At 36.2% G+C, this 144,179-nt stretch overlaps 4 protein-coding genes and 5 long non-coding RNA genes across 18 annotated transcripts in view; 6 read left to right on the forward strand and 3 right to left on the reverse strand.

The window, feature by feature from the left end:
• The window catches only part of LOC145814278 (hydroxymethylglutaryl-CoA lyase, mitochondrial-like), an 18,609-nt gene extending 8,201 nt beyond the window's left edge, over positions 1-10,408 (reverse strand). Inside the window, exons 1-7 of one of the 2 annotated variants that reach the window (XM_082910910.1) lie at positions 10,010-10,408; positions 6,383-6,575; positions 5,074-5,269; positions 4,479-4,661; positions 1,343-1,423; positions 1,087-1,250; positions 1-8 (exon numbers count right to left, since the gene is read on the reverse strand). The exon at positions 1-8 is cut by the window's left edge and continues 129 nt beyond it. In XM_082910910.1, coding sequence (XP_082767036.1) covers positions 1-8; positions 1,087-1,250; positions 1,343-1,423; positions 4,479-4,661; positions 5,074-5,269; positions 6,383-6,549 — 799 coding nt within the window. In that variant the 5' untranslated portion in view covers positions 6,550-6,575; positions 10,010-10,408. The other variant, XM_082910911.1, reaches the window with a different exon arrangement.
• Positions 10,409-22,286: 11,878 nt separating this feature from the next.
• On the forward strand, positions 22,287-42,257 carry LOC114257570 (Putative methyltransferase family protein). The gene is made up of 8 exons (XM_028197349.2): positions 22,287-22,604; positions 22,747-22,814; positions 38,683-38,802; positions 39,835-39,908; positions 40,050-40,107; positions 40,183-40,284; positions 40,905-41,016; positions 41,694-42,257. The coding sequence occupies exons 1-8, from the start codon at positions 22,513-22,515 to the stop codon at positions 41,812-41,814; spliced, it is 747 nt and encodes a 248-aa protein (XP_028053150.2). The 5' UTR covers positions 22,287-22,512; the 3' UTR covers positions 41,815-42,257.
• A 5,530-nt stretch (positions 42,258-47,787) lies between these two features.
• LOC114257569 (uncharacterized) lies at positions 47,788-49,173 on the forward strand. The gene is made up of 2 exons (XR_014357536.1): positions 47,788-48,020; positions 48,464-49,173. It is a non-coding gene; the product is annotated as an uncharacterized LOC114257569 (long non-coding RNA).
• Positions 49,174-56,954: 7,781 nt separating this feature from the next.
• LOC145814255 (uncharacterized) lies at positions 56,955-59,169 on the forward strand. Its single transcript, XR_014357599.1, has 3 exons — positions 56,955-57,078; positions 57,995-58,048; positions 58,815-59,169. It is a non-coding gene; the product is annotated as an uncharacterized LOC145814255 (long non-coding RNA).
• A 9,449-nt stretch (positions 59,170-68,618) lies between these two features.
• Positions 68,619-71,429, forward strand: LOC114257593 (uncharacterized). The gene is made up of 5 exons (XR_014357572.1): positions 68,619-69,126; positions 70,077-70,177; positions 70,460-70,568; positions 70,992-71,085; positions 71,208-71,429. It is a non-coding gene; the product is annotated as an uncharacterized LOC114257593 (long non-coding RNA).
• A 1,231-nt stretch (positions 71,430-72,660) lies between these two features.
• LOC114304445 (Holliday junction resolvase MOC1, chloroplastic-like) lies at positions 72,661-96,377 on the forward strand. Of its 9 annotated transcripts, none has more exons than XM_082910740.1 (6): positions 72,662-73,173; positions 81,302-81,407; positions 86,712-86,764; positions 87,843-87,974; positions 92,573-92,645; positions 95,865-96,377. In XM_082910740.1, exons 1-6 carry the CDS (start codon positions 72,760-72,762, stop codon positions 95,939-95,941), a joined length of 855 nt encoding a protein of 284 aa, XP_082766866.1. In that variant the 5' UTR covers positions 72,662-72,759; the 3' UTR covers positions 95,942-96,377. The 9 variants fall into 9 exon arrangements, 7 of the variants coding, with proteins under 7 accessions (XP_082766869.1, XP_082766866.1, XP_082766865.1 ...); XM_082910739.1 differs by having other exon boundaries at positions 95,897-96,377; XR_014357534.1 differs by having other exon boundaries at positions 72,681-73,173; positions 87,843-88,043; positions 95,897-96,377.
• On the reverse strand, positions 83,982-84,382 carry LOC145814198 (uncharacterized). The gene is made up of 2 exons (XR_014357540.1): positions 84,259-84,382; positions 83,982-84,221 (listed from the first exon to the last, which is right to left on the reverse strand). It is a non-coding gene; the product is annotated as an uncharacterized LOC145814198 (long non-coding RNA).
• On the forward strand, positions 84,876-85,105 carry LOC145814197 (uncharacterized). The gene is made up of 2 exons (XR_014357539.1): positions 84,876-84,936; positions 84,979-85,105. It is a non-coding gene; the product is annotated as an uncharacterized LOC145814197 (long non-coding RNA).
• A 1,046-nt stretch (positions 96,378-97,423) lies between the features above and the next one.
• LOC114305363 (long chain acyl-CoA synthetase 4-like) lies at positions 97,424-104,218 on the reverse strand (the record flags this gene model as incomplete). Its single annotated transcript, XM_082910603.1, has 14 exons — positions 97,424-97,722; positions 98,188-98,307; positions 98,447-98,629; positions 100,019-100,158; positions 100,253-100,498; positions 100,881-100,998; positions 101,121-101,196; positions 101,797-101,863; positions 102,351-102,438; positions 102,513-102,623; positions 102,742-102,909; positions 103,670-103,764; positions 103,846-103,885; positions 104,165-104,218. Coding segments are annotated over 14 exons (1,542 nt in total), but the record flags the coding sequence as incomplete, so codon positions are not given.
• Positions 104,219-144,179: the final 39,961 nt, after the last annotated feature.

A 144,179-nucleotide genomic window follows, 5' to 3' on the forward strand; every position in this document is an offset into this window, starting at 1 on the left:
AGACATACCTATTTAAAATTTGAGACCAATTTTTTGTCTTAGTGACAGCTACAATTATTCAAAACATAGCTTTTCTTTTAGTGGAGTATTCAGATGTGAATACAACTAAAGAAAAAATGACTTAAATCTGTTTTCTGAAATTCAAAAACAGAATGGTAACTGGCATGAAAAATCTGACTTGATTCAACAAATGACTATCTATAGAGTTTATAACCTAATTTCCAACTCAGTTAGCAATGACAAAGAAGTTGTATCTTAACTTTGTTGGTAACTGAAGAAACATTTAATCATAAAATATAAACAAAAGTGTTGCCCCTGGAATCATTATCTCAGAAAATTGTTAATAAGCAAGTAAACCATTATCATCCAGTAGTTAAATCTGCTTAAGCACGTGGAATACAGAAATACGGTTACAGCCCTTAACAATAAAATTAAAATAAATAAATACAAAGAGTTCAGAAAATTGTACGAGATTGTAAAACTGATAAAAGACTTAACTAAAAATTCAGCAAAACGATCACGAAGAAGATAAAGACACTTGCAGGAACATATTACTTGTGACAGAACCAGTAAAAAACAATGCCCAAATAGAACACATTAATGTGTGTTTGTGATGATAGAATAGAACCATGCACAAGAGTACTGAAAGAAAAGGCTTGTACCAATGGTGAGTGTCAATTAAAGGCAAAACAAAACACTGACCATTTGACTGACATAGCTAAAACTTTAGAGCGCAGAACTGATGTAATTGAAAACCAAAGACCTAATGGAAAAAAAAAAAGGGGTTATTAAGTTCCTTAACAATCAGTGAAATACAGATAATATGTCCAAGAAGACAATGTAAAATCCAAGCACTAGATAGCAGTCATGTAGCTTAGCTGACAGAAACTAGCAACTACAATTTTGCAATAAACCCATCCATTGCAAGACTGCAAATTTGTAAACTAGTATGATTCAAGTTATGTAGGTTTTTTTTATTGACGATGCTTTGCACACAACTCAAATAAGACTTAGCAGTGAAACATAAGAGAATATGACTTACTATTTGGTTTAAGAGTTTCAACAAAAAAGAAAACAAATACATACCCCCGAACAGGAATTGATAGCTTTTTAGCAGCCTGAGCAACTGCGCGATAACGAGCAAGACTCTCCTCAATGCTACAATTAATGTTCGACTTTGAAAACGATTCAGAAGCTGATGCAAAGATAGCTACTTCCTTTGCCCCAGCTGCAACAGCTGCTTCAAAACCCTGACAGTGATTTGCACAACAAATTAGAAAACTCCCTTCACATAATTATGACACTATTTGAACTCATGTTTTTCCCAAACAATGTCACCCACTTTTAAATTAGGTGTCAAAACAGGCAATCTTGCACCCTCCACATTTCTAACTGCTTCCATTACATCCTTCGCATCCGCAAGCTATTAAAACAAAAAAGAAAAAGAAGAAAAAAAACAAAGAGATAACAATTAAAAGCATGTTACTTTTCAGCTAAATGGGGAAAAAAAATGCAAGGTTCAATTTTAAAATCAAGGAAGACACACAAAATCAACCCCTTTACACTGCATACAAACATGCAACATCAAAGAAATGGGAAGACGGGATAAGGATGAAAGAGTGGCAAAACCTCTGGCCAGTCAATTGATATTCCACCTTACACAAAATACAGCAAATGAAATTATGAAGTCTATTACTAGTGGAAATGACTTTACCAAACATACCCCTTTTCTCACATTCTGTATATTCATCTCGAATCCAACACTTATGACCAGAAAAGGCACATGAAGTATGTTCTTCCTTACCTCCTCACTGGAAAGCATTGTCCATCAGAAGTTTACTCTTCCACCAGAGGGGAAGCAAAGATTTTAATTTGGGCCCCCCAGACCTGCCACTCATCTTTGATACACACAGCACAAGAAACAAAGAAAGTACTGTCCATCAGACCAGGTGTTAAAGTGACTTTAGTTTTCTAAGCCTTAACTTAATAGACTACTAATTGTCAACTGCTGGCCACCTCATTGCCACCAAATACGTTATTTCATTCTTAAGTATTTCACTCTCAATTAACCCCCTTAGGCTATGTTAGCATCCTACATCGGATGCAAACAGTATCCAAAATGGACTCATAAGATAGGGCAAAACACTTCTATCTTGGAGGGGTCATTTAGGCTTGGAGCCAAAGGGACAAATCTGTGAGGCCGGTTGTTGGACTGGGCCATAATGAAAAAATACTTCCAGGTCAAGGTTGGGCCGCACGTCTTACAAGGTATCAAAGCCAGGGTCATACCTACGTTGAGATGGGGATGTAGGCATTCACATTGGATGAGGATGATGTCCAAATGGCCTTACAAGACAGCATAAGACACTTCTATCTTGGAGGCGTGTTTTCGATTTGGAACCCAAGGGGACAAACCCATGATATCGGCTATTGGGTTAGGCATAGCAGACAATATTTCCAGCTGGGGGCTAGGCTATGCGTCTTACAAGCAAAACGTAAGGTTGTAAATGAATATGTGTTTATCTTTCTTAATTGGAATAACCAACACAAATCCTAGTAGTTTCTAGGTAAGAATCTTTGTTATCCTTCTTTCCTCTTTTCTTGACTTTCATAAATCTTCCCTAAAATCTATGGCCACCGCTTTCCTTAAGGCAACCTGTATTATCATTGGAGCCGAGCCAAGTTTGAGCCAGGCTTGCACTATATAGTAAGCGCATATATGTCATCCCAAACCCAGACCAACTCAACATTGGGCCTAACCTAGCCATCCCAAGATCAATCCTAAAAAAATTTTAAATCCCAAGCCCACCCACTTAACCCAATAGATATGGACTATTAATTTTTATTTTTATTTTGTCTTGAAGGGCTATTAAATTTTTTAGATATTTTTAATAATTATTTTAGTTTGGAACATTAACAAAATTCAATTGTAAAATAAATATGGCCTTTTAACAAACGGTTTAATTTAAGCCCTAAAAAGAAAAATATATATTTTTCTTATCATTTATTATTTTTTTAGTTTATTTTGTAACAAAATAATATAAAATTAATATTAATATTTTATAAATGGGATGGGCAGGGAGCTCCTAATCCTAAGCCAGACCAAAAATTAAATGGGCTACAAATCTCAACCCAACCCGGCCCTATGGGCTAAATATTTTTCCCAAGCCCTAGAAATATCGGGCTGGGTTGGGCAGGCCACATGACCACCTTGCATCAACTTCAAGCAAAAGTTACCACATATGTGGTACTACCTTCACAATCCAACATCTGCATTTGAGATCCAAAAATTAATAGACAATTATTCTGAAAGATAGCTATACAATTCTTTCCCTTAAGATACTTTCATTGGAAGCATGGCTTATGGGATAGCTTTTGTATTGATCTTATCTGTTTGAAGTAAAGTCGCAGACATAAAAGATAATTAATTTTTAATTTTGACTATACAAGAGTTAAGTTTTCAGTTCCGATCTTTCTTCAACTGCACGAGTAACCCAGAAGAATACAAGCTAGGAAAGTATTCCACTACGGGAAACCACATTTTTTCCCCCTCAAAATAAGTTACATTAAATGATTAGGGAGTGAAGTCAAAAATATTAAGGCCCTAAAATTTATTTCTTCCTGAATATTCCAAGAGCATCTTTTATTGTGTCATAAATTGCAGAAACCCTAGTTGGGTGTTGATTGCATAAACCTGCTGAAAGAAACTCGCTGCTGATATAATTTATACCTTGAAAATGTTTTTTGAGATCTCAATTGCATGCTGTCTGATGTTAGCTTGGCGCTTGACACAAATTTCTAATCACAACTGTTTCTCGTGATAGTCAATTGGAAGTCACCTCACTCCCTCTTGCCTAAAACCTTGAGCGGCACAAGACATTCTCTTCTTAGAAACAACTAAAGCTAAGGGTTTGAGTGTAAAATGGAAACAAAATTTCAGTGATAGAACTCAATTAGATACCTCAAAATTGAAATAAGAGTTGCTAGTCAATTTCACTGCAAGCATACCCAAAAAAGATTTAAAAAAAAAAAATTAAAAAAAGGAATAGAACTAGTAGCCCAGCTCTTTTTCCTTTACTAAGCAGAACAACAATCTTAATTAAGAAAACGGTAAGAAGAACTAAATTAACTCAATTGGACTGGTGCGCAAACAAATCCAAGTTTTTACCTTGTCACAAGAAACAAAGATAGAAGAAACTGATTAGTGCCACAGTTTTGTTTCAGTTGTCTCATCATCCATATGCGGAATTTGTTTTTATAATCTAAATCAAGTTGAAGATATAGAAATGCCATTGTTTAATCATTTAGCTAGTAAACACCAACTAAATTTATCATTTGAGTACAAAGATGTATATGTAAAAGCTTCCCAACCACATCAAATCTATGGTTCACCCACATAGTAAGTATGGCATGAAGTCAGGGGACAAAAAATGAAAGCAGTGCATTTTCAAGGGGAAAAAAAACATTATCAAACTTACTTGAGGTACCCATTTTGGCGAGACAAAACTTGTGGCCTCAACAACTGACAATCCAGAAGAAACTAGCCTACGTATCAGTTCTACCTTCACAGACGTAGGTACAACATTCTTCTCATTTTGTAACCCATCCCTTGGACCAACTTCGACTATCTTCACATACTTTGGTATACCTTTAAAAAATTGCTGAATCCAAATTTCAATTGAAAGGTTAGAGCAAGCACTCCCAATATCAAAGAAAGGACAATCAATAATAAAAAATTTGAAGCCAACAAATTGTAGAACACCAAAGACAATTTTAGTAATGGATATATTGCACTAGATAACTTGTTGATCAGCATTTTGCACGATGAAAGGGCACGTTGAGTTGTGCCCTACTGGCATCACCCCAACACTTCCATAGGGAAGGTTGGGAGTTCAAGCCCAGTATGGGCATGGTTGTTTGGAAGGGGTGGGGAATTAAGGATGGTTGGGACATTTTGCAGATGAAAAAAAAAATTTGACACATCAAAAAGCGTAATAATGTGATTAACAAGTTGAAACCGACTTAGTTTGAAGGAATAGATCAAACAAGAAGTTTCATTTCTTTGAGATATACCTTGTTTGTTATGTCCCTCATGCCATTGTCACTGCAGTAGGAGCTATACGGATGGTCAGGAAAATACCGTGAATCACACAGAGTTCCATACACCACATGATTCCTGCCTAGGCTTGAAGTCCTTCGATTGGATATGTCACAACTCTTTCGTCTTCTCCATGCGAATGATTCTCTTGCATACTCTTCAAAGTCTTCACTGCATTTGAACAAGCGTGCATTTGAGTGTATTTCACAAAATTGTAACATGATGGATGAAATATGTTTACACGCTATGCTCATTTGATAATGATTAATAGTGTATTGACGATGTAAGTGGTTTACCTGATGATAATAATCATTTTAATTATAAATAAATAAAAGAGAGAGAGAGAGAGACAGAAATCTAGGATCTTCCACATTTAACCTTTTACATGTTGCAGTGCTGTTTGTTTGACTAGACAAGAGTAAATATAAATAAATGAATAAAAATAATGACAATGAAAATAAGAAAAAATAAAAACCAATTTCCCTAGTCACTTTTTCAATTTTTGTTTGCACAGCAGTACTGAAAGCACTCTAAGGAAACTGGAGAATAACAACTGTAGTAATAAACAATCAACAGTGCTGCTCCATTTTCATGGATGATAAAGTGAAGTTTTGACCATACCTTTCAAGGGTTCCCTAACACAAGTATAATTTACTAAGCAATTGAGGAAGCAACTGCTGAACTGAATGTAAGAAATTATGAAAAATATTTGCAGGGGATCATGCTTATCTTTGTTAATCAAATCAGTGTTAACAAAAGCAAAAGAAAGACACTGATAAAAGGTACAGATATTAAAAATCCACTTAAGGCACAAGTTTCCTTCTGATATAACACTTTCATATTCGCAATGCAGAATGTACAAGGTTAAATGTATAGTAGAGGCAAGCAATAGGAGTACTCTTAATGAAATACACATTAATGCATTGGAATGACAAACAGAGTTCAACCAAGAAATTCCACCCATGTAAAAAAGTGATGGGCAAGTTATGTTTCTACCTTAACTTGCTAAAATTGCATGGGAAAGGCCCAAAATTGTGACCTCACATTATGATTGTTCTTCAGTGAAACAGTCTATTCTTAAAAAAATAGAGGAAAAGAAAATGAAAAAACAGCAAAATTGAGAGAACCTGCAACAATTCTGAGAGAGAGAGAGAGAGAGAGAGACTAAACAAAAGGAAAATTTAGGAATTTTTAAAGAACAAGAAAAAAAGAAATTTTATGACAACACGTAAGGGAAAAGGCTATCCTAAAAACTAAAAAGTTCAGCTTTATGAAGACACTTACTCACAGCTGTTGGATGAGCTGCAGTTTCTCCCTTCAATCCAGCAATTTCCCATTCCCATGTCATCTCCTCTGGACCTGCAAGCACTAGATGAAAACCTACTAAACTGATCAATGGTGCTCAGGCTTGGCAATTTGTCCAGACCTAGTGGCTCTTCCAAGCTCGACATTGTGGAAGTGGATGCAGTGAGAGAAACTGAAAAATATGCACAATAGAAGTGAGTGCACCACCACAAACACTTGCATAAGGCCTTTGTTGCTAGCATTAGATCAACAGCAGAGCATGAAGAATTTATTCATCTCAAAGACTATTCAAATTAGTTTTGATTATTCAAACATCTGATCCACGTACGAGAAAAAATGTTTTCAGAGGTTAAAATATTGATCTCAACATGTACTCTAAAACTTAAACATTTCCTATAGGCTTACAAGGAACTCATTCCAATTGAAACACTTAAGAAAACAAAATAAAATATCTATTGAAACATGGTTCTAGTCAAAAGAAGAAACACCCTGAAACTTTTTAGCAGCTTTTGAGGAATTTTACAAACAGAGATATCAAAAGCAGGAACTGCTAAATCTGGCTGTGAACTATCTTCAGGTTGATAGTTACTGATATATTCCAAATTCTATGTACCAGAAGTAAGAATGCACAAACAGGATTTCTGTAACTAAATTCACTCCTCACAGAAAAAAATTCAGGAACACAGAATGCATTTTATTGCATGGGTGGGCACTATATCTGAAATATAATAATTAAATTTAAATGTCCATGCTTTTTTGTGAAACCACTTGTTTTTTATGATAAAAAAGCAAAGAGGCTTAGAACAAACGTGTTTAATTTAATACCTAAAAAAAAAAAAAGAGAGAGAGAGAGAGAATAAACAAGGGAACAAAAATAATGAACAAACTTTGAATGAGATGGTCTGCCAAGAAGATGTATCTGCAGGTCAGTCCAACAGCTACACTATGGGGTAAAGGCTTATTCATGCATGGTTAACCAAACCGTGCATGATTTTAGATATTCGACAAAATTAAAAGAATAAAGGTGTCTCACAAATTAATCATCATTAGAAAAACCATGGTGCCTACAGTTAGTTATTCAATAAAATTAGTTTGCAAAATTTTGGTCCAGTTGACCATGCTCAAGCTTAAATCAACTCAAGAAAGTTTAATATTTTTGGGGGTCTCAATGATAAACATTCTTCCAATAAAACAGGGAAGTTTCTTATCTTTGTTAAATCATAGGCTACTACTGAAAATGTCCTCAAGGGGGAGGGTGAATAAGAGTATAGAACAATTTTAAATTTTTTTTTTTTTTTTTTTTAATTTTCTTAGTCTTCAGAGTCCTAGTTCCGCAACTCATAGCTTTTGGTTAAATTGTTCAAGTATTTGATTTTCCTTGTATATAGGAGACCAAAGTGTAGGTGTATGTAATGAAAATAGTGTATACAACAATGTAGTATAACACTAAGATGAGAGATAATACCTTCCACAAGAAACAAGTTTCGAGAGTCCCTCGGAACGAGCTCTTAAACAACTTCAGTTGAAGGCCTCGCAAGCACACACTCACACACACAATGTGGGAAATCTCTATGAGATATGATCTGAAGTGTATAGCGAAGCTAAAATTTTCAAGTGGCTGGTTTCTCATCAAGAATACCAAAAGGGGGCAATTTGGTATTTAATTTATAACCATCTTGCCCAATGGATAGTTTCCAAAACTATCATAGTTTGGCCAAGCCAACTTCAAATGTTGCTCGGCCCAGCTAGTTGGGCAAAAACAGAGATCTAGTTGGTCGGCCCAACCTGTTTCTACAAAGATTACTTTCTCAGGATCTCACTTTGATCGGCCAAACTCAATTGTTTGGCAGACCCAAATTGTGAGTATGACAAACCTAATTGCACCTGCTCCAGTCAACCAGTCATGCTTTTAGTCGCCAGTTTGACCATAAGTGCCTCAAACTGCCTTGGTCAACAAACCTCCAATGTTGATCTGGTTAACCAAGCTGACCAAATGGACTGTAGAGTGGATAGAGCCCATTATTCATGGTATTCTTGGTCCAATACTTGTCCAAAATTTTTTCCTTCCGATGAAGTTCTTCCATAACACTTCAAGTTTCCAAGGTGATTCAGCTTGCCCATGTCCTTCCAACAATAGTGTTTAGGGTTCCTACCTCAAGTTACACATACAAGTAATGAAATTGCCAACATACGCTAGTCCTAATACTAACAACTACATCTTTTCTCAAAGATTCAACCAACATTGAGAAGCTAAACCAAATCACTACCAGGTAGTAAATAAATTTCATTACAATTGGCAAATAACCAACTCTACCTTTCACAGATTGTCTGTCATCTTGTTCACCTTCAAATTATAGGATCGGTATTCAGTTCTAATTTTATCATTTCTTGTCATGGCACTCATTCACCTAACATTCTCATTTCATTGGCACTGATTTCTCAAGTAACTCACAGTTAATATAATAAACCGTGACAGCCAGAGGGCCATAGAAATACTAGTCTTGATTTGAATACAAACAACCTGCCTTCAGACAATCAAGAAGGAAATGTACACCAAATATTGCAAATTCATAATTATCGGGCTTTTTTTTTTTCTTTTTTTTTTTTTTTGGGTAAGTAACATGCTTTTGTTACTAACTCCCAAAAGGCCCACCTTAATGCTGGTCCTCCATTATCCAAAAAAAATCTTGGTCCTCCATTAAAAGAATTACAAGTGTACCCATCTCTCAAATTTATTAATTCCTTCACCCATCCTCACCCTTCACAGCATCTAAATTAGTGCAGATGACCGAATATAATTTGTTACAAAATATACCATATTCCAATGAAGTACCCATTTGAACTCTTCTGTGAGGCCAACAGAACGGATAGACAGAATCATGATTGATAATGACAAACCAAATTGTATAACACATGTTGCTACAAACAAACCCATAATGTACCATTTCAAATTATGTGCCAGTGCAAGTCTGCAGCACTCTATCACATTTTCTAGACACAGAGCACCTTCCCCTTTTCTCAGCGAGTATGTTCAACTCAAGCTTTCATCATAACATAAATGCTCAAGTCTAATGCAGCAAATATGGAAATTTTAGAAGAGTACCAGATTTGTTCAAAATATAAGCATTAATTCATTATCACCAATGAACTAACTAAAGGCCATAGTTAGAAATAAATGGGACAGGAATTCAATAAAAATACAGAAATAATCAATAACTAGCAAATGCAAAGAAGGTGTTAAATTCCCAAAGAGATAACCATAACAACCAGTTTAGTTGCAAAGAAGTCAAACAAAAACAAACCCAATTATCACAATAGCATTTACCAAACCCAGAATTTTTTACCACTTGGTTCGCGCCCAAAAACAAAGAACCCCAACTTGACTCAGACAAATGAAATAAAGAACCAAACTTTCTCCCAATTAACTTCTCATCAGAACAATCAAAAACAAAACATTGAACTACCCACTTAGTTCCTGAAAAAATTAAGACAATTGAAGTCCAAAATTCTCAAAATTTCCTCGAAATTGTCGGCAACCAAACAGAAAACAAACAAATTGAAAGAGAGAGACAGGAAGAAATACCAAAGAAAGAAAAGAAAACAAACCTGAATTCCTGGAGAGGAATAGGGTTTCGGAGAAGGGAAAGCAGAAACCCTAGAATTTTTTATTTTTTTTTGAAATTTTTGCGTGGCTTCCAAAATATGGAGGGGTGTTTGGGTGGTGGGTAAGAGTAGGAAGAGAAGGTAACAAAACGTGACGGAGAGCCCTTCACAAGCCTTGTTTGGTAGAGTCAGCTATACGTATTTGTCTATGTATACGTTTATATGTAGGTATTATTATTATTATTATGTGTGTGTGATGTGTGACATTGACAGATTCAATAACTTGTGTTGTGTTATATGCCCTAACTCGAATTGAATACAGAGGAAAAGGGTGGTAGGTGGTTATCAGTTGGGAGGTTGGTCATTTTCTTTATGCATGTGGAAGGAACAGAGTGAAGCCGTGCGATTCACGGATCAAATGGTTGGTTGGTTGTTGTCTTCCACCGAGGATTTTAGAGTATTTTTTTCTTAAAGTTTTTTAAAGTGGTGTATTGTATGGTTGAGATTTAATGCTGAAAAATTGATGTGACTTATCATTAAATCTCAACCACACAATACGTCACTCTATGAAACTTTAGAAAAAAAAAACTCTAGAGGATCCTTGCTCGTTGTCTTCTCCACTGATTATTAGATTCGGAAAAGTAACCACGGCGGGGACAAAAAATAAAAAATTATAAAAATATGTTTAATAGAAAAATGGGTGAATCACCAATAAGTCTCAAAATAGGATCTTACCAACTGTTTAGTTCTTTCTTTTTTTCTTATGAATTTAAAAGTTTTATTAAAGTGAAAATTACATAAAAGTGTAGTCACTGACATATTTGGATTTAATTTTTTAAGGATAAAGTTGGGTTTTTTCAAAATGTAAAATTACACATTTAGGCAATTTGCATTTTAGAAATTTTGGATTTTTCCTTATTCTATAACAAATCCCACATTACGACACTCTAATGTAACACTTTAATAACGTAATACTTCAATGTAACACATTAAAAAACTCATTGGTGTACTTTTCCCAAATATAACAACGTAACACTCAAAAAAAATATATATATATTCTTTGGTGTACTTTTCTCAAACGTAACACTCCAATGTAACTAAAAAAAAAAATCTTTAGTGTACTTTTTCCAAACGTAACACTCCGATCAGTGTAATTCCAAACGTAACACTTCAATGTAACATACTCCAATATAATTTACAAAAATACTAAAAAAACTTCTTGGTGTACTTTTTTCAAACGTAACACTCACAGTTTGAAATTATACGTTTGCCTAAAACTTACTAAGGAATATTTATACTAATTTTTGAATGGTTTGAAAAATCTCACATCCTTTCTTTTTTAATTCTACATTGGAGTCTTACGTTTAGGAAAATTACACTAAGAATTTTAATTTTTTTTGTATGTGTTACATTGGAGTGTTACGTTTGGAAAAAGTATACCAAAGAGTTTTTTTTTTTTTTTTTTTTTTTGCATTAAAGTGTTACACTAAGAAAAAAAATTTGAGTGTTATATTGAATAGGGGTGTGCGCGGTACGAGTCGGTGCGGTTTGAGAGAAAAATAAAAACCGTATGGCGGGTAGCGGATTGATAAAAGTGTCATTAGAATTTACTATTTTCCTTATCAAAAATCAGCGGTTCGGTTGGCAAATAATGGCGGATTTACCTAAGCGGTTCGGGCAAATTGGCAGTTTATAAAAAATATAATTCAAATTACAAAACTTAGAGTAAAAAAAAGACGAGAGATACCGTGATGTTAAGCATCTTGCGAAACTTTCTTCTAATGCAGCAAGTGTAGCAACAACATGATAATATCAACGACTATGCCATCAGTTCATTACAAACATCTGTGTAAGCTACAATGATCAAATATAATACATAAAATTAATATCATTTAGGGTTTACAATATATTGAAAATGTTTACTGTTGAAAAGTATTTAGATTGAAAAGTGAGCTGATGCAAGTTTGCAACATGGCCAGAAAAAAAAAAAAAAAAAAAAAGATTGAAAAATGAATTGGAATCTAACTTTATTTTGGATTACTGACATCTTGAATTCCACTCGAGCAGTAATGTAATACTATATTTTAAGGTATAGAACAACAAGCAAACTTAAGTAAAAAAGAATTTTTAGAATCTTATAAAACATGATTTAATAGCGGTGCGGGTCGGTGCGGTTTGGAAGAAAAATAGAAACCGACGGATTGATAAAAGTGTCACTAGAATTTGCCATTTTTCTTACAAAAAACCGGTGGTTCGATTGGCAAATAATAACGAATTTGCCTTGGCGGTGCGGTTTGGTGCGGTTTTGACGATTTCGGCAGTATTATGCACACCCCTAATATTGAAGTGTACTTTGGTCTACTTTTCCCAAACGTAACGCTCTAATGTAACAAAAAAAAAAAAATCTTAGTACTTTTTCCAAACGTAACACTTCAATGTAACATACTCTAATATAACACACAAAAACACTAAAAAAAAATTTCTTAGTGTATTTTTTCTAAACGTAACACTCACAGTTTGAAATTATACATTTGTCTCAAATTTATTAATGAATATTTGTACTCATTTTTAAATGGTTTGAAAAATCTCACATCTTTTTTTTTTTTAATGTTACATTAAAGTGTTACATTTAAAAAAAGTACACTAAAAATTTAATGTAAACACCCACTCACCTCCAAACACACTGTTACACTCCGGCTGCACCTCACACCAAATGCAAACCCAACACTAATCGGCAAGCAAACCACGCCTACAAAAAAGGTAACAGAACACAATTAACAACACAACACTCACAAATGTTGCAGACGTTAGCCCCCACCATTCAATGTTAAACAATCAAAATTCTTACAAACATTAACATTTCCGTTAGCCCCCACCATTCAATGTTAAACAATCAAAATTCTTACAAACATTAACATTTCCATTCCCAAACAAACACGAATCACCCCTAATAGAAAAATGAATCACTTCAAGGGTATTAATGTAAATTGAAAAATAACCAAAAAATAATAAATGACACTTACCAAAAACATAGGACTAATTGGTCCAAAAGAAAACTCTTAAGACTAAATGGTTCAACTTTCTCTCACATAGGATTTAGGGTTGGTTTGGGGTGTTCTAAAAAAGTGCACTTTTTGACTTATTGGCTTATATGGGCTGGGTTTGGGTTGGGTTTGATGTGATGTGTTAGAGAGGTGATGTGATTTAAATAAGATGATGTGACTTAAATAGGATAGTGACTTTTTGACTTTTTGTATTATTTAGTAGATGCCAAACTTGGCCTTACTAGTAAATTTTCCTAGAAAAATAACTGTAATCAATGTATTTGGTTTCAATTTTTTGAATTCAGTTTTTTGAAAACGAGTTTTTTATTTTTCATATTTTTATTTTTAGTGAATATTTTTAAAATTTGAAGTTTTTTTTTTAATTTTTTAGATGTACTTTACTTAAATGTATCTAAATAGTAAAATATTTTAAAAAATTAATAAATATACAAAAATACAAAAATGTACTAAATTTTCGATTTTTTTTGGTATTTAGTGTATTTTTTAAAGATTTTTTTCACAAATATTATACTTTTTAAGTATATTTATATTAGGTGTGTTCAAAAATTAAAAAAAAAATTGTATAAAATATTAGAAAAATTCATTAAAAACATTAAAATATGAAAATAAAAAATAAAACTTTTTAAAATTTATTTTTCTGAAAATTGAAACCAAACAAACTGAATAATTTTTTTTTTGGGGCCACACAAACTATTCAGTTATTTTTCTATTAGATTGGGCCGGCTTCTCGACTTGTTGGTCGGTTTCGTTAATTTAAATAATTTATTTTATATAATTTTTTATAAGATTTTTTTTTAAAGTATTTGTATTTTAGTTAATCTATAAGATATTATTACATTTTAATAAGTCATATTATTTTGGACATTTGATTAATTAAATTTTAATTTTTATATTTAAGTTATTTTATAAATAATTTTAATCTTACAAATATTTTTTGAATTCCTAACAACTTAGTGATGTGAATATTCACATTAAATAAATTTGATACTAGTATAAATGTTCATATCAGAAAACATTCACACTGTCAAAAAAATTTCATATCTAATAAATTTCACATTAAATAAATTTCATATCAAATATTTTTTGGTTCCAAGTCCTTCCAAACTGTCTTTGGTAGAGGTATGCCATCAATGCCTGAAAGTTGTGTTCCACATAGCGTGAGCTAAAACCCAATAAAGATACTTTAACACAAGCTATGAATCTTAACAAAATTATAACGTGAATACATATGCATGTCATTTGTCAAATGTTTACATTTTCATCTCAGAACAATGCAATGTCAGATTATATATATGTATATATATATATATATATATCAATTCATGAAAATAACATTTTATATCATAAAACAGGACAATGGATACAAAACATTGGAAATCTCTAGATACGTGTCTGCCAGTAGGCTGTACAAGTACTTCCAAAGCCATTTTATCGGTATCAACTGGAAGGATCGGCACTTAACCGAACAGGTTTTTGGATTTTCACCAAGGACACACAAGTCAACATAATGACCACAACCACACCCCCTAACTAGATTCACCAAGGTATTCCCCCAATTTTCTCAAAACAATACATTTTCAATGTTTAAGTATGAAACAATGCTCAATGAAAAATGTATGCGTAATTAGTTTCAATGCACCTAATTCTCATGCAATTCCTACAATAATCAAAGTTATCCTCCACCGATAGCCCAAAACAGATATTTCTATTCAACAAATAATTCCTAACAAAAGATATAATCTCATCATTTTCAAAATGGGAGTGATATTACATATCCAACCCCACCATCATCATCAGCATACATATTCGTTCCATTCTTACAAAATCCAACATCTTTTCCCTTTTCTTCCACAAACCAAATATTCATGATTTTAAAACAAATACCCCTTTATTTTCAATAATCAAATTTAAGTAAAGAAATCTACTATTTTAACATATCTCAACCATAAACATATCCTCGCAACCTTTCTCAAGAACCCATTTAAAAACCCCTCTTTTACATTTCAAAATCAAACGCTAGGTTTAACCAAAATCCCTAAATTACTAGATTCTTTCAATGGACAAATAACTAAGGTAAAAATCATACCAAAGGTTGAAGAAATCTCTGCCTCAAGATTACAAGACAAGAGAGTGTAAGGGTTGAAGTTTGGTGAAGCTAAAAACGAGATTCTCTCCGATTATAACAAAACTTTAGATGAGCTCTACATTTTTCTCCAAAAAACTATGGTGGAGAAATAAATAGATAAGGGCGTATTTGAGATTTTTAGTAAGAACTAGAGAGAGATAGTGAATAAATTAGGGTTTTGAAATGTTTAGAGAGAGAGAGAGAGAGAAATGAAAAAGTGATTCAATTTTTCTTTTTTCTGAACTGATATAGGCGCAGACCGCTCGAGCAACCAAAACACAGCTCGAGCGTCAGACATGATAAGTGACACTGCTCGAGCGACTAAAAACACAGTTCGAGCACACAATGACCCCCTCTTAGAAGTTTAGACCTATAAAAAACCACTCGAGCGCAAAAAATACCGCTCAAGCAAATATACTTTACTTCCAAAAGTTTTGCAGACTGTAAAAGACCGCTCGAGCAAACAAGAATAAACTAGACAATAACTCTTTGAAAAACTAGTCCCCACTTGTTCCAAACGCAACAATAACTCCTAAAAAACCAAACTCAAATAGCAACAAGATGGAAATTAAATGAACAATAATTAGGATATGGATTCCCGGATTCAAAAGCAAGAAAATGGTCAGGTCTAAATTGGAATAGTTATAACCTCCCCCCTTAAGGAATTTCGTCCCTGAAATTTAACTCAAACCAAAAATCTCCAAATTTAAATCAAACCATTTATCATTCATACTTGTAACAATGATAAACAGAGTTTATCAACGCCAAATATTACAATTCAATTTTTCAAAACATTTACAATGTTTACATTTCACAGCATGAATAAAATTTTCAATACCAGTCCCAAACATTAACAAATAGGTCTGAATACTTCTTAAAGACTTCTGTCTCACGCTCCCAAGTTGCCTCATCAATCCCATGGTGTTACCACAACACCTTAACTAATGGAATAGTCTTGCTTCGCAAGACCTAATCCTGAGTATCTAAAACTCGTACCAATCTCTCCTCGTACGAAGCATCCTTATCTACCTCTAACTCGATCCAATCCAACATGTGCAAAGGATTAGACTCGTACTTCCGGAGCATACAAATATAAAACGCGTTATAAATCCCAGAAAAGTTGGGAACCAAATGATAAGCTACCTCCCCAATCCGCTCTAGAATCTCAAAAAGCCCAATAAATTTAGGAGACAACTTCCCACTCTTCACAAATCTCATTAAACCTTGTCTTGGTAATATTTTTAGGAATACATGATCTCCTACCTCAAAATATAAAGGTTTCCTCTTACGATCAGCATAGTCTTTCTGGTGACTCTAAGTCGAAACCAACCTCTTACGAATAAGCGCAACCTTGTCCATCGTTTCTCGGACTAATTCAAGACCTAACATAGGCACATCACCCATTTCAGCCCAATACACTAGAGATTTATACGGTCGGCCATACAAGGCCTCAAATGGTGCCATACTAATACTAGCCTAAAAGCTTTTATTATAAGCAAACTCCGCCAAAGGTAAATTTCTCTCTCACGGCCCTTTAAAATCAAGAATATGACCCCGAAGCATGTCCTTTAAGATCTGAATGGTTCGCTCAGATTGCCTGTCAGTCTGAGGATGATAAGCGGTGCTAAACGTGAATCTAGTACCCAAGCCATTCTATAGGCTCTACCACAACTGAGTTATAAAACGTGAATTTCTATCTGAAACGATAGTCACAAAAACTCCATGAAGTTGAACTATGTTCCTAACATAAAGGTCGACAAGATAATCTACAGAGTCACTCGTGCGCATAGGTACAAAGTTTGTGATTTAGTTAACCGGTCGACTATCACCCAAGCGGCATCATTATCCCATTGCGTCATCGGAATACCTATAACAAAATCTATCGTGACATGTTTCCACTTCCATTTGCCTATAGGTAAGGGTTGCAACAAACCCGCTGATCGTTGATGCTCGACCTTCACTTGTTAACAAGTAAGAGGCCTTGAAACAAACAAGGCTACGTCTCTCTTCATCCCCCTCTACCAAAACTAGTGACTAAGGTTGTGGTACATCTTTGTGCCTTTCGGATATACCATAAGGCATAAATGGTGGAACTCTCGGAATACCTCATTCCTATAAGATTCTGACACAAAAAGACAGTACCTCACACTCGAGTCAGAATATATGTTCAAGCCCTTCTTTACCTTTCCACTAGATATCTTCCCTTAGATAGCCTCTGCGTCACGATCACCCCGTTATGCTTATATAACTCGGCTCATTAGTGTAGGTTGTGCAACTACAGTGAACAAAACGGCCAACTCAACGGACTCGTTAAGATGTAAGTCAAACTCGCCAATAGCACGCAACATCTCCCATTCCCGGATAGCAATATTAGCTACACTGCTTATGGATTTCCTACTCAAGGCATCGACCACTACATTGCCCTTCCTCGATGATAGTGTAACTTGAAATCATAATTTTTCATAAACTCCATCCACCTCCTTTGTCTCAAATTCAAATCTTTCTGTAAAAACAGATATTTCAAACTCTTATGATCGAAAAACACTTCAAATCTCTCCCATATAAATAATGCCTCTAGATTTTTAAGGCAAAAATCATCGCTGCTATCTCAAGATCGTAAATAAGATAAATTCTCTCGTGTGTTTCAACTACCGTGAGCTATATGCTACGACTTGCCCCTCTTGTATCAATACACAACCCAAACCTTTTCGAGATGCATCATAATAAATCGAATGATCCAAACCCCTCTTCGAAATAATCAATACTGGAGCAGTGGTGAGTCTAATCTTAAGCTAGAAAAGTCTTTCACAAAAAATCGTTAATACCTGGCTAAACCCAAGAAACTTCATATCTCAAAGGCATTCTTAGGTTGCTCTCAATCTTGCACTGCATCTATCTTAGACAAGTCTACAATCACCCATTTCTCCGATACTAAATGGCCTAATAACTTCACTTTCTTTAGCCATAAACTCACACTTCCCAAACTTAGCATATAAATGATGTGCTCTAAGCAATTCAAGTACAACCCGTAAGTGTTCCTCCTCGGAGGGTGAGTAGATTAAGATGTCATCAATAAAGACAACCACGAAACGGACTAAGAACTCACGGAAGATTCGATTCATCCAATCCATAAACGAAGTCAGTGCATTGGTTAACCCAAAAGGCATTACTGAGAACTTATAATGGTTGTACCATGTATGAAATGTCTTTTTTTTCTGAACATTCACCCTCAACTGGTGATAACTCAATCTCAAGTCAATCTTAGAAAAATAACGAGACCTCTCCAATTGGTCAAACATATCATCTATACGTGGTAATGAGTACTTGTTCTTAACAGTTACCCTGTTTAACTTCCGGTAATTAATGCACAGTCGTAATGTGCTATCCTTTTTTTTAGCAAAGAGAGTTAGTGCTTCCCAAGGCGATGCACTAGGCGAATGAAACCCTTATTTAGTAGTTCTTGGAGCTGAATCTTCAACTCATACAACTCAGCGGGTGCAAATCTATATGGTGCCATCAAGCACTAAGTCAATGGAGAACTTAATCTCTCGGTGGGGTGACAAACTAGTAAGATCTTATGGAAAGACGTTCGGGTATTCACAAACTACCCTCAACAAATCAACTCGGACCACATCACTCTCATTACCCAATAAAGTTGCAAGAAGGAAATTAAGCTCACCTCGACCACGTGAGTCATACATTGGCAACAAAACTTTACTATAACTTTTTGACAATAATAAACTATAATGGCACGGTACAAAGACAACCAATCCATGCCTAAGATGACATCGAAACTCGACATGTCTATCAATACAAAAGCAAAAGGAAGTCGGTGACCAACAACCTCTTTCTCACAACCGTGACATCCTCGGTCCAAGATAACCTTACCCCCAACTGGTGAGTCTACCCTGAGCGGAGACGCTAGCCAAACCACTTATAACCCCAAAACTAATGCGAATGTAGACGAAAGAAAGGAATGAGATGCACTAATATCAATCAATACATTGGAAATAAAGTTGAACAAAAAAAAGTTATCTCTTGCAATGAAAGGCTCTGGCAACTGATATGGTGTGGTAACAGTATACACATGCCCGATGGGTCTTTACTTTACCTGCTCACCCCTCGAAGCATAGGTCTGATACACTGATTGAGACGAAGAGGCTCCTTGATTGGTCCTTGAGGCCTGCATTGAATGGGTAGGTTGATGGTTTTGTGTCTGTCTCGAACTAAATGTACCAAATGTGCCACTTGCTTGAAGGAAACACCTCATCAAGTGCCCCGATTGCCCACACTGATAATAAGTAGGTGGTTGTCCTCTAAACTGAATCTAACTCTAAAGACAAGCGGAAGACAGTGCAGATTGTTGCCCTCTAGGTCAGAGGAGATCAGCTGCAGGCAAAAAATTGCTCCATGGCAGCAATGAAATCCACATGCAGCATTCGAGAACCAGAAAAGACGGATGTTGAAGACGAGGACGTAGAGGTCCTAGAAGATGTTGGCATGGAACCAGCCGAGAAGAGTGAAGAAGCAGTGAAGAAAATTCTCGTCCAGGAAGGGGATGAAGAACGCTTCTTTCTTCTCGGCTCGGGCTTAGCCGAAGAAGAGGAAAAATAATTGGAAGCTTTTTTGAGAGCAAACATTGAGGTGTTCACGTGGATGCCTTACGAAATGCTAGGCATTGACCCCGAGGTCACTTGCTATAAGCTGAACGTTGACAGGTCGGCCAAACTTGTAATTCAATGAGCAAGAAGATCGACGTTGGTACACGTCGAAGCAGTGGAAGAAGAAGTAGACAGACTTCTCGAGGCCAGGGCCATTCGAGAGGTAAATTACCTGACATGGCTGTCGAACACAGTAGTGGCGAAGAAGAAGAACGGTAAATGGAGGGTCTGTGTAGACTTTACCAATTTAAACAAAGCCCGTCCCAAAGACAGCTTTTCTCTACCCAAGATTGACCAGCTGGTAGACGCCATTTCGGGGCATAGGAGGATGAGCTTCCTGGATGCATACAGGGGATACCATCAGATAGCCATGTACCCCCCAGATGAAGAGAATACTGCATTTATCACCCCTAAAGGACTGTACTGCTACAGAGTGATGCCTTTCGGGCTGAAAAACGCAGGAGCAACTTACCAAAGATTGGTAACCAAGATGTTCAAACACCTGATTGGCGAAACGGTAGAAGTGTACATTGACGACATGGTCGTGAAAACCAAGGAACCTGAAGGTCATCTGGCCGACCTGTAAGCAGTCTTTGACATCCTCAAGACATATCAGCTCTGACTTAATGCAGCAAAGTGTGCATTTTGAGTAGGATCTAGTAAGTTTTTGGGATACTAAAGGCTTGTGGCCCAACCGACCACACTTAAAACAAGTGATCCCACACTGACTACCTCTTCCAAAACCAAAACTCAATACAAGAAAAGTAGCTTTGAATTGTGCTGCCTAGAACTGTTGTGGGGTAGAACCTCTCTGCCATTTGTCGTGCCATACCTCCCCTTGAACTTCTTGACTTCTCTATTTGGAGCCCCTCATCCACTCCTCATCAGATTGGATCACGATCTCTAGGTGAGCCGCCACCTCCACAAGGCCACTATAATCCCTAATAATAGACCCAGTCACCTTGAAAAGCAGCCCGCTTCTCAACCTTTTCTCGAACTCAATACAATGACGTTTCTCTGTTGACACAAGTTCCGGTGAAAATCTAGAGAGGCTAGTAAAAATACCCTCAAACTTGGTTACAGGTGTGTTAAGCTACTTGAGCTTCAGAAACTGATCTTTCAACTTCTCCCTAGCAGTGAGAGGCAAAAACTTGACCTGGAAGATGTTGACAAAGGCCTATCAAGTCGCTTCAATGCGCCATCGCGCATACTTTCACCATTGACCGGCATCTCCCTTCAATTGGAAAGATGCCAAGGTCATCTTCAACCCGTCTTTCTCAATGCCAAGCATCTCGAACGTCTTCATCATCTGTTCAAGCACAAGAAAGATCGTTCGAGCAAACAAGAAGAAACTGGACAACAACTTTTTAAAAAACTAATCCTCCACTTGTTCCAAACGCAATAATAACTCATAAACAACCAAACTCAACTAGTAACTAGACGAAAATGAAATGAACAATAGTTAAGGATATGAATTCCCGAATTCAAAAGCAAGAATATGGTCGGGTCTAATCCGGAATCGTTATACTACGGGGTCATTTGTTGTTAATGCTTTTGTTTTGTTTTGTTTTGTTTTGTTTTGTTTTTTTTTTTTTTTTCATTCACTTTTTTTAGATGACAAGAGACTTTGTGTCTGCCCAACCTCGGCCTGACTTCAACATCGAGCCTTTATATTTGTCCAAACCTAGTCCAAAAAATAATTATAAATTCTAAGCCCACCAATCAGGCTATATGTTAAAAAAAAAAAATTTCATAATTAAATTAAATCACACATCATATTTCTTAAATAAATATATTGACAATATTATAAATTGATAGATTTTGTGTATAAATTAAAAGATTTTTTTAAAATAAATTCAATCACACATCACCACAAATATAAGTTTCAATAAAATCAACAAGTTTAGATCCCAACAAAAAAAAAGTATTTTAAATAAATAAATTAATAATGGGTTGGGCCAATCGTGACTGAATTGAAAGTATAAATTTAAAGTTCAACTCATTAATATTTTGAGTTGAAAATGTTAGGCCAAGTTTGGCATCCTCCAAAAAATTCAAAAAGTCAAAAAGTCACTATCCTATTTAAATCACATCATCTTATTTAAGTCACATCACTTCTCTAACACATCACTTCAAACCCAACCCAAATCCAACCCATATTTCGTAAAAAGTCAAAAAGTGCACTTATTTAGTCTTCCCAAACTTGGCCTTAGTCTAAACTGCTCTTATGCGCTAAAACAACATTTTTAAATCGTAGAAAAAGAGGGTTGAATCAGGTGGGGGAAAAACCAACGAACCGATATCCATCCCTACTTATGCCCTCCTTGAATTGAATTTTTTAACAATTTACTCCTTAAAAAAAATAAAAAATAAAAAATAAAAATTAAAAATATAGGAATCCTCGAATAAAAGGTGTGGTGGGGCTATTAGCTGTGTCTATTTTCTCTCATATTTTTCTGGTTTTGAGGTGATTCAAAAAAGAGTAAATTATTCAAAAAAGAGTATTATACTATTCCAATTTCTCTCAGAAAAAGTTGGGCAACACCAACAGCAACAGAAGCAAACCTTCATCTCTCCAAATCAGTCGTGTTAATTCGTGGTAAACAGAAGCAAACCCCTCTTTCTTTCCAAATCACTCGTGTTAGGACCAAATAGATGGAAAGGGCAACAGCAACAGCAGAAGAAGAAGAAGAAGAAGGAGAAGACGATATTGTTTGTCTAGACGAATCTTTCTTCATCAATGATGAGTATGGAATCATATCTCTATCTCTCTTTCATTCTTATTCTGTATATAATTTTTTTTTTGTTCTTTCATTTCACTGTCAGTCAAGAGCTGTTTACTCTTTCTAAATGGAACAAGGGGTTGTGGGTTTGATTTTGTGGTTGCAGTTACCAGCTCACTACTTTCACTTTTGGGTCTCAAGTTCTTCAGCTCTTTTGCCTCCAATCTGCCTCGAGTCAGTTCTTTCGTTTTCATTTAATCTTCACTCTTCCACTACTTGTTTTCCATACCAATGAATCTGTGTAAAAACAAAATTAACAACTTTTAGGTGTACATAATCACATGTATTGCCCTAAAGTTGTTAATTTCGTTTTTATACTCCAGGGTGTGCGGTTAAAAAGAACCCATAGTTTGAATTTGACAGTTACAGAACAAGGTTAATTTGGGAATACTGTGACAGAGAAAGGGTTCATGCCAAGAACCCTGTTTGCATTTTCTAATAGAATATATATATATATGTAGAGAGAGAGAGAGAGAGAGAGAGAGAGAGAGAGAGAGAGAGGAACCATACCACACTAAATTACAATACCAAGTGCATAAGAAGTTGTAACTTATAGAGTAGAAAAAGAAGTCAATGAATGCTTGATAAATTATAAGGATGAAATACCCATATAGATAATTAGTGGTTCGTCCCTAATTTCATGCTCCCCAAATAAAAAATAAAACTTTTTATGTATTTACAATTTGTAATCAGTTGAATAAATGTTCAGGTAGTTGATAAAACTTAAAAGAATGCTGAAATGAGTTGGATTTTTTTTGACCACATTGTACACTGGTAAGTTGATTGATTTTATTGAAGGAGCAGTTATTTTGAAGATGTTGAATTTGTGAGAGGAAGTTTTATGTCCTCCTGTGTTTTTTGCCAAGCTATGGAATGTTTTGAGAGAGAATAATAGAAGAAGCTGTACTAGAGAGAAGAGTTTTAATAGTTTAATACATTGTTGTATATGATCACATATTTGGGTCCATCTCTTTCTTTATGTGTGTAAAAGCTCCAACTTTTCTATGGCGCAATAGTTTGTTGTTGATTTAGGTTTCTGTTAGTATATTTACATATAATTTCTGTTTGAAATGAATAGAAATGAAACTCTACCACTCTAACATATTCATCTTATTTCCCTAAAGGGTCTGCTAATGTGAGGGGTATTTTTCTCTAAGTCGATTCCAAGACCTTTTTTTCAATTGGGTATGAGATTTGCCCTACTTGATGAGAGTGCTGCTTGCTAACGAAAGTAGTTTGTCTACTAGCTAAAGTTCCGGTTTCCTCTATCTTCTGTTCTGCTTGGCTTGCAACAAAGAGCTTGACTTTCAAGTAGTACTTCCCGGAACAATCAAAGAAGTAGCTTTTCTTCGAGTGCCGAAACTGTACGCATCTCCTGACACTTCACTAACGGTTTTCTTTCTCTAAGCTAAGTCACTTGACTTGAACAAAGACCTTCTTACCTTGTCGCACCTGTCAGGAGCTCTTTGAGAGAGATTTTCTTTGCCTGCATCGAAAGCTTTCAAGAAAAAAAGGAAAAAGCCCAAACTCATGCCAAACAGCTAACTTCGAGACAACTTAGGGCAAACTCCGAGCTAGAGCTAATGGATTAGCATTAATAGTAAGTTCCTCAGGGGGGATTTCTTCCTATGCTTGCTGGCTAAACAGAGTTGCCTTCCACACATGCACTGAAACCAGAGTCTGCTACTCGCCTTAGGCAAAACCCGGGGTCTCTTGCTTGAACCTCATTCTCCTATCTTAAATAAGGCCTGAACGGTGGCATAAAAGCCTTGGAACGGCTGTTGCGCCTGATTCGATTCACCATTATTAGGCCTTCTTTGTTTTCGCATTACCCTAGTTCCTTAATCCAAATAGCCATAGGAGAAGTTGAGCTAGCTAACCTAAGTCCGTAGCTAAAGTTCTCAAACAAGAGTTCCATTCCCCTTACTCGGATTGTAGGCAAATCCCGTTACTAGTAGTTCTGGTTAGCCCACTTGCCCGAGCACACTCTCAACTTGTAGATGCGCTAATCTCGCCTTCCCCCACGAGAACAGAAAAACCAACAGACCACGAACACCAGCACGCATCAAAAACAACCCTTTTGAAAGCATACCTAAGGAGCGGGCATCCATCCAATCTTCACTTATAGACATCAAATGGCCTTATTTCCGTTCGTTAACTACTTCTAACGAGCAAGTTAGTAGCCTACCTCGGCTGAATGTTGGGACATACAGCAATAACTGTGCTTATCCGTCTAATAAAGAAAAAAACCATCCATATTAAACCGATTCACCCACTACTGCTACTACTAGTATAGAAGAAGATCTATTAACATGCACAGCTACCTATATAACAAGTTGCCTCTGATCTCTGTATCACGACCGCAAATAGAACCTGCAGCTTCATGCCCTGACCTGAACTGAACTACTACTGGCTTAGCTACCTAGCTACAAACTCAAAAGCTTGGATTTCTGATCCTTACTTAGCTTAGAGTCCCAAAAGGTGTTATAAGTTGGAAGCTACTCGTTTCTGAGTAGGAGTTCCCATCGGTCCAGAACTAGAAGTCAACTCAAAACCTGGATTCGGCTAAAAGGACCTATTATTTGCATTCTCGTATTAGTCCCTATTATTCGTATTCTGTGAATTACTAAGCTGTGGATCGAGATCTTAGGATCTAGCTAGATAAGACTTATTACACCTTGGGGAAAGTCCATACAGCAGAACGAGACCCTTTCATAAGGAAGGAGTTTTTATTGCTTTAAAAAAGATCTGGCGAAGAGCACCAGTGAGGTACTAAACACTTTAAAGAGCTCACGCACCTACCTTGGCTACTGGTGAAGAGGTGGTATTTTTACGTAACCAAAGCCATACCTGAGTGACTTAGGAAGCGGCTTTGTCTTAGCCTTTCTACCTTCTGCCCGAGCCTTTCATGGAGGAAGGGCTTCGGACCGTACTCGAGCTTTGGATCAATGTCCCACCCTTCGCCCTTAGGCTTGTAACGACAGCAAGAGTGTTGGATCTTTTGTGCTTCTTGTTTGGCTAGCCCTCACAATTGGTTGGTTGCTGTTACTGGTTCAAATCGTTCTTCTATGTGCTTGTTTGGTTAGGAGAGTACGCCACCTTGCTCCACTTGATGTTCGTATGCTGTCTTCTCTCTCTCTTCTCCGGCGTAGAAGCATCAGTTCTAATTGCAACATTCCTCTCACCTCAGACCTGGGCAAGTCTTTTTTGGTCCCATTAATCCATGGCAGAGTCTATAAGGCAACCTATCACCATGTGTTGGAAAAGGTACAAAACCGACTAGCTGGCTGGAAAGTTGAACACTTCTCCATGGCAGGTCGAACACTTTTAGTCCAATCTGTCACTTCATCATCACTCCCTACTTACACCATGCAAACAACCAGAATTCCCGAATTAGTCAACCAGGAGATTGAGAAACTCAATTGCAAAGTTGTTGGGGGTAGCAATGAAACCAAGAAGAAGATCCACCTAGTTTCATGGGAGAAGCTCTGTAGCAGCAAAGAGGAGGGAGGGTTAGGTCTGAGAAGCATGGGGCTAATGAACAAAGCCCTTATGGCAAGAATGGGCTGGAAATTCGTAACAGAACCTGATTCCCTATGGGCCTCGATTCTGGGAAGCAAGTATCTAAACAACTCCTCTTTCTTCAATTGTGAAGCAAATTCTAAGTCATCCTATACTTGGAGAAGCATTCTCAAGGGGAAGGACATCCTAAAGATGGGAAGTAAATGGCTAATTTTGAATGGGCAAAGAGCAAAATTTTGGCTTGACTGGTGGAGAGGTGAAGGCCCACTGGTGGACGTAGCAACCCAACAAATTCCACCTGCTAGTCTTATCGGGTCTGTGATTACATTGATGAAGATGGAAATTGGAAGTGGAGTGACTTTGTGGAGCTGATCCGCATGAACTTGATACCCCATATTAGACAAGCCTTTTCAAGTGAGAATTGCAGACTCTCTGATCTGGAAGGACTCTCTGAGTGGAAATTTCAGTACGAAATCTGTCGATGCCGTAGTCACAGGCCAGCAAACAGATGTGGAAGCAAAGAAGTGGCAGGCTATTTGGAAGGGGAAACCCATTCCTAAGATAAAGTACTTCCTTTGGCTAGCAAGACAAGACAGATTGCTGACTACTAAGGTCAGAGTGGTAAGGCACCTAACTACTGATGGGTCTTGTAAAGAGTGCAGCCACAACATGGAGGACTCCCTTCACGTGCTACGTGACTGCCCCATTGCAAAACACTTATGGATGCAACTCCTCCCAGAGTCTATCCATCAGCATTTCTCCTCCAGCTTTTCCATAAGAGATGAAGCTTAGTTCCCCAAACCCAACAGCTTCCTTCCAACTCAATGATCTGCTCCTGCCTTTCTCGTTGCTTCTGTCTCTAGCTTACTCTGCTACAACTACTGTGACTGGAATTGCTGCTCCTTGCTTTGCTACTTTAGGTAGTGCTGCTGTAGGCTCTTTGCTGCTAGAGGATCTGGAACTAGGCGTTATGCTGCTGGTGGAGGTAATGGTGGGGAAGCTGGTTCTAGATCTACTTCTACTGAATCGACAGGATCTACTGCTATATTTTTCCTTACCCTGAGTGATAAATGAGATGGTTCCTCATGGTATAATAGAAGTTGGTGGGAAATTAACTCAACTAGGTAGGCATCGGAGAAAAAACATGTGCACAGGGCCGGAGGCTGGATTCGGACTAGAAAACCTAAGACAGAGGGTTACTTCTAATTACTGAGCTAACCCTCTAATTACTGAGCTAGAATCATCATAAGGAATTGGCTACGTTCTCATAATTCTTCCCAAAGTGGCAGACAATGCTTGTGCACCAAATCCCTATTTACCCCATTGCCATTGCGTTCTTGCCGCCTGCATGAACCGGGCTCAACCTAAGCATAGTTGCCTATAAGTTCCAAGTCTCCCTTTTAGGCCGGCTAATAACTAACCGGTACCTAGGAGGGCGTCGATAAGCTTATAAAGTCCAGAGGGTAGAGAAGTGGATTAGCAAGCCTGAACGGTGGAAACGATGCAAGACGGGCAATGACGAAACAAGTTGAAGAGAGCGGCTCTTATTTCCTCTTTTCCATCTTAGTATTGGGTTATGGATTGGGATTTGCTTTTTGAGTCAAGCGGGTTTGACCTGGCCCTTCCGCCCTAGCTAGATAGATTGGACCTGCACCTTACAGACGGCCAAGGAGATCTAATCATTGGAACCAAGCATATTATATATAAAGTAATAAGGTAACCCTTTCTAGCCATAAGAGTACGAGAAGGGCATCCCAATCCTAATGTAAGGAAGGCGGCATGACCCACAAGGCTCTTTCTAGCGACGAGGTTATTCTCGGGACTAGTGGGCCTTCCCTAGAACAAAGAAGGCATCCCAACCATGTATTTGTTGGAATTATGGTTTTACAGGTTTATTTTGGGCCAACTTTGAGCCCAAATTTGAATGGGTCCCACACTTCTTTTGGGTTGGGTCTAAAGAGGTAACGTGTTATTTGTCGCATGACAAGTCACATGGTAAAGACGGTTTGTCATAATCATTTATGAGTGAATGGGAAGTTGACGTCGTTTTCGGGTTCGTGGAATTGGACAATTAAAGAATAAAATGTGGGTTTCCTTGTATTGTAAGGCTTGTCCCACATTGAAACTTTAAGAGAACTTATGTGTATATATAAGTTCTAGGTGACAACACTTGGGTTGGATCCCAAGGGGCACCCCAAGTTTATAGAAGGGAGGAGTTATGGATAAATTGAACTTTGGCTCAAACCACCACACGTGCGCGCGCCGTCCGTCCGTCCGTCCGAGCCGGGCCGGGCACGAGTGTGGGTTGTGGGTCGAGTCGGTCCTAACTATAATTTATTTGAATTTTTTCAAAATTTCTTGCAAGAAAAATTTGAATTTTGCTCCAATTTGAATTCAAATTTTTTGCTCCCAATCTGTGTCTTTTCCAAAACCAGTCCAAACAATTTTCAACCTGTTTTGCACCAAACAAGTTCAGTTCTTCCCAGACAGGTTTAAAGCTACTAGCAGTTTCCAACAAATTAAAATTGCCCAGCAGTTATTTGTTCAAAACAGTGTTGCACCTGTTCTGTTTGAATTCAAATCTATTTATTTGAATTCTGCACTTGTTGTCTTCTATTTGCACCTGTTTGGATCTGCCCCACAGGTTCCAAATTACCTATAAATTCAGAATAATTCCAACAGTTTTGGGACATCTTGAAATCGAGAAAAATTCATATGCTCTTCTCATTTTTGCTCTTTTTTGTATTGTTCTTCATATTAGTTTTTAGAAAAAAAAATCAGGGAGTATAGAACACATGTTCTAGTTCGCTGTACAAATTGTTTGGAGTGCTACTACAATTTGTGTAAAGATCATTGTATCCTGGGAGATAGATGCCATTTATCCGTAAGCACCAGAACGGGGCAAATCTGTCTTAAGGATAAAGTATCACACACTCGACTTGATCTTTTTAATTATTTATTCGGTTTGGTAAATAAATTTTGTAAGTAATTTATTTTATTTGTTTGATTTGGTTTCAACTTATATATTTTGCACAGAAGATTGTTCCAACGATCTTAAGACAGAATCGAATTATTCTGTTTATACAGAATTTTTCGTTTGTTTCATTTTCTTCTTTTCTTCTTCTTATAGAAATTATTTTCTGTGATTTTACAAAATAATATTCTGGATGAAAAAACAAATAATAGTAATATACTGTTTGACAAATAGTAGTAATATACTGTTTATTTTGTTTGACAACTAGTAGTAATATACTGATAGTCATTAACAATTCAGAATATTTATTTGTGAAATTGGTCAGAAATTAATTTTGATTTTTAGAAATAATTTATGAGTATTCATTAATTAAAATTTTATTTCAGTATTTTAATGTTTGAAGTGTTACAGAAATTTAATTTTCTGTGTGAAATTAATCTGTTTAAATAAAATTTTATTTTATTTTCAAATTAATTGGAAATAAAAGTTACAATTCTTGTTTCTTTTATTTTTACAGAATTAAATTTTGTGTTTATGGTTTAATTTTCTGTGTAGTATAAAATTCTAATTCTAATTTTGTTTTATAATTTAGAATTCATGGCTACTAAAACTAATACTCAAACAAGTATTGATGTGATGGCTGCAATTGCTCCAACCCCTCCTCCTGTTGTGACTGTGCCAGTCAATCACGGTGAGAAGTCAAAGAAGTTCTTAGGAATTGATTTTAAAAGATGACAACAGAAAATGCTGTTTTATCTTACTACTCTCAACCTGGCGCGTTTCCTCCGTGAGGATGCTCCTACTCTGAACGAGGATGAAACTGACCGGCAAGTGGTTGCTGCGGTCGATGGCTGGAAACATGCTGATTTCCTTTACCGGAATTACATCTTGAACGGACTTGACAACACATTATACAACGTCTACAGTCCTATCAAAACGACAAAGGAACTTTGGGAGTCTTTGGAGAAAAAGTACAAAACAGAGGATGCTGGTTCGAAGAAATTTGTTGTAGGTAAATTTTTGGACTTTGTGATGGTTGATTCTAAGACTGTGATCAGCCAAGTTTAAGATCTCCAACTCATTCTGCATGACATTCATATAGAAGGCATGTCTCTCCATGAATCCTAAGTTGCTGCCTTAATTGAAAAATTGCTACAAGGCTGAAAGGAATTCAAGAACTACCCCAAACACAAGCGCAAAGAAATGATTTTGGAAGAATTGATGGTGCGTTTGAGGATTGAGGAGGACAACCACAATTCTGAGAAGCGGGCTGGTAAGCATCCAATGAAATCTGAGGCAAATGTGGTGGAACATGCTCCAAAAGCAAAGAAACGAAAGTTTTCTGGAGAAAGTTCCGCACAAGGCGCTAAAGGAGGGAAAACTAAAAAGTACAAGTTCAATGGCAAATGTTACATCTGTGGCAAAGAGGGACATCAGGCTAAAGATTGCCGTAGCAAACGCAAACGCAAACGCAAAGGAAGATCAAGCAAGAAGCTTGCTCAAGCCAATATAACCGAAGTGGACAAAATTTTCAATGGTGTAGATGATATAAATCTTTGCGGTTGTTTCCGAGGTAAACCTTGTCGGAAATCCTAAAGAATGGTGTGTGGACACTGGAGCTACTCGCTACATTTGTGCCAACAAAGAGATGTTCATATCTTATTCTGTAGTGGACAACGGTGAACAACTTTTTATGGGCAACTCCTCCATTTCTAAAGTTGAAGGATAATGAAAGATTATTCTGAAGATGACATCTGGAAAGGAACTTACTTTCAACAATGTGCTGCATGTTCCGGATATTCGCAAGAATCTAGTCTATAGATCTTTGTTGAGTAAAAATGGGTTTAGGTTAGTTTTGAAAGTGACAAATTTGTACTTACCAAAAACGGAATGTATGTAGGAAAAGGTTACAGTCTGATGGCCTTTTCAAAATGAATGTAATGACTGTTGTACCCTCTGTTATTAATAAAGATACATGTTCTTCTTACTTGCTTGAGTCTTCAAATTTATGGCATGGTAAACTAGGACATGTTAATTATGGATCTTTGCGTAGATTAATTAATATGGAATGTTTACCTGAATTTGAAATTGATTCAAATCATAAATGTAAAATTTGTGTTGAGGCAAAATTATCCAAAATTCCTTTTCATTCAATTGAACGAAATACGGGGCCACTTGAATTAATTCATAGTGACATTTGTGATTTTAAATCAATTCAAACTAGAGGTGAGAAAAAATATTTTATCACTTTTATAGATGACTATACTAGATATAGTTATGTTTATTTAATTCGAACCAATGATGAAGCTTTGGAAACTTTCATTCAATAGAAGAATGAAGTTGAAAATCAACTTGGTAAGGAAATTAAAAAACTTAAAAGTGATAGAGGTGGTGAATATGAATCACCGTTTGGTGAGTTTTGTAAAGAACATGGAATACTTCATCAAACCACCGCTCCTTATTCAGCTCAGCAAAATGGAATTGCTGAAAGGAAAAATAGGACTTTAAAAGAAATGATGAATGCCATGTTAATAAGTTCTGGATTACCTCAGAACTTGTGGGGAGAAGCAATACTTTCTGCTAATTATATACTTAATAAAGTACCCCGAAAGAAAGTGAATCAAACACCTTATGAAATGTGGTATGAGAGAGTACCATCCTATAAATACTTAAAAGTGTAGGGAGTGTTTGGTTAAAGTGGCTATTCCTAATCCTAAAAAGACTAAGATAGGTCTTAAAACTATTGATTGCGTTTTCATTGGTTATGCCATGAATAGTAGTGCATATCGATTTTTGATTCATAAGTCAGAACATTCCGAAATGCATGTAAATACTATTATTGAATCTTGGAATGCGTCTTTCTTTGAACATGTGTTTCCAAAAAAAACTAGATAAGAGACTAGTACTAATAGAAGATCTTATGATGCTATTACTAGTCATGATCAAGAACAAGAACAAGATCAAGAACAAAAGAAAGAGATGGATTAAAATGAGGAAGAGAAATCTAAGTGTAGTAAACATGCTAGAACCTCAAAATCTTTTGGTCCAGATTTTCTAACTTTTTTGTTAGAAAATTAGCTTTTAACTTTTAAAGAAACTATGTTCAGTCCTGAGGCTCTTTTATGAAAAGAAGCTGTAAACAGTGAAGTTGAATTAATCTTGCAAAATCACACTTGGAAATTGGTGGATCTGCCACCAAGTTGTAAACCTCTTGGATACAAGTGGATTTTTAAAAGAAAATTGAGGATGGATCAATTGACAAATACAAGGCAAGACTTGTAGTCAAAGGATTTAGACAAAAAAAAGGTCTTCATTACTTTGACACATACTCACCAGTTACTAGAATAGCATCCATTAGAATGCTAATTGCCATTGCATCTTTGTACAATCTAGAAATTCATCAAATGGATTTGAAAACAGTTTTTTTAAATGGTGAGTTAAATGAAGAAATTTACATGAAATAATTAGAAGGATTTTCTGTTCCAGGAAAATAAAAGAAAGTGTGTAAATTGGTTAAATCATTATATGGTTTAAAACAAGCGCCAAAGCAATGGCATGAGAAATTTGACAAGGCAATGATGTCAAATGGATTTAAAATTAATGAATGTGACAAATGTGTTTATATTAAAAACACAAACAAATATTATGTTATAGTATGTCTTTATGTGGATGATATGCTCATCATAGGTAGTAATAATGACATGGCTAAAATTATCAATAAAATGTTGAATAAATATTTTGACATGAAGGACATGGGGATTGCTAATGTAATACTTGAGCCTTGTTTGGCATCTACTGTATAATCCATCTTTTTATCTTTTTTTCATCACATCACCTCTCTACTTTTCTGCACATCTTTTCGTAAAAAGACAAAAAGTGCACTTTTTTAGGACACCCCAAACCAACCTTTGGTATGAAAATTACCAAAACATCAGAAGGTTATGTTTTGTCACAATCTCATTACATTGAGAAAATATTTGACAAATTCAGCAAAGATGATGATCATCTTGCTAGAACACCTGTGGATGTTAATTTGTTTCCTCTAAGAATGTACAAGAAAGTATTTCTCAATTAGAGTATGCCCAAATTATTGGAAGCTTAATGTACTTGATAAACTGCACTCGCCCAGATATAGCTTATGCAGTAAGTAAATTAAGTAGATATACGAGTAATCCAGGAGTAGAACACTGGAAAGCAATTATAAGGGTTCTAAGATACCTCAGATTTACTCGTAACATTGGGTTGAATTATACTAGATATCCAGTAGTGCTTGAAGGATACTGTGATGTAAACTGGAGATCGGATATTAGAGACTCAAAATCTACCAGTGGGTATGCCTTTATTCTTGGTGGGGCGGCTGTATCTTGGAAATCTTCCAAACAGACTTGCATTGCTAGGTCTACTATGGAATCAAAATTTATAGCTTTAGATAAAGCTGGGAAAGAAGCAGAATGGCTTCGTCACTTCCTTAAAGATATTCTAATGTGGCCAAAATTGGTGCCTGCTATATGCATACATTGCGATAGTCAATCAGCAATAGGTAGAGCACAGAGTCATATGTATAACCGTAAGTCATGACACATTTGTCATCAACATAACACCGTGGACAACTACTCTCTAATGGAATTATTTCCATTGAATATGTAAAGTCTAAAGACAACATAACGGATCCACTAACCAAAGGGTTAGCAAGAGAGTTAATTGAGAATTCATCGAGGGTAATGGGACTTAAGCTTATTAAATAAGAGTTATCACAACGGCAACCCAACCTAGTTAACTGGAATCCCAAGATCTAGGTTTAAAGGGACAACCGAGTTGTGTATGTCTCATAAGGATCACTGGGGAGTTAAACTCTGTTAAAACCTATCACCTACTTCACCCACTTAAACCTACTCCACTAAACCTAACCCACTACACCACTACCACCTCACCTACTCCACTAAACCTAACCCACTACACCACTACCACCTCCACTTCACCTACTCCTTACCTACTACACACTCACCCTCTTCTATATATAGGAATCATGAATCATTGTAATAGAGATCAATAACATTATATCAATCAATAATACAATTCTCTATTTCTCTTTATACATTAAATTTCTACATGGTATCAGAGCCATAAGATTTAGGCCCGTATTTTGTTTTCTCACCGGCGGGCAGCCGGCCGGCAACCTTGCCTTCGCTGCCCGCTGGAATTTTGTACACATACCTTCACTTTCCTGCATCTTCCAACTTTCTTACAACTGTTGTCCCATAGATGGGCTTCATATCTACCAGTCCATCTATGCCTTGTGACACCTCTATACTGTGAAGTCCTCTGTCCAAATGTATCAATGGACTTCCTATGGCCAACCTGCTTCTGATCAAGCTTCTCAGCCCTCTTTTCTTCCCCTCCTTGAATGGTGTTTGGTACACCTCATGGCCTCTAAATGCATAGTAATCTGAGTATTGCTGGGCTTGAATCTGCTGTTGTTGACTATTGTTGGTCTCATGATCTGGGTTGTGGTGGTAGTACATGCTCTCTTCTTACATGAGAAGGTGCGTCACAGTCGGAATACGGGCTGCCGCCTCTGGCCCCTTAAGCTTCCGCTGCTTCCGCCCTACTCTTGCTGGCGGCGCCGCACCTGCGCTGAAGGTTGCCCAATTTAGGCGGAAAGTTTGCTCGGTATTTGGCATTGTAGTACCATTGGTTGTCGATGGCATCATCTTCACAGCCTCAATCTCTCTCCTCGAAATCACAGTGAATTGAAATTCGGCAACAAATGGTATACAGAGTGGTAGTAGTACTGTTTTTGTGCGAAGGGACAGAAATCATCACATTTCTCACCTTTTTTCTTTTATTTTGTCCTCCACTTTACACCTCACATGCCTTCTCTCTGTCTAAACAATAATTTTCCACCACCCAACTTTCTTTTTATTTTATTTTCTTTTATTTTATTTTATCACCAACTCACTTCTTATGATGAAAACACATGCCTTAATTTATTTTAATAACATGAGTGGCCTCCCTTTTCCACCATCTCCCTCTTTTTCTACACAATATTTTTTGTACCACCGCCCACTCCATGATACCTATATTAATATTATTATTATTTTCACAAAAAAAAAAAAAAAAAAAAAAAAAAATTCATTCCAGTTGATTTTTCTGCATTACCACACCTACCATTCGAGTTTGCCAAACACACTTATTTTATTCATGTCAGGATCAACCCCGATCACAATTTTACACAAAAAAAAAAAAAAAAAAAAAAAAAAACAAACAAACAAACAAACAAACAAACCACCACAACACACCCAACACCCACAGTGGGATTTTTCTTCTCTACTCTGCTGCAGGTCTCTTCTTCTTGCCTCCGTCCTGGACGGCCCTTGCCGGTGTTGCCTCCGTGTTTCCCACACCACCGAGCACATTCACTCCACCCTGCTCCTCCACTACAGCATATGGCGGCCCTCCAAATCGGAACATAAAACTGGCCTTCCGCTTCAGCTCCTTGTTTTCCGCCTTTAGCACACTTATCTCTGCTCGCGCATCCTTATACATGCGTTGGAGCAGAGCCAGTTGGGCGTTTAACTGCTGCACCTCATTTGTCCTACTCTGCAGCCGGTTCGACAAATTTGTAACCGCAGTCATGGTTTCCACACATGACTTCAAGGTATACTGATTGGCCTCCACATCCGACTGCACCGCCATTTTTTGCTCCACTGACCGCATCGGAAAGTTCAATGGAGCAAACACAGAGGTGTTTGGTTGAGGTTCACTGGCCACCGCACCAGTTCTCTCTCTTGTTGACTCATTGAGGTCGGGAAAGAGAGTGAGCAGCCCACGGGAAGACGAAGCCATTTTCTGGGCAACAGAGTGTTACAGCGTATTACAGAGTTTCTCTCTCAGCAAAGGAAGAATTTTTCAGAGGTTTCTCTCAGTTTTTCTGTCTCAGCTTTTGCCTCAGCCTCAGCCTCCGTCTTGGTTAAATAGCCGAGGCAGCCACGCGTATCGCGCGCCACTTGACGCCAGACGACAAACGGGCGCGCCAGCCAAGGCACTCACGTGCCTCGCCATCATGTCCGGCACATCTTTTTATGACTTGGGCTCGCCTTTTGATGGCACGTCTTTTTATGGATTGGGCACGCCTTTTGATGGCACGCCTTTTGAGGGTGCGACTTTTTAAAGGTCCGACAAGACTCTGTAAACTGTCCCGACATTGATTCCGGTTAGCTCCTTCATGGGTCCGACAAGACTCTGTAAACTGTCCCTACATTGATTCTGGTTAGCTCCTTTATGGGTCCGACAAGACTCTGTAAACTGTCCCGACATTGATTTCGGTTAGTTTCTACAAGGGTCCAGCAAGACTCCGTAAACTGTCTTCTACAACGGTCCGACATGACCCCATAAACTGTCTTCTACATCGGTCCGACACGAGCCAGTGTCTTCTACATCGGTCTTCTACAACGGTCTGACACGACCATACAGTGTCTCCTATCCTCTTTTATTTTTTATGTATTTTCTTGTTTTGTTACTCTCTCCAAACTCAAGTTGGTTAGTTCCTATCCCCCTTGAGTTTGCGGGGGGCTGTTAAAACCTATCACCTACTTCACCCACTTAAACCTACTCCACTAAACCTAACCCACTACACCACTACCACCTCACCTACTCCACTAAACCTAACCCACTACACCACTACCACCTCCACTTCACCTACTCCTTACCTACTACACACTCACCCTCTTCTATATATAGGAATCATGAATCATTGTAATAGAGATCAATAACATTATATCAATCAATAATACAATTCTCTATTTCTCTTTATACATTAAATTTCTACAAACTCCTACCCATTTCTATGATGAAATAGTGATGCCTATAGCGTTTTAGGTTATGTAAAACTTTTAATGATTTTTATATCTAGGAATACCTAGTGGAGTATGGCAGGATACTGTTCATAAGAATCACCTATATGAGTGTGAACTGGGTTGGTTTTATGAGATTTGTGAAGGGCTACAATTCTCTAGAGCACTCATGAAAGACCAGGTTGTTCAGGGCCAAAATGAACACAATTGTGAGAACTAAATTGTGTCTGGTAATATATTGTGTGAGTTCTATTGTCCTGGTTTACACAATGGCTGAACAGTTCAAGACATCATGTTCACTGGTTAGCTAGTAAATCCGATAGTGTCTCACAAGGAAAGGTTCAAGGCCAAAAGCTACCTATCCTTTGCAGAATATTTTCAATTTCTGTACTCTTTGTAATTAGATCATGTTGCATTTTCTTTTTGTCAAATTCCATTCATGTGAGAGATTGTTGGAATTATGGTTTTATAGGTTTATTTTGGGCCAACTTTGAGCCCAAATTTGAATGGGTCCCACACATTTTTTGGGGTGGGTTCAAAGAGGTGACGTGTTCCTTGCCGAATGGCAAGTCACACGGTGAAGACGGTTCGTCAAAACTATTTATGAGTGAATGAGAAGTTGACATCGTTTTCGGGTTCGTGGAATTGGACAATTAAAGAATAAAATGTGTGTTTCCTTGTAAGGCTTGTCCCATTCTAGGTGACAACACTTGGGTTGTGCCCCAAGGAGCACCCAAAGTTTGTAGAAAGGAGGAGTTATGGACAAATTGAATTTTGGCTCAAATCACCACACGCACGTGCGTCGCTGTCCCCGACTGGCCGAGCCGAGTAGGGCACGGGTGTGGGTTGTGGGTCAGGTTGGTCCTAACTATAATTTTTTTGACAAAATTTATTTGAATTTTTCCAAAATTTTTTGCAAGAAAAATTTGAATTATGCTCCAATTTGAATTCAAATTTTTTGCTCCCAATCAGGGTCTTTTTCCAAAACCAGTCCAAACAGTTTTCAACCTGTTTTGCACTGGACAGGTTCACTTCTTCCCAGACAGGTTTAAAACTGCCAGCAGTTTCCAACAGATTAAAATTGCCCAGCAGTTATCTGTTCAAAACAGTGTTGCACCTGTTCTGTTTGAATTCAAATCTGTTCATTTGAATTCTGCACCTGTTGACTTCTATTTGCACCTGTTCGGATCTGTCCAACAGGTTCTAGATTGCCTAAAAATTCAGAATAATTCCAACAGTTTTGGGACATCCTGAAATCGAGAAAAATTCATTTGCTCTTCCCGTTTTTGCTCTCTTTTGCATTGTTCTTCATATTAGTTTTTAGAAAAAAAATTCAGGGAGTATAAAACACAGGTTCTAGTTCGCCATACAAATTTTTTGGAGTGCTACTACAATTTGTGTAAAGATCATTGTATCTTGGGAGATAGACGCTATTTATCCGTAAGCACCGGAGTGGGGCGAATCTGTCTTAAAGACTGAGTGTCACACACTCGACTTGATCTTTTTAATTATTTATTCGGTTCGGTAAATAAATTCTGTAAGTAATTTATTTTATTTGTTTGATTTGGTTTTAACTTATTTATTTTACACAGAAGATTGTTTCAACAGTATTGAGTACATGTTTGCCTAACGCTATGTGCCGTCTTTCCATATGATCTAGCAATTATGTTTTGATCAAATTATTTTGTGACAGCTGATTTTGATTTGACGGGGCAGTTGGTGTGGCCTGGTGCAACTCTTTTGAATAATTACCTTTCAAAAAATCCTGAGATGCTCAGCAGATGTTCTGTGATAGAATTAGGCTCTGGTGTTGGTAAGTGATTCTGACACGAGTTTACATGTTTCTTCTACTGTTCAAATTTTATATATCTATAATCCAATAGATATCTGCTTCCATGCAGTTTGATAGAGCCAAAACTCAGTTATTTCCATGAATGTTAATTTTTATGTTAAGAAAGCAATCTGAAAAGAAAAAGAAAAAAATCCTCTAGATCAATTGATAGATCATGCAAAACAATTTAGAAGCATTTTCTAGAATACTGCAACACTAGAGTTCTGAAAGTGAGTTGTCAAACTAGACAACAAAAGCGAGGTATTCAACACTATTGAATAAAACTCCTGCCCTAGATTATGTAGTTGGATGATATGACGGTTCTCTGTCCAAAAAAGAAAAAGTTTTGAAGTTGAGGATTTATAGAGACCCAGAAAGTGAAGGCATTTCTCAGAAAATTATTCTTCAATCACTGTCCTCTATTCAATGGTGAATTGTTTCTTCCTCTGTCGAGGAGTTTTGGGCTTCTTTGTTCCCTTGAAGTTTCTGTGTGATCATATGGACAGCTCCATAAGATAGTATCTTATTCTGGATCAGTAAAATGATGAAATTACAGAAGGCTGGTTTTCATAGTCGATGCTCCATATGACTTGGGAGTGTGGAGTAGTTGACCACCTTTCAATTCTAAGGTTCCATTCATTCTTTGATGCTTTTAGTATTCTTGGATAATATTAGCTTCTTTACAAGATGAGTAGGTGTTTAAGAGCTTGTGGACTTAGAAAAAGTTTTTGTGGAATATCTTTATTATGGTCCATTGGTCTATATTATTTCCTAATTTAAAGGCATAGAGGGCAAAAAGTGCGCTGCTATGACTTGTTATTAGACTTGTAATTTTTAGTTTTTCATATTATGGGAATTTTTGTCTCCCTTTGTTTCTTCACAAGTCATTTATTATGGTTAGCCCACGTTATTCCCTTTGATGCAGCAGTGCATGCATAATTTGATATATTTTCATAGAATTTTTTCATTTAAGACCTTCATGATATAGACTAAATGCTGCGCCCCAAAGTGCAGGTGTTACTGGAATTCTCTGCAGCAGATTTTGCTGTGAAGTCATATTAACAGACCATAATGAGGAAGTCCTCAAGGCAAGGTCACTGAATTAAATTTCATTTTTTTGAAAAAAAATTGGATGAGTTCTGTATCTAATCTTTTCATATTGTTACTTTTTTGATTAATTACATAATTTGTCCATTTTCAGATTAATTACATAATTTGTCCATTTTCAGATCCTGAATAAAAATATAGATCTCCACTCGTCTACTGACAATTCTAATGGTTCTGCTGGTGAGTAACCATGCTGAAAATTATACATTTATGTTTGGATAAGTTGATATCCTGTTTTTGACCTTTTTCGTGCAGGGCTAATGGTGGAGAGGCTGGAATGGGGAAATTCTGATCAGCTCGACCAAATTTTGAATAGGCATCCAGGTGGATTTGATCTGGTTCTTGGTGCTGATATTTATATCCTAATTTTCATTTTTATCCTTGAGGTTTCAAGTAATATGCATACAAGCCTATGCACATACAATACATACATCTAAATACACATGAAAGCACACATGTATACATATGCCTACGGTATTTAATCATGTAGATTCAACTATTAGTATTATTAATAATCATTTATATTCAAGGTTATTGAAACGTGTTTAATTGTGTTTGAAATTGAAAACAATAAAACAACCTTAAGAATAAAACTTTTCTTATAGTACTACTGTTAGTGCCACTGCTGCTAGGGCTTACTACTATTACCACTATTTGTAATCAATGATGCCAGTTGTTATTTATGTGGTTTATGGAAATGACTTCAGCTACAAGACTAGATTGTGTTTATATCCTTTGAAAAAATTAAATTGGATCATTTTGTGACCATGCCATTTGCATTCCTAGCATGTGTTTGATCTCAAGTAGGTGCAATATTTGGTATTATTGAAACTTCAAACATTTGTTTTGAAGTGCTGTTACAGGATCCAAATGTTGGATGCTAGTAGCTCATATATGTTGGAACTTTTGCTTTCTTATTTTGAAAATATTAAAACCTAAGAAGAAAAGTGAGAAAAGAAAGCCTTGACAACTTGTAAGCTTTCAACAGTCTAGCATCCCGTTGCTTTTTGATACCGTGCAACAGCTCCTCCACATTCGGGAGGAAGGAAATTGCAAATTCCTACTGGCTTATGTTTCCCGAGCCAAAGTGTAAGTAACTCATTCATATACATATGCTTCTCTTGATATTATTGTTACCATGGTTTATGGAACTGCTTCATTTTAAATTGTAATAATAAGAATTTCAGGGAATTTTCAATAAAAAAAAGAAGAGTAACGCAATGTGTTTCATCGTAAAAAATGAACTCCAATTAGTATTGTTCCTGCCTCAGCACAATTATGCAGATTCTCATTTGTACAATCACATTTAATGGGTGTTGATAAAAGTGATTTTTTGGGGAAATATCTATTCTAAGATTTTATTAAATATTCAGTGGCATGTCAAACCAATGTGAATTATGGTGCATGTCCTAATTGAAATGTGATAATCAGGCTGCCCCTTTTAATACTTAACCAGCTTTTATTCCCCGAAAATTTATGGGTAATTTAGAAGATTTGGTGGTTCTTTTTTGTATTTTTGTTTGCCAAAATTGAGATTTTGAGGACCAAAGCGACATGGGTCTTAATTTTCAAAAATCTTGTAATTGTTGTGAAATTGAAACTTTTAAACTGCCTCCCCTGCTTGTCTCTAGATACTTGCAACACCGGAAGTGATACAAACGTATTTGATGATTTGATGAGAAACATATTAACTATAATGAGAGCACGCTTTTCTTCTACCTGCATGATCTATTTTGTCATACAATTACCCAATTCTTTTTGTGCAGCATGGATGCAATGGTTATCAGTGAAGCAATTAGCCATGGACTGCAGATAACTGAAATTGTTGGGAGCCGATCAGTGGTAGGAAATCTTGAAGGAGTTATATTTGAGATCACCCTTCAATAGAAATATCTGCTATCTTTCACCGAAGGAGGATGAACCGTGCTAGGTGCAATATCAAATGTTGAACATTCTTACAGATGGGGACAGAAGAAGACAGAAGCAGAACCAAAGGCTGGGCTATTGACAAGCGACATGCTAAAGATATTCTTGAATCAAATGTTCAGATAAGATGGATTCTAACTGTTATCATATTTTGGCTTGAGATCAACTTTTATGCTGTGTTTGGTTGGGGGATTTGGGGAGGGATTTGGAAAGGGAAATGGAAAAGGTAGGTGAAATGTGAATAAAACATGCCTATATTTCACCTACTTTTACATACCTTTTCCTTTTCCCTTTCCAAATCCCTCTCCAAATCCTCCAACCAAACACAACATTAGTGTATTATTCACTGGAATATTTTTGTTCTAAGTGGCCCGGTTTTGAGCAGAGGTTTTTTGGTACTTGAATCTTTGTTTTGTAGTTAAGCCATTTCTCGGTAGCAAGGTTAAAGTTAGGGTTTGATTATTGTGATAATGTGGGAATTCAATTGGCCTGAATAATACTGTTAGATAATGTTAGGATTTTGTGGTATGGGTATCTCGAAACATAATTTAACAACCAAGCTTTTTGAGATAGGAAGACAAAAAATTTGCGGTACACACTTTTTTGCTTCTCCAAAATTTCAGAAGAGCTCCATCAACATATGCCTTCCAAAAATCATTGTTAGATAACACCTATTTTGATTTTTGTTGTTTTGGTTTGTCAATTTTATTTTTTTCCTCTCATTGCGTTTGCTGGTTTTGTTTTAAATATTGGATATGCCTAGCATAAAACATGCGCTATCCAAAGTCATAAACAAATAACTAAAATTTATTTTAAAATTAAATAGTACTAATTTTAAATTTTAAAAGAAAAAATAGTTGAAATCATGTATATAAGTTGCTTTAATTTAAATTGCATTGAAGCCTTGTTTTAATTGTGTTATATCATTAATATTTTATTTGAAGTATTAACTAACAAATATGTATATCATCACTTGATCAGTAACATTTTAGAGTAAAAAAATTAAGTGAATTATAAAAATTTTATCTAGCATAAAAGATAAATATATATATATACTTTTATATTATATTTTATCCAATGATATAACGGCTAAAACTTCTAATTCATAATTACATATTGAAATTCATTTAAAATTTGTTAAATCGAAAACAAATTAGAGAATGAAATGGAAAATTTAACTCCGTTTTTAGTTCTTTTCACCACCCACACTTTTTTAGTTCCCTCCTCCCAACTACCCTTACAATTTTCAACCCTACAATTAATTTATGAGTTTTGCTAAAATTCTTGCACACCATAGTCTCAGATCTTTATCCCCGTTAACTAAACTAAACTGTTGTAAATAATATCATTTTGATGATTTATCTTGAAAGACGATTTAAATAATATATATTTTCTTATTTACAAATTTCACCAACTGAAGTATTACTATGTCTATGTCAATAAGAAGAAACTTATTGTTGCATTTTGTTAATTTGTAAAAAATAATATGAAATGTCAAAGAGTAATTTTTAATGCGTGTGGGAGATCAAAAAATTCAGAAAAAAATAAGTAGATAAAAAAAATGTAAGAAAATGTCAAAATGGTTATTTTAGTCTCATTATGAAAGAAATATTATTTAACACTATACATTTAGGGAGTTTCTATTTGCACACACCATGGTTTAACTCACTAGCGTCATGGTGGTGGTGGTGAGGGGTGGTGGATAGGGTTAGGGTTAAGGTTTGTGATGGAAGAAGATAAGGGAGGAAGGTGTAGGTAATTTGATTGAAGGATATAATAGTAGTTATAGAAATTTGGGATACTGGTGTGAATTGAGAGAATAGTTGATGTGTAAATAGAAGATTCCATACATTATTATCTTTTTTACTCTCTCTAATGGTAGAGAAAGTTGAAACTTTTTTTTTTTTTTTTTGGATCGACGAAAGTTAATTGTTAGTTGTTAGATTAGCATGTAATGAGAGTTAATTTCATCACCTTTGCAAAGTACCTAGTGCTTGTCTCTTAATTCAAATTTCCCTTAGGGAGAGTTGAACCCATAAACTCTCTTTTGGAACTAAACCTTTACGAGTGTCATGATAACTAATTAGGTTAGGCAAGTTAATGCATTCCTAACAAATACAAAGTTAAGAAAACCCTTTATAACATAGTATAGAATGATTGCACATGCGGTGCAAAGTTAAAATAAATTCAACTTAAAAAAATATAAGGTGAAATCTCAAAGAGTGGTACTACATACACCAATTAGTGTAGTAACTATTGTACCAACATTAGTTATACCATTATTATTAACCCAACTCATTATACAAATTACAAATATCAAAAATATCTTAAATTATGTCACATCATTAATTGATACACTAGTTAGTATACTAATTGATACATATAGCATTAGTCAATCTCAAATCAATTGGAATAAAAAAAAATCTCATTTTTATGTAGTACAAATATGTCTTATCTTATGTTTAGTGCAAGTCATTTTCTATGTATGACGTAAGTGTTCTTGTGTGTCAAACTTGTATCTAAAATATTCGAATGTGTAGTGTAACTTTTTTAATTTGTCCCATTAATACACAATTCTCCTAAAATATAAACCCCGCCTCACAGTAACTTTAGTTAGTCACAAAATAAATATATAGTACAGCATTTGTGCCAAGTTGTCTTTGCCCAATCCATCTAATGCCATTTTTTTTGGGTCCAATCCAGCACTATAAATTTTATTTATTTATTTATTTACTTTCAAGTTTGAAAATTAATTAATTTAACTATTCTAACTATAATTAAAAAAAGAAGAAGAAGAATTCAATCTATACATAAATAAAAATATAAATCTATAAACATTGCCTAAACATATAGAGAAATGTTTTTTGACATAAATTCTTTTTGTTAACCAATGCCTATCCCATAGATAAAAATAGATTAAAACTCAGATTTAGTCTTAATATCTTTAAATTGAACTGCTTGAACTGAGTGAACAGTTTAATTTACGGTTAGAATTAAAAAATTAAATGTACTTATAATTTTTCTACATGGTAATTTTATAATCTACTTAAGAATTTGTAGATTTTCCCTAAGTAGCCTACAAGCATTACTGTTAAAATTGATGTATTATTGATTGATGTGTGTTGTAATTACAAATGGTGAGGTGCTCCTTATATAGGAGATGTAGTAGGTGAAGTGGGTGGAGTAAGTGTAGTAGGTGGTGGTAGGTGTAGTAGGTGGAGTAGGTGATGGTAGGTTTTAACAGCCCCCGTAAACTCAAGGGGGATAGGAACTAACCAACTTGAGTTTAGAGAGAGTAACAAAATAAGAAAATAGACTAATACATAAAAATAAAAGAGGATAGGAGACACTGTATGGTCGTGTCAGACCATTGGTGAAGACACTGTATGGTGGTGTCATAACGTTGTAGAGGATACTGTATGGTGGTGTCATAACGTTGTAGAGGACACTATATGGTTGTGGCAGACCGTTGTAGCAGATAAAGTCTGGACAGTTGACGAGGTCACACCGGACCGATGGAGATGCTAACCGGAATCAATGTCGGGACAGTTTATGGGATCATGCCGGACCGTTGTAAAAGTTAACCGGAATCAATGTCGGGACAGTTTAGGGGGTCATGTCGGACCGTTGGAAAAGCTAACCGGAATCAATGTCGGGACAGTTTATGGGGTTATGTCGGACCGTTGAAAAAGCTAACCGGAATCAAATGTCGGGACAGTTTATGGGGTCATGTCGGACCGTTGTAGAATACACTGTATGATGGTGTAGATAGGCTGCCCAAATCGATATACATGGATATATATATCAAGCCTTAAAAAGTCGCGCCCTCAAAAGGCGTGCCCAATCAAAAGGCGTGCCATCAAAAGGCGTGCCCAATCCATAAAAAGGTGTGCCGGACATTATGGCGATGCGCATGACTTGGCTTGTGCGCCCAGGTTGTCGTCTAGTGCCGAGCGGCGCACGATGCGCGTGTCTGCCTCGGCTATTTAACCAAGACGGAGGCTGAGGCTGAGGTAGAGGCTGAGACAAAAAACCTGCTAAAAACCTCTGAAAAAACTCTTCGTTATTTGAGAGAGAAACTCTGTAATACTCTGTAACACTCTGTTGCCCAGAAAATGGCCTCGTCTTTCCGTGGTCTGCTCACTCTCTTTCCCGACCTCAACGAGTCAACAAGAGAGATAACTGGTGCGGTGGCCCGTGAACCTCAACCAAACACCTCTGGTTTTGCTCCGTTGAACTTTCCGATGCGGTCTGTGGAGCAAAAAATGACAGTGCAAACGGATATTGAGGCCAATCAGTATACTTTGAAGTCATGTGTGGAGACCATGACGGCGGTCACAAACTTGTCGCACCGGCTGCAGAGTAGGACAAATGAGGTGCAGCAGTTAAACGCCCAACTGGCTCTGCTCCAACGCATGTATAAGGATGCGCGAGCAGAGATAAGTGTGCTAAAGGCAGAAAATAAGGAGCTGAAGCGGAAGGCCACCGTTATGTTCCGATTTGGAGGTCCGCTATATGCTGCAGTAGAGGAGCAGGGGGGAGTGAACGTGCTCGGTGGCGTGGGAAACACGGAGACAGCACCGTCAAGGGCCGCCCAGGACAGAGGCAAAAAGAAGAGACCGGCGGCAGAGTAGAGAAGAAAAAAAAAAATCCCGCCTGGGGATGTGGTTGTTTTTTTTTTTGGTGTAAAATTGTGATCGGGGTTGATCCCCTTATATGAATAAAATAACAAGGTTGTGGAATGTTGTTCGTGTTATTTTGTGTTGTTGTTTTGTTTAATAAGAAAAATAAAATAAAATAAAACAATGGATAAAGAAAATAGAGAAAAATATTTGTGGATGGGTGATAAGAAAAACATCGGTGTAATTTTGTTTGTTTTTTTTTTTTTTGTGTTGTTTTTTTTTTGGTGGAATATAAAAAATAATAATAATAAGATAATGGAAAACGGGTGATGCTCACTAACAATGGTAGGGATAGGGAAAATATATTATAATAAAAAAAATATATATATATATATATATATTAAAATAAAAGAAAAGAGTGAAATAACGTGGGTGGAATAAATTAAGAGAAAGGAGGGATATGATTAAAGTGGGTTTGAAAGTGTGAAAAAATGAGAGAGAGAGAGTGGGGTACATGATGAAGAGAGAGGGATGTCGTGCATGTGTGTGTATGGGGCAGTGTGTTGAGTGTGTGCCCATGTGCATAGGTCTGCCGAGAGGGAGAGAGTAAATGCATGTCATGTGTGCCGTGTGATTCTCTCTGAAAAAAGAAAAAAAAACAAACATGCTGCCTTGTTTGTTTTCATACACCACCGAGAAGAGAGAGCCCAGGTGCAGGAAAGAGAGATGCTTTGCTTTCTGTGCTGAAATAGAAACTGTGCATGTTACTGTCTTACACTTCTTCAGTCTTGACTCACTGCTCTCTGTTATTACTTCTCACAAATGTATGGAGTTAAGGTGCTAACTGTGCTTGTATGTAGCATCTTTGCTGCTGCCTTCGCGGGTTCTGTAAATAAGTTAGTGGATTTACAGGTTCATGAGACTTGCTTGTGGGCAGAAGTGATGGTCTAGGTTCAACAGAGGTGGTGGCTCGGTGCAAAGGTGATGGCCGCCACGCTGTGGGTCGGAATTGCCAAGCCTCCAGTGACAAATTTGAGTAGGTAACATGCCACAATGGAACCAACAAGTTGTGCAATCCAGTAAAAGATGCCGGTGAGGACGGTGATTAAAAGATGCCGGTGAAGACGGTGATTTGTCCACCAAGAGCCAATCCGAAGGTGACAGCTGGATTTACGTGGCCACCGGAAATGTTGGCCCCAACGGAGACTGCAACAAAGAGAGCAAATCCATGGCATATAGCAACGGCTACTAGCCCCGATGGATCAAGGGCTGCATCCGATGTCCCCTTGTCATAAGCTGTAGCAGAACCAACTCCAGCGAAGACAAAGAGGAGGGTTGATATGAACTCAGCAACATAGGACTTAATAGACCCCATGCTAAATGAGCCATCAAATCTCCCAATAGCAATGGCTGGCATATTTGTAATTAAGAAGAAGAACTCAAAAAGAACACTTGAAGATGGAGAGAGAGAGTGCTTTTGGTGAGTCAAGGACAGCGACTCGAAAGAGTTGGGCGTGAAGGTGGTGAACTCGAAGAAATTTCAAGGTATGTGTAGAAAATTCTAGCGGACTAGGTTGAGGTCCGGCGGGCAGCCAAGGCGAGGTTGCCGCCCGCCGGTGAAGCGAAAAATACTAAATGCTTAACCTTGCTCTGATACCATGTTAAAATTGATATATTATTGATTGATATGTGTTGTAATTACAAATGGTGAGGTGCTCCTTATATAGGAGATGTAGTAGGTGAAGTGGGTGGAGTAAGTGTAGTAGGTGGTGGTAGGTGTAGTAGGTGGAGTAGGTGATGGTAGGTTTTAACAATTACACACAAGTAACATTATTTACAAATCTTTAGATCAAAGTACTACTTTTTCCCTCTGTAGCATACAAGCATTACACACATGCTAACATTACTTACAAATCTTTGTTTTACTCTCATATAAGTGTTAGATCAATGCTTCTTATCATCACCACCCTTACTTTTTCCTTCAGCAGCATACAAGCATTCCACACCCACAACCCAGACAGAAGCAGAAAGTAGAAAAATGGGGATAGCTCCCAGAAAGCAAAACCGTGGTGTAGAAATGCGCGAAACTATGGTCCTGCTTTCGGTGGAAGACTTATGGACACATTGGACAGTTTGACAAATTTGAAACTTACTTGATTAACAGTGAGAGCCGCAGGCGAGCTAATAAATTTGTCAATAACTTGTTTGACAAGGTTTGAACAATTTGCTAAAGGAGCTTGTATCCTTGTGAATTCGCTTTGTAATGACTCTGATTATCAGGTTTGGACGTTCATCAGTGATGGATCTTGGAGAGCAGCTCATTGTTATGCAGGGATTGCGTGGATCTACTTCAATCACCTGCTGACTCCATTAATGCGGAAGCACAAGCTTGTTTGAGTACACTTATGTGGGCAGCAGCCAAAGGGATCTCATGCATATCCATCTTGACTGACTGCCAAGTTTTGGTGGATGCTCTTAATAAGAGATGTGCTTCGGACTGGAATGCGAATATGGTGAAATATTTTGTATTTTGCAAATTACTTTTAGTTTCTATGTATATCTAAGTTTTCCAGGTCTGTAATCAAGCCAACACATCTTGTTGCAAGACAAGCTTTTAGTTAATTGTGTATAAATAAAATTTTCTTAAGGGTACTATTGATTATAGAAGACTTTATCAATCCAGTTCCCTATTTTTATCTGTTCGGTTCTAATCGATCTACTTATTTTTGTATTTCAAAAAGTCATTACAAAAAGTCAATTATTCTTTTTACTTTTTTACATATCTTTTTGTAAAAAAATTATAAAATTACTAAAAAAGTCAATTCTAAAAATAGGCCTAAATCTAAGGCAAACTTGTTATTTTCATGTCAATTTGGTGATTCCAAAAGAGCATTCCTCATTTACAAGATCTGATAAGCTGGTTTAAAAGCACAATTTGCTAAAATAAGTGAATTGTCATTTTGCTATTCTCATTCCTGCCCATAAACCCTTTATGCATAGGGCTGAGTAAGGAATTCGTAAAATTCGTAATCCGATCCAGTCCAGTCCAATCCGATAGGTTTAGATTGGTTTTTTAAATCCGCAGTTCGGTTCCGGATTGAAGAATTAAAAATCCGTAGTACACGGATTGGTTCTGGATTGAACCCCACGGTTCCGGATTAGAACCGATCCGAACCGCATACAAATAGTATATATTTTTATTATACATCCTCCCCCATAGTATCTTCTCTTATTTTATATAAAATCTAAACTCAAACCTAAAACCGTATAATATCTTCTTTTACTACTTTTGTTTGTTAGTTTTTAATTTTAATTTGTAATGGTTTAAATACTTATAGTGAAACCAGTTTTCTTATGGTTGTTTAAATTCTAGAACAATATGTCGCTGTTATAGAAATAGATGCTGCTATTGTGAAACTAATATAGCGCTATATTTATATTTTTATAAAATTAAAGTGTTATATATATATATATATATTTGTTATTTAATTATGTGAATCCGTGGTCCTAAACCGATCCAATCCGTATTTAAATAGATTGGTTTGGATTGGTTCCATGATTTAAACGGATTGGATTGGTTCTAATTTTTCAGGAACCGTAGATAACGGATTGGTCCTGATTTTACCTCAATCGAGTCTAATCCGGACCATGCTTACCCTTATTTATGCATAGAAGAGTTAAAAAGCTAATAAGTTAAATAAGAGATTACTAAATAAATTAACTTCTGTAAGTAACAATTTATTTATCAACTTATTTTAAGCCAATAAGTTAATTTAAAAGTAGCGTGTCAAAGAAAACTTAAAAAAGCCTTTTTATAAAGTGCTGAGTTAAAGAGAGAACATGCCTCACATAGAAATGATGGGTGGGGGAAAAAATTAAATTACAATTTCTACTTGAATGAAAGACACCCCCCATATACATATATTGTTTGATACCTCACCAAATGAACTGCAATAAATATTATGTTATATCACTCCATGACTTCAATAAATAAATTACAGTAACAACCATATGTTTCCAAGAGAACCTCAAATTTCCATCAGAATTTAGATATTCATCTAACAATTACACATACTAGGTTACAAAGAAGGATCCCAATTGGGAAGTTTAAATCCCACAAGAAGTATCAATAATACTATCAGTCAGCTAATCTCCATGAAGCAATCCCAAAAAGAAGAAAAAAAATGACAATGGCAAAAAAGAAAAAAAGCTAAAAACTAAAACTAGTGAAATATCTAACGCAGTCAGTCTAATGTGAGAATTATACAATACCAAACCATCAACTACTCTTTGTCGCTATTCATGTTGCTCTTCATTTTATAGCATTTGCAGAGAAGAAAAGAAGCAACAACTGAAGGATGTGACAAAAGAAAGGAGTGGGTTGTGGCCAATTTGCCTGTTTTAAGACATCAATTCTTCTGAGAGGGATGATGAATTGGTGCTGATCTTCATGCCTTTGCCGTAAGCAGCAATGAGTAGTGCCTCAGCTCGACCTGCAAGTGCCAGATCCACAGAACATAAAAAGCTATAGAGGACGTAAGTAGTTAGTGTGAACAACACAGGCACAAATAACTCTTTTGCTGAACCAAACGTATCATTTGTTTACCATAAGAAACGATCATTACCCCATGCTGATCTAACCCGGAACAAAACTATACTTCCACTTTTTTTTTTGGTGGCCTCACAGCCCCAGCTTTTAAACCATTGTACAGATAAACTAAAAAACACCAAGATAAGCTGCCATTAGAAAATAAAAAAAAAAAAAAAAATCATGTAGCCTACAGTTTGATGGTGATATATGACCCCTTGCCTGTTTTTCAAAACAATGGCAGAATAGGTTGAGGGAATGAATTGCTTGGCTTGCAAATGTGTGCACTGTAGGGGTTTGTGGCTCCTTCAGAGAAAGTGAACTTCCCTCAAACTAGGGTGTTCTGATCCCCAAGCTTTGTTTTCTGTCTTGAGTTTAAACTGTTGAATTCAAAGAACTAAAAGAGGGAGGTGTTCAACAATTTAGACATCCAATTACGACTGTGGAAAAGACATCGCTCTGGTCAGCTATTGCCTTAAAACTGAGTCGAAGCAAGTCAATTTGAAATATAAATTCGGGAAATTGGCACTGGAGAATACTGATCTTTCAGATCGCTTTCCATTCGTACAATAGTGTATTACAGGGTATTAAGAACACAATGGAATTCAAAGGCGAGTGCAGGAGAATCAAATGAACAAGGAAATAATTCGTTCTTTCCAGGGTTTAAGAACCAGAAAGAAGATGAGGATTGCTTGGCATAGAATTCATCCATACTGATGTCTCATTATGTGGATGGAGAAATTGTTCTGCACAAAGAGGCCGCAACTTGACATAAGTGATGACGCCACCTATCAACGATGTTGCAACATCATTACAATCGATCCAATGAGGATGTTGGACTGATGCTGGTGGGCTGACAAACTTACTTTGCATTGGAGGAAAGTATCTGAAGCTAGATGAATAACGCTACATTGTCAAATATATGTATGACAACATTTCTCTATCAAAGATGGAAGACCTTCAGTCCGGGCATGAAAAACTTTTGACCTCCAAATAAAGCATGACTACAGGAAAAAGAAGACAACTACCATTATGGTAGATGATATACAAAAAAAAACTTGGAAACCCATTTCCATTTTATTGGATAGAGGATGAGAACCACCTAGGAAGAATGGACACTCCAAAATGGATTTTGTGTCTGTGTCTGACACCGACATGATGCGTACGAATGTGTCCACTTGTCAAACACGCCACACCCTCTCCCTTCAAATCAAGTTATAAACAAAGATAGAGTGAAGTCTGACACCGACATGATGAGTACGAATGTGTCCACCTGTCAAACACGCCACACCCTCTCCCTTTAAATCAAGTTATAAACAACGACAGGGTGAAGGTGAATAAGAATAGATGATGATGATAAACACCACTCAAATGTGACCATGATAATATAGGAAGCATAGACATGCATCCCAGGTGCCCACATGCAGTGGCGGAGCTAAAAATTCAAGGCCAAGGGGGCACATATTATTCAAATCATTGAAAAGAAGGGGAAAAAAACCACACAATAAACAACGAGATACTATTAAATTTATACATTTTTTTGAGGGTCTATTGTTGAGATTTAATATTACAATTATCATGAAAATTACATTAATATAGCTTAGAAATCCACGATCAACAACCCAACTGAATTTATGATTAACAAATTCAACACTATTAATCAACTCAACAAAAAATCCCATTATGGAGAAAAACAATCAACTAAACAAATCCCATAATAAAAAAAAAAATGTTCAATTAATTCAATTCTTACCATTGACTTTCCAGTCCAGGGTATAAAAGAATGAACAAAAAAAATATAATAGAGCACGTTTAAAATTTTTAAAACGAATTTTTCATTATTTAAGGAGGGGCACTATTATAATTTTATAAAGGACACAAAAGATATAAACTTCATATATAAGTGAAATAGTATAAATATGAAAAACTTAGGGGGGCATGTGAGTCACTTTTATTTCTCTCACTGTTCGATACAAATCATTTTTCTTAATTTATGAAAAACTTCATACAAGTAAGGATAAGTTCACTTTTTTCACTTCATACAAATCATTTTTCTTAATTTATTATGTCCATAAGGATAAGTTATTAACCAAAATACCTCTCTAGCCCGACCCTTTTATTTCTCTCATTGTTCGATATCTCTCTTTAATCAAAAAAAAAAATTCTCTCTCATCAGATCTCAATCTCACACTCTCTATCTCTCTATCTCTCTATCTCTCTCACCAATCTCAACGCCGCAGTTACCTCCATCATCGACTACTCATCCATCGTCGATCTCAGTGCCACTGCCGTCTCTATCATCATTGACGATCACAAACTCATCCACAGTCAATCTGACATCTCTCTCTCTCTCTCTCTCTCTCTCTCCCCTTTACAGATCTAAACAGCTTTTGATGAAGTGTTTTTATTTTTCAGGGATTTCGAACTAATTGGAGCCAGATTTGAAGGTTTTGAAAATCATCTGGGGGTTTTCAATCAAATCTGTTACTATTAGTTTTTGTTGTTGTGATCGTTGTTGTGATTGTTGTTGTTGGTACCTTCATCGTCTAACTGAGAATGATTCCCATGACCTGGCTTCGAAAACGTAAAGATCAGCGGATAGCATATCACGTAAGCCCCTGTTGCCGTAACTCCGACGGCGACCGGGCCACTGCCCATGAATCATCGTCGCTGCCTGTAGCACAGGTGGACATGGTTGGGTCGGGCCAAATTTACAACCTATATGCATATGCCATCTCAAAGAATATCACTACGAATATATAGGCTTACAAAAACATTAATTATGTTAGAAAAAGTAATTTACGGCTTAAACTTGAAACAACTTCCTTTCGTCTTAAAATATTAATCTCTCATTCTATTTTTTATTATTTCAAAATATTAATTTTTTTAAAAAAATTAATAAATAAAATAATATAAATTTATTATTTTGATCTTCTTTTAAATTCATTAATAACACAAAAAATATAATTATAACAATTGATATTCTCAAAAACATATACTATCAAAGGATAAATTTGAAAAATTAATATTTTTAAAATATAATAATTGTACTATCAAAAAAACTGAATTCTCCACAAGGAATTGTTATTTTGAAATGGAGTGAGTAATGATCAAGTAAGCAACATTTATTTTGAGAAAATGATAGAGAGCTCTAAATATAGAGCTCTAATTTGAGCTCTAATGATGTGTCAAAGCAAAAAAAAAACAAAACAAGGCACAAACATCACATCAGGGTGGGACCCACCTTCCCATTAGAGCTATTAGAGCTCCTATATTAAAGCTCTAAAGCATTTTTGTTTATTTTGTTTTAATTTTGTAACGATCAAACACACTGAACAGTAACGATTCTATTTTATTTTTATCAAAATTCCGAACACTATGTGGTGTACACTTGATATTTTATGTCAAATTTTGAACCTCTGTTGGTTATTGGCCTAAATTAGAAACAATTAAGGACCAATTTTTTTTTTTTTTTTTTTTTTTTAATTTTAAAAGTGAAAAAGTGTATGTAATGCAATTCATCACAAAAAATACTCCTTCCTTAGTATAGAATGTGTTGATGGGAAGAAGCTGTTATTTGCATGGCACATGAACTGAGTTGAATATTTAGATTTCTTTTGATAATTATATATTTTAATTAACAAATTAAAAAGTCATTATAAGTAATCATGTCATTCTTTCTAATTTTTTTTGTACTTCCTTTCATAAAAACTTAGAAAGTTAATAAAATAACTTTTGGGTAAATTATACTGATACCTCTTGAGGTTTATATTTATTAGAGTTCCCCTCTCACCTTTTGAAAATTATATCTCTCCCCTTGATGTTTAAAGTTTCATTACAAATTCCCCCTCAGCCCTTTTAATTTTTTTAAATACCAATTTTACCCTCATTGGGTAAATTACATTGACACCCCTCACATTTTAGAAATTACAATCCTCTTCTTAAGGTTTAAAGTAATATTACCAATTGCCACCTCGGTTAGTATTAGTTGGAAAAAAAAATCATTGAAAAAAAAAATTCATTGGAAAAAAATTAATTAAAAAAAAATTTGTTAGTAAAATTTTTAATTTTTTGTTTAAAAATCAAATTAAACTCATTTTTTGAATTTATGTTTTTCATCAAATTTACAAACTAAGACAATTATTTATAAACCAAAAAAATTATCAAACAAGCTTTTATGACAGTTTTTTTAATTTTTGTAAATATAAATTGAAAACTGAAAACGAAATGGTTACCAAACATGCTTCAGATGGAAAAAATATCATAAAATTAACAAATAATTAAATAAGTTACCAACATAAGAAATGACTTATCAAAAGATTCTTTGACTATGTATGGTTTGATTTTTTAAAAAAAAATTTAAAAATTAAAAATTAATTTGGTTAAGAAATAAAAAATAAAAAAATAATTTTTAAAAAATAATTTCGTTTAAAAAATATTTTTTTTATTTTTTATTTCTTAACCAAATTAATTTTTAATTTTAAAAAAAAATTCTAAAAATCAAATCATACATAACCTAAGAATCTTTTGATAAGTAATTTCTTACGTTGGTAACTTATTTAATTATTTGTTAATTTTACGACATTTTGACCATCTGAGACCTGTTTGGTAACTATTTCGTTTTCAGTTTTCAATTTATATTTACAAAAATTTTAAAAATTGTCATAAAAACTTGTTTGATAATTTTTTGGGTTTATAAATAGTTGTCTCAATTTTTAAATTGAGGAGAAAACGTAAATTCAAAAAATTAGGCTGTGTTTGGTTGTGCTTTTGAAACGTGATTCTACACCTGTGTTTCAGTATGACGTTTGTTTAGGATTTTGTAATCACGTTTCAAAAGCTCTGCTGAGAGCTCTGTACCAAATCTGTCTCAGCCGCTCTTTTGCTCTGTTTTTTTTTTCAAAATTTTTGCTAAGGGGACGTCCGGCCGGTCGTCCGGCCGGCTGTCCGGAACAGTATTTTTTTTTTTTTTTTTTTTGCAATTGATTTATATAATCGGAAAAAAAAATTTCTGAAATTTTTTTAATTTTTTATGTGCTTTAAAATAATTTTGAATTGTATGTTTAGTTATGAGTTGTAAATTTTTGTATCACATATCAAATGTCACATCAATAATTCCCCACTCAAATCAAACCTCTTTTCCAAAACTATTTTCAAAACTCTTTACCAAACAAATTTTCTACACTCAAATCATAACTCCACAACACACAAACTCAAAATACAACTCATACTCTCAAATCACATTTACAAAACTCTACCAAACGCTACCTTAGTTTTCGTTGGTTTTTAAACAAAAATTTAAAAATTTTACTAACAATTTTTTTTTTTAATTAATTTTTTTTTCAATGATTTTTTTTTCCAACTAATACTAACCGAGGAGGCTATAGCGATCCCGGTTTTCCTTCCATTGGTTGTTGTATTCCGGACTCGGTTCCGTGGATGTCGGCTGTTGCATATGTTTCATTTCCGTCCTTTAATTCTTTGTATTTGAGTTTTAGGAGATGTTGGGCAGGTTTGTGAGAACCCAAATATAAAAATTAAGTAAATAATTAAATAATAATATTACAATCTCAAATATTTTGGTAGTGAATTCTAAGGTGCAAATTAAATATTATTGGAGGATCTTTTAATTAATTTTTAAACCTAAAATAAATTTATGGTGAAAGTCATTGATTTAGAAGCAAGATTTATTATTAAAAAAAAAAAATGGAGAAGAGGGTGTGACTTGAACTCTAGACCACAAAATTAATAAGTTAAGCTCTTACCATTTGAGTTGCATGTAACTTATATATGTATTTTGTATATTTATCTATCTATTTGACCTATGTGTGCCCACCACTAGTATAAAATGAAATAAACACAAACCCTAACTCTTGTTATAATTGTTTTCCACAACACTAGCAGCCCTAGCAGCAGTGGGTTTATGAAGGAAAGAGAGGGGTTTTTCAATCATCAAGATTATTGTTGTAGCCAAGAAGGAGAGCTTTGGGTGTGTTGTGCTGTGTGGCCTCCTAGGTTTTCTTCTCTTCTTTCTTTGTTCTTTATCCTAATAATATTGTTATTTAATTCATTGATGGAGAGATTGTAGGTGTATGTATTTTGTGTATATATATATATATGCTGTTAAGAAATCTATGGAGTTTAATTCATGTATAAAGAATCGGTGTGAATCTTAGTCCAAAAATTCTGCACATAATCGCAAACTTTAAAAATCAAGAAACCATATCAAATGGATGAATTTTAATCTGAAATTTTTACAGTAGATCAATTACGTATTTAATTGCATATCTGAATTTTTTCATAATTTTTGGGAGTCAAAATCCATATAAATTGAGGTATTCAAATCTGTCCAGGAAACCAGTCCGAAACAGTAAATTCGGAAGTGTTGTTCTCTTTGGGTATAAATCCAAAAATTATCAAATTAGTGTCATTAGAACCGGTTACGAGTCTAGTTTCGTACGTTTTTGGCCTTGCATTGATTGCTCATGTACATTAAGAGAACCGTCAATTTCTTTAAAGTGCTGCAGAAAACAACCTGTTTGGATATAATAAATTATAGATAATTATTTTGATAAGCAAATCAAGTGAAACCAATTGGGTTTGAAACTTAGGATATATTAGATCATATCTGGAGGTTATTGGAATTTTTCGAATAACGTGGAGTGAGTTTTGTAATTTTCAAAGTTAGCGAATAGGTTGGGAAGGCTTGTTTGAAATTCTGTTTTATCTTAAAGTCACAATGAATTAAGTTTTGACCGGAACCCATGTCTTGGGTGATTTTAAACCTTGAAGAACATGAACTTAGGTAATATTTAAGAGTAACGGTGAGTTGGGTTGAGCCGTGTTAGTGCGCTTTAGTTTGGGGTTACTTAGTTTGTATTCTTTAGTATTTTTAAATTAGTAGTGACGTGTAGTTTTCATATTGGTTCAGGGCACTAGTTGGACTTTCATACTCTATTCGAGGATTATATTATTTCGTTTCCAGGTGAGTAGTTTCATGCTACGTATTTTTATAAATGTTCCCCTACCCTGAACTGTTGAAAAATTAAATTGTTGTTTCAAGACTAAACTGTTTTGATAAATTATTATATTATCAATTGAATCAAATTATTTCTGAAACATGTGTGAACTTGGCATACTGTAAACTATTTGTTTTGGTCTCATGTTTATAATGATGAACTACCATGTTTTGCGAAACTTATGTGTATTGATTATTGGGACCATGTGTGTATTTAGTCTAGGGAAATTATTCCACTGTGTGTGGTGACTCTGGCCACTAGGGAATAGATCCGGGTTGGGCCTTGATGACTCTAGTGCTCAACGATTGTAAGGAAAAGACCTTTAAAAACAACTAGGTGACCTTCAATCGGATTGTCATTGAGAAAAGACCCAGGTGCCACCCTGAGGATGACTCTTAGTTCGGTATTGGATCCAACGGGGCTTATAGCCTTGAGAACTGTGTGGCAGATTATTTATTTTTATTGGTACCCAGAAAATTATTGGTGTTCATGTTATAATCTGTTTTAAGTGGAAAATGTTGTTTATCATGTTCTTGCGAGACATGAGTATTTTAAGTGTTGAACTGTGGAACCTTCTTTTTGAAACAGATTGTATTTACCAAATTGTATGCCAATCTAGTTTCTGTGATATATATCTTATTTTGGAATTTAACCCTGTTTTCAAAACTGTATTTACTATCCATGTTGCTACTCACTGAGCTATCAGTTGACTTAGTTGTTTACCATTTCCAGGTGTTAGAAGGACTTATAGTGGACTTATGGCGTAGCGGGGACTCAATTACATGGACCTCTAGGACATTTATTTAATTTGTTTTAGGTTGCTTTGTCGAGTTTTGTGCATATATTGTGGATGAGTTTTATTTAGAATTATTTTATTTTGTGGGCGGTTTGTGTCCCATTTAGTATATATATATTTTTAGGAAGTTGGTTATGACTTGTTTTTCACTTATGGTATGTCACTGGATTGAGTGTTGATTTATTTATTTCTGGGCTATCATCACATTTATTCTTTATGGTTTTGGATTCATGTTTAGGCTTACGTGTGCCTTGGGCTAAGTCCCTGTGGGCCACGGCCGGTCATGCCCAGATTTGGGGTGTGACAAGGTTTGTAACAGGTTGGGTGTGTTTTGAAACAAATGGCTGCTGCCCAGATTTTGGTGTCTTCGCTCGAGTGAGGCTTTTGTCGCTCGAGCGAGCTCTATGTTTTAGTTCCTTCGCTCGAGCCAGGGTTCCTTCGCTCGAGCGAGAGTTAGGGGGGTGTGTCTGCTGGCTCGAGCGAGAAGTCTTACGCTCGAGCTTGTGTCTGCGTCTGGTTTTGGACCTGAAGGTTGCGTTTCTTGGCTCGAGCAAGCTTTCCTTCGCTCGAGCGAGCGAGGACTATGTTTTGGGTTTCTTCGCTCGAGCGAGCGTTTCCTCGCTCGAGCGTGCTTCTGGGTTGCAGACCTGAAGCTTCGAATTGTTGGCTCGAGCGAGGTTTCTTTGTGTCTGGTCGCTCGAGTCACCATTCCTTCGCTTGAGCGAGCCTCGAATATATCAGTTTGCAGCAGCGGGTTTTTTAAACACTTTTTCATCCTCTCTTTTACACAAACTCTAGATCAGCTGCTCCATCTCTCTATATATACATTCTCTCTAAGATTTCATTTACTTCTAGAGTGTTTCCACCCAAATCTCTTTGTAAGGAAGATAGAGGGTGGCGTGGGCTTCACTTTAATCTGAAAAACGGTGGATTCGGAGCACTTCGAGTTTTCTTCATCTTCTCCATTTGGTCTCTTCATTTGAGGTAGGGATAACCTACTCCTCTCTATGAGTTTTGACATAAATGTTGGGTATTTTGGATAGATGGTGTTGCTTGGTAATTTTGGAAAAGTAAGGGTTTGTATTGAAATTATATAAAAAGGGGTTTTGTGTTTTAAAAACCCCATGTATATGTGAGACTTTGGAAAATTGAACTATTGTTGTTGAATTGATGAAAATGAGCCTTAGGGCCAAGGTTTGGGAAAAATGGGGAAAAGCCCTAAATTCATGTGATTAATTAATTTGTGTAATTAATTTGGAAAAGATATGAGAATGTGAAATTGAGTTGAAACTCATGAAATTGGGAAATTATGGGATTGAATGGTGTAGTTGGATTAGTCAATCACTCACCTATGGAAATGTTGATATTTTGTCTGTTTGATAAATTTATTATCTGTTTAGAGATAATTGCTTTGGACTATCGGTGGAAGATAGTCTTGATTATTGTAGACACTATATGTTGATTAGGGAAATACTGAAACTGATCACCTTGAATATGTCATTGAATATGACGGTTAGAATAATATATCGAATTTGTGTATTGATTGATCATTGTATATGATAAGTGTTTAAATACATTGTATACGTATACTGTTTGGGAGGAGATAGAGGATGTACTCCATGGTTTGGGAGAAGATAGGGAATGGACTCTCAAACCTGTTTGGGAGGAGATAGGGGATGGACTCCATTGATAACTAAGTTGGTCGGAGTGTCCAGGGTGAAAGTTCCGAAATCCTGATTATGTTTGCATAACGTAGATAATTGAAGTATTGGAAGTGTTTTTGATATGAGTGTAGTCTCATTTACTTGTTTAGGTAGATAATGAGCCATATTTATAAACTTGAATTGGAAGTAAAGAGAGATGTAATGAAACATGAACGTATTTGTCATGAAACTGAAAAGTGTTGTAAGTTGGTTTACAAGTGTTAATCATCTATCGAATGCTAATGTTTTAGTTATTTCTCATATTTGGTTTAGTATATCTCTACTGGGCTTTGGCTCACCCTATATGGGACATCATTTTCAGGTTTAGGTGATATGCCACCTCCAAGGACGTAGCTTGGGAGCCTTTGAGGCTGATAGCTCTTTTTGTTGTTTTCTTTTGGTATTACATATAAATTCAAACCAAGGGCTTAATGTGTATTTGAGTTAGTACTCTCTTTTTGTAACCAAGTGTTGGCTTGAAAAGTTGTAAGCCCGTAGGGCATTTACTTTTGTTGTCAACATGTAATACTTTTGCAATGAATACTCTGATAAATGAAAATATGCTTTATTCTCGTATGTCTATGGATATCTTAAATGTTGGGTTTATGTATTATTTTGAGGACGTTACAGGGGCAATTGGTAATGCTAATTTAAACCTTAGGGAGGGGATTGTAATTTCTAAAATGTGAGGGGTGTCAATGTAATTTACCAAATGAGGGTAAAATTGGTATTTAAAAAAATTAAAAGGCTAAGGGGGAATCTTTAACGAAACTTTAAACCTCAGGAGGAGATGAAATTTCTAAAAGGTGAGGGAGAAAACTATAATAAGGTCTCGTTTGGGGACTTACTTTTTTAGCCAATTAGCTAAAAAGTTATTAAATTAGCCAAAAAGCCAACAACTCATACCAAAAAGTCAAAGATTCTCTTTTCTCTCTACTTTTTGCACATCTTTTCGTAATTAGCAAAAAAGTCATCCCAAACATACAAGTTTTTTTTACCTATCTTTTTAACCAAATAGCCAAAAAGTTACTAAATTAGCCTGTTCCCAAACGAGGCCTAAATATAAACTTTAGGGGGTGTCAGTGTAATTGACTCATAACTTTTTTTTTTTTTTTTCCAAATGAGGCATTAATTATTAAAAACAAAGAGGTATAATTGGAACTACTTGTTGCAATATTGGAAAACGAGAAATGAAAGGTAATTTAATTTGTTGATGTTGATATTGTAATAATTATTAGGGCAGTTGTGGAATTCTATGAATTTCTTGAGGTCTTGAGGTCTTGGAAAAGGAAAATTCTATCCGCACATCAAAAATCTTCGGGACGTACCATTTATTTTATTTAGATATAAATTTTTAAACAAAAGATAAATGTTCATATATAAATGGGATATTTTTTCATAAATCTCTTTTTATCTACTTATATTATATTTAGTTCACATTATTTTTTTATATTCTAATAAGTCTTATGAGTGACATAGTTATCAAAATATCCCTAATAATATTCACATTTATAATGTGAATGTTTCGTGATGTGAATGTTTATACTGTCAATGTAAATGTTCACATCGTCAATGTGAATGTTCACACCATCAATGTGAATGTTAACATGTCAATATAAATGTTCTCATTGTCAATGTGAACAGTCACACGTCAATGTGAATATTCACATTGTAAAATATAAATATTCACATCATCAAATTGCTAACCGTTCAAAAAATATTTACAATGGTACAAATATTCATAAAATACTTTAAATATGGGAATTAGGATTTGGTAGATCAAATATTCAAATAATAGGACTTATTGAAAAATAAGAATATCTTATGGACTAATTGGAATACAAACACTTGAAAAAAAGATTTTCTAATAAATCTCCCTATATAAATTGATAAATAAAAACAAATTGTTCAAATATATCTTATATTCAACTGTTTATATCATAATAATTACTTTTTGTTCATAAAATTTATATTCGAACATTTGATTTTTATTCAAAAATTTATATCCGAATGATATAAATAGTGTTTATTGAAATTTTTTATGATGTGTAAATAGAATTATCTCTTGAAAAAAAAAAAAGAAAGAGAACATGACCACTTGCTATCAGTTTATATAGGAATAATGGCAACGAGTTGAGTATTTTTCGAGTTTTGCGTTCGCATTTTTAATTTTGTAGTCAAATATTTAGTAGTATGATTGGAGGTGGAGGGAGACTGTTGTCCGAGCTCGTGAAACTCATCATAGGTTTGGTTTTAATAATTTGGATTGTTCATTTTGTAAGGCACTCTATGTTATATCATTCATATAAAAATTTAGATAAATTTGATAATTATAACATATTCAATTTATTTCATTTGTCACCAAAAAAAACAAAATAAAACAAAAAACAAAATAGACTGTCTATTTTTAAAAATATAATTGTCATCTATTTTTTAAAGGAAAAAATTAGTCTAACATCACTCTCTAACTTTTACTAATGGGAGAGGTCTACAATATATTTTTTTGTAGTGTGAGGTCCTTAGATCTATCACCCGTAATTATAGACATCAAATTTCTTCTAAACCTACTCTCTCTCTCTCTCAGTATAGCAAAGCAAAAAATCAAAGCAGCAATGGCTCTATGGATAGACAAACGTTCAAAACCTCTGATCGAAAGTAAGATAGCCATCATTCTGTGGTTTCGTTGTTCGTTGTTCTAGTGAAGTTGATTTCGAGTTGTTTTTTATTTTTTTATCGTTGATTTTGATTTTGATTTGATTTGTGTAAGGATTATGATTTCACATTAGGTTTTCAATTCTGATTTGTGGTTCTCATTAGATTTTTTATTTTAATTTGTGATTTGGAAATCGCGTTTTTGTAATTTTGTTGAGATTTTTGCTTTTGAAACATTATTCAAGTTGATTTCTAATCGTAGAGTCGATTTCAAGTTAATTTGCAGTAGACATGTTCATTGTTCATTAATTTCGAGTTGATTTGGCCAAAGAAAATCATAGAGGGGAGTATGTGATTTAGCCAGGGAAAATCAACAAATTTCTCTAGCCATCACACAGAGAAATTTAGCCCAATTTTTTAAAATGTTCACTGTAAAGGTAGAAAAATCACATGATAGAGAAAATCAACATTTTTTTTTTTTTTTTATGAATAACAGAGAAAAAAAATCAACATGCCAAAGAAAATTGTATACATCGATTTCAAGTTGATTTGCAGTAGAAGTGTTTGTTGTTTATTGATTTCGAGTTGATTTGATCAGAGAAAATTACAAGTGGGAGTGTGTGATTTGGCCATAGAAAATTAACATGACAAGGGGAAAAAAAATCAAATTTCTCTTGTCATCACACAGAAATTTATCATAATCTTTCAAAATGTTCAGTATAAATGCAAAGAAATCTCGTGACAAAGAAAATCAACATACTAGAGAAAATTACACACACACAACTAACTTGAAGAAGAAACTCAAAGGGGGGAGAAGTAAGTAAATTCCAAAGAAAATTAACAGCTCCAAGGGAAATTCCAGAGAAATTTCATATCTCAAATAGATATCTTAATGCCAGATAAATTGCAGAGAAAATCAACATACCAGAGAAATTTCATTTTTATAAATTTCTCTGGCTATCGCATACAAATCTGGGAGTCTAATGTGGTCAGAGATATTTCAAATGCTAGAGAAAATTTCGCATGCGCACACACACAGCTTCCAAAGTTATGTCATATATGTATATTTGTTCATATGAGTTTGTTAGTATACTCAATTTGACTACTCCAGTGGATAAACTCATAAACAAGCATAAATTTGAGTAAGAGCATTATCAATTCTCAATCTCTTTTTGTGTATGTGTTTGTTAAAGGTTGCATGAAATTCCTGTGAAAAGACACAATTTTCTCTAATTTGGTTAAAACACAGAGAAAATTATAAGCAAACCAGAGAAAATTAGTCAAATACACAGACAAAATTATAAGCAAATTACAAAAATTTGTGAGCAAATCAGAGAAAATTCATCCCAGAGAATTTTCAAAACACAAAAAATTAGAAAAGTTGTGCAAATTAGAGAAATTTCAAACTAGAGAAATTTCAAAATATAGAGAAATTTGTCTGGAATTTCTCTAGGTCAAAATTTCTCTAGGTCGAAATTTCTCTGAAAAAATGTTGAGGGACCCTAACCACTATGAAAATATTGCATGTCCTTTATGTTATAAAATCTTAATACAAGGGACCTTAAAAAAAAAATTTCCCTTTAAAGTGACAAACTTAAAAATTCATAATTTATTTTTTTAGTAGGGTATATATATATATATATATTTATTTATTTGGGTAAATTACACTAACACAACATGAGATTTATATTAATACAGATCTCTCACTTACGTTTGAAAAATTACACTTACTCTCTTATCAAATTAAAATGACATATTTGTCTCGTAGCCTTTATACATATAAAATAATAAAATAATGCTGATATTTTGTTCATGTCATTTCAAGAGAAATAACAATCATTTTCTTTGGTTTAACTCGCACAAAAAATTTTAAAAAAAAATTTGTGTTTTTTATTTTTACTGAATTTTTTGAATATTTTAAGAAATTATTTTTTTTTTAAATGCATATAATCTAGATATACTTAAGAAATATAATATTTTGTGATTTTTTTTTTTAAATTTACCAAAAACAAAAAAAATATAAAATTATAAAAATTTAATAATACTGTAATAAATGTGAATGATGGTGTTTAGTAATACTGTAATAAATGTGGGTGAATAGTCGAGGAAAAAAATGAAATGGAAATAAAAATGAAAAATTCTATTCATGTATAAAAATTTATACAAAAAATATTATAAAAATGTTGTGATAGTAATATTGTTGTAAATATAAATCATGTTTATGGGTATTTGGTTTTAAAGTGAAATGACATCATTAAACTATATAATTGTGTTTGAAAATTTTATGTAAAACTTATGTTTATATATCATCACTCAATAAGAATATGTTCACACTACAACAAAAACGCACTTTAGTGGCACTATACTAGTGGCATGTTTTTAGAAAATGCCACAAAAATAATATTTGGTGACACATTTTAGAAAAATGTCACAATACCACAAACATAAAAGGCTCTAATGGCGTTTCAATAAAGAAGTGCCCCATCACTACAATAATAATGTGATTTAGTAATATCAATTTTACGGCATTTTAAAAAAGAATGACACAAAAAATTATTTTAATGACATTTATCAATAGATGCCACTAAACTACGTAGGTGTAAGTAACTTTTTATGGCATTGAGTGAAAAGTGTCATAAACAAATAATTTTTATGACATTTTATGAAATGCCACTAAACCAAAATCTTTCCAAATTATTTAATGGCATTTTTTGAAAAAACCAAAAAGGTCAATATATTCCCAATTTTTTTAAAAATGCATTAAAATAAATATAAATAAATAAATAAACTGAACTCAATATAATATGTTTTTTTTTAAATCTATTTGCCACATGTACAAAATTGATTAACAACCTTATATGAATTAACTGAAAAAATAAAATTTCTAACAACTCTCTTATACAATGATAAAATTACTTGAATTTTTAATTGAAATGAATTTATAATATCCTCAAAAATTGTTAATTGACTTGATGATTTATTAGTAAAATGGGCCATTTATTATGAAATTGGAAACTTCAAGGAACATGATTTGGTCTTTGTGTCATTTTCATTCCTATAATTTCAATTGACTCGATTTTAACTCCAAATTTACAGATTTATCTCAATTTATTTCAGTTGCTTATAATTGTTAACAATTTTTAATAAAAAAAATATGCATATAAGTGACATATGTCATTCTTTTTTAGGTAAAAGTATAAATTTGCTTAACTCAATGAATTAATCTCAACCAATTCAGTTATCATTTTTTATCAAAAACACTAACGGTATTATCCATTGGAACACATAATCTAAAATTAAAGGTAGAAATTGATCTAATTAAAAATGTAAGGAACAAAATTGATATTTTGTTTTATTTAAAGTGTGAACAAACTTATTTAAAAATAAATAAATAAGTAAATAAATTTGTTTTTGGTACATCACTACTATTCACCGCATTACCAATTCTCCACTATTTTATTTTTTATTTTTTAATTGAAGAAATAAGGAAACAGAGGAAAGCAAAATATTGAGGTTAGAGACCCAATCCAAGAGTTAAACCAAAAGAAGCTAGAGTAGAGACCCAATCCACTGAAATTGGTGAAGTAAAATTAATTTTTGTGGGACAAAGAGGCGGCAACAAAATGATGAAGTAAGGGTTTATCATTCTTCATCTTTCATGCCATCCTTATCTACCATTTACACCACAAATTTGCAATGTTTTCATCTTCTACAATCTACTGAATTCATTAGGCATTATTTCTCTCTTTCTCACTCTCACACACACAAGCAAACACACACAATACCTATAGCGATTCCGGTTTTAACCCAACCTTTTTTGCATCTTGGACTCGGGTTTCATGGTTCCGTGTTATTGTTCATATCTTGCTTCCTTTGTATTTCCTTAAATTTGGCCATTGAGTTGTTGTGATTGCGTTTGGGACAGGTTGGTTGCTTGGTTTCCAAACTTTTGTTGTCTAGAATTTTGTTCCTCCGCTCGACCAGATTTTGCAAACTCTTAGTACTTTTGCAGGTCTGCAAAACTACTAGGAGAGTGTATTCTACGCTCGAGCAGTTCTTCTTACACTCGAGCGGGCTCAGCTCGAGCGACCTTTCTTGCACTCGAGAGTTGGTTTATTGTTTGCAAAACTTCTGGGAGTGTGTAATCTGCGCTCGAGTGATGTCGCTCTTTTTCATTGTGTCTTAGTGCTCTAGCGTCACTTATTGTGCTCGAGCGGAACAATTCATTGTGTCTGACGCTCGAGCACACTTCTTACGTTTGAGCAGACTGTGTGTATATCAGTTCGTAACAGCCCCTTTGTACATCACTTTTTCACTCAAAACCCTAGATCTAGAGCCTCTCTCTCTCTAAAACTTGCTCTTTCTCTCTACATTTTCACCTAGATTCGTTGGTTTTCCACCCGAGTGCCTTTGTTGAAAAGGTAGAGCACCTCAAGGGCTACGTTTGGATCCGAATAGATCTTAGTTTCGGCGTCTTTGAAGTTCATCCACTTCTTCCTTGGTCTTCTAAGCTTAAGGTGGGGACTTTCTACACTCTCCTATGATTTTTAACTTAACTATTTGTCGTTGTGCAAATAATGTTGGGATTTGGAGGATTTTAGACAAACTTAGGGTTTTGGCTCAAAATCAAAAGAGTGGTTTTTAAATAAAACTATTGAAAATGATTACGGGTGTAAATATGATGATGTGTTGTGTTAAATTTGTTGATTTTGACACATGGATTGGATTTTGGAAAGAAATGGAGTCCTAAAATGTTTCAAATAATTATTTTGTATAAACAATGAAATTGGTATTGGGAATGTGAAATTGAATAGATGTTTATGTAAATGGTGGAGTTGGATATGTATTACCTCTCACCTATAGAAATTTGGATAATTTATCTATCTTGGAAATTGTATATCGGTTTAGAAATATTTGTTTTGGGCTATCGGTGGAGAATAGCTATAACTGTTGTAGAAATTCATGAGGATTAGATGAATTGAGACTAATCTCTTATTGATTGTTATTGAACATGACTGTGTTTTAATATATTGTATATCTATAATGTTTGGGAGGAGAAAGGGGATGGACTCCAGTAAATTAAGTTGGCCTGTGTGTCCAACGTGAAAGTCCAAAAAATCGCGCATATACATGGGTGCCGATCCCACGGATGAAATTTCCATAAAATGGCAAATGAATGTGTTTGTATGATTATTATATTGATTAGAGATCCACTAAATTGTATCCTCAATTTGGTTGATTGACTGAAATGGACTTAACTCATGAATTGAGATAAAAAGGGAATTGAGATAACATGAATTGTGATATAAAGCTTAGCGTGGCATGGTTTTGCAAAAGAGTTATAAATGATTTTGAATCACAGGCATTATACATGAATATCATACATATATCTTTGTTAAGATTCATATATTGTGTTAGATTGTTTCTACTGGGTTTTGGCTCACCCTACTTGGAAAAAAATTTATTTTCAGGTGTTGGTAATAGGCCTCCACCAAGGACTTAGCTTGGGAGGACTATGGAGCTAAAGGCTCAATTTTGTTTATTTTGTGTATAACTTTTGTACAAGCCTAGGGCTTTAGTTGTATAGAGCTTCTGACTCATTTTGTTGTAACCAAACACTGTCTTGAAAAGATGTAAGCCTTAAGGGCACATGAATATCTATTTAGCTTTCATTTCTTATTATTACTTGTAACACATGCTGTAAATTCAAGATGAACTATTTATGAATGTATATCACATGTGTCACCTTTTGTATACTAACTCTGATTAATGAAAGCTTCCTATTTCACTTATATAACTTTGTACTAGTAGTTTGGAGTTGGATTGTATAATTATTTCCGGGGCGTTACAATATCTCCATCTTTGTCACTTATTTATGATGTTCTCGATTTAGGTATAAAACTTATTACAATATGAAAATCTAATCTTCTAACCCATGAATTTATTAATTTTCATCTTTTAATATCAAGGGTTAATTGCGATTTACTGTTATTGTATTTATATTGTGATTTTATATAATGTCTTGCAAGTGTTTGTTTAAATGCCACAATGATTCGTAAATAACACCAGTTGTCTACATATTTAAAATTGATGCAGATTGGAATTCGTTTGTACACTCCACCATCATTGTTAAATATTAGAATCTTCATAATATTATGGATCTTTTATTTTAAACTACTTACAGAGGAACAACATTTGAATTGCCATTAAAATAGTGATATTGCATTAACAAGAACCTTCAAAATTTATAAACCTAATTTTTTACTTTAAATTTTGTTTAGAGTTTGGTTAAAATTGAGAAATTGAGAAAGAAATCAAATGTTTGATCTGATTAGAATTTTGTCCTTCATGTTTATAATCTTAATTTCAGGTTTCTTTTCAATTGATAAATGTACCCTTTTGCTTAGTTTGGGTTTCAATTGGCCTTTACGTGCTTGATAAATTGCCTAAAAGAGTTACATACATATGAAACATGTATGTGTGAATGTAGTATATGCCATTTCACGAGTACTATGACTTCTTTATTTTTTAAATGGAATAAATTAGCTGATACAGTATATTTTTTAGATAAGGGTGAGAAACACAATTTTGGTGCTTCTTTTAGCTTTAAAAGTTTGAATGTTGGAACTAACTAAAGGTCAAGCAGGTACTGAATTTTTTTTTCCCCTCAAGAACTAGTTAGGTGATGATATGCTTGTGTTGCTTGTACAGCTAAGTTTTATGATGCATTAGGCACTTTGTTTCTGCTTTCAAGCTTCCCTCTATATGAATTTAGAATTTTTTATTTTTACTTGGGAAAGGGAGGAAGATGACAAGGACATTAATTTTTTATTTTTGTCCCAGATTAGAGGCAAAGGATAAAATGTTATGGACATGGGAATTTAATGGTCAATATTGTGTAGCTTCATTTGTAATCATCATCAGGCTTCTTATGGTCTCTCAAGGTCAGTATACAAACTGGTTTGGAAATCCTTCATTCCACCTAAAGTTCAAGTTTTTTGTTACTTATGATTCGTTGATTACTAAAAATAGCTTATGTCCATTTCATGAAGGTTTGGAGTTTTTTTGTTTAAAATGGCAGGGTTTATTGTTAGTATATCCTGTTGATTTGAAAAGGTTAATGAGATGGTGATTTTGATTTAAAATGAATGAATTGAAGAAATTTATCTGATTTTAATCAGTCTTTTGATTCAGTACAATAACTCTGTTTCTAACAATGATTGTAGAATGGAAGGAAGTTGTAGACATTATCCTAGTGGAACAATGCACCAGGTAAAGGCCTATAAGGAGATAAAGGAGTACTTAATTAACAACTTCATTACTTGCATAGATCAGGTAAGGGAGTATAAATTGTAATTTGGTTTTGAGATCTAGTAATTTAAAAGTATTAAGAAAGTTTTGTAATGGTTTCTTATAATTTTGCTTTTTAAGAGTTTGCTTCCAAGTTGGAACCCTTATATTACTTATTAATAAAATTTTCTTTTGCCCCAAAAACATTTCTTTACACATCACTATCATGTATGGTGATTCTATTTTCTATTTCATTACTTCTTTGGGAATGGAAGTGAATTCTATAGATACTCTTAGTCAATTAGTTTTTTTGTAGTGGAAGTGATCTTTATTTGTGGATGCTTGGGAACAAGAAATTCACATCAAACAAGAGACCATATTTATAATGCATGGTGATCATATTTTTTGTTTTAAACCTTCTTGGATAATGAAAATAACTATCTGAAATGGATTTATCTGGTTTTGCAGGAATAAGGGTATTAAAAAAACCAAAGAGTAATTCATTGACTATCTTGGAACTGTTGCTCATAGTGCACTTTTGAAATTATTAAAGGCTTTTAAGGTATCTGTTCCTCTTCACTTGGTCAATTTTCAATTATTATTATTTATTTATTTTTATTTAACATAAACAAGTCAATTGCTCTGGTCTTCTATTACTTACGAATATTTTAATAAACTTGATAGGTTTGAAGCACTTGCAAAAGGAATTAAACAAACTACGATTACAAGAATAGAAGCACCAATGGATATGTTTACATGTTGGGAGGTATGATGAAACATGAAGCTCTTCAGAGAGCTTTGTAGCAAAACTCAAAGCCGATGTGAGAAAATCAGCATTTTTAGCATTTTTTAAAAAATTTTTAAAATCAAATGGGATTGGTGTTTTAACCGTCATTGAAGATAGAAGATAATGCATTATTTGAAGCAGTTGTAATATTTTTGAGTGAGTTAGATATTGTTTTTATTGTATTGTGTCAGTGTTATGAACGTTATAGTTGTATTATACAAATGAAATTATAGATTTTTAGCTTATATATGAGACTGATTAATGGAATTTTTGTTGTACTAAATTTTTGTGTGTGTTTATTTTTAAATTTTTAATGGCAGTCACAAATGCCACAAAGGCTTTGTTTGGGAAGCCAAAGGTTTTGCTTTTTTGGCTAAAATAGTCGCAAAAAACAAAATAGGCTTTTTAATCACAAAAAACAAAATATCACATTCAATCCATAATCATTACATTTTTTCTCTCACAAAAAAACCAAAAACTCTTCTCAAACGAGATTTTTTAGCCCAATTCTAAAATAGTAAAAAAAAAGTCAAAAAACCAACCCACTTCCCAGGCAAACCCTAAATGTGGCATATGAGTACCAACAAATAAGATAAGGCGACATTTCTAAATGCCACTAGTGAAAAATCTAGTGACACTTGGAAATGTCACCAGATGCATGCATAAAAGTGTCATAAATAATGTCTAATATGGCACTCAATTGTTCATAAATAATATTAATTGTGGTATAAGAAGTGCCATTAAAAAAGTATGTAGTGTCATTTTTTAGATTGTAAGTCTTGTCTAATGGTGTTTGGTAGTGTCACAAATTGTATGTAACATGATATTGAAATGTCAGTGAAAGCCTAGCCTTCATGGCATAGTGGTACTTGCAAATGTCACCGAAATGCCGCTAGTATCTACTGTGGCATGGGTATAAATTACACTTGTTGAAACGCCGCAAGACTAAAACATGTTACTAGAGGAATAGTTTTGTAGCACTTTCAAGTATTACTGAACTAAGAAAATGTTGTAGTGTCAAGTATAATTTAATGATGAAAAATTGTAGAATGTAATCATGATGCTATAAATAAGAAATGGTAAGAAAAAAGACAAAATAGTCATTTAGAAAATTTTGAAGTATGACATCAACAATCTAAGGTAATTTGTAATAAGATTATGAACCTCAAGAGGAATGTAATTTTTCAAACGTGAGAGGATTTGTATTAAACAAAAACATCAGGGGTGTCAGTGTAATTTACACCTTTTCTATTTTTATTTTTTAAATTTATTTTATTTTATTTTTTGTAAATTTTATTTTATTTTTATTTTTATTATTATTATTTTTTTTGGTGACAAATACAAAACCAAACATGTGAAAAAGAAAAAAGAGGGAGGGAATATGGCACCAACCATGGCACTAATTTGAACCGATAAACCCTCTCTCTCTCTCTCTCTCCCTCTCTCTCCATGTTGATGGAAGCTCTCCAAATCCGGCGACAACCACTACCCACAGACCTCCATTTGATGAACTCCATTTCCGGCAAATTCAGAGCAACAATTGGCTTGACTTCCGCTAAACTGAGGTGCTTCTGTGCTTCATCCTCCCCAAATTCGACAAGCACCAAGCAGCAGCTAACTCGCAGAAAGAGTGTATTGACGAGCAACGGAAAAGTTAGGGCGAATGTTTCTGACGCTCAGCTGAAAGAGAACTGGTTGCACTCTCTCTCTTGCCCCTTCCCTGAGAACCTCTTTCCACTCAATGGCGAAGTTGTCAATGTTTGCCAATCTAATTCGGACTCCAATTGGGTAATTGGCATCGACCCAGATGTTTCCGGAGCCTTGGCTCTCTTGAAAACTGATCATTTGGGTTGTTCTGCTCAGGTAATCAATGGCTTCTTCTCTTTACCTATGTTTGTATTATTAGGTTTGTTTGTGCATTGCAATGTGTTTGGCTTGAGTTGACTTGCTGCATTCATTTATGGGCACGAGGAGTTACATGCATAGACCCACCCAACGTGAAAATATACATAGGGAAATCCTATGATACCATATGCACCCTACCACAAAAATATATGTAACTTTACCACAAATTGGCATAACGAAATGTCCAAAATTTAAATTTTGTGGCTGATGTTGCAAAATTTTTTTGCTTGGTTACGAAATGTCACGCCAATTTGTGGTGGGGTTACACATTTTGTAGCTGATGTTACGAAATTTTGTGGTGAAATTACACATTTTGTGGTAGGGTGCATATAGTATGCACCCTATCACAACAGATAATGAATTGCTATTTGTTTGTCACAACTCTTTAACATTATTGTAATTAGGGCTGTAAAAGGAATCAAGTTTTTGAGCTCATTAAAAACTTGCTTCAGATCGCCTCGTCATCAGAACAAGTCAAGCTTAAATACATTTTAACACTCGTTACGTTTTCAAGATAAGCTTGAACAATTTACTACTTGGCTCGACTTGATTGTATGCACTATAAAAAACGAACTACTCAAGCTCAGCTTGAAAGGTAAACAGCTAAGCTTGAACATATTTTGAAACTCATTAAGCTTTGAAGTCAAGCTTCATTAACCTACTAGTCCGCTCAGCTTGACTCAATTCGTTTACAACCCTAGTCATAATATTATTGAAATGAGGAGATTATCAGTGTAGCAAGTATACGGACCTTCATAATCATGAATGCAAGAACATATGTTTCTATGTGCAGTCAAAAAATCTTCAATGAGATTGGCATAACATTTGTCGAGTTCACTGTTAAACAACTCCATGCTATGTCTTGATATTTGATAATCAATCATTTCATGACTTAAAGAGAGACATGGTTTGATTTTATATTTTTTCTACTATAACTATTGAATCTTTTGGTGAAACAAGTTTCTTGGTGAATGATTGATAAGATTCCAGGTTCTTCAAGTTTATTTCAATGTTTCTTTTCATGACTGGGAAGAAGTGTAGTGTGATTCGAAGTCAGTAATATCTGAATTCAGCAATATTTGGATTGTGTTTTCTCACCTTATTATTAGTGTTTTGGGATTATCAGCCATACTGTCCCTGAGAAACTTGTTTAAGATCTGTTTTTTTGGAAGAGAGTGAATGAGTGAATGGAACATAACATGGAGTCACCACATTTGTTAAGCCCATATCAAGAAAGCTTTTTAAGCAAATGGCCTCAAAAACTTGGGAAAGGAAGCAACAGCTCATGGGGATTTGCCATATTATCTAAAAGTAATGTTATTCAAACCAAATTTTTGTACATAAATTCACATATAGAATGACGTGGTTGCTTGTGGTTCCTTCATTTCAAACCAAAACACCCAACATTTGTGGCACATAATTTTAAAAATTCCACTTCCACATCATTCTAGATGGCAATGCTTCAGTCTCTCTCTTTTTACCATTTTTGGCTTGTATGGTTTATAATGCAAAGCTATGAAGCACTGACACTTCAAAACAAGTGCCGTATCTGTGTCGGACACACGGACATTTCGGGGACACGTATGGGACACACCACATGGCATGTCCCCTTATTTAATTTATTTATTTTTAGGGGACACATCAGGGACACTGCCGGGGACATACTAGGGACATGCCAAATTGTCTTTTTTCCCTATTTTATTTAATGTTTTTAATGAATGTTGAATGTTGAATGTTTATTATTTTTTTCTTAGATTTAAATACTTAATAGATCATCCATCAAAAAAGATATAAACTGTAAGTGTTAATTTAAAAGTGTTTTTAAAATTAAAAAAAAAATAGAATTAGAGTTTGTTTTTGCTAATATTGATTGGTTGTGGATGTAATAGTATTCTAGATAGCAAATAAAAATATATGAAAATATATTTTATTGTCGTGCCCCCACCATGTCTGTGTCCCCATTTTTTTGAAATCCCCGTGTCCACATCCGTATCATTGTGTCCGTGCTTCTTAGATGCAAAGGATCTGCGAGATCGGCTTCTAGGAAGATGTAATTGGAAACATTATGAGATATAAGGCTTAACAACGTGCTTGAATGCGAAGGTCAGCATGTAGCTTTCAAGCAAATCTGTATACTTTTCAGCTAAATCCTTCAACAAATTGTTGGTGGATAGTGGATGCAAGTTCCATTTTAAATGCACCAGTCCCTCTTGGAGAGCTAATAACTAGTTTCTTTTTCGTGGAACAAGGTCGTTCTTCTTCATAGGCCAACTCTTCCATAGCATAACATTCAGCAAATCATGTTATCCTGCTACCTTTTGAGCATTGGAATTCAGTGGTCACCACTTACACTATATATTTGTCCTATGAGAAAAAAATTCAAAGTTGGTACACCGGGGCTTGGGTCCTTTGGTTGCATGATGAGGATGAGTTAGAGATATTTTTTCAGTTAATGGGTTCTTGGGAATGTATGATAATGAAGATATTTTAGGGTCTGATTTCTTACTTATACTTTCACATCAGGTTCTCGCTTCTATGCTTTTTGGTCTATTTATTCAGTTTTTATGTCTATCTCCTTCCTTCATTGATTGTAGAGTCCTTGAGCAGGTCTCACTCCCACTCCACTTCATGTCATGCTCCTAGTAAGATCCACAAAACCTTATATATTGTGTACAAGTTTAAAGAAGTTTGTATAATTGAATTATATTTACCGCTCCCCTCTCCCCAAACTTCTTATATTTTCTACCTGCATAGTATATTTAAATACACATAGCATCCTCAAAGCATATTTTTCTTACGATAATAATTATTTCTCTTTCCCATTGTGATTATGTTATGAACATTGGCATGTTACGAACTATTGTGGTGAGAAAAGTTAAGAACTATTATGGTTTTATTATGAATCATTATGGTGTAGTTTCAAAAGAGTACACGGTATTTTCGTTTTACACAGTGTCATATGTAATTCAATACCATTCATGTATTATCTGAATTGTGTGATATTACAGCTTCATTTGGCAAATTGGGATGGGGCTAAAATAGCCAATAAGCCAAAACACCCAATCGCATCATTCTCTCTATTTTTTTACATGTCTTTTCGTGAAAGGCAAAAAGTCAACTAAAATAGCCTATTTTTAAACACCTTTTGATTTACATATTTCTAGTGGCATCATTGAAGTTGTTTAATAATTATTGATTGTGATTTATTGATTTTAATAATTATTTAAGTTGTTTAAACTTGTCATGACTGACCGCTTGAACTAGTCTAATGCCTTAACTTTTGCCCGCGCACCCCCCCCCCCCCCCCCCCCCCCCCCAACAACTATCACCACACACACACAAAATAATGATATCTTAGCTCCACCCATGGTCGTATGAGGGCCTTGTTGGTTGCTTAGCTGATTATTGATTCTTCACATTTTTTGATTAGTGAATGTTGTGAAACCTAGAATTACCCTATAGCTTAGCCTAATTACTACATTACAAACTTGGAGGCTCTTATACATTTAAATATACATAGTAGTAGGATAGTGTTTACTTTGCACCACACCCTTGGTGCTTACCTTTTACACATGCCATCATATTTCTTTCCAATAGCTTAGGTGTGTGAGATGCTAAAATCTTAAATTAAAGTTATCTTGATTTTACTTATTTACTTATAGGGGAAATAATAGTTAAGAAGGTAATGAAGGAAATTAGACAAACAAGTTTTTTGGTGCATTCAAAGATCTCCCTAGTATTTTTATTTGCAAGTTCTTTTCATCAACTATCTAGTTTAGAAAAAACCTAAACATTAACTTATGTAATCATTCATCACAGTCGTAATTAGTTAATTTTGTGAAGCCCACAAGATTATACTGATTATGTATAGAAGGCTTGTAATTCAACCATTGATGAATGTTATGAAAGGAAGACATTCAACATAAGCACAAAAGGCCATGATAGCTTCAGAGTTACTCTGATATCCCTCTCCTCTTTTCCTACTCCCAATTATCTGCCATATTGCAACAGAAGTAATACTGAAAATGCAATAGAGCTGTAGTAAGGCCAGTTCATAACTTAACAGTGAATGAAGAAGCTTTTTTGGCATCTCCTCCTGCGCTAGTGGGCTGCTTCACTGTATTGTGTGTGTGTTTTGTTTCACTTTGATGTATTTTTTTGTCCAAAACAGCATAAAATAATCCTCAGGATGTTGTTTTAGATGCACATCAACCCTCATGTGGGTGGTTGAACAGTAAATTTCATTGTAATGAAATACAAACTAACACTACTTTATCTTGATTCAATCTGCATATGGTTGCCTCTTCCGTCCCCAATAGAATTAAATTAAATAAATTTTTTTTTTTTTTTTTTTTTTTTTTTTTTTTTTACCTTGGGTAAAATCTAGTTATTTTTTTAATTAGATTTTAGTATTTCACATACCTTAGCCATTGGACCAAAATTCGACAGTATGGGCCTGTTTGGTAGAACTGTGGGAAAGTAATTATAGATTATAGTTTAACAGATTATAACTTATAGCTGTGAACATAAGTTGGTAACCTGTTTGGTGCAGCTGTGAGATTATGGATTTAAGCAGCAAAGTAGTGTTTGGTAAATAAGCTGTAAAATAGCTTTTTTCTGTATAATTGTCATTTTTGCCCTTATTAGATATAAAATTTGTGATTTCATTTAAAATACATTTTTTTCTTTTTTCTTTTTTTTTTTTCTTTTTCTTTTTCTTTTTCTTTTCTTTTTTAATTTTTTTCTTTTTTATTTTATTAACATGAATATTCTTTTTCATTTTATTTTATTTTATTATTCTTTATTATTATTCATTTTAATTATTTTTAGTAATATTTCATTTTTAGTAAATATTAATTCTCAAAAGTAAATATTAAGTGAAATAAATTGTTGTAAATATTAAAATTAGTATCATTTTGTCCATCAATTATTATTATTATTATTATTTTTCATAATATTATTGTTCTTTATTATTATTCATTTTAATTATTTTTAGTAATATTTCATTTTTAGTAAATATTAATTATGAAAAGTAAATATTAATTGAAATAAATTGTTGTAAATATTAAAATTAGTATCATTTTGTCCATCAATTATTATTAATTATTATTTTTCATATTATTATTATTCTTTATTATTATTCATTTTAATTATTTTTAGTAATATTTCATTTTTAGTAAATATTAAGGAAAATTTACCCATAAGTCCTAGTTTTTGAAACGTTGAACCATTTAGTCCTAAAAGTTTTCTTATGCTCCATTTAGTCCCATTTTTATATCAACATGATGTGAATGATGTAAATGATCTGATGTTTCATTCTATAATTTCAAAATTTATTGAAATCTGATGAACATTAGATGTTTTTCATCCTATATTTTCAAACATTATTGAAATTTGATGAACATTAGATGTTTGAAATCCAATGTTTGTAACATGACTCTGATGTTATTAACATTGTATCTAATGTTATTAACATTGTAATGGGACCTTTCAGTCTATAAGAAAACTTTTAGGACTAAACAGTGCATAAATTATTAATTTGGGATTTATTGGTGCATCCCCCAAATATTAATTCTCAAAAGTAATTTTTTTAATTATGAAAAGTAAATATTAATTCTAATAAATTGTGTTAAATATTAATTCTGAAAAGTAATTTTTAAATTTTTTTTTCATATTAACTATTAATTCTGTTTTTATTAATTTTGAAAAAGTATTTTTTTTTCTTTTTTAATTAATATTAATATTGATATTTTTCTTCTTTTTTTTTCAGTTTATTTCAATTTTTTTTCTAGGGTTTCAAAAGCACAGGGGCGACGACTGGCAACGGTTCAGATCGCAACGGCGTTGGTTTAGATCGACGACGGAGCTTGGTTCAAATCAATCGATGACGACGTTGGTTCAGATCGCGACGACGAAGCTTGGTTCAGATCGATCGACGACGGCGTTGGTTCAGACAGATAGAGCTTCGCGATCGCGATCGCGATGGCGACGAACCCGAGATCGACCGGCGCCATGGATGTAGCGCAGAGAGAGAGAGAGAGAGACAGAGAGAGCGAGGGGGAGAGAGAGTAGAGAGAGATCTTTGTTTCATCGCCGGAGCGAGCGGCACGTCGCCGGAAATCGCCAGACATCGCCGGAAATCGCATGCTTCTCTCTCTGGTTCGTGAACAGTGTTGAGATGTGGTGTATATATAGTGGCATTTTCATAAATAATGGAGATTAGGAGGGGCATTTAAGTCATTTTAGCACCCTGTATAACAGCTGCGCGCTTAAGCTATCTTGTTAAGCACCTGAAGACCCACTTAGAAAATAAGTTGAAAATTAGCTTTATTTAAGCTATAAGTTGGTGAAATAATTTTTACCAAACACTCTAAAAGAACTTATTTTAAGCTATAAGTGGCTTTAAGCTACAAATAAGTTTTTACCAAACGGGGCTTATATGTGAAAGGTAACCAACTTAGGCTATGGTGCAAAGTAACCACCATTGTGCTACTTTACATATATGTACACATCACACATGCATGTATATATATATAAAAATTTCAGAAGTCAATTTTTATTGTATCTGTGGTAATATTGCCTTGAGGTTTGGCTTACATACAAAAAACTTCCTATTTGGTTTTAAAATGACGTAGACCTCCCTTGTTGGAGTTGTCGACCTAGCACTAAAATTGAAGAAAGCAAGATCACTATATTACCTCTATGAAGCATGGTTAATCCAAAACTATTGTTGTACAAGTACTGGGTACTTACGTGATACAAGTACGCGTAACGGGTACGCGCGATACATGTCTGATATGCAAAATACTTTAGGTATGTTATGGGTATAACTCCGGTACGGGACAAGTACAATACGGATACTTTTATGGGTGCTTTGGTGCATAAATGTAATTTTTTTTTTTTAAATACTAGAATTCTTATATCGTGCCTATTTTTTAAAACTTTCAAAATATAAGGTATTTTTACATATTAAAAAAATACTTAAACTTCTTTTTTTTGACCGTTGCAAAAATACTTTAATTCTTTTTTACAATTCTTTTTTTAATTATTTTATATCATGTATTAGTATAAATTATAAAAATATATATTTTTATTGACATACCGGACCGTACTTGCAATCTACTTTTTCTTTTTTTTTTTGGTTTTATCAGTGTACCCATAACGTATCCGCACCCGTACTTCTAGATTACCCTAGTTCGTGGAACTTTTTGTAACTGAGATGATATCTTTCTTGAATAGAAAAGCTAGCACATGGACGAATACCCTTGTTTCGCTTTAGCTATTGTTCAATTTGAACCCACCATAACTCCATCACCTTTTGTAGTTCGTTCTTTCTATAACTACATGATAACCTTAATATTTTGCATGTGGAATTGTTGTTTAAGTTCATAAATTAAGGGGAATGAGTATTTTACATGTTGTGACAGACATGATCTATGTTACATAGACTCTTCAAAATAAATCAAATACCCATGTTGGACACCCGACACTTGGACCAAGGCATGGGATATGTTTATGATACTTTCCATGAGACTTTTTATAAAAATCATTATATGTATATATTGTTGTATAATTGCTATAAAATGAGTAAATTGCCATTTTGACACTATGTTACATATAGCACTATTTTATCTCACATAACATATTAAAAATATAAAAATATGACCATTTTTGCTGAGTTTGCATATCCTTAAATTTGTAATTCAATGGATCCGACCTCTAGATATGCACCCATACCCAAGTCCAAGTAACATAGGGCATGATGACAAGTACTATCTGCTCCTAGCGTTGTGGAGTAGGTTTGAGTCACAGGAATCAACGTATTTACAAAAAAACGAGGGTAAGGTTGCCTACCTACTATTTCTCCCAAATCGTGCTATAAGTGGGGGAGCCTTGTGTACTGGTTCTGACCTTATTTTGTATGAGGACTATTTTAGAAATTGAAAACTTGACTTCTTTCTTTCAACTTAGGATTTCCTTCAAGACTTCCATAAGTTCCATTATCTTGTTTAGAATGGTATTTCTTTCTTGATAAAACAATCTAGTTCATTAGTTAATTTTTATAATATTTTCTCTCATCTTGTAGGTATTTGATTCTCCTCACTTAAAAGTATTGGTGGGCAAAAGGATCCGACGACGTTTAGATGCTAAATCCATTGTCCAGTTGCTTAAGAGTTTTGATGCTCCCGTTGGTACGTTATAATATTTGCCACTCTCTCTCTCCCCCTTTCTCTCCTTTTTTCTTCTTATCTCAACCAAAATATCGAATCTTGATAAGCCAAACCAAACTAAACCAGGCCTTAAGTCCTACCAAATAGGGTCGGCTATATAAATCCTTCTTCTCCACTTGACTATATCAACGGCCAAAAATATCAAATCTAGATAGAGAAGAAAAAAACCCAACCTAGGGATAACCCCAATGGTTAGAGAGAAAACCAGAGCACTTAGCTCTAGTCAATATTTTACAATCTTCAATTAAAATTAAGTACTATGACCCTTACATCATCTATTTATAGACTAAGACCACTGACAACCACAATTGACACTTAACCAACTAATGACACTTGTATTTAAAGATGTAAGAAATAATGTATAGAGAAAGAGAGAGAATAAATTGTATGTATTATTATTGATTCATATATTGATTTCTATTACAATGATTCATGATTCCTATATATAGAAGAGGGTGAGTGTGTAGTAGGTAAGGAGTAGGTGAAGTGGAGGTGGTAGTGGTGTAGTGGGTTAGGTTTAGTGGAGTAGGTGAGGTGGTAGTGGTGTAGTGGGTTAGGTTTAGTGGAGTAGGTTTAAGTGGGTGAAGTAGGTGGAGAGTAGGTGGATTTTAACAGCCCCCCGCAAACTCAAGGGGGAGAGAAACTAACCAACTTGAGTTTGGAGAGAGTAACAAAACAAGAAAATACATAAAAATAAAAAAAGATAGGAGACACTGTATGGTTGTGTCAGACCGTTGGTGAAGACACTGAAAGGTGGTGTCATAACGTGGTAGAGGACACTGGATGTGGTGTCATAACGGTGTAGAGGACACTGTATGGTGGTGTCATAACGGTGTAGAAGACAGTTTATGGGGTCATGTCGGACCGTTGTAGAAGACAGTTTATGGGGTCATGTCGGACCGTTGTAGCAGACACTGTTGTGACAGTTGTTGTGACAGTTTATGGAGTCTTGCTGGACCCTTGTAGAAACTAACCGGAATCAATGTCGGGACAGTTTACAGAGTCTTGTCGGACCCTTGTAGAAACTAACCGGAATCTATGTCGGGACAGTTTACAGAGTCTTGTCGGACCCTTGTAGAAACTAACCGGAATCTATGTCGGGACAGTTTACAGAGTCTTGTCGGACCCTTAAAAAGTTGCACCCTCAAAAGGTGTGCCCAATTTTGTCAAAAGGCGTGCCATCAAAAGGCGTGCCCAATTTATCAAAAGGCGTGCCATCAAAAGGCGTGTCCACTTTGTCAAAAGATGGGCCATGAAAAGGCGTGCCAGTTTGTCGGGCGGCAAGAGGCGCGCGATACGCGTGGCTGCCTCGGCTATTTAACCAAGACGAAGGCTGAGGCTGAGGCATACCATTCTGAAACCTCTGAAACCAACCCTTCGCTGAAAAAAACTCTGCCTCTGCGGAGAGAGAAACTGTGGAACACTTTGTTGCCATTCTGTCACCAACCCTTCCGAACATTACCAGTCTGAAATTGCTATTTCGCGGAAACACTTAGCAACCCAAAAACATGGCCTCTTCTTCCCGTCCAGCTACCCAGAACCTGCTCACGCTCTTTCCAGAACTGAACGAGCCCACAAGAGAAATAACTGGTGCGGTGGCCAGTGAACCTCAACCAAACACCTCTGGTTTTGCTCCATTGAACTTTCCGATGCGGTCGGTGGAGCAAAAAATGGCGGTGCAGTCGGATGTGGAGGCCAATCAGTATACCTTGAAGTCATGTGTGGAAACCATGACTGCGGTTACAAATTTGTCGAACCGGCTGCAGAGTAGGACAAATGAGGTGCAGCAGTTAAACGCCCAACTGGCTCTGCTCCAACGCATGTATAAGGATGCGCGAGCAGAGATAAGTGTGCTAAAGGCGGAAAACAAGGAGCTGAAGCGGAAGGCCAGTTTTATGTTCCGATTTGGAGGGCCGCCATATGCTGCAGTGGAGGAGCAGGGAGTACTGATCATGCCCAGTGGAGTGGGAAACACGGAGGCAACACCGGCAAGGGCCGCCCAAGACGGTGGCAAGAAGAAAAGACCGGCGGAATAGGCGAGAAGAAAAATCCCACTGTTCCGATTTGTGTTGGTTGTGTTTTGTTTTGTTTTGTGTTTTTTTATTTTTATTTTATTTATTTTTTTTTTTTTATGGTGTAAAATGCTGATCGGGGTTGATCCCCGGCATGAAGAAATGACAAGTTTGTAAAATGTTGTTGTTGTTGTTTTTTTTTTTTTTTGTTTTGGGAGTGTTTTGTTGAAAAAATAAAAATAAAATGAAAGAAAACAAGGGAGAAAGAAAATAGATAAAAAATATTTATAGATGGATTATATGAAAAACATCAGTGCGATTGTTTCAAAATAAAGTGGGGTATTTAAAAAAGAGGAAAAGTGACTTGGAAAAAATAAATAAAAATAAGTGATTTTTGAAATCAAATCGAGGAGAGAGAGGGACAAACCCATGTGATAAAGTGGAGAGAGAGTCGGTGAGTGGGGTGCAAAAGGTGAAGGAGAAATGATGGATTGAAAATGGTTTGGGTCAAAAGTGGACACTGTTAGTGGGGAACATGAGTGCATTGATTATTTGATATAATAATAATAATAATAAAAATAAAAAGTTAGAACAGTTGGAGAGAATGAGTGGAGTATGGTAAGGGTTTCATCCAAAGCCAAAATTCCTGCAGCGAATCACTTCGCAAATCCTAGCATGAGCTTTTTCTCTTTCCAGGCTTATTCATGAATTTCCTGGTGATTTCAAGAGCCTCTGGTGGCATTGTGGCAGAGAACACCCCAACCTGGATTTTGGGTGGCAGCAACTGAGAACACCCCAACCTGGATTTTGGGTGGCAACAACTGGAAAATATCATAGATCTGATTTTTAAAAACCTCGTGACAGCATTTCATCAGCTTCATCCAAGACAAACATTTTGATGTAAACAGGGCGAAGTGATTGTCTCCGCAACATGTCAAACACACGACCAGGAGTACCAACAACAACATGAACCCCACTGGAGAGAATGCGCTGATCTTCGCGCACACTAGTCCCTCCAACACAAGCATGAACCTTCACACTTTGCTGGGCAAGTTCAAGAGTGGGTGGAAGAACCAAAGCTTGGCACTCAACCAAGCTATAATCTAGCTGCTGCAGAATTCCAGAGCAGAATGTTGCAGTGTTTCCAGTTCCAGACTGTCTCGTCATATGAGGTGAAGAATTCTTCTCCATCAGCCTCACACATGACTACAGTTGCACAAATCTTTGTTGATTTTATCAGCGGAATAGGTTGAGGTCCGGCGGGCGGCTAAGGTGAGGTTGCCGCCCGCCGGGGAAGCGAAAATACTAGGTTTTAAACCCGCTCTGATACCATGTAAGAAATAATGTATAGAGAAAGAGAGAGAATAAATTGTATGTATTATTATTGATTGATATATTGATTTCTATTACAATGATTCATGATTCCTATATATAGAAGAGGGTGAGTGTGTAGTAGGTAAGGAGTAGGTGAAGTGGAGGTGGTAGTGGTGTAGTGGGTTAGGTTTAGTGGAGTAGGTGAGGTGGTAGTGGTGTAGTGGGTTAGGTTTAGTGGAGTAGGTGAGGTGGTAGTGGTGTAGTGGGTTAGGTTTAGTGGAGTAGGTTTAAGTGGGTGAAGTAGGTGGAGAGTAGGTGGATTTTAACAAAAGATATTATTTTACTACGTCAGAACTCCCCCTTTAGGAATCTTGTCACAAAGTTTTGGTATTTAACACCACTTGGGATGGAATGACAGTTCTCACGTACAGCCATAGATGAGGAACATGTGCTGCATTTCCTTGCTCGAAAAATGAATCTTACAACTCATCCTTCTTTGAATTCATTGAAGCTGCAACCTTTGCTAAACAACCACATGTGCAAAGATGACAACCCCCATCAAGTTCCCATATCCTCTTGCTAAAGCTTAGATAGTTCCCCATTTTCCCAAGCCACTTCACCTCTGACCTACATACTTGTGCAGAAAAGTACTCATGTTGTTGGGATGAGACCAATAGGTTGGCAAAGGATGTCTTCCAAAGCAAGGCTAAGGAATGTGACAAAATGACAAGAGTGACTAATACTATGCATCCCATAGACAAGAACACTTGAGAGAAGGAATTCTAACATTGAACTTCTTTCTTCCTTCCTTCCCTCCCTTGGACATAATCGTCAAATGAGCATCACAACAAGTAGCTTACTTAGCTCAAAACAACTTCCTATAGAGGCATAAAGGAGTACCAAACATACAACTTCAAATAAGCTCTTTGAAACTTTCAAAGACAGCATTGTCTACTTGCAAGAGATTCTAAAAGCCTCATCAATCTGAGAAAATGTTATCCTTTGTTGATTTTTAATTCAAATCTTTTATTACAAGCATTATTGTTGTGGTTTCCTAGATAATTGTTTTATTATGTATTGTTCTTCAACTACATAAAAGATACCTAAACTGAGTTGAGATTTTCTTGATTCATTGACCACGATAGTCATGCTAAATGATATAAATGTATTGTTATTGTGAGATATTATGTTTTATCTTATTTAGTATGTGAGGGTAGTTTAGTCTTACTACTTTGTAATTAGGCCTTTAGGGTTTCTTGCGTTTCTTATTTAAGTGTGTAAGTCATTCTCTAATAATCTATTCAATATAAGATACATTCTTGGGTATACCGTATTACATGGTATCAGAGCCGGTGTACTCACGGATGGGTAGGGTGCATGCCCTTGGCCTCAAGCCATAGGTGCTGCCGAGTGAGCACACTGAGCATGAGGGAGCGTGTGAAGCGAAGTCCCACATCACCTGAATACTAAGGCCCCATTTGGGAAGTTGGCTATTTTAGTAAGTTATTTTAATTTTTGGCTATTTTAATAGGTTAAAATAGTTGTGTTTGAAAAGAGGGTTGGATTTTTTTGTTATTGGATGTGATGTTTGTGAGAGAAAAAGTGAAATGGTTATGGGTTTGATGTGACATTTTGCTTATTGGCTATTTTAGCATATTTTGTCTTTTATTGTTATTTTAGCCCAAAAAGCCAAAAATCCGTCTCCCTAAGCACCCCCTAAAGTAATGTTAAGCATATAAGCGTGAGGGCACCCTCACCCTAATAACTAGTTTTTGGGGTTGAGCTCTATCCAAGACCATGTACAGTTATATCATGTATTGTTCTTCAATTATATTGTTAATTCTGTTATGGTTCCAAGATAATTGTTATCATGTACTATTCTTCAACTGCATTCCATGCTGAAAGATATCTATACTGAATTGAGATTTTCTTAATTCAGGGACTACTGCATATGTAGAGCAATCAATACCTTTTCCTCAAGATGGTAAACAGGTTAGCAAAAATTCCTAATCGATAGAAATGCTAATTATTTGTGTTGCATTAGGAATTAATACTGCTGCACAGCAGTTGGTCTTTGTTGTTGTCATCACTATTGTTATGATAATGCTGATATTTTGATTCTTTCTCTTTTCAGACCTTGCATGGCATTGATGTCATGTATGTTATGTCTGTTAGTTTATTTCCAAAACATTTTTTTACGTATATGATTTTTTCATATGCTCATGAGCATTTGATCCTTCACAATTAGAAGTTTCTAACGACTATTCAATATTTTTTAGTACATGGATTGATTTTTTTTTGAGCATTTTTTCTTATGCCAATGAATGCATGTATCAGCAAATAAATGTTCTTTCAGCATGCTGTTTTTAAATTGCTCATGGCCTTGGGCCACTTTCTCAGTGATCCAACTTGAATTTGAATCTGGTTAAAATGGTGTGCTTTTTCCATATATCAAGGGAAAAAATTGTTATGTGCTTTTCATTCTTGCTTCTATAGATTTACTGATATGGCAGCTACCTTTTCACTTTGGCACTTTAAAATTAATATTAGATTTGGGATGGAGAACTATCCACATTTCTTATTTGTTATCTGTTCAAGACTTAATTACTTCCCAAGCGTCTCTCAAGTCTGTCCCCATGAGATATTGTGCGCACATTCTGCATATGTACGTGTGTGTGCGTGTGACTCAGTTATGGACACCCTTTGTTATCTTCACTTTTTATGACCACTGATGTGAAACTTGTTTCTAGGTTTTGTTTTCTAATTGGAACATGTTCTGATTGTTGTTTCAAAATGACACTGTCATCTTCTGAATATTGTTTAACAACTGTTAGTCTTTAAACATTTTGAAAACATCAAATAGGGAAATTAAGAACACAAACAAATCCAAACAGGACCAAATTTTGTGCAAGTACTTTCTATGGTGTCTTCGCGGCAGAAGGATCCTACCTAATCTCTGTTTGTTCTTTTGGGCTGTCGTACATTCTGAACATAGAACCCTTTGGCTTCTTGTGTTTGCCAACAAAATTTTCACCATCAATGATGCATATTATTTTCTTTTGCAATGAAGGGATGGTGGGGTGGAGGATTTGGATATGGACTGTGGATTGGGATCTTAGTTGCATCAGGGTTTTCTGTTGTTCCAGTGCCATCTTCTGTATGGAAGAATGAGCTCAAACTCTCCGGAAACCGCTCAAGTAAGGTGCGCTTGATGCTTCACAAAGTGGCATAAGCATGTCTCACCTTTCATTTAGGTTATATATGTAATAATGTGAGTATACATAAATATTTGTTTACTTTGAAATTCCCTTCATTAAAATTCTGAAGAAACTTGCACTAAGATTAAGTTTAATTATTGTAAAGTTTCATTCATTGTTTTTCACTAGACAATAAGAATATATTCCTTACGATATCAAACTCATTTTTAAAAATTTACTGCAGATATAGGGTTCACTGTGATCTAACTTGTGTTTTTTAAGCCTTTAATTACCATAAGGCAGTCCACACATGTTCAAGAATGAGAATCCTAATGGAAGAAGCTGAGTAGCCTTCGCCTGTTTGACCCAAAACTTACATGTCAAGGGTTTAAAAATGCATGAGCTTGTAGTGGTTGCTTTAATATGGCTTTGGTACTCTAAGCTGAAAATGTTCCAATCAACAGTTGTAGTATACTACTCAGCCTCTTCCTCCCATCTTCAGGTCTTAGGATTATCATGGAGGTTGCAATATACAGCTACAGATGTGCAAAATCTATGGCAATTTTTATACTAGCATAGATAATAAAGATGGAGAAAAGAATTTTTATAGGCTAAAGACTACTATTTCTACAAGGACTAGATCCAGAAGTTAAGAATATTTAGTAACTACAAGTATTCTAGACTAACTATAGCTATAACTTCTAATTCTACTCCAACTATGATATGAAATCAAAATAAGAAACTTCGATCTTTTTACCACTAACACTATTCTGGATATAATAATGTAAAATATATTGATGTATATTATTGATTGATGTATTACAAGATTGTTGTATTGATATGTTGTATTACAAATCAGAGTGGCATTATATAGGAGAGGGTTTGGGTAGTAGGTGTAGTGTAGTGGAGGTGGTAGGTGAAGTGGGTGCTAGTGGAGATGGTAGGTGGAGGAGTAAATTGGTAAATTCTAACAGCCCCCCGCAAACTCAAGGAGGATAGAAACTAACCAACTTGAGTTTGAAGAGAGGAACAAAACAAGAAAATACATAAAAATAAAAAAAAGATAGGGGACACTGTATGGTCGTGTCAGACCGTCGGTGAAGACTCTGAAAGGTGGTGCCATAACGTGGTAGAGGACACTGGATGGTGGTGTCATAACGGTGTAGAGGACACTGTATGGGGGTGTCATAACGGTGTAGAGGACACTGTATGCTAACCGGAATCAATGTCGGGACAGTTTATAGGGTCATGTCGGACCGTTGAAAAAGCTAACCGGAATCAAATGTCGGGACAGTTTATAGGGTCATGTCGGACCGTTGAAGATTCTAACCGGGATCAATGTCGGGACAGTTTATGGGGTCATGTCGGACCGTTGAAGATGCTAACCGGAATCAAATGTCGGGACAGTTTATAGGGTCATGTCGGACCGTTGAAGAAGGCTAACCGGAATCAAATGTCGGGACAGTTTATGGGGTCATGTCGGACCGTTGTAAAAGGGGCACCCTCAAAAGGCGTGCCATCAAAAGGCGTGTCATGAAAAGGCGTGCCATCAAAAGGCGTGCCATGAAAAGGCGTGCCAGGTTGTCGGCGTCAAAAGGCGCGCGATGCGCGTGGCTGCCTCTGTGTCATGGTCTTTATAAACCGAAGCGGAGGAGGCAGAAACTGAGACAGAAAAACTGAGAGAAATCTCTGAAAAATTCTTCGTTCTGCTTAGAAAGAGAGGTTTTGCTGAGAAGAAACTCTGTAACACTCTCTATAACACTCTGTTGCCCAGAAAAAATGGCTTCGTCTTCCCGCGGGCTGCTCACCCTCTTTCCCGACCTCAACGAGTCCACAGGAGAGAGAACGGGTGCGGTGGCCAGTGAACCTCAACCAAACACCGCTGGGTATACTCCGTTGAACTTTCCGATGCGGTCTGTGGAGCAAAGAATGGCAGGGCTGTCGGATGTGGAGGCCAATCAGTATACTTTGAAGGCATGTGTGGAAAGCATGACGGCGGTCACAAATTTGTCGAACCGGCTGCAGAGTAGAACAAATGAGGTGCAGCATTTAAACTCCCAGCTGGCTCTGCTCCAACGCATGTATAAGGATGCGCGAGCAGAGATCAGTGTGCTAAAGGCAGAAAACAAGGAGTTGAAGCGGAAGGCCACCGTGATGTTCCGATTTGGAGGGCCGCCATATGCTGCAGTGGAGGAGCAGGGAGTAAATGTGCTCGGTGGCGTGGGAAGCACGGAGGCAACACCGTCAAGGGCCGGCCAGGACGGAGGCAAGAAGAAGAGACCGGCGGCAGAGTAGAGAAGAAAAAATCGTGCCTGTGGATGTGTTTTTTTTTTTTTTTTTTTTTTTTTTTTTTTTTTTTTATGTAAAATGGTGATCGGGGTCGATCCCGGAGATGAATAAAATAGGGTGTGTTGTGCAAATGTGTAATTTTTTTTTTTTTTTTTTTTTTTGGTTTTTTTTTTTTTTTTTTTTTTGTTTAAATAAAATAAAAGAAAGGAAAAGAAGGGGGACAAAGCAAGTTGTGTTTGTTTCAAAAGAGGAAGTAAAATAATAATAAAAAAAAAAGTTGAGTGGAAAGAATGAAAAAGAAAAAAGATGGTGGAATGGCTCAGATATGTCTTGGCCAAAAGTCTTTTGAAGGAAAATAATAAAAAAAGAAAAAGAAAGTTGAGTGGAAAGAATAAAAAAGAAAAAAAAAGATGGTGGAGATTTACAGGTTGGCTTGGTCGTGAGTGGGGAACAGCAAAGGAATGAAAAAGAAAAAGAAAGAGAGAGAGAGAGTGGGGGGAAGCCATCTCAGGGTACATCTGGGTATCACCACATGTACAAGGAGTACCGTGATACCACACTGAATAGTGCTGCTTGGCGTCACCTTCTTAAGCTCCCTCAGAAAATACCAGAACTTGGACTCTCTATTCCGTGAGTGACCCATCCCTTCCGCTTTGTGGTCTTAAGACGATGGCACAATGTGAGGAAATCAATGGTCGAAGAAGACGACGAAGCTTCTGTTCCATCCAAATGCGAGGCCATCTTGGGCCCCGACCCAGATTCGGAACTGTGGTTCTGGGCACGAACCGAAACGAGCCTCGGACTCGGAGGGTCGTTGTTGAAGAAAGCAAGGTTCAACGAGGTTCGATGAAAACAGGGAGAGATAGAGCGGTTGAGTGGGAGAGAACAGTGAGGGGACGATGAGAGAGAAGAGGGATTAGCTGCCATTGTTGAGAGGAGAGAGATTGAAAACAGTTTTGCTTTTGAAAAAACAGAGAGTAGCGGTGCTGGTTTGCTTTTTTTTTTTTTTTTTTTTTTTTTTTTTTTTGTGTTTCTGTTTTCTAATGATTTGTGGGGAGAGGGGTGGAAGTGTTGGCACTAACAGAGGCGCCGGAGATGGAGCGGAAAGTGGTGGTGGTGTCTTCGGAGTGGACGTTGGAGGAAGAGATACGGGTTGGGTCGGGTCTGACGTAGCAGAAGGAGTGACCCAGATCGGCGATGGGGTCGGAGATGACGAGGGACATGTCTTTTCTCCGGCGAACTCCATCGTCGCGGGTGACGCACATGCTGAGTTTCCTTAAAACGTTACCCATCGGAAACAAAGCGAAATTGCAGAGCGAGAATCTCAGTGGTTTGAACGGTGTGCCTGAAATTTCATGGCAGAGAGAGACATGGGCTTCGGTGATGTAGCTTCTGGGTTAAGGGTTTTCGTGGCAGCGGATGGAAGGTATGTATAGAGGTCCGGCGGGCGGCCAAGGCGAGGCTGCCGCCCGCCGGTGAAGCGGAATTACTAAGTTGTTAACCTTGCTCTGATACCATGTAAAATATATTGATGTATATTATTGATTGATGTATTACAAGATTGTTGTATTGATATGTTGTATTACAAATCAGAGTGGCATTATATAGGAGAGGGTTTGGGTAGTAGGTGTAGTGTAGTGGAGGTGGTAGGTGAAGTGGGTGCTAGTGGAGATGGTAGGTGGAGGAGTAAATTGGTAAATTCTAACAAATAAAACTCATAAAAATGATCCACTTAATAACTGGACCCAAAAGAAAATCCATGAGCCACCCCGCAACCCATGTTCAGCAAATATGAAATTACTAAAATATCGTATAACCACTAAACACTGTCATGAACACTTTTCTTTGGATCAAAAAGGCTTCTTAATGATCATTGGACCCAGACTTTGCTTTGTACTTCTAAAGATTAATGTACTTGTTTAGTCATGCACTAGATGTTGAATCACCTAGTTTGGCTACGAGAGACGATTGCCAAGCTATAAGAGTATGATCAAATCAAATAGTTGTTGCCATCCTACTTGACAGGATTAATCTGAACAGATGAGTTATCACCAAGAGTCCCAACACAATTCAACCCACTCTCATTGTTGCCCATGGAATTCTTACTACCTTCCAACGTGTTTACAAATGGGAATGGCACTACTCAACAAAAAATGACAGGTTGATGGGTTTACGAACCCAACAACAAAATACTTGAAAAGAAGATGCTAATACTGCCATCATTCATACTCATTTTTTTTTTAGAACTTATATGCTATTTTATGAGAATTATATATGCATCCTTTAATTTATCAAAGATGTCCAAATTTGGCAGGATGATAGCAGGGAAGCTGCATCCACATTATTTCCATCTATGAGTTCCCTGTTGAAAAGGAAGAAAGATCATGGTATATTACTCTCCTAGATACATATTTCCTTTTTGCTCTCTTTAATGACTTCTGTTTGCTATAAAGACAGAAGGAAACTACATAGTATAGGCTCTTTTGCTAGCAAATATAGCTTAACAGTAAAAGATCTTCTCAAGTAAGAAGCAAAGCAATAATACCTTGAACCAACCCAAGGATATGCAAATGAGATTGTTGGAAATTTCAGTAAGGGGAGGGCATTTGGAATGCTGAATTATTTTTTCTGAATCAAGGTGTACTGAATTCGCAAAATTTTATAGAGAAATTATTGAGACAACAGTTTGTTTTTTATTTATTTTGTCTCATCACGGGAGTTAAAAACACACTGGGCTGTTCCTGCCTTTAGTTGGTTCTACTTAACTATAGCATAGATATATGCTGAATTGCATTTCAAGTTTCCAATTAGCACCTTTATAGGCATTTACGTACTAACATGAGAAGACACTTTTATTTTTACTTTTTCAACGCATTTAAAATTTGATATTTGGACTTCATAAAATTTCAGCCTTTTTGAAACTTAGAATTTATATATATATATATATATTTTGATAACTTGGGATTGTTCTCTGGTAAACACAATATAGACACATGACACAAATATGACATAACATGAATACAGATACTAGAATTTCTAACAGTAACTTAATTAGTGTCATTTATATGTTGGAAAAGAATTGGGAGCAAAATACCCCAATTTCCATTTTGAAAGTCCCAAGTATTTATATATAGATAGTAAACTAATAGGGTGTACGGTTTCAAAAAATAAAATGCTCAAGGACTAATGGGTATATTTAACAACTGTGAAATATGTCAAAACAAAACAAAAAAAAAACAAAAACAAAGGACAACTATAGAATCTACAAAAGAGAGAACATATACACAGATAGGAAACTATAGAATCTAGAAAAGATGAAGGCACATTTAAGAACTAGGGTGGTTATAACCGACCTCGTCTCAGCTAGCTGAAACTGTCTCGTTGCCAAACTTGAGTAGTGCTTATTAATTCTTCGTATTCCTATTCTATTTTTGTTTCTAATGTTATTTTGAGGCAGGGCTTTATTCTATTAGATTGCCTCTTATTTTATCTTTTGGTAAACCTTCCACAAAACCCTAGACATGTATGACAAAACCTTAAAAATTTAACACGTGCAGATTGCATGCTCAAGAAGTGTCCAGATTATTAAAAATTAAAAATAAAATAGAAGGATGTGTGAATGCATGGGTGAACATATGTTGTTGTCCAACAAGTCTCACGTGGGCAGCGGCAGAGCCAATATAGTACCGGGGGGGTCACATGCCCCCCTAAGTTTTTCATGTTTATACTATTTCCCTTATATATGAAGTTTATATCTTTTGTGTCCTTTATAAAATTATAATAGTGCCCCTCCTTAAATAATGTAAAATTCGTTTTAAAATTTTTAAAAGTGCTCTATTATATTTTTTTTGTTCATTCTTTTATACCCTGGACTGGAAAGTCAATGGTAAGAATTGAATTAATTGAACGTTTATTTTTTATTATGGGATTTGTTTAGTTGATTGTTTTTCTCCATAATGGGATTTTTTGTTGAGTTGATTAATAGTGTTGAATTTGTTAATCATAAATTCAGTTGGGTTGTTGATTGTGGATTTCTAAGCTATATTAATGTAATTTTCACGATAATTGTAATATTAAATCTCAACAATAGACCCTCAAAAAAATGTATAAATTTAATAGTATCTCGTTGTTTATTGTGGGATTTTTTTCCCCTTCTTTTCAATGATGTGAATAATATGTGCCCCCTTTGCCTTGAATTTTTAGCTCCGCCACTGCATGTGGGCACCTGGGATGCATGTCTATGCTTCCTATATTATCATGGTCACATTTGAGTGGTGTTTATCATCATCATCTCTTCTTATTCACCTTCACTCTGTCTTTGTTTATAACTTGATTTGAAGGGAGAGGGTGTGGCGTGTTTGACAGGTGGACACATTTGTACGCATCATGTCGGTGTCAGACACAGACACAAAATCCATTTTGGAGTGTCCATTCTTCCTAGGTGGTTCTCATCCTCTATCCAATAAAATGGAAATGGGTTTCCAAGTTTTTTTTTGTATATCATCTACCATAATGGTAGTTGTCTTCTTTTTCCTGTAGTCATGCTTTATTTGGAGGTCAAAAGTTTTTCATGCCCGGACTGAAGGTCTTCCATCTTTGATAGAGAAATGTTGTCATACATATATTTGACAATGTAGCGTTATTCATCTAGCTTCAGATACTTTCCTCCAATGCAAAGTAAGTTTGTCAGCCCACCAGCATCAGTCCAACATCCTCATTGGATCGATTGTAATGATGTTGCAACATCGTTGATAGGTGGCGTCATCACTTATGTCAAGTTGCGGCCTCTTTGTGCAGAACAATTTCTCCATCCACATAATGAGACATCAGTATGGATGAATTCTATGCCAGGCAATCCTCATCTTCTTTCTGGTTCTTAAACCCTGGAAAGAACGAATTATTTCCTTGTTCATTTGATTCTCCTGCACTCGCCTTTGAATTCCATTGTGTTCTTAATACCCTGTAATACACTATTGTACGAATGGAAAGCGATCTGAAAGATCAGTATTCTCCAGTGCCAATTTCCCGAATTTACATTTCAAATTGACTTGCTTCGGCTCAGTTTTAAGGCAATAGCTGACTAGAGCGATGTCTTTTCCACAGTCGTAATTGGATGTCTAAATTGTTGAACACCTCCCTCTTTTAGTTCTTTGAATTCAACAGTTTAAACTTAAGACAGAAAACAAAGCTTGGGGATCAGAACACCCTAGTTTGAGGGAAGTTCACTTTCTCTGAAGGAGCCACAAACCCCTACAGTGCACACATTTGCAAGCCAAGCAATTCATTCCCTCAACCTATTCTGCCATTGTTTTGAAAAACAGGCAAGGGGTCATATATCACCATCAAACTGTAGGCTACATGATTTTTATTTTTATTTTAATTTTCTAATAGCAGCTTATCTTGGTGTTTTTTAGTTTATCTGTACAATGGTTTAAAAGCTGGGGCTGTGAAGCCACAAAAAAAAAAAGTGGAAGTATAGTTTTGTTCCGGGTTAGATCAGCATGGGGTAATGATCGTTTCTTATGGTAAACAAATGATACGTTTGGTTCAGCAAAAGAGTTATTTGTGCCTGTGTTGTTCACACTAACTACTTACGTCCTCTATAGCTTTTTATGTTCTGTGGATCTGGCACTTGCAGGTCGAGCTGAGGCACTACTCATTGCTGCTTACGGCAAAGGCATGAAGATCAGCACCAATTCATCATCCCTCTCAGAAGAATTGATGTCTTAAAACAGGCAAATTGGCCACAACCCACTCCTTTCTTTTGTCACATCCTTCAATTGTTGCTTCTTTTCTTCTCTGCAAATGCTACAAAATGAAGAGCAACATGAATAGCGACAAAGAGTAGTTGATGGTTTGGTATTGTATAATTCTCACATTAGACTAACTGCGTTAGATATTTCACTAGTTTTAGTTTTTAGCTTTTTATCTTTTTTGCCATTGTCATTTTTTTTCTTCTTTTTGGGATTGCTTCATGGAAATTAGCTGACTGATAGTATTATTGATACTTCTTGTGGGATTTAAACTTCCCAATTGTGATCCTTCTTTGTAACCTAGTATGTGTAATTGTTAGATGAATATCTAAATTCTGATGGAAATTTGAGGTTCTCTTGGAAACATATGGTTGTTACTGTAATTTATTTATTCAAGTCATGGAGTGATATAACATAATATTTATTGCAGTTCATTTGGTGAGGTATCAAACAATATATGTATATGGGGGTTGTCTTTCATTCCAGTAGAAATTGTAATTTAATTTTTTCCCCCACCCATCATTTCTATGTGAGGCATGTTCTCTCTTTAACTCAGCACTTTATAAAAAGGTTTTTTTAAGTTTTCTTTGACACACTACTTTTAAATTAACTTATTGGCTTAAAATAAGTTGATAAATAAATTGTTACTTACAGAAGTTAATTTATTTAGTAATCTCTTATTTAACTTATTAGCTTTTTAACTCTTCTATGCATAAATATAGGTAAGCATGGTCCGGATTAGACTGGATTGGAGTAAAATCAAGACCAATCCGTTATATACGGTTCCTGAAAAATTGGAACCAATCCAATCCGTTTAAATCATGGAACCAATCCAAATCAATCCATTTAAATACGGATTGAATAGGTTTAAGACCACAGATTCACATAATTAAATAACAAATATATATATATATATATATATAACATTTTAATTTCATAAAAATATAAACATAGCGCTATATTAGTTTCACAATAGAAACATCTATTTCTATAACAATGACATATTGTTCTAGAATTTAAACAACCATAAGAAAACTAGTTTCACCATAAGTATTTAAACCATTACAAATTAAAATTAAAAACTAACAAACAAAAGTAATAAAAGAAGATATTATACGGTTTTAGGTTTGAGTTTAGATTTTATATAAAATAAGAGAAGATACTATGGGGGAGGATGTATAATAAAAATATATACTATTTGTATGCGGTCCGGATTGGTTCCAATCCGGAATCGTGGGGTTCAATCCAAAACCAATCCGTGTACTACGAATTTTTAATTCTTCAATCCGGAACCGAACCGCGGATTTAAAAAACCAATCTAAATCTATCGGATTGGACTGGACTAGATCGGATTACGGATTTTACGGATTCCTTGCTCAGCCCTAATAATTAAAGAAAACACAGCTTCGATAGAACTGAACAAGATTTGGTTTTGGCATGCATTAATAGAACTATGAAAGTGAAATTGAATCCAATAAATTAACATGATTGGTGCCACATCGGTTTCCAAGTTTTGTTGATTTGTATAGCACTAATCATCAAGGTTATACAAGTAACCAACAATATATACAGAGAGTGGGATGCCAAAAAGCCAAAACTGGCAATAGCATCGAAGAATGAAGACCCTTTTTTAGGGCTGCTAAAATTTAGAAAACACCATCTTCAGGCAGTTTGCTTACTTTGCACCCTTGTACATGTTGTCAACAATGTTCTGCAATGCAACACAAAGATTTCCCCTTAGTACTGTGCCACCCAAAAAAAAAAAAGAGTACTATAAAGTAGTCATAAACAGAAATGACAAATTAACAAATTCCAAAAAAGTTAATTGGAAATTTAAGTCGACTAAAAGTTCTTGCATGCACTAGTTGCTTGGCAGATGGCAACATGGAGTGAACTAGAAATCTCCAATGTTCAAACACTCATGGCCAAGGGCGGAACCAGGATTTTAACTCGAGGGGGGTCAATTTTTGGCTTTTCTTCTCCACAGATTATTCTAATACAAATTTCTACAATGAAATGATTTCCTCCCGATTCCTCTCAAGTCTCGCCGGAAAAAAATTAGAATTCTAATACACATTTCACATATTTCAAAACATTTTTGGGTCAAAGCATCTAGTCAATGAACATAGTACAATGGCATGCCATGAGATTCCTTGAGAGAATCAAGAAGAGCTACCTGGTAGTATTTGAGCAACTGAGGCCTCTTCTTCTTGAATGTTGGGGTCAGAAGGTCACGCTCCATGTCGAATGGCTCGGGGTCAAGATGAACAGCTTTTATAAATTCAAACCCTTTCAACTGCCAGGCACATCACAAAAGTTTCAGAAATCTTCTGGAAGTAAATAACGTTTTCTTCCCCTCTGCTAACTCAGATTATCATTCAATTATCAAATGGAAGTAGAAATGAGAGGTGGTTGGAAGTGTAAAAGACACAAACCTTCTTTTCCTTTCCAATCCGTGTGAGCTCTACAAGTTCGTTTTGTTTTGCCTTGGGATTTTCACAGAGGGAATTGAAATCCCCAGGTACACCATTTTCTTCAGCCCAACGTTCAAGTACTTGCTTATTTGGGTTTACAACAGCAACAAGGAAAGACTCAAAGCTGTTCCCATATACCCATATCTGAGATTGAAATTCAGACATAATCAAACACAAGAAGATTCTGGAATAAACAAAATGCTCAATCTCCTAGCCCCAAGTACAGGCATAGATTTGACCGTTCATTAATGTTGTGTTTGGTTGGGGGATTTGGGGAGGAATTTGGAAAGGGAAATAAAAAATGTAGGTGAAATGTGAATAAAATATGCCTATATTTCACCTAGTTTCACACACTTTTTCTCTTTCCCTTTCCAAATCCCTCTCCAAATCTCCCAACCAAACACAGCATAAGTCACTCCAAGGATTGTTTCCAACAGGAAAAAGTGCACAAATGTGAGAAATGAGAACATTCTTAGCAGATCCATAAGCATGCACAAAAGCATGAATGAACCAAGTATATAGATATCCTCAAGTTTTAACAAGAAAGAATAAGTTGGATCTCAGGATGCACACATCAAAATCAACCTATGGCAAATATCTTGTGCCTTAAGGGCATGTTTGATTGGGTGGATTAGAGCATGAGATTGAGATTATTAATCCGTGGGCCCAATTATTCTATGTTTGTTTTAACATTTTGGTTTAGGATTATTAATCCAATGGATAATTAATCCAACAAATTTGTAAGATTATTAGTAATGGGGTAGGGGTGGGATTATTAATCCAATTGGATAGTGAATACCACACTAATTTAATAGGATTATTAATACTTCACTATTAATCTTGTGAATCAAACATGACCTAAGTGTAATAAAACAAAAAACAAATCTGATGGGAAAAAAACATGTAAATGCAAACACTAATTTTGTGAGATATAATCAATTATAGAGACCTGTGTCAAGTTTCTTCCAGTGCTTAAAAGCACACAACATGCACAAATTAGTTTAGCAGAAAAGGGATTGAAATTTAAAATAGAACGCACTGGAAATGTGTGTGTGTGTGTGTGTGTGAGAGAGAGAGAGAGAGAGAGAGCATATGTAAGGTAATACATAAAAAGAATAACTTTTAACGGTCAAGAGGTTCACACAAACAATATCAGAAACAAAAGAAGACCACATTATAATGTCATAACAGTCAAGAAGTATTGAAACAAGGAAAATGCTATGAATCCAAGTAAATTACCAAATAAATTACCAAAACTCTCACATGGGTGTGGGACCCACACACATGTGATTTGTGTGGGTCCCACACCCATGTGAGAGGTTTGGCAATTTATTTGGTAATTTACTTGGGGTCCCTAGCATAACTTTTAAAACAATATCAGAAACAAATCCATGCTCTCATCACTAGAAGGACATTGTTGGTAATATCTACAACGAATACATTCCATATTTGTTGACAACAATTGGAATGCTCACAGAGACAAAACTGAAACTTATATTCCATTTATATATTTACAATAGTTCAGAGGCATACCGAGTCAATACCAGTAACAGAACCATAAACATTCTCCAAGTTTTCAACTGCAACGTATTCTCCTTGTGACAGCTTAAAAATGTTTTTCTTTCGGTCAATAATTTTCATGCTCCCATTGGGCTGCCACTCACCAACATCCCCTGACACAAACATTGTTAGGGGCAGGGTTGACTAAGAAAGAAAATTATGAGCACTATATCAAATTAATTATGAAAGACACTGTCGTAGACAAACCTGTGTGGAGCCATCCATCAATCAGGACCCCTTTGGTGAGGTCTTCACGTTTGTAGTACCCCGAGAACAAGGTATCGCCCCTTATACATATTTCTCTGCATGGTGTGCTTGAGAGGGCATCATATCCCATTTCAGGAATAGATTCTAGGCACACATCCACATTAGGCACTGGAGGACCAACAGTACCAAGCATACCCAGCTCATTTGGTAGTGAGAGAAATGTTCCCACACAGCTTTCTGTGAGACCTACATCACAGAAAGAAAACAAATTAAAAAAAAAAATTAAGTTTACTGTATGATAATGGATATACAATGGAAGATACCAGTGCTGAATCAGTAGAAGTCTCTATTCATGGGCAGAAACAGGGGGAATATGGCACTGAGGTAATGGATTTAAAGAAATTTCATCAAACTTTCTCAGATGCCTTCAAAGCGAAGTGTAATAGAACTCATTCCCAAGTGGAGTTTAAGCAACAAAGAAACATATATCAGCAAGCTGTCTCAAATAGGCTGATAAGTAACAAAAACCACTTCCAAAGGGAGGAATGAGTGAAATTCAAATGTACATGCTAAAAAGGCAGATAAAATAAGTTAAATTGATTTGTACAGATTTAAAAGGACAACATACCATATCCTTGCAGAACATGACAACATGCCACCACCCGTAGAAAAGCTTCTACATGGGTAGCAAGAGGTGCTGCTCCAGATAAAATAAGCCGTACATTTCCGCCTAGCCCATGCTTTACCTGAGAATGGAGTTAAAAGAAATGAAAGCCACATTAAAGATTAAGTTTTGTATATATGGTCCCATGAGAAAGTAAAAGAGGAAAAGAAGAATGAAAAGCTGCTACAAGAATATGTCCACCACCTTATTGAAAACAATTTTGTCACAAAGTGGAGCTGCATCTACATGTTTACTCCCCTTCTTCATGTTATGTAGCTTGCCGCAGCATTTGTTTAAATGCAGATAAAAAAGAGACAGCACAAAATAACAACAAATTAGCTACCTTACAATTAAAGCAAACACTGTAGAAAAATCCAAGTCCCTGTAGATACACATAGGGTAGCCACAGTTTATGTTTCGTACACATGATGCATAAAGGGTTGCGCCCCCTTTTGATTTGTGCCTTTTAATACGAAATCTATCTTATAAAAAAATGCATGATGAATGAGATGACACTTGAAATAGGAAGTATAAAGTACAGAGTTCTGATCTTAAAAGGGTAATTTCAAGGTTATATAAATACAATGAGAAACAGAATTAAGAACAAGAAATTGTTCCAAAGGAAAAAAATGACCAAAATTTTGGAAGAATTGAATATCTAGTCACAAATTTTTGACCAATCAATATATGGTTGCGATGATGTCCTTCAAGAAGTGATGAAAGGTCTTCAGTTGAAAGGGTTAATAAATAAAATAGAATCTTCAAATGAAAATAAATTGATGTGGGCATAAGTGATTCCACAAGATATCCCTATTATTCTTTTCTTTTCTTTTCTTTTTCTTCTTTTACTAGGAGGTTAGAGATGCGGAGTAGAACTTACTATGAGTATGCAAAGTTGAACATAGTATTTTTTAAGAGACCCCCAGATGAGATCTTCTGTTGCAAACCTGAAAATAAGAACCGGAGTTCGAGAATAAAATGCATGAAACTTGAAGTTATGTTTTGCACAGAATGAAATTATGAAAGAACACTATGTGCCTCTGAAATGAGCACCATTGTATTTAAATTTAACTCTGCCCTCATTAACCATTCTGTTTCTTGTGTTCTCTATTCATATTTTAATAGTCCCATGGCAGACCAAAATAAAAAATTATCAAAATTTAACAACTTAAAATACACTGAATTTGTTTCATGCTTTCTAGAGCATAAATGTTTTTGGAATTAAAACAGAACACAAAAATAAATCACTAACATTAAATCTTTTACTGTTTCATATATTAGTTGATTACTGTGTGATGGATCAAAACCACTGCAGTTGATTAAAGCCATTGTGTTTCATTATCCGCTACCGATGAAAGTGTACCTTTTAGGTTCTATTTTGCTCAGAACATGTACCAACTCGCATTTGCATCCATTGAGAAAGAAAAAACTTACCTGCATAAATTCTATCCAGTACTCGGGGAACAGCACAGAAAATAGTAGGTTTCAGCTCACCAATATCTTCAGTCAATAGTTTGACATCCTGAAGATGTAACAAACACCGAATTGTTACATTGAACTCTAATGTGGAAGGAAAAGAATTGGTAGTCATATTACCCCTCGCCAAAATCCTATTGAGCCGCCAATATTGATAAAACACTCTTCAATCACTTGATCAAAGAAATGTGCCAGAGGAAGATATGAAAGATATACATCCTTTTCAGTCAACTGTAAAATTTTCAAATGGATGTGCAAGAAATCCTAAATAAAGCAGAATAATTTAGATTAAATCAAATAAATAGCCTGCCATGTAGATTTATGAATGTAAATTGATTCACATGCTTACCAATTCATGAACGCTCCCTAGCAGGCACCTCACCCCAGCTATAAGAGTAACAATGCTATTATTGGAAATCAGAACGCCCTTTGGGTCACCAGTAGTGCCACTAGTATACATTATTGTACAAATGTCACTTTTCTTTTTTACTGGAGGATCATACTGTTTATCATCTCCCTGCAAAACCGATAGGGTGAAATTCAAATCGAAGTAATAAATAGTCAATGGAAGTATCATCCATACTTAGCCCCCCTTGGGGAAATGGTATCAGATCAATTGGTGATTTATAAAAAATTTCCAATTCAAGAACAGATTTTTTTTAGGGATGCACCACATAATATTTGAAATTAACATTCAGTACTAGAGACAACGTATATATAGCACACATCATTTCAAGTGCAAAATGCCTCAGATTTAACCACAATTTACTTCAGAGCACCATCAGATTTAGTCAATAGTACTCAACCTATCCTATAACCAAATGTAATAGAAGTAACACGATGGAAATAACTGGATCTTAAAGTGAAACATATTTTGACTTTTGACCTTATATCATAACCCTGAACCAATACGACTGCCTGCCTGCAATATGGAAACACACCAATGCCAGTGACCTCTTGTGCCAGCTGTCAACTCCAGCATATCATCTAAGTTATCCTCAAACCACTTTATTATTAGATAAATAAGGATCCATAAAATGCAATAAAGTGGCACAATACAATGATTTTTGTAATACAAAATGTGCAGTACGCCATCCAGCATCCCTGCTTTGAATTCAACAAATTATACACCAATCAAATTCCATTTAAATCATAAAACTGCTAGTTTCTTGAAACAAATTTCACGTGGTACAATAATGGGCATTATTCAAAACCAAAAAATTATTAACAAAACAACCAGATATGAAATGAATAATGGATTAACAGAAGTAGCTTACCAATAACAAAAATTCATCCCAAGCATATATAGCCAAACCAAACTTTTCAACTTCTTCTTTTTGTTCAGGAGTAACCTTGCCAAAGCTCACAATTGCTATATCAAAAAATGAATACAGTATTATTTCTTAATGCCGCATGCAAATGCAAACTGAATATTGTATCAAATACAACTTACTTTTCAAGTATTTCGTTGCACTAGGAAATGTTTTCAGCACCTGAAAAGGCAGAAGAAAAATTAAGACGCGTAATCCAGACATCCTATTATATTTTGTTCTATTGCCACCATCTTAGCACTAAACACAATAAAACTACAACAATAAGTTGGACAAAAATGGACCTTTCAGAGTATTGAATTATAAATGAAGTCACATAGAAGATACACCAAATTTTGGTATCAACTTGAACATATTCATCAAATCAGATCAAGATACATCCACGAATATCTCATAACAACCTTAGTCGGGACACCAATCATAAAATGAAAACCTGTGTACCTCAGGAATCTTTTTCTCTTGATCAACACATAATAACCATATGTAAAACTCCAAAACGAATCAAGTTGATGATGAAAAATAATTAAACCACAGGTGAGAGATTCACTGCTTCATCACTGAGTCTTTAGTTGAGGTTGGGATGGACCAATACCACCAACAGGTGACATATCAAATTTTATGAAATTAAACAAATCTTTTACTACATGGCTTTACTGTTAATTGAATTCCAGCCAATGCATTATGTGGTGTGCATTGCATAAATATTTTGAGTCATCAACAAAACAAAATCCACCACTATAGCAATAGGTATTATGAACATAAATCAACAATTTACCTATCTTTACTTGAGGCAGAATTCTCATTTCCAAAGACAAGCCCAACAACCCCTTGTACATGATTCGGTAAATTAATCACGTGTAAGCATAAGATTAGTAAAATGGCACTTAACATAACAACACATCTGAAAATTGATTCCAAGACATGTATATTATAAACCAAATACACAATAATGAGAAGTTATCAATTGAAAAACTAACTGTGACAAAATCCATATTGAAAGATGACAGTAAACACTACTGAATAGCAAGCTAATGAGAGAAAATACCTCGTACCCAGACTAATGAGAGAAAATTCCTTGTACCCAGACATCAAATCCATCCTTTGATACAAATGGACCACTAAAAGTCAATCAAACCAAAGCTTTCTGAAAAATAACAAAGAAAAAAACCCTCGACAGTGAACAATAACTGACCAAACTAAACAATTTGATCAAAACTACAAAAGTACAGAGATATCATTCTACATTACTAAGAAGGATCACACTACGATATAGTTAGCATTCACATATACACATACATATACATACACTTGAAGGGTAGAACACGTTACGCACATACGCACTTTATTGGCCTTGTTCAATGCAGTGTATAAAGCTCTGCCGATAGCTTCTTTTATTTTGGAATTGCGTGCCAGAGTGTTTAGTGTTGCTTCCAATTATAGCTTATAAAAAAAAATAGCTTAAAATACTAATTACCGGAATGCTGAGGAAGATGCAATTTTAACTTTTGTTTTTTATTATTAGATTTTAACTTACAAGAAGCTGAACCAAACAGGACCATTATGACCCATCGATTGAATTTTACTGTTTGAAAAAAATATTTACAAACTTACTGATCACTTCTCAGAGTCAATTTTTGAATCTGACATTTACAACCGGCCAACATTCAAAAATACATTCTAAAACAATGTCAGAGCAGTGACTTTCATGAATAACTGGCTAATGTGTGCATATTACTAATATCATTGTCTCCTTGTCACACTTATGCCCAAAACAAGTCTTTTGACTAGTAGTACAATACATATGACATCAAAGCACTGATTGATAGCATATTTTTATATACTATTAAAGAAATTAATTGTCACAATTGATAGTGAAAGGACTTTAGTGAAATTATAAAAAATGCAAGGGCCAGAGTGCAATATTACACACACACACTCTCACAGAGAGAGAGAGAGAGTTAGGAAATGAAAGTTGAAATAGAAATCCTACCTTATCTGACTCCACTATCAATGCAAATCAGCAATTTTATTTTAATTTATTTTCAACACAATAACACAATAGGATGACTACAAGGAAATTTTCATCTCCCATTACCTCCAAAAAATGTAAGCTACTCTGCTTACTCTGCAATTTAAGAAATGTTGATCATGAAACATTTCATCTCCCACACACACACACACACGTACACACACACTGAGAGAGAGAGAGTTAAGGAAATGTGGAATGGAAATGTCAATACTTTCCATTTGATACCCAAATTTTGTAAGGCAAAAAGAACCTACCAAAGCAAGAACATGGAGAAAAATGAACTACCTTTCACCATAAAAGCCACTCCCTACATCTCTACATCTCTACCCCAACCTCTACATCTCTGTCTTCCTTCTGTCTTTTTTCCCAAGAGTTACATCTCTGTCTTCTGTCTTTTTTCCCAATGGATCAGCAAGTTGTTTTTTCTCAACCACCACCACGATCCATTATTAAAAAACCCTCAAAATTTTCCCGGATTCTTCGATCAATTTTTGGCAGCTGCGGCGGGAAGTCGGTGGAGAAGACATTAGTTGAGGATGAAAAAGATGGGAATACAGATTATGTTTCTTATTTTTCTTCCTCCGGCTTGGACTCGGATTCAGCTTATTCTTCAGAGGAAAAGGGCAGTAAAAATGGAGAATTGCAAAATGAGTTTCAGATGGTGACAGATGACATTAAGCAAGAACTTCAAGTGGCTGACTTGAAAAGGGAGTTGACAGAAACTACTGAAGAGAAGGAAGCAGAGAAGATGATCAGTGATTTAAAGATGGAAGCTGAAACGTTGAATGGTGAGAATTCAAAGCTTTTACAAGAACTTGTCACCGAATGTAGCCAGCTGAGGGAGAAATTGGGTGAGAGAGAAAGGGAACTTGCGAGTCACACCGAGATGCATGAGACCCATAAGAGTGAAACATCAGCTCGAATGAGGGGTTTAGAACTTGAGCTGGATTCTCTGCGTACCCAGAAAGGAGATGAAGTGAAGTTGCTGATGGAGAATCTCAGCGCGATTGAGGAAGACTACGGCTACTTTGAGAGCCGTGTATATGAAATTATGAACGCGTTTCAAGGTGCAAAGAACAGGGTCAGAGAATTGGAAAAGCAGGTGGACTCTCTGCGGAACCAGAACAGCAATTTGGAAGAGCAGCTAAGAGGTAAAACGCACGAAACTGAGACTGATCAGATGCCAGGGGTCCAAGAAGAAGAAGAAAGGAAGAGCTACGAAGATGAAGATGAAGATGAAGATGATGATTTTGAGTTCCCCACCCCTGCCGATGAGATCATTACTGTTTACCCCATTTTTGGCAGAGATGAGCTCGACGGAGTTCCTGAAGGAACCTCCTGCGTCTCCGGAAGAGTGAAGCAGCCGGTGGCCGGAGGAGGAGTGACGGTGGCGCAGGAGGGAGATCGGAGGCGGTTGTTGAAAATTCGAATTAAATATTACCCACCGATGATTATTTAAGTAAATCGGAAATGGTCTCAAAGCTGTTTTCTGGTAGAAGAACGCCAATCAATAGCAACTTGAGTTTTTTTTTTTTATTATTTATTATTTATTTTTTTATTTTTTATTTATGTCATGTCTATTATTATGATTTTCTTAGTTGATTGTGATATTATGGTAGAATTTTTACCAGTTTGGATTTTGATTTTAAATATAATAATTTTACATTTAGATTCATCTAGATAAAGTAGACTAGAAAAATAAAAAATTGACATAATTTTAAATTAAAAAAATCACTAAAAATAAAAAAATATTAAAATAAAATATAATTTATTTAAAATTTTCCCGACAATTAAAGCTTAATGAGCTTAAAAAATATATTAAAAGCTTAGTTTGTTTATCATTCAAGTCAATTTCAAATGAGATTTAATCAAAAAAAAAAATCACAAATTATGTTAAAATAGTTTGATTTTTTTAAAAAAAGTTCTATAAGACATACAAATTATATCCTTCAATCATGATTGAAACTTTTACGCACTAATTTAAGTAAATATTTCAATAAAATTCTAATGGTAAACTTTTATTCTGTTTGGAAATTGATTGTTGCGCTGTTACGTAATTTAGTGGGCTTTTTGAACTATTTTAAGTTTTTTTTTTAACTTTTAAAATTTATTTAATTTAAATATACCTAAAAAGTAAAAAAAAATATGAACATAATTTTAAAAAATCACTAAATACATTTTTTAAAAATATTTCTTTACAAGTATTGTATTTTTTAAGTCAAATAGTTAAATAGCCAAAAAATCAACTAAAATAATAAAGTTTCCAAACAGGCCATCTAGAATATTAAAGGTAGAACCTAGGGCTGAGCAAGGAATCCGTGAAATCCGTAATCCGATCCAGTCCAGTCCAATCCGATAGGTTTGGATTAGTTTTTTGAATCCGTGGTTCGGTTCCGGATTGAAGAATTAAAAATCCGTAGTCCACGGATTGGTTCCGGATTGAACTCCACGGTTTCGGATTGGAACCGATCCGGACCGTATGCAAATAGTCTATATTTTTATTATACATCCTCCCTCATAGTATCTTCTCTTATTCTATATAAATCCTAAACTCAAACTTAAACCCGTATAATATCTTCTTTTATTATTTTTGTTCGTTAGTTTATAGTTTTAATTTATAATGGTCTAAATTTTTATGGTGAAACCAGTTTTCTTATTGTTGTTTAAATTTTAGAACATTATGTTGCTATTATAGAAAAACATGTTGCTATTGTGGAACTAATATAACACTATGTTTATGTTTTTATGAAATTAAAGTGTTATATATATATTTTTTTGTTGTTTAATTATGTGAATCAGTGGTCATAAACCGATCCAATCTGTGTTTAAATGGATTGGTTCGGATTGGTTCCATGATTTAAACGGATTGGATTGGTTCCAATTTTTCAGGAACCGTAGATAACGGATTGGTCCTGGTTTTATCCCAATCCGGTCCAATCCGGACCATGCTCACCCCTAGTAGAACCAACACTAATAGGGTGTTTTGGGCGAGGGGAGATTCTACTCACTTTGTTTGGTTTTAATTTTCAAATTTTATTTTTTGAAAAATTTTAATTTTTTGTTTTTCGTATTTATTGTTTTTACTGAATTTTTTTTAATTTTTTTTTAAAATTCGTATAATATTTGTGAAAAATCTTTAAAAATTTCACTAAATACCAAAAATACAAAAAAAAAAAAAAGATATGAAAATTCAGAACATTTTTCATATTTTTGTATATTTATTAATTTTTAAAAATATTTTTTCACAAATATTTTACTATTTATATACATCTAAGTAAGGTACATCCAAAAAAGTAAAAAAAAAAAACTTAAAATTTTAAAAATATTCACTAAAAACAAAAAAATATGAAAAATAAAAAACTCAATTTCTAGAAAACTGAAAATAAACACATTTGAGAGGGAAAAATATGGTCCGGATTGGGCCGAGGTAATACCAGGCAAATTGTGGGCCGAACACATTTGGGCCGTGGTATCCCAGGTCCACCCAGAAGTGATTTTTGCTCGGCAATGGCAAGGGCATGTGGAACCGAGCTACTTCACCTTATCGGCGCGGAGGCCGGTCAAGTGAGGGTTCCACGGTTTATGCGTTGCGCGGTTGGAGAGCACACATCCATAGCTCGGCGATAAGGCTCATGCCTGAAGCTCGGCAGGAAGGACTTTGGTTGACCGGTATGACTAATCTCAAGCTTGGCTTCGCCCAAATGCAGTAGAGCATGGCACGAAAGGAGCTCGGTTGTGGGCGGCACCTGGGCATGAATCGCAGCGTGGCCGTTAATAGCCGAGATGTTGAAGCCCGGCTGCCGAGCTCCCAGAAAAGTGGGCTGGCAGTCGGGTAGGCGATGTTCAACAAGATTTGTGCTGACAGATAGGGTAGCAGAACCACGTGTCGAGAGATTACTAGGAGTAGATTTGGGGCGTAGAAGGTATATAAGCAAGTCTGCGCCCCCCCATGCTGGACACACGGACATTTGGTAAGAGAAATACTTACACTCAACTCTCTCCTCACTCTCTCCATCCTCAGGTGTGTGCTAACTTGATCGTCGGAGGGGTTTTCCGGCCACACATCGCCTGGTAGCTCACCGCTGTTGTGCACGCAGGTGATCGGATAGAAACGGAGCTTGGAAGTAAGGAGTGCGGGCTTGCCTGAATATTTGCTCCCCGCACAAGTGGCGCCGTCTGTGGGAATTCGACAAACAAAACCTTGTCTTCCAGGCTCATCCGATTGCCGTCCATGGCAAACATCGAGGAGATTCCGCTGTCCGCCGTCGATGGAGTTACCCCGGAGTCGGGCAGACGGAGAGAAAGACATCCCACCATCATTCCTCCGATGGCGGACCTGGAGATTTCTCCAGGAGGACATTCAAGAGATGCGCAAGATAAGCGCGGAAGAAGTTATGGTCATTCACGGAGTCCAGACGGTCATCGGCGGCGGAGAGAATCCCATGCCAGACGTCTGGAACACAAGTTAAGGGACCAGGACGCCGTCATCCGGCGAATGGCGGCGGAGATGGAGGAGCTGAAGCGGCATGTCAAAAAGAAGGGTGTCGCTGGAGAGGGAAACCACAGTGAGCGCACCCAACCCCGCCGTTCAGGCAGTCAGAGTCATCGGCACACTCCTTCCATTTTCATCACCCGAAGTTACAAGGTTGCAGATTTCGACGTGCACGAAGAGAAGTCTAGCGCGCAAGACAGCACCTATCGACCCTCACGTCTGGCGACGACGTTGAGGTATTCTTATTCCGCTCATTCCGAGGATTTGCAGGCAGTTTTGAAGGAACGGGCTCACTGGCGGGAGGCTCAAAGGGTGCCGGCATTCCAGCGGCTATCCTATGGGGTTCACGCCAGCGAGGAGGTCGGAATGCCTCTACCCCGCCCAGCCGCGCCTCTCCTTGTAGATATAGACTTGGCGAGGCTGAGTGCCACTCCATTCTTTGTGGATATAGAGACCGCACCGCTTCCGGCGGGCTTCCACCAGCCAAAGTTCACGCTCTATGATGGAAAAACCGACCCGTATATGCATGTAAGTCATTTCCGACAGGTCATGGCCGGATATAGGCGGAATGACACTCTTATGTGCTTGATCTTCCCGTCGAGTTTGGGCGAGTTGGGTTTGAAATGGTTCGAGAGGTTGCCGGAGGGGAGCATTGAAAGGTGGCAGTAGTTGGCCGAAGCCTTTGTGACGCGCTGCAAAACCAACACCAAAACACCAAAGGCAGTTGATCACCTCCTTAGTGTCAAGATGGAACCAAGCGACACATTGAAGGCATACAACTCCAGATATTGGGAGACCTTCAACGAGATCTTGGATTGCCTGGTCAACCTTGCAATCACACAATACAAGCGTGGTCTCCTGGTCGGACATAGACTGTGGGACTCGCTTACCATGCACCAGCCGACATCCATGGGCCAGCTAATGCAGCGCATCAATGAGCACATCCGAGTGGAGGATGATGCGTCAGCATCTACCGTGAAGGCAACTCCAGTAGCAACAAATAAGCGGTCAGCTGGCAAAGTGCACGCGGTCGGGCAGGAGTCCGGCCGATCCAACGACCGCGCCGAGGAATCGAACTGTGGCACTAATCACAAAAACGGGGGTAGGGGACGTCAGAATGACCGGGATGACTACCCCCGGGATGACGTAGCTGATGCAAACAGAAGGTTGAAAGCAAGAACAGGCATCACCACGGTCTTTAAGATTCCAATCTATCGCATACTTAGTGAAATCCGTGACGAGGAGTATGTCCGGTTTCCTGCTAAGTTAGGCGACGGACAGAAGGGCTTCAATCCGTGGTACCGTTGCACGTTTCACCGGGAGCGAGGTCATCGGACAGAGGATTGTTTGCCTTTGAGGCAACACTTGGAAGAGCTAGTCGCAGCCGGACACTTGGACCTTTACATTGATGGCGGCATGAAGGCCAATCAAGCTACGGTTGACCCGCGAGGATCGGATGACCGAGATGCGCCTCCCCAAGGGGTTATTAATGTCATCCACGGCATAGTGGAACCGGCGCGTATATGCAAGCTCCGAGGAATCAAGAAGGCAGAACACATGAGGGAAGTTTTGTCGGTTCAGTCTGCGATCAAAAGGGGAAAGACCGAAGAGAAAGAAATGATCAGTTTCTCCTCAAGAGACCTAGAGCGCATTCAGACGCCGCACAATGATGCCCTAGTGGTAACACTCCGCGTCAAAGAATTTGATGTCAAATGGATCTTGATCGATCAGGGAAGCTCGGTCGAGATCATATACTACGACGCTTTCAAACAGCTCAAGCTCCAAGATACAGATTTGGCCCCGGCGACTTCACCACTCGTTGGTTTCAACTCACAACCGGAGTGGCCTTTGGGAAAGATTATCCTGCCGGTCAAAGCGGGATCCGTGGTCAAACAGGTGGAGTTTTGGGTGTTGCAGGTGCCATCCACTTATAATTTGATCCTTGGAAGGAGATGGCTTCACGCTATGCAAGCTGTAGTGTCAACCTACCACCAAGTGGTGAGATTCCCCTTGGTTAAGGGGGCAATTGAGGAGGTTTGGAGCGATCAAGTCATGTCGAAGCAATGCTTCATGGCGGTCAACGAGAGCCGAGTTGCCAAAGGCTTCGTTCAAATGATTGAGGGACCGGAAGATCGGGGAGTCCTTGACGTCGTAGGCACAAAGGCCGAGGACAAAGCTGTCGAGGAATTGGTGGAAGTGCGCATTAATACAGACTATCCGGACAAGTTCTTCTTGCTCGGCTCAAGCGTTACAGCCCAAGAAAGGTCCGACATGGTTGACTTTTTGATGACCAACATCGAAGTCTTTGCATGGTCACCTTACGACATCCCCGGTCTCGATCCGAGTTTTATATTCCATCATCTCAATGTCTTCCCCAGAGCCAAGCCGGTCATTTAGCGAATAAGGAGATCGGCGTTGCATCACGCCGAGGTAGTTGCGGAGGAAGTGAAGAACTTGCTCGAGGCGGGAGCAATTCAGGAAGTGCATTACCCTCGGTGGATTTCAAACACGGTCGTGGTGCGCAAGAAGAATGGGAAGTGACGAGTTTGCGTTGATTACAAGACCGTCAACCGAGATTGTCTGAAAGATAGCTTCCCTCTGCCTAGAATAGACCAGCTTGTGAACTTAACAGTTGGACATAACAGGCTCAGCTTCTTGGATGCCTATAGTGGCTACCATCAGATTACCATGCATGGGTCCAACTGAGAGATCACCTCGTTTACTACACCAAGGGGACTATTCTGCTATCGAGTCATGCCTTTTGGTTTGAAGAACGCCGGGGCAACTTTTCAAAGGATGGTGACCAAGATGTTCGCTCCTCTACTAGGCCGGACAATGGAGGCTTATATTGACGATATGGTGGTGAAGAGCCGGCATCAAGCAGACCATTTGTCTGATTTGGCCGAAATGTTCGCCATTCTCAAAAAGCACAAGCTATGCCTGAATGCGTCTAAGTGTGCCTTCGGCGTGGGATTCGGGAAATTTTTGGGTTTCCTAGTCACGAACCGAGGTATCGAAGCAGACCCTACACAAATACGAACCGTGCAAGAGCTAAAACAGTCTAGCTCGGCTAAAGATGTGCAGCATCTGGCCGGAATGACCGCCACGCTTAACCGATTTATAAGCCGGTCATCAGATCACTGCCGCCATTTTTTTCAAGCATTGAAATCAAAGTTCTCATGGGATGAAGAGTGTGACCGAGCTTTGGCCGAGCTCAAGGAGTATTTGTCTTCAGCGCCGTTGTTGGTCACACCAAAGCCCGGAGAAGAACTTTACCTTTATCTGGCTGTGTCACAGCATGTAGTCAGTGCAGTGCTTGTCCGGTCGGAAGGGATCAAACATCTACCCATCTTCTACGTCAGCAAAACCTTGCTACTGGCAGAGTCGAGGTACTTGCCACTGGAAAAACTTGCATTAGCGTTGATGATGGCTTCAAGGAAGTTGGCACACTATTTCCATGCCCATACCATCATCGTCTTGACCGAGTTCCCTCTCAAAGCTTTGTTCGAACGGGCATATTTCTCCGGTCGGATTCTTAAGTGGGCGGTCGAATTGGGATAGTTTGATGTGAAGTTTCAGCCGCGCACAGCCATAAAAGCCCAGACTCTAGCCAACTTCGTTGCTGAATTCTCACCTGGAACTCATCTGGTATGCCCGGTCGATATTGCCGTGGCAGATGAAGAGGTGAATGCAAGCTCGACCGAAATACCACAGCTTGGCGGCATTGACGACGCGGAACTTGCGCGCCCCGCCGAAACCCCTTCAGTTAATACAATACTACAGCCCGGTGATGCGATGACAGAGTTGGCTATCACTGACCAACCCGCTTTGTCCGACACCACATCACCGAGGATGGAAGAAATGGAACCGCTCAGCACAGAGCCTGCGTCCGGCATAATACCGCAACTTGGCGATTCGCCTACGGACTTAGGCATTATGGATCAACTTGCTGAGTCCGGCGCCGAATCACCAAAGGGGGCTGAAGTGGAACCGCTCAGCACGAGACCGGAATCCGAACAGCCAAGCAACCGTGATCCCATCAACCTTCAAGCTTCTCAGGACCCCTCAGAGTGTTGGAAGCTCTTTGTCGGTGAAATGTGGAAACTTTTTGTCGATGGCGCCTCGAACCGTCACGGTGCCGGGCTGGGTATAGTTCTGATTTCACCAGACGGACTGACCATAGAACATTCTATCACTCTTGGCTTCTCAGCATCCAACAACGAAGCCGAGTACGAGACACTATTGGCCGGTCTCAAGAGCGCGCTTTAGATGCAAGCATCCGAACTAATGGTTTACAGTAATTCCCAGCTTGTGGTTAACCAAGTTTCTGGGGTTTACGAGGCAAAGGATGACAGAATGATGAAGTACCAAGCTCTGGTCAGAGACCACATCAAGCGATTTCAGGCGATCAGGGTCCAACAGATTGGCCGAGAAGAAAATGGCCGAGCAGATGAGTTGGCCGGCCTTGCTTCTATGGTCGACAGCACATCTCCCAACCCTCTTTTGATTGAATTCCTTCCGAGGTCCAGCATTGAGGAAACCGGGCAGACAGAAGTACTCTACGTCGAGCTAGGTCCTTCTTAGATGGACCCCATAATCCTCTTTCTTAGAGAACGGACCCTTTCAGCCGACAAGAAGGAAGCGCATAAAGTGCGGGTGAAGTCCGAGCGGTTTTGGCTCTCTCTATCAGGGGCTTTATACAAGAAGTCTTTCACCGGTCCCTACCTAAAGTGTGTGCACTCGAGCAACGTGGAAGCCTTCTTTTACGAAATTCACGAAGGCATCTGTGGTAGTCATATAGGGGGCAGGTCCTTGGCCTACCGAGCTATTTCGCAAGGCTATTGGTGGCCGTGCATGCAAGCCGACTCCCAGAAATATGTTCGCAAGTGTGAGAAATGCCAGAAGTTTGCCCACCCGATCCACCAGCCGGCCAGGGAACTTCTTCCCCTCACTAGCCCTTGGCCTTTCGCGATGTGGGGGCTAGATATAGTAGGGCCGCTACCAACCGCACCAGGCAACTGGAAGTTTTTCATCGCGGCCACAGACTACTTCACCAAATGGGTTGAAGCGGAGCCTCTAGCAACAATCAAGGAGAAAAACGTGAAGCGGTTTGTCTCGCAGAATGTGGTCACGCAGTTTGGCGTTCCCAAAATTCTGATCTCTGATATTGATACCCAATTTGACGGCCGCCTGTTTAGGGGGCTCTGTGAAGATTTGAAGATCGAATTCTATAACTCTACTCCGGCTTACCCGCAGTCCAACGGTCAAGCCGAGGCTTCGAACAAAACCATTCTTAATGGATTGAAGAAGAGGCTTGAGAAAGCCAAAGGAAAGTGGGCTGAGGAGCTCCCCAGTGTCCTTTGGGCATACCGAACAACCCCACGACGATCTACCGGGGAAACTCCTTTTGCCTTGGCATATGGCATGGAGGCGGTCATCCCTTTGGAAGTTGGTATGCCTACCCTCAGAAGTGAAAGTTTTGAGCCCGAGCTGAACGCCGAAGCCATGGCCTTGGAATTGGACCTAGTGGAAGAACGCCGGGAAAAGGCTCTTATCCATGTGGCCGCCTACCAACAAGAGCTTTCAAGGAAATACAACAAATCCGTACACCTCAGACCGTTCAAAGTGGGTGATTGGGTCTTGCGGAAGGTCATGGGCAATACCCTGGTGCCAGGCGAAGGCAAACTAGGGGCAAATTGGAAAGGACCCTACAAGATAACCGGTTTGGCGGGCAATGGGGCATATCACTTGAAAGACTTGGATGGTAGGGGAATACCTCGGCCATGGAATGCAGCCAACCTCAAGTTGTATTATTTCTAACTTTTGCTCTCTTTTTTGTGCAAAGAAATTTTTTGCCTTACACTTCCATGTAATATTCATTTTTGTCAATATATAGAAGTGACTCATCTTTGCCTTGGCATTTTTTGTTGCTTTGAGTTTTGCGTATTCTCAATCGAGATGACTTACTCCGGTTGCAAGAGTTGATGTTTTGTTCAACTTAGGTAATCTCAACCAAGATGGTTACTCCGGTTGAAAGAATTGATGTTTTGTTCAACTTAGGTAATCTCAACCGATATGGTTACTCCGGTTGAAAGAGTTGAAGTTTTGTTCAACTAAGGTATTCTCAACCGAGATGTTTACTTAGGTTGAAAGAGTTGATGTTTTGTTCAACTTAGGTATTCTCAACTGAGATGATTACTCAGGTTGAAAGAGTTGATGATTTTTTCAACTACGGTAAACTTGACCGAGATTTTTACTCCGGTTAAAAAAGTCAATGTTTTGTTCAAACTAGTTTGCCTCAACCAACATGATTATTCCGGTTGAAAAGTTGATGTTTTGCTCAACTTAGGAATTCTCAACCGAGCTTTTTATTCCGGTTGAAAGACTGTTGCTCAACTCTGGGTGTACTACCGAGATGATTTATTCCTGTTATATGAGTTAATTAATGAAATTTGTCTTGCCGAGATATTTTGTCCGGTTAAAGTTACTCAGCCCTAGGACCTTGCAAACACTTGGTGAAACTAGATCTTTCTCATTAATGAAAAAGGAAGTACAAAAGGAGGGGCAGACAGCCCAGTTACATGTGCAAAGTAAAAAACAAAGAAAAAAGAAAAGCTAAGCTAAGGGGAAAAGGTTGGTGAATTCATCCTCGGTTGCCTCCAAGTTGACCGTTGGAGGTTGGTCTTGGGCACTTCGGCCGGGCTGCTCCTGCTCTTCGCGGTCCTCTCCCTCAGCATCTGTCTCGGCCCCTTCTTCAAGTCCTTCCTCGGCCTCAACCTGCAACGCGCTGAAGACGTCGTTGGCATATGGCACGAGATAGACCGCTAGGAAGACAGCCGGTGGAGCAGCAAACACGTCGGTATCAGGACCTTGACCGAGATGTTCGCAGGCAGACTTCCAGCCCGCTTTGAAATAAATGTCTTGAGTTGCGAAGACCTGCTTCTTATAGTTGTCTTCGGCTTCTTTGAAGCCGGCGTTATTGGCATCCTCGCACTCCTTCTCCCTTGACTTCTTGAGTGCATCCAGCTCGGCCTGGAGCTCATCCCTCTTCTTCTCGGCTTCATCAAGCTGGCCGAGCAACCTGTTGTTGTCAGCATTGGCAATTTGCAGAGAGGATTTTGCTTGGCCCAGCTCGGTTTGAAGACTCTGGACTTGGCCGGCAGTGTCATTCGCCTTCTGTCGCAGTCGATGGATTCACTCCATGACCAAGTGTTACTTCTGGATGGCCTGCAAGAAGAAAGTTCGATCAGAGAAGAAACCGGGCAAACACTTGTAAAATTTCAGTAGAAGATTGAGATTCTTACCCTGGTCATGGACTTCACGGCGGATTTCACCAACCGGGTGTCAGGGACGTGGTCGCTGCCAACTACGTCGCTCGGCAGAAAAAGGGCTTTTGAAAGGTCAAAGGCGAGCAAGTGCTCCTTGTCGCCCTTGACGGAAGCGTTAGCTGGGATGTCTTTACCCTGATGCTTTAGCTGCGGTCACCACGGTGGTGTTGGGTCGACAGTATCGGTGGGTTCCTCGGTGGTTAGCTCGGCAACCAGCTCGGCAGTTGGATCTGCGCGAGGTCTTTTGCCAGCCCGGCAAGTCTCTTGTCTGACCTGCTCGGCGACTGGAGACGCCAAGGCAACCACGGGGCCGCTGGATTGACCGGCTTCTTGAGAGTGGGTGGTGATGCTCGGTATCTCGGCTGAGGTTGTTGTGAGGAGGTTCTTGATGCGGCTTCATTTTGCCATCTCTTGTTCTTCGGTCAGCCGGATTAGCGGCACGTCCAGTAGAGTTGGGTCCGGAGGAGGTGTTGGAGCACGGAGAAAGTCTGTAACTTTGCTCCGGCGTGGAGCTAAATATCTGTAGGTTGGAGTGTAGTCGAGCAACTCGTTACAATCCCGGTGGCTGTAACAGAGCACGGTTCGGATGGCTTCGACGTTGGGATATTGGTAGTTGGATTGCAAGGCTTGGATTGCTGCAAAAGAAATAGGAAAAATGGTTAAGTACAGAATGTTGAAGGCAGGAACTTAACCGAGCAAATTAGCGCGGCTTACATGTGGAACCAAAGTTCTTGCTGATGAACCAGCCCAATACGTCGGCTGTTTCATAATTGCCAGACACCTAGAAGAAGTCGTCATCATGTAAGTCCTTGTCCGGGGTGCCGGTCACTATTTTCTCTTTGCTCGGTCTTATTTTTAAATAATAGGCCAGGCCGTCGCCGGTGTGCGCAAGGGTGTATTGTCGTAGTATCTCGGCTAAACCTAAGTTTGTTCCTAGCCGGTTGTTTAGCTCGCGCACGCCATTGATATTCGGTAAATGTTGGTCGAAACTTGGGTGGGTGCTAGCCCAGTGCGACGCAGAAATTCGGTAATCAAAGGGTTGATCGGGAAATGGAGGCCTCCTTCAATTATTGACAGCACGGTGAAGGGGCATTGGTCAAGCCTGCCCCAAGGGGTTGTTTCCATCTCAGCGAGCTCTAAATGGACATCTGTCGGGATACCGTATTCTTCCCTGAAGGTGGCCAAGGCAGCAGGTGTGTCCACAAGGAAGCGAAATTTCCCCATGTGTGACCGACTAATTTAGCTCGGCTGAGGTGGTTTGGCACAGGCTGGGAATTAATGGCTGCTCCGTCCTTGAGAGCCTCAGAATTGGTCTTTGGTCCCCTTGTACTCTGCAGGAAAATGGAGGGTAATTATAAGTGGGAGCGCGGTCGCACAAAACGAGCTAGAGTTGAGCTCGATCGTGGATTGTGCCAAACCACTTCGGTCGTAAAGGTTAGCCAAAGAGCTCGGTCGCCCAAGCGAACCAGAGATTAGCCCGGTCGAGCGGCCAAGTCCCTTTTGCTACCCCGGTTTCTCCTAAGGTTGGGACAAACTAAAGATTTGCTCGGTCTGAGTGATTTTTTGGATCAGATGAAGATCTGGAGCCCGGTCCGCCCCAGATCTTCATTGTTCATCAGGGAAATTGAAGAACAGTGAAGAAACTAAGGGGCATTAAAGGTTTTAGGTGGGGGAGGCCCTAAAACCTACGGATTTGGTGCTATAAAGAAGAAAAATATGAAATGAAAACAGTAATAACAAGGGCTGGAGGACTTACCAGTGAAATACAGAGGCTCCTTTTTCGAACGAGAGTTCAGGGATGGCGAGAGAGAAAGGGCAAGAGCTCAGAGACGCTTGAAACGGAGGAATGTCAGTAAGAATGAATCAAAGAGGGAGGGGGCATGTTTATTGAGGAAGAAAAACCGCCAAAATTCGAATTTCAGGGGACGGTTGGGTTGGCTGCTCGAGGACCAATGGGAGATTGACACGTGACCCCATTAATGGCAGCGTCAGAGTTGAAGAAGCAGGAAGGTCAGACGAAGCGTCGACCGAGCAAGACAAGGAACCGAGCGCGGGAATTAGCCCAGTTTGCCTCTTGCTAATTATAGACCAAGGAAGAGTTTATCCTGGTCTGGACAAGTAATCCCGGTCACACTGGCGCGGACGGAATTAAGGGGCAATTGAGAGGGAAAAATATGGTCCGGATTGGGCCGAGGTAATACTAGGCAAATTATGGGCCGAACACATTTGGGCCGTGGTATCCCAGGTCCACCCAGAAGTGATTTTTACTCGGCAATAGCAAGGGCATGTGGAACCGAGCTACTTTACCTTGTCGGCGCGGAGGCCGGTCAAGTAAAGGTTCCACGGTTTATGCGTTGCGCGATTGGAGAGCATGCATCCATAGCTCGGCGATAAGGCTCATGCCTGAAGCTCGGCAGGAAGGATTTTGGTTGACCGGTATGACTAATCTCAAGCTTGGCTTCGCCGGAATGCAGTAGAGCATGGCAAGAAAGGAGCTCGGTTGTGGGCGGCACCTAGGCATGAATCGCAGCGTGGCCGTTGACAGCCGAGATGTTGAAGCCCGACTGCCGAGCTCCCAGAAGAGTGGGCTGGCAGTCGGGTAGGTGATGTTCAGGAAGATTTGTGCTGACAGATAAGGTAGCAGAACCACGTGTCGAGAGATCACTGTGAGTAGATTTGGGGTGCAGAAGGTATATAAGCAAGTCTGCGCCCCCCCATGCTGGACACACGAACATTTGGTAAGAGAAATACTTACACTCAACTCTCTCCTCACTCTCTCCATCCTCAGGTGTGTGCTAACTTGATCGTCGGAGGGGTTTTCCGGCCACACACCGCCGAGTAGCTTACCGCTGTTGTGCACGCAGGTGATCGGATAGAAACGGAGCTTAGAAGTAAGGAGTGCGAGCTTGCCTGAATATTTGCTCCCCGCACAACTTTGATTTATATTCAAAAAAATGTTTAAGTGAATCCAATTTTTTAGTATGTCTTATTAAATTATTTAAGGTTATAATTTATTCCCAGCATACCCTTTTTCTTTTTTTTTTTTTTTTTTTTTTCAAATTATCTCTTTGAGGTACACCCAAATAAAATAAATTAAAAATTTTAAATTACTTTTGAAAAACCTTTATTTTGTTCACGTATATACATGGAATACGATCAAGAAACCCAATACCAGCGAAGGAGGATGGAAAAGGAAAATAACGAATATTTAGCATGCTTTTCGTCATTATTCTTCAAACTCTTATAAACGAACAAATTCACTTTGTTCGGCTGTATATTTCAGAACAAAATGAAATTGTTCGATTATAAAAATCCAAACAATAATAACGAAAAATAGGCTGAATATTCGCTTTTATTTAAAAAAATACAAACATAAAAAATTGTACTTTTAAATTTATGCGAATACTTACATCCTCTTTGATGGGTTGTTTTAAAAAATTGTTTTAATTATTACTCTCATACAAAATTCATTTTTTAAATTTATTTACAAATATTTTATTTTTCAAGTCCATATAAGTTAAGAAACAAATTTTTTTAAAATATTGAAAAATTTCACTAAAAACAAAAAAAATTAAAAATCATTTTTAAAATCTCAAAAACAAAGAGTTTTTAATTTTTGTTCAGATTTTTTTTTTTAAAAAAAAATCTCATCATATTTTAATAGTATTATTTACCAGACTATTGGATGTTTGAGTCAATATTTAAATTAAATTTTTTTCAAATAAAATAAAAATCACTAAAAATAAAAAATTGACATAATTTTTTTTAAAAAAATCACTAAAAAAAAAATTTGAAATAAAATATAATTTATTTAAAATTTCCCAAACAATTAAAATACAGATTATTTCTTGTGATTTAAAAAATTACAAATATCCCCTTATTAGAATTTTTTATTTAACAGAATTAACTAAAAAAATAAAATTCATAATTACTCTTCTATACAATAATAAAATTACTTAAATTATTAATTGAAATCTATTTTTAACATCATTAAAAACTGTTACTTAACTTGATGATTTATTAATAAAAGGGGCGATTTGTTATGAAATTAGAAATTTCTGGAGTGAAATATAATTTTCAAAACTATATTGGGCGATTCATATTTTAATCAAACCTCAAAGGGTGTATTTGTAATTTATCCTTATTTTTATGATATAATTTTATATTTTATTTTGATGTGGAGAGTTTTGATTTTCTTAACTCTATAATTTAACAATGGTCTCCCCAAATATTTTTTATTAAAATTGGATTGGATTAAATAGAAATAGGTCGAATAGTTTTGCCAAGAGAAAGAGTTGAACTTTTAGAATAAATTATGAAAAATTACAAATGAATGTAGAATGTTAAAAATACTTATAAATATATGGGGTGTGTAATTTTTTATGTGTAAAAAAATTACAGTAAAAATTACATTTTACCTTTTGGTAAATAATTTTTTCATTTCTCTACTGTCTTCTAACTTTTTTCAATAATTGTTGAGAGCAATAGTCACTAGTCAATAAATAAATTAAATGGACAATTTTTATCTTTGATTAATTTAATTATGTAATTATGTAATTTTCATTACCATAATACCATCACACTACCACAACTTTAAATTTTTCAATCTTGTTAACTATTAAATTCAATATTTATTTCAACTTTTGATAACTTTTATTTATATATATATATAGATATATATTTATATATCATTTTATCTCAATTTACACCATTATTTGATACATAATTTTATTTTTTATTTTTACTCAATTCTTACCTCGTAATCCCTATAATACCAACACCTTCATCCATCAAATTCTAAAACTAAACCAAACCCCATTAACCACCACTTGCTTTTCGTCTCAATATTGACACCCTTTCCAACCCCCTTCTCTCTCTATCTTCTCTTTTCCAAGTGCCTTCCAACCCTAGCCCAATCCTTTCTCTCCCCAATGTCCTCACATACACCACTATTTTCTTTTGCAATTGCCCCTTCTCCAACCTCATCTCTATTGTGCCCCACCTCCCCCTTCAAATGTGACAACCTAGCCCTTCACCTTCACTAATCCCTTCTTTTTTTCTCGATGATGATGGGATTTATCATGATGGTTGGCGATTAACAATGGTGAGTGACTAAAGAGAGAGGTCACGATATGTGAGATCAACGGTGGTAAGATAAATGTGTCTAGATACCCAATTATCCACACAAAAAAAAGAAAGCGAAAGGTGTACTTTTTATCTTAGTTGATAATTTGCTTGAAGGACAAAATGATAAAACAATAATAGCAATAATGCGAAGTGAGCGGATTGGTGGTATACAAATATGTACTTCTCAACTTTTGTTCCCATAATATTTTCTCTATCCTATTCTATTCACACTTAGACTTAATTTGGGAACTTGGTTAGAAGTGAAATTTTGGCTTTTAATAATTTGGAAACTTTTTGGTCATATTATTTCTTCCTTTTTTTTTTCCACATTTTTTCCCAAAAAAATAAAAATAAAATATCTTTTAACTAATTTTTCAAAACAAGCCTTAATCTCAATATATATATATATATATATTCTGCAGTAAAAAAAAATCTTACCTTACCTCCTAACTTTTTCGATTATGACTATAAGCAAATGTAAAGTATCTTGTTAGTTATATTAATATATTCAAAAGAGATAGAGAGCCCAATTGAACTATTAAGAATTTTAATATTCTCTCGTGTGAGTTTTTTGATAATTTGATTCTGGATTTGATACAAAATTATTAAATATTTCAATATTTAATTAATTTGTTTTTTTATTGGGAGGAATGTTGACTTTATAGGTTTGTATGATCTCGAACAAGGTAATTATTCAGTAATTTTAAATATGGACACGTGATATTTTATAGTATTATGATTAGTAAAAAAAGTAGGTAGATGGGATATCATGTTGAGTGATTGAGAAATATAAAAAAATATATTGAATGATAATTGATTAGAAAATATAAATACATGATACTCTAAAAATATTAAATAATTTTCTCTTGAACAAGGCACACCATACTCATATCAAACAAGGCATTATATTCTATAGTAAAATTTTAACCTTTAAAATTTGATTGAATATTATTAAATGAGATTCGTCAAATATCAGCATTCTTTTTTATTTGACCCAAATAGTTCTGATCTAAGGCCGATAATAATAGTAATGCTGAACAAACATAGAGTTGGGTTGAATTTGGATTGGATGTGGAGTGAGTTTAAGTGGGTATTTAAGATTTAGGTATTGTTTGACATGTGTTATTTTAGCACATCATTTTATTTTGATCACATCACCTCTTTATCATATCATTTTAATCCCAACCTACATTTCAAATATTTTTGTAAAAAGTCAAAAAATATACTAATTTGGAACTTTCCAAATAGCCCTTTACTTATTTAGTAGTTTTTTTATTTTTTGTATATACTTATTTTTATCTTTAATGACTTTATTAACAAATTAAAAAATTTAAATTTCTAGATGTAGTTTGACGAAACGAATTGAAAAATTAATTTTTTTAAAAAAAATTCACAAAAAAAAGAGGCCAAAAATAGTGGTATTTTTTTGGGCTTATTTTAGCTTTTTTTTTTAAAACTTTTTAAATTCATCTAACAAATGTAAAATATATATATATATAATTTTGAGAAAAGCCACTAAAAAAAAAAAATTAATAAAAAAGATGAGACTTTTTCAAGAGTTTCCAAAGTGTAAAAGCACAAAAACATCTCGAGTAAGTCTAGATTGGCTAGGCTTAAATCTCTACAATTCCATCCTTCAACAAATTTCATAATAAAAAATATATATTATAAAAATAAAATAGGTAAATTATAAATATATTCTCTGAAATTTATTTAAATTACGAATTATCTCTGTAGTTTTAAAAATTATAATCTGCTCTTAAAGTTTTTAATTTCATAACAAATAAGTTTTTTTATTAATGAATCATCAAGTTAATTAACAGTTTTAATGATGTTAAAATTTTATTTCAATTAATAATTCATATAATTTTATTATTATATAGGAGAACAGTTAGAAATTTTATTTTTTCAGTTAATTCTGTTAAATAAAAAATTCTAACAGGGAGGTATTTGTAATTTTCCAAAATCATAAGGAACAATTTGTATTTTAAGCAAACTTCAGAGGGTGTATTTGTAACTTATCCAAATAAAATTAAGTAAATTATATAGATATAATTGTACTAATATATAATATTTATAATTTCATATAAAATTAAATATCAATAGGGTATTTATTGATAATTCCCTTTCCATCTTCTTATGTTTTATTTAATTTAAATTATTTTCTTATATTTTAATAAATTCTATGAGTGACATAATTACCAAAATATCCCTAATAATGATAGGATGAAGCACCAATTAATGTTCACAATGATAGTGTAAATGTTTCATAATATGAACATTCATATTGTTAATGGAAGCATTTACACTGTCAAATTTATTTATCTATTTATTTTATAAAATTACATATATTACCCTCTATGAAGCATGGTTAATCCAAAACTATTGTTGTACAAGTACTAGGTACTTACGTGATACAAGTACGCGTAACGGGTACGCGCAATACATGTCTGATATGCAAAATACTTTAGGTATGTTATGGGTATAACTCCGGTACGGGACAAGTACAACACGGATACTTTTATGGGTGCTTTGGTGCATAAATGAATTTTTTTTTTTTAAATACTAGAATTCTTATATCGTGCCTATTTTTTAAAACTTTCAAAATATAAGGTATTTTTACATATTAAAAAAATACTTAAACTTCTTTTTTTTGACCATTGCAAAAATACTTTAATTCTTTTTTACAATTCTTTTTTTAATTATTTTATATCATGTATTAGTATTAATTATAAAAATATATATTTTTATTGACATACCGGACCGTACTTGCACTCTACTTTTTCTTTTTTTTTTTGGTTTTATCAGTGTACCCATAACGTACCCGCACCCGTGCTTCTAGATTACCCTAGTTCGTGGAACTTTTTGTAACTGAGATGATATCTTTTTTGAATAGAAAAGCTAGCACATGGACGAATACCCTTGTTTCGCTTTAGCTATTGTTCAATTTGAACCCACCATAACTCCACCACCTTTTGTAGTTCGTTCTTTCTATAACTACATGATAACCTTAATATTTTGCATGTGGAATTGTTGTTTAAGTTCATAAATTAAGGGGAATGAGTATTTTACATGTTGTGACAGACATGATCTATGTTACATAGACTCTTCAAAATAAATCAAATACCCATGTTGGACACCCGACACTTGGACCAAGGCATGGGATATGTTTATGATACTTTCCATGAGACTTTTTATAAAAATCATTATATGTATATATTGTTGTATAATTGCTATAAAATGAGTAAATTGCCATTTTGACACTATGTTACATATAGCACTATTTTATCTCACATAACATATTAAAAATATAAAAATATGACCATTTTTGCTGAGTTTGCATATCCTTAAATTTGTAATTCAATGGATCCGACCTCTAGATATGCACCCATACCCAAGTCCAAGTAACATAGGGCATGATGACAAGTACTATCTGCTCCTAGCGTTGTGGAGTAGGTTTGAGTCACAGGAATCAACGTATTTACAAAAAAACGAGGGTAAGGTCGCCTACCTACTATTTCTCCCAAATCGTGCTATAAGTGGGGGAGCCTTGTGTACTGGTTCTGACCTTATTTTGTATGAGGACTATTTTAGAAATTGAAAACTTGACTTCTTTCTTTCAACTTAGGATTTCCTTCAAGACTTCCATAAGTTCCATTATCTTGTTTAGAATGGTATTTCTTTCTTGATAAAACAATCTAGTTCATTAGTTAATTTTTATAATATTTTCTCTCATCTTGTAGGTATTTGATTCTCCTCACTTAAAAGTATTGGTGGGCAAAAGGATCCGACGACGTTTAGATGCTAAATCCATTGTCCAGTTGCTTAAGAGTTTTGATGCTCCTGTTGGTACGTTATAATATTTGCCACTCTCTCTCTCCCCCTTTCTCTCATTTTTTCTTCTTATCTCAACCAAAATATCGAATCTTGATAAGCCAAACCAAACTAAACCAGGCCTTAAGTCCTACCAAATAGGGTCGGCTATATAAATCCTTCTTCTCCACTTGACTATATCAACGGCCAAAAATATCAAATCTAGATAGAGAAGAAAAAAACCCAACCTAGGGATAACCCCAATGGTTAGAGAGAAAACCAGAGCACTTAGCTCTAGTCAATATTTTACAATCTTCAATTAAAATTAAGTACTATGATCCTTACATCATCTATTTATAGACTAAGACCACTGACAACCACAACTGACACTGAACCAACTAATGACACTTGTATTTAAAGATATTATTTTACTACGTCAGAACTCCCCCTTTAGGAATCTTGTCACAAAGTTTTGGTATTTAACACCACTTGGGATGGAATGACAGTTCTCACGTACAGCCATAGATGAGGAACATGTGCTGCATTTCCTTGCTCGAAAAATGAATCTTACAACTCATCCTTCTTTGAATTCATTGAAGCTGCAACCTTTGCTAAACAACCACATGTTCAAAGATGACAACCCCCATCATGTACCCATATCCTCTTGCTAATGCTTAGATAGTTCCCCATTTTCCCAAGCCACTTCACCTCTGACCTACATACTTGTGCAGAAAAGTACTCATGTTGTTGGGATGAGACCAATAGGTTGGCAAAGGATGTCTTCCAAAGCAAGGCTAAGGAATGTGACAAAATGACAAGAGTGACTAATACTATGCATCCAATAGACAAGAACACTTGAGAGAAGGAATTCTAACATTGAACTTCTTCCTTCCTTCCTTCCCTCCCTTGGACATAATCGTCAAATGAGCATCACAACAAGTAGCTTACTTAGCTCAAAGCAACTTCCTATAGAGGCATAAAGGAGTACCAAACATACAACTTCAAATAACCTCTTTGAAACTTTCAAAGACAGCATTGTCTACTTGCAAGAGATTCTAAAAGCCTCATCAATCTGAGAAAATGTTATCCTTTGTTGATTTTTAATTCAAATCTTTTATTACAAGCATTATTGTTGTGGTTTCCTAGATAATTGTTTTATTATGTATTGTTCTTCTACTACATAAAAGATACCTAAACTGAATTGAGATTTTCTTGATTCATTGACCACGATAGTCATGCTAAATGATATAAATGTATTGTTATTGTGAGATATTATGTTTTATCTTATTTAGTATGCGAGGGTAGTTTAGTCTTACTACTTTGTAATTAGGCCTTTAGGGTTTCTTGCGTTTCTTATTTAAGTGTGTAAGTCATTCTCTAATAATCTATTCAATATAAGATACATTCTTGGGTATACCGTATTACATGGTATCAGAGCCGGTGTACTCACGGATGGGTAGGATGCATGCCCTTGGCCTCAAGCCACAGGTGCTGCCGAGTGAGCACACTGAGCATGAGGGAGCGTGTGAAGCGAAGTCCCACATCACTTGAATACTAAGGCCCCATTTGGGAAGTTGGCTATTTTAGTAAGTTATTTTAATTTTTGGCTATTTTAATAGGTTAAAATAGTTGTGTTTGAAAAGTGGGTTGGATTTTTTTGTTATTGGATGTGATGTTTGTGAGAGAAAAAGTGAAATGGTTATGAGTTTGATGTGGCATTTTGTCTTATTGGTTATTTTAGCATATTTTGTCTTTTATTGTTATTTTAGCCCAAAAAGCCAAAAATCCGTCTTCCTAAGCACCCCCTAAAGTAATGTTAAGCATATAAGCGTGAGGGCACCCTCACCCTATTTTTAACATCTATTTTTGTTTCTAATGTTATTTTGAGGCAGGGCTTTATTCTATTAGATTTCCTCTTATTTTATCTTTTGGTAAACCTTCCACAAAACCCTAGACATGTATGACAAAACCTTAAAAATTTAACACGTGCAGATTGCATGCTCAAGAAGTGTCCAGATTATTAAAAATTAAAAATAAAATAGAAGGATGTGTGAATGCATGGGTGAACATATGTTGTTGTCCAACAAGTGTCACGTGGGCAGCGGGGGGGTCACATTGTATTGCTTTCCAGTTGAATGATGCACTACTATTACCTGAAATTCAACAGCTATGCTTAGTAACTTCAAGTCATATTCTATTGACATGTAAACAACATGTAATTGAGGGTGGAATGAAAAAATGACAAGTATTTTACCTCTTGAACTTGGTTATGGAGTTTTCTTCTCTTTGATTGCACTTCACTGGACTTGAGATTTAGATGATTGCACTTTGGAACTGTAAAGTGATTCTTTGAAGATTTGTAATGCAGACTTTGGATGCCAAGTTAAAAGAGTTTACTTAATTATTTCCAAGATATAGCTTAATAAATATAGGCCAAGTGTTAGCACCTTCTACTTGAAGGCTGTGTGGTTGGCATTGGCGACACCTTGCGCCTAATGGTGGCATGCCAAGACAGGAAAGTGAGAACATGACAAGTGCTGTGGGGCAGCAGCACTCAACCCTTAGTCAAAGTATGGGTAGCATTGCACAGATGCAAGGCATTAATATGACCTGAATGTGGGCTGCAACATACTTGGGGGTTGAATACAATCAGTGGACAAGATTTGGTCTGGTGGCCAAGATAACCAATTTCGTGGCTGGTTTGATGGGGCAGACTACAAGGCAGTTATTAGTACTTATGCATGTCCGTTGGAAGCAGTTACCTTTGTTGGGGCAAAGACAAGACAAGCTGGAAATCAGGAAGCAAGGTTGGAAGTCAAGAGCAGTTATTGGCAGTTAGCTCTAGAATTAGTCCTAAGTTCCTAGGTAGGTGGGGGTGTCAACTGCCATGCCACTTGACATGCTTTCCTTGTATTGCTAGTTGTATTTTGTAACTGATTGTAAGCCTATATAGGGCATGGCTATGGAACTCGAAATTTAGTCAAGTAATTGTAAGAGTTTTCATTGGCATTCCTTTATATTGTTGGTGCAATAATAAAGGTTGGGAATTTTCAATAAATTTGTGTTGCCTTCTGTCTTACTTGTTTTAACTCATTGTGTGAGTGTGTGTTGGAAATTGGCTAAGACTAAGTGTCGGAATTTAGTACCATCACAAGACTAAATTTGTACTATGTTGTGACAATTGGTATTAGAGTCAGGGTGCTCGTAAATAGTGTTTGATATGGATGCTTTAAAAGAGAGAGTGACTCGTTTGGAGAATCTGGTGAGGGCGCTCGCTGAATAAAGTCGCTCGCTGACAGATCGATTAGATGTCGTGGCTTCTGGGTTCCTTGCCCTTGAGGCCTCAATGGCAGATCGGTTCAAGGGAGTCATGGAAGACATGTCTTGTGATGCCCCAATTTTTTTTTTTTTTGAAACGTCATAAGATTTAAATAACGATAACTTGCTAGATAAAGTTTTAACTACTAATTAGGAACTTTTAAGTTCTTACATAGTCAAAGTCCAACAACAAAATAAAACTATAAGTTCACACACAACGTCACAACATAGTTAAATCCTAATACAAGGGATAACATGATTTTATTTTGATAAAATCTTGACTCTAAGTCAGCCAAGGTTCGATATTGGCAGCAGCTCCAATTTCAGCCTCAGTCCCTTCTTCAACATAATCTGGCATGAAACGCCAGGGCAACAAAATATATGCCATGAGTTTTGCAACACAGTAAGAAAACATAACCAACCTACCATTCTTTTTAAGAGAAAAATAATATTCTAAACATGAGATAACAATATAATTATACACAGAAATTACAACCATTAGAATAATTTCAGTAATTTTTATAAATTAGGTGACACTCGAAATCTCATCAAAGAGATTTAACTTACCAACCACTAAGCATGGCAACGATTAATTTGAAACCCTCCCTTGGTCAAATATTTAAGTGTTACCAACTGTAACTACCAGGGATGCCCACATCCGGAGTTATATACCCAAGTAGTGGCATCCGTGGTCTGCCCCAAGGAAACGGTCTGCCAGGGGTAAGTAACCTCCCTGTGTGCCACCTGCACATCCACCCTTATTCCAAAACTGAATACCGAAAAGGAGTCAAATAAGTCCCGTGCCATCTTAGAGTTTCGCAACACAATTTACGTGAGAATTCTCAAAACCAAGGCTCACCCTGAACAACCGGTGTTAACCGTCAACCCTTAATTCCGTACAGTCTTTAAACCAAGACTCACCCCGAACAACTAGTATTAACCGTCAATTGTTAACTTTGTATATGTCGTTAATCATTTCAGTTAATTTTGATATTAATCACAAATAATTCCAAATTTTTAATCACAAGTAATGTTGTACCAACTCATTAAAATTCTCAATCATAAAATATTGCCTGTGTCACACAATACTAAATAAAAGTACAGAATTTAATTAAACAATTTATTTAAACCATGGTATGAAATAATAACTTAGATACAAGAATTAAACCCTAAATACACACATGCACAAATTTTTGATTTACAAAATTAGACTAGCATAATATTAAAGTGGTGATTTTATTCTGTCCAGAAAAATTTTCAGAGTATATATCTTGCAAATAAAATTATAAATACATTACTTATACAACTCTAAAATTCATATCAATCTACAGGATACTCAATAAACATGTTATGGTTATTTTTCAGAAAGCATTTTCCAAAAATAACTTATAAATAATTCTAAACAAATTTCAAGGGTGTTTATGACACAGATTTGTCACATTTCCTTACATTAATTTCATGCTTAAATTTATAGATCAAACCCAAAATCTAAATATTTATCATGAAACTAGACTTCTCAAATTTCATCTTTTAGTTAGAAATTACTAGATTTGGCTTAGTATAGAATTTTAAATAAATTTTCAAATACATGGTAAAATCTGTCTCACAGTTTCAGATTTAGTTAGAAATTTGTATAAATTTGTATAAAACTCAAAAATTGTTTCCAAACATTTCTGGATAAACTAGACATCATTATCAACAACTTTGTAGAAGAAATTATCTCGAAATGTTGAGTATAAAATCATCTAAAAAGTCGGGTAACAGGCTGGCAGACTCAAAACAATTTATTCTCAACACAGTTTCATATTTAGTTTAAAATTTGTATAAATTCGTAGAAAGCTCAAAAATTATTTCCAAAACTTTCTGGATAAACTAGACATCATTATCAACAGTTTTGTAGAAGAAATCGTCTCGAAATTTTGAGTGTAAAATTATCTAAAAATTCGGGTAACATGATGGCAGATTCAAAATAGATTATTCTCAACACAGTTTCAGATTTAGTTAAAAATTTGTATAAATTCGTAGAAAGCTCGAAAATTGTTTCCAAAATTTTTGGGATAAACTAGACATCATTATCAACAACTTTGTAGAAGAAATCATCTCGAAATTTTGAGTATAAAATTGTCTAAAAATTCGGGAAACATGCTGGCAGATTCAACATAGATTATCTTCAACACAATTTAGACAATGTATCATATGTACACAATCTGAAAATTTCAATTATGTAAAAAAAATGAGAGGATTGAGAGGGTTTTCTTACCTAGTAGTAGGGTGACAAAATGGTTGAGAATTTTGGCTTCCTTAATCTCCTACTCTTCTTCCTCTCCTATCACTAAGCTTGGTTGCTTCAGGGATTTCTCTTTTTTTTTTTTTTTTTTTTTTCTCTCCGAATGCTTGCATGCATCCTATAGACAATGAAGACTTGCATGCATATATATATACAATGCTAGTTGAAGACATCTCTCTCTCCCACTCTCTCACACATTTTTTTTTTGTTTCAAAAAATTCCATTCCCTTTCTCCAATTTCTAAGTGCAAGCTTTCCCTAAATTTTATAAGTTTTTCCCTAAATTTTACCAGCTTTCCCTAAATTTTATGGCTATCCTAAATTCTAAAAGATGGTGGGTTTGGTAGGAGCTGTGGGTTGTTTGCCCACGGTTTGTTTGTTTGTATTTATTTATTTATTTATTTATTTATTATTTTTTTTTTGTGTGTATTTGTAGGGGTTCTGAAAATTGATACCCTAAGATTTTTATCTAAGGTATTTAGTAAGAATAATTATTGTGTTGAATCCTAATTAAACTAATTTATAAACGACAAATATTGAACACTCACAAAATTATCATTCTTAATAGGGTCTTGTTAGTGATTGAATTGAGTCAATTTAAAACTAACCTTTACACTAATATATAATTCAGATAGATTGTAGACAAAATTAATTAATTAATTAATTAATTAATTAATTAATTTTCTTTAAAGAATAATTAAAAGATGGGTTTTCACAATCTACCCTCCTAAAAGAAAATTTCGTCCTCGAAATTAATTCGTACCTTTAGACTCGAATAGTTAAGGGTAATTGACACGTATCATATCTTCTCGCTCCCACGTTGACTCTTCCGTCCCACGATGTCTCCAGAGAACTCGAACCAATGGTATAGTTTTGCCTCGTAATTTCTTCTCGCGACGATCTAAAATCTTGACAGGCTTTTCTTCAAATGTCACGTCTTCATCAAGATTAATTTCCTCCCAATTGATGATGTGAGAAGAGGGTGGCTCGTATTTCCGTAGCATAGAGACGTGGAAAACATTATGTACTCCAGCCAGTTGAGGCGGTAGAACCAAACGGTACGCCACTTCTCTTATTTTGTCCAAGATTTCGAAAGGCCCAATGAAGTAAGGTGACAACTTTCCCTTCTTTCCGAAACGAACAACTTCTCGGCGAGGCTGTATTTTCAGAAACACATGATCTCCAACTTTAAATGCTAAAGGTCTTCTCCTTTAATCTGCATAGCTTTTCTGCTTACTCTAAGCGGTCTCAAGCCTTTGCCTAATTAGTTTCACCTTCTCGGTAATTTCTTGAACTAACTCTGGCCCTAAAAGAGGTGCTTCTCCGACTTCTGTCCAACATATTGGTGATCGGCAAGGCCGTCCGCACAAAGCTTCATACGGTGCCATACCAATACTTGCTTGAAAACTGTTATTGTAAGAGAATTCGACTAGTGGTAAATATTTCTCCCAACTACCTTTAAAGTCCATCACTCAAGCTCGAAGCATGTCTTCTAAAGTCTGAATTGTTCTTTCTGATTGACCGTCAGTTTGAGGGTAAAAAGTTGTACTAAAACACAACTCTGTACCTAAGGCCTTTTGCAGACTTTTCCAGAACTGTGACGTAAAACGAGAATCACGATCTGACACTATTTGAGACTGGTACTCCATGCAATCTAATGATTTCTCGAATAAATAATCGATTTAAAGATTCGAGTGTGTCTGCTGGTCCTATTGGTAGGAAATGTGCCTTCTTAGTTAATCGATCAACCACCACCCAAATGGCATCATGGCCTTGCGGCGACCGGGGTAATCTCGTTACAAAGTCCATTGTTATGTGTTCCCATTTCCACTTAGGTATTGGTAAGGGTTGGAGTTTCCCTACCGGTCTTTGATGTTCTACCTTCACTTGCTGGCACGTCAAACACTTAGATACGAATTGAGCAACATCCTTCTTCATTCCACTCCACCAATATTGTTGCTTAAGATCCTGATACATCTTATTTCCTCCCGGGTGAACCGCAAAAACTGAATGGTGAAATTCTTTAAGTACTTCGTCTCTTAATTGTTCGATGTTTGGCACAAAAATTCTATCTAAATACCTTAAACTACCATCTTGATGGAGCGTCCAATCCGGTGAAGATTCCCCGGACACTAATCGGGCCTTGATGGAGTCGATCTCCTGATCAAATCTTTGGGCTTCCAATACTTTGGTAAGAAGTTGGGGTATTGTAACTATTGTAAACAACCTACCCTTCCCATTCTGAGTGTTTGGTTGTAACTTAAACTCATTCACAGTGCTTACCATGTCCCATTCTTTAATTGAAATGTTGGCTACAATCTCTCTTGTCTTTCGACTTAGTGCATCTGCTACAACATTAGCCTTCCCGGGATGATAAGACAGGGTGAATTGGTAATCTTCAAGGTACTCCATCTAGCGTCTCTGCCTCATGTTCAAATCTCTTTGTGTAAACAAGTACTTTAAGCTTTTGTGATCGGCAAATATCTCAAATTTTTTTTTTTTGCCATAAAGGTAATGTCGCCAAGTCTTAAGTGCATAGACCACAACCGCCAACTCCAGATCGTGAGTAGGATAATTTTTCTCATGATTCTTCAATTGTCTTGATCCGTAAGCTACTACCTTTCCGTTTTGCAGTAACGCACTACCTAACCCTTCCTTAGAGGCATCACAATAAACAGTGTACCCAACGTCGCGTTCGGGTATGATTAATATGGAAGTGCTTGTTAGTCTCTTCTTGAGTTCTTGAAATGACTGCTCACACACTTCGTTCCATTCAAACTTTACTTCTTTTTGCGCTAGGCGTGTCGTCGGCTTGGCTAATTTGGAGAAATCCGGAATGAATCTCCTATAATAACCTGCTAATCCCAAGAAACTACGAATCTCAAATGTATTCTTAGGTTGTTTCCACCCCATTACTGCTTCTACTTTAGCAGGATCCACTGATATCCCTGATTCAGACACAACATGACCTAAGAACTTTACTTCTTTCAGCCAAAATTCACATTTGCTAGCTTTAGCATACAATTGGTTTTCTCTTAGAATTTGCTACTATGGCTGAAGCGTACCGTGAAAGAGCTTCAAAACGGTTCACATATTGAGCGACTGACATTTTTCCTTGTTTCAGTTCGAGGAACTCTTGAATTATTTCTTGTCTTAGCGAGTTAGGAAAATACTTTTCCATGAACAGGTCTTCGAACTGTCTCCAAGTTAATGTCTCTACTTGTCGAGTATTTTTGATCATTTCCCACCAATGATCTGCTTCCCCTTCCATTTGAAATGCCATCATGGTCACTCTATCTTGTTCATTTCGGATGTCGGAAGTATCTAGCAACTTCTTAATTTGTCTTAACCAAGCTTTAGCTTCATGGGGGTTTGATCCACCAAGGAATTTGTGGGGACGTAGCTTTTCAAATTTTGCTATCATCTCCAATTTGTTTTGATCTTGGTTTCGGGGTGGTATATTGCCTATCTTATCAGCAATCGCGCGTATAATTTGAGCGACATTGCCATCAGGCACTCCATCACCATTATCGTTGTTATTATTTCTTGTTCGTCCAGCCACTTTGCATGATGAGATTTTCTTGTGACTTATTCATTTATTTATTATCATTATTATTATTATACTTATGTGCACGGATAGTTAAAAAAAAAAAAGACTTCATTAATTAGATTAGATAAGCTACAATTAGCAAAATACAAATAAAACAAAGGAAAATATTAAATAACATACTACGGTCAAGAGATAGTCCCTACAATCCGAGTTAACTCCTACACTCACAATTCTAAACTAGGCAATTTTTTACATGTGAGCATACAAAACAATTAGTTAGCCTAGTTTATAGTTCCCTTAAGACCTCTTAAAATAGCCAAGGAAAGTCTCTCCACACCAGGGCTTCCGGCTCCCATGTGGCTTGGAAAAGTCCCATGAATCGCCACAGCACCCTTACGAAGATAGCAGTTTCGCACACACGATGCCCTAGCAGTAGCACCGACTCCTCCCGATAGGTCCTCCAGTCTCTGAAGTCCACTGATCCATCCCTCCTCACAATTCTGCTTGGGTCGGGCATGATACACTGAAGGCTCCAAAAGTCAAAAAGGTCGCTCACCCTATCAGTGAAACCATTCGGGAAATGGCCTAATTGATACACCCAAGGAGTCTTTTGTCCTAGAATCTGGACAGGTCCGATATAGGTACCCACCCAGCTCTCAGCTTTCCAAGCACAACCTCCTAGGGGATCAAGTCTGACATATACAAAAGAGCCAATCTGCAACCCATTTCGCACATCCCAACCCTCAAACGTGGCTCCTATATCTCCAGTGTTCTCCTCGGTATTGCCTTCTATAGACTCATCTTCAGTGTCTGACTCAATCACAATAACCTCCGGGGGTTGTATATTGGCACAACTTCTTCAACTTCTTTAGACTCAGGTTCAGGCTCAAGGTCAAGCTCAGGCTCAGATTCATAGTCTTCTATAGGCATTTCCACTTCTTCACTTGGGTCAGATTCTATGTCATAGTTTTCCACCGAATTTTCCTCGTTAGAGTTAATGTCTGATGACCCTGGCATCCTACAAATAAAAAGGTTCTAACTTAGTTAAGTCACCGAGAATTACAAATTAACTTAAGGTTTTTTTTTTTTTTTTTTTTTTTTGTAAAAATAATAAACTACTACCCATGGCCCAAAGGTTCAAACTTAGGCTTTGATACCAAGCTGTGACGCCCCAAATTTTTTTTTTTGAAACATCATGAGATTTAAATAACGATAACTTGCTAGATAAAGTTTTAACTACTAATTAGGAACTTTTAAGTTCTTACATAGTCAAAGTCCAACAACAAAATAAAACTACAAGTTCACACACAACGTCACAACATAGTTAAATCCTAATACAAGGGATAACAGGATTTTATTTCGATAAAATCTTGACTCTAAGTCAGCCAAGGTTCGATATTGGCAGCAGCTCCAATTTCAGCCTCAGTCCCTTCTTCAACATAATCTGGCATGAAACGCCAGGGCAACAAAATATATGCCATGAGTTTTGCAACACAGTAAGAAAACATAACCAACCTACCATTCTTTTTAAGAGAAAAATAATATTCTAAAGATGAGATAACAATATAATTATACACATAAATTACAACCATTAGAATAATTTCAGTAATTTTTATAAATTAGGTGACACTCGAAATCTCACCAAAGAGATTTAACTTACCAACCACTAAGCATGGCAACGGTTAATTTGAAACCCTCCCTTGGTCAAATATTTAAGTGTTACCAACTGTAACTACCAGGGATGCCCACATCCGGAGTTATATACCCAAGTAGTGGCCTCCGTGGTCTGCCCCAAGGAAACGGTCTGCCAGGGGTAAGTAACCTCCCTGTGTGCCACCTGCACATCCACAATTATTCCAAAACCGAATACCGAAAAGGGGTCAAATAAGTCCCGTGCCATCTTAGAGTTTCGCAACACAATTTACGTGAGAATTCTCAAAACCAGGGCTCACCCTGAACAACCGGTGTTAACCGTCAACCCTTAATTCCGTACAGTCTTTAAACCAAGACTCACCCCGAACAACTGGTATTAACCGTCAATTGTTAACTTGTATATGTCGTTAATCATTTCAGTTAATTTTGATATTAATCACAAATAATTCCAAATTTTTAATCACAAGTAATGTTATACCAACTCATTAAAATTCTCAATCATAAAATATTGCCTGTGTCACACAATACCAAATAAAAGTACAGAATTTAATTAAACAATTTATTTAAACCATGGTATCAAATAATAACTTAGATACAAGAATTAAACCCTAAATACACACATGAACAAATTTTTGATTTACAAAATTAGACTAGCATAATATTAAAGTGGTGATTTTATTCTGTCTAGAAAACTTTTCAGAGTATATATCTTGCAAATAAAATTATAAATACATTACTTATACAACTCTAAAATTCATATCAATCTACAGGATACTCAATAAACATGTTATGGTTATTTTTCAGAAAGCATTTTCCAAAAATAACTTATAAATAATTCTAAACAAATTTCAAGGGTGTTTATGACACAGATTTGTCACATTTCATTACATTAATTCCATGCTTAAATTTATAGATCAAACCCAAAATCTAAAAATTTATCATGAAACTAGACCTCTTAAATTTCATCTTTTAGTTAGAAATTACTAGATTTGGCTTAGTATAGAATTTTAAATAAATTTTCAAATAGATGGCAAAATCTGTCTCACAGTTTCAGATTTAGTTAGAAATTTGTATAAATTCGTAAAAAGCTCAAACATTGTTTCCAAAAGTTTCTGGATAAACTAGACATCATTATCAACAACTTTGTAGAAGAAATTATCTCGAAATTTTGAGTATAAAATTATCTAAAAATTTGGGTAACAGGCTGGCAGACTCAAAACAATTTATTCTCAACACAGTTTCAGATTTAGTTTAAAATTTGTATAAATTCTTAGAAAGCTCAAAAATTATTTCCAAAACTTTCTGGATAAACTAGACATCATTATCAACAACTTTGTAGAAGAAATCATCTCGAAATTTTGAGTGTAAAATTATCTAAAAATTCGGGTAACATGATGGCAGATTCAAAACTGATTATTCTCAACACAGTTTCAGATTTAGTTAAAAATTTGTATAAATTCGTAGAAAGCTCGAAAATTGTTTCCAAAATTTTTGGGATAAACTAGACATCATTATCAACAACTTTGTAGAAGAAATCATCTCGAAATTTTGAGTATAAAATTGCCAAAAAATTCGGGAAACATGCTGGCAGATTTAACATAGATTATCTTCAACACAATTTAGACAATGTATCATATGTACACAATCTGAAAATTTCAATTATGTAAAAAAAATGAGAGGATTGAGAGGGTTTTCTTACCTAGTAGTAGGGTGACAAAATGGTTGAGAATTTTGGCTTCCTTAATCTCCTACTCTTCTTCCTCTCCTATCACTAAGCTTGGTTGCTTCAGGGATTTCTCTCTTTTTTTTTTTTTTTTTTTTCTCTCCGAATGCTTGCATGCATCCTATAGACAATGAAGACTTGCATGCATATATATATACAATGCTAGTTGAAGACATCTCTCTCTCCCACTCTCTCACACATTTTTTTTTTGTTTCAAAAAATTCCATTCCCTTTCTCCAATTTCTAAGTGCAAGCTTTCCCTAAATTTTATAAGCTTTTCCCTAAATTTTACAAGCTTTCCCTAAATTTTATGGCTATCCTAAATTCTAAAAGATGGTGGGTTTGGTAGGAGCTGTGGGTTGTTTGCCCACGGTTTGTTTGTTTGTATTTATTTATTTATTTATTTATTATTATTTTTTTGTGTGTATTTGTAGGGGTTCTGAAAATTGATACCCTAAGATTTTTATCTAAGGTATTTAGTAAGAATAATTATTATATTGAATCCTAATTAAACTAATTTATAAACGACAAATATTGAACACTCACAAAATTATCATTCTTAATAGGGTCTTGTTAGTGATTGAATTGAGTCAATTTAAAACTAACTTTTACACTAATATATAATTCAGATAGACTGTAGACAAAATTTAAAAAATAATTAAAAGATGGGTTTTCACATGTTTGCCATGGCTCGCACCCGGAAAGACATGTCTGCCATGTCTGCCATGGCAAGACAAATTTTATATCCTCAAGAAGGCTGTCTGTAGGGGTGTGTATAATACCGTCGAAACCGCCAAAACCGCACTGCCAAAGCAAATTTGTTATTATTTGCCAATCGAACCGTCGGTTTTTGGTAAGAAAAATAGCAAATTCTAGTGACACTTTTATCAATCCGCCGGTTACTATTTTTCTTCCAAACCGCACCGACCCGCACCTCTATTAAATCATTTTTTTATAAGATTCTAAATTTTTTTTTTACTTAAGTTTGCTTGTTGTTCTATACCTTAGAATATAGTATTACATTACTGTTCGAGGGGAATTCAAAATGTCAGTAATCCAAAATAAAATTGGATTCCAATTCACTTTTCAATCTTTTTTTTTTTTTTTTTTTTTTTTTTTTTTTCTGGCCATGTTGCAAACTTGCATCAGCTCACTTTTCAATCTAAATACTTTTCAACAATAAACATTTTCAATATTATATTTTTTATAATTTGAATTATATTTTTTATAAACCGCCAATCCGCCCGAACCGCCAAGGCAAATCCGCCATAATTTGCCAATCGAACCGCCGGTTTTTGATAAGGAAAATGACAAATTCTAGTGACACTTTTATTAATCCGCCACCCGCCATACGGTTTCTATTTTTCTCTCAAACCGTACCGACCCGCACCGTGCACACCCCTAGCTGTTTGTGGGCATTCAAACAGTGGTGAGCCCACTCATTCCAAGATCAAAATTCCTGACCCTAAGATTTTGGCAGTGCTTGGAATGCCAAGGAACTTGAAAATTTCTCATGGGACATGGAACAGTACTTCAAGGCTGCTCATGTTCTTAATGCAGAGAAAGTGACGATCACTAGCATTTACCTTTCTGGTGATGCTGAATTGTGGTGGTGGACTTGAACAGAGGATGGTGCTTGTCCAGTGATTGAATCATGGGAATTATTGAAGAAGGAATTGAAAGAACAATTCCTTCCTTGCAACTCGTCTTGGGTTGCAAGAGAAACGTTGAAATGATTGAAGCACACCGGTTCTGTGCGGGATTATGTGAAGGAGTTCAGTTCGTTGATGCTTGACATCAAGAACATGTCAGAGGAGGACAAACTCTTTAACTTCATGTCGGGCTTACAAAGTTAGGCACAATTAGAATTACGTCAACTGGGGGTCAAAGACTAGCCGCAGATATGGTTGCTGCTGATGGGTTGCTTGACTACAAGTTGAGCAAGGATTCTGTGTCAATGACCGGTAAATCCAAGAAGAAAGGGAAGAAGAAAAGTGGGGAAAAGAAGGTTTCAAGAAAGAGAAATACAAGTCCAAGTACAAACAGAAAGGGGAGTCTTCTTCACATTCACAGAATGATGACGGAAAGTCAAACAAAGGATGCTTCATATGTGATGGACCCCATAGAACGAAAGATTGCCTTAAGTGGGAGAGATTGAATGCTATTGTGGTAGAAGACAATATGGCGGACACAGATAGTGATAACCCAACTCAGGTAAATCTCTTGCAATTATTAAAATGCAATTCATGCGGATAAGGCCCCTTTGACCGATTTGATGTACATTCAAGTAGTGTTGGGTGGTGGAGATGTTCTGGCTATGATGGACACCAGAGCCACTCACAACTTCATTTTAGAAAAGATGGTGTAGTCCTTCGATTTACAAGTTTTTGAAAGTCCAAGCCGAATGAAATCCGTAAACTCTACTGCACAATCGGTACATGGAATAGCTTCTAAAGTGCATATTAAAATGGGGGAATGGGTTGGACAAATAAACTTGATGGTGGTGCCATTGGATGATTTTGATGTCATCCTCGGAAATGACTTCTTTGTGACTGCCAAAGTGGCACTAATGCCTTATCTTGGTGGGTTACTTATCTTGGATAAAGATAGACCTTGCTTTGTTCATGGTTATGGCAAGCCAGACACATGCAAGGGCATGAAGAGGAAAACAGAGACACGCTCAGCAATTCAAGTGCACAATGGCTTGAAGAAAGAGGCTGAGACCTATCTTACAACCTTAATGGAAATCAAGCCTGATGTGATGATGGAAGTGCCTGATGAAGTTGCTGTAATCTTGAAAGAATTTGAGGATGTGATGCCTCCAGAATTGCCCAAGTCTCTGCTACCTCGACGTGTCACAAATCACAAAATTAAGTTGGTCCTTGGTGCAAAGCCTTCGACAAAGGCACCTTATAAAATGGCTCCAATAGAGTTAGTAGAATTGTGCAAGCAATTGATGGAATTATTGGATGCTGGACTGGTTTAGCCATCCAAAGCCCCTTACGGTGCCCCAGTGTTGTTCCAAAAGAAGCAAGATGGGTCCATGCAGATGGTGTTAACTATCGTGCCTTAAACAAAGTGACAATCAAGAACAAATATCCAGTCCCTTTGGTGTCATCTGTGCAAGGCCACTTACTTCACTAAGTTAGATCTACGCTCCAGGTACTGGCAAGTCAGAGTGGCTGAAAGGGATGAGTCCAAGACCACATGTGTTACTAGATATGGGTCTTACAAATTTATTGTAATGCCATTCGAACTCACGAATGTGCCTGCTACATTTTGTAACTTAATGAATGATGTTTTTTTCAGATTATGTTGATTGTTTTGTTATTGTCTATCTTGATGATATTCTAATTTATAGTGAATCTTTGGAAGATCACTTGTCCCACCTTCATATGGTGTTTTCTCGGTTGAAGAAACACCAATTGTATGTAAAGAAGAGAAATGTGAATTTCCCAGTAGGAAATCAAATTCTTGGGGCATATCATTAGCAAAGGCTATGTGAAGATGGATAACAAGAAAGTCCAAGCCATTCAAGATTGGCCTACTCCCAGTAATGTTCCTGAGTTATGTTTCTTTTTGGGTCTTGCCAACTATTACAAAAAGTTTATTGAGGGCTACTCTAAAAAGACCACACCACTCACTAATTTGCTTAAGAAGGATAAGAAATGGAACTGGAATGAGAGGTGTCAAGTGGCCTTTGACAAATTAAAAGTTGCGGTGTCAACTGAGCTAGTGTTGCAGTTACCAGATTTTGAACATCCTTTTGAAGTGCATACTGATGCGTCAGACAATGCTAAGGGCACCCAGTTGCCTTTGAAAGCCGCAAGTTAAATGCTGTAGAGAAAAACTATTCAGCCCACGAGAAAGAAATGACAGCAGTGGTACATTGTTTTCTCATCTGGAGGGTTTATCTATTGGAGACTAAATTCTAAGTCCTAAAAGACAATGTAGCGAATACTTTTTTCAAAATGTAGAAAAAGTTCTCCTAGACAAACTTGATGGCAAGAGTTCTTGGAGGAGTATAACTTTAAGTGAAAACATAAGCCTAGTTGGCACAACTAGGTTGCAAATACATTGAGTAGGAAGGTGGTTGAGAAATATGTGGCTGCCATTTCAACCATCAACTCAGATCTGCTAGGCAGAGTTAGAGAAAATACTATTGGGGATGCCACTTATCAAAAGTTGGTATAACAAGTCGAAGAGGGGATTGTCTGCAAATATTGGTTGGAAGATGACCTTCTCTACGCCAAAGGAGAGAGGCTGTTTGTTCCTAGCAATGGAGGACTTAGATAGGAATTAATTCAAGAAACGCATGATCCGCAATGGGCTGGTTACCCCGGTGTGAAGCGGATGTTGGCCCTTTTATCTTATTCTTATTATTGGTTGAAATGGAGGATGACATTGAAATGTATGTTAAGACATGTTTGGTCTGCCAACTAGACAAAACAAAACGCAATACAGAAACTGGTTTGTTGTAGCTGTTTCCTATTCCAATGAGGCCATAGGTTTCTGTTTCCATAGATTTCATATTAGGATTGCCTAAGGTAAACGGTATGCGTTCAATTTTTATTATTGTTGATAATGGTTTTTGTTTCTCAAAGTATACGGTTTTTATTGCTACACCATATGCATGCCCAGTGGAGGTGGCTTTGTTTGTCAAAAATATAGTGAAGAACTTTGGGCTGCCAAAGGAAATTATAAGTGATTGAGATGCTCGGTTCACCGATTGGTTTTGGACAGTGTTGTTTGGGTTAATGGGATCATAATTGAAATTTTCCATAGCAAATCACCTGCAGATAGATGGGCAAACAGAATGCATGAATGCTTTGATAGAGGAATATTTAAGGCACTATGTCACAGTAAGTTAAAAGAATTTGGTGGACTTGTTGGATAGCGCACAATTTTGCCACAACATGCATCAGTCCTCAGCAATCAGCCTTAGTCCGTTTGAATTGGCCATTGAATATCAGTCCCTCACCCCTCATGAGGTGGCCAAACAGAAAACAGGGGGACGTTGTCTTGCAACATATCGATTTGCACGTGCCAAGCAAGAATTGCTAGAAGAGGCACAAGATAATTTGTCTAAAGCCTCCCGTCGCATGAACAAGTATACTGATAAGGGAAGAAGACCACT

The sequence above is a fragment of the Camellia sinensis genome, unplaced genomic scaffold, assembly GCF_055761805.1.
Source record: "Camellia sinensis isolate YWXY unplaced genomic scaffold, ASM5576180v1 Unanchor1, whole genome shotgun sequence".
Classification (NCBI taxonomy): Eukaryota; Viridiplantae; Streptophyta; class Magnoliopsida; order Ericales; family Theaceae; genus Camellia; species Camellia sinensis.

Coding starts and splice junctions, on each gene's coding strand:
- LOC114257570 (XM_028197349.2), top strand. CDS start 22,513: ATGGAAAGGGCAACAGCAACAGCAGAAGAAGAAGAAGAAGAAGGAGAA. Junction 22,815..38,682: donor TTGCCTCCAATCTGCCTCGA/GTCAGTTCTTTC, acceptor ATTTTGTGACAG/CTGATTTTGATTTGACGGGG. Junction 39,909..40,049: donor ATAATGAGGAAGTCCTCAAG/GCAAGGTCACTG, acceptor GTCCATTTTCAG/ATCCTGAATAAAAATATAGA.
- LOC114304445 (XM_082910739.1), top strand. CDS start 72,760: ATGTTGATGGAAGCTCTCCAAATCCGGCGACAACCACTACCCACAGAC. Junction 73,174..81,301: donor ATTTGGGTTGTTCTGCTCAG/GTAATCAATGGC, acceptor CTCATCTTGTAG/GTATTTGATTCTCCTCACTT. Junction 86,765..87,842: donor TTCCTCAAGATGGTAAACAG/GTTAGCAAAAAT, acceptor TTTGCAATGAAG/GGATGGTGGGGTGGAGGATT.